This window comes from Fusarium phalaenopsidis (genome assembly GCF_050370095.1).
Source record: "Fusarium phalaenopsidis strain FUZ10S chromosome Unknown contig_32316, whole genome shotgun sequence".
Classification (NCBI taxonomy): Eukaryota; Fungi; Ascomycota; class Sordariomycetes; order Hypocreales; family Nectriaceae; genus Fusarium; species Fusarium phalaenopsidis.
The window spans coordinates 23,839-147,471 of NW_028145399.1; the positions used below are offsets into that span (position 1 = coordinate 23,839).

The 123,633-nt window shown below is 45.3% G+C and overlaps 29 protein-coding genes across 29 annotated transcripts in view; 16 read left to right on the forward strand and 13 right to left on the reverse strand.

Moving 5' to 3' along the window:
• Positions 1-542, forward strand: part of LRP88_11578 (uncharacterized protein) — a gene marked incomplete at both ends in the record, with an annotated part of 1,618 nt that extends 1,076 nt beyond the window's left edge. The window contains one exon of the mRNA XM_083248004.1: positions 1-542. This exon is cut by the window's left edge and continues 633 nt beyond it. Coding sequence (XP_083095434.1) covers positions 1-542 — 542 coding nt within the window.
• Positions 543-7,169: 6,627 nt separating this feature from the next.
• LRP88_11579 (G-protein coupled receptor) lies at positions 7,170-8,610 on the reverse strand (the record flags this gene model as incomplete). The annotated part of the gene is made up of 3 exons (XM_083248005.1): positions 7,170-8,033; positions 8,089-8,284; positions 8,354-8,610. 3 exons carry the CDS (start codon positions 8,608-8,610, stop codon positions 7,170-7,172), a joined length of 1,317 nt encoding a protein of 438 aa, XP_083095435.1.
• Positions 8,611-24,445: 15,835 nt separating this feature from the next.
• On the forward strand, positions 24,446-25,408 carry LRP88_11580 (uncharacterized protein; the record flags this gene model as incomplete). The annotated part of the gene is made up of 4 exons (XM_083248006.1): positions 24,446-24,573; positions 24,696-24,823; positions 24,890-25,243; positions 25,326-25,408. 4 exons carry the CDS (start codon positions 24,446-24,448, stop codon positions 25,406-25,408), a joined length of 693 nt encoding a protein of 230 aa, XP_083095436.1.
• Positions 25,409-26,268: 860 nt separating this feature from the next.
• LRP88_11581 (uncharacterized protein) lies at positions 26,269-27,481 on the reverse strand (the record flags this gene model as incomplete). The annotated part of the gene is made up of 4 exons (XM_083248007.1): positions 26,269-26,570; positions 26,622-26,747; positions 26,799-27,167; positions 27,229-27,481. The coding sequence occupies 4 exons, from the start codon at positions 27,479-27,481 to the stop codon at positions 26,269-26,271; spliced, it is 1,050 nt and encodes a 349-aa protein (XP_083095437.1).
• Positions 27,482-28,229: 748 nt separating this feature from the next.
• LRP88_11582 (uncharacterized protein) lies at positions 28,230-28,590 on the reverse strand (the record flags this gene model as incomplete). The annotated part of the gene is made up of 2 exons (XM_083248008.1): positions 28,230-28,443; positions 28,505-28,590. The coding sequence occupies 2 exons, from the start codon at positions 28,588-28,590 to the stop codon at positions 28,230-28,232; spliced, it is 300 nt and encodes a 99-aa protein (XP_083095438.1).
• Positions 28,591-29,011: 421 nt separating this feature from the next.
• On the reverse strand, positions 29,012-30,670 carry LRP88_11583 (fungal specific transcription factor domain-containing protein; the record flags this gene model as incomplete). Its single annotated transcript, XM_083248009.1, has 1 exon — positions 29,012-30,670. The coding sequence occupies one exon, from the start codon at positions 30,668-30,670 to the stop codon at positions 29,012-29,014; it is 1,659 nt and encodes a 552-aa protein (XP_083095439.1).
• A 1,141-nt stretch (positions 30,671-31,811) lies between these two features.
• On the forward strand, positions 31,812-32,267 carry LRP88_11584 (uncharacterized protein; the record flags this gene model as incomplete). Its single annotated transcript, XM_083248010.1, has 1 exon — positions 31,812-32,267. The coding sequence occupies one exon, from the start codon at positions 31,812-31,814 to the stop codon at positions 32,265-32,267; it is 456 nt and encodes a 151-aa protein (XP_083095440.1).
• Positions 32,268-32,852: 585 nt separating this feature from the next.
• Positions 32,853-34,448, forward strand: LRP88_11585 (uncharacterized protein; the record flags this gene model as incomplete). Its single annotated transcript, XM_083248011.1, has 1 exon — positions 32,853-34,448. One exon carries the CDS (start codon positions 32,853-32,855, stop codon positions 34,446-34,448), a length of 1,596 nt encoding a protein of 531 aa, XP_083095441.1.
• A 648-nt stretch (positions 34,449-35,096) lies between these two features.
• Positions 35,097-35,627, reverse strand: LRP88_11586 (uncharacterized protein; the record flags this gene model as incomplete). Its single annotated transcript, XM_083248012.1, has 1 exon — positions 35,097-35,627. One exon carries the CDS (start codon positions 35,625-35,627, stop codon positions 35,097-35,099), a length of 531 nt encoding a protein of 176 aa, XP_083095442.1.
• A 1,042-nt stretch (positions 35,628-36,669) lies between these two features.
• Positions 36,670-39,326, forward strand: LRP88_11587 (uncharacterized protein; the record flags this gene model as incomplete). Its single annotated transcript, XM_083248013.1, has 2 exons — positions 36,670-36,833; positions 36,884-39,326. 2 exons carry the CDS (start codon positions 36,670-36,672, stop codon positions 39,324-39,326), a joined length of 2,607 nt encoding a protein of 868 aa, XP_083095443.1.
• A 1,544-nt stretch (positions 39,327-40,870) lies between these two features.
• On the forward strand, positions 40,871-43,124 carry LRP88_11588 (uncharacterized protein; the record flags this gene model as incomplete). The annotated part of the gene is made up of 2 exons (XM_083248014.1): positions 40,871-42,841; positions 43,107-43,124. The coding sequence occupies 2 exons, from the start codon at positions 40,871-40,873 to the stop codon at positions 43,122-43,124; spliced, it is 1,989 nt and encodes a 662-aa protein (XP_083095444.1).
• A 1,146-nt stretch (positions 43,125-44,270) lies between these two features.
• LRP88_11589 (general substrate transporter) lies at positions 44,271-45,866 on the reverse strand (the record flags this gene model as incomplete). Its single annotated transcript, XM_083248015.1, has 3 exons — positions 44,271-44,420; positions 44,475-45,290; positions 45,378-45,866. 3 exons carry the CDS (start codon positions 45,864-45,866, stop codon positions 44,271-44,273), a joined length of 1,455 nt encoding a protein of 484 aa, XP_083095445.1.
• Positions 45,867-46,433: 567 nt separating this feature from the next.
• LRP88_11590 (glycoside hydrolase superfamily) lies at positions 46,434-49,271 on the forward strand (the record flags this gene model as incomplete). The annotated part of the gene is made up of 5 exons (XM_083248016.1): positions 46,434-46,696; positions 46,755-46,861; positions 46,917-47,325; positions 47,381-47,607; positions 47,659-49,271. 5 exons carry the CDS (start codon positions 46,434-46,436, stop codon positions 49,269-49,271), a joined length of 2,619 nt encoding a protein of 872 aa, XP_083095446.1.
• Positions 49,272-55,291: 6,020 nt separating this feature from the next.
• LRP88_11591 (zinc metalloprotease) lies at positions 55,292-56,164 on the reverse strand (the record flags this gene model as incomplete). Its single annotated transcript, XM_083248017.1, has 2 exons — positions 55,292-55,364; positions 55,416-56,164. 2 exons carry the CDS (start codon positions 56,162-56,164, stop codon positions 55,292-55,294), a joined length of 822 nt encoding a protein of 273 aa, XP_083095447.1.
• Positions 56,165-60,559: 4,395 nt separating this feature from the next.
• On the forward strand, positions 60,560-62,311 carry LRP88_11592 (uncharacterized protein; the record flags this gene model as incomplete). Its single annotated transcript, XM_083248018.1, has 6 exons — positions 60,560-60,853; positions 60,914-61,191; positions 61,242-61,535; positions 61,587-61,600; positions 61,662-61,806; positions 61,861-62,311. The coding sequence occupies 6 exons, from the start codon at positions 60,560-60,562 to the stop codon at positions 62,309-62,311; spliced, it is 1,476 nt and encodes a 491-aa protein (XP_083095448.1).
• A 3,037-nt stretch (positions 62,312-65,348) lies between these two features.
• Positions 65,349-66,674, reverse strand: LRP88_11593 (Gfo/Idh/MocA family protein; the record flags this gene model as incomplete). Its single annotated transcript, XM_083248019.1, has 1 exon — positions 65,349-66,674. The coding sequence occupies one exon, from the start codon at positions 66,672-66,674 to the stop codon at positions 65,349-65,351; it is 1,326 nt and encodes a 441-aa protein (XP_083095449.1).
• Positions 66,675-67,441: 767 nt separating this feature from the next.
• Positions 67,442-69,444, forward strand: LRP88_11594 (fungal specific transcription factor domain-containing protein; the record flags this gene model as incomplete). Its single annotated transcript, XM_083248020.1, has 3 exons — positions 67,442-67,450; positions 67,509-68,592; positions 68,720-69,444. 3 exons carry the CDS (start codon positions 67,442-67,444, stop codon positions 69,442-69,444), a joined length of 1,818 nt encoding a protein of 605 aa, XP_083095450.1.
• A 233-nt stretch (positions 69,445-69,677) lies between these two features.
• LRP88_11595 (ankyrin repeat domain-containing protein) lies at positions 69,678-75,719 on the reverse strand (the record flags this gene model as incomplete). The annotated part of the gene is made up of 9 exons (XM_083248021.1): positions 69,678-69,829; positions 70,013-70,041; positions 70,095-71,616; positions 71,675-73,849; positions 73,898-74,344; positions 74,392-74,536; positions 74,590-74,814; positions 75,103-75,349; positions 75,403-75,719. The coding sequence occupies 9 exons, from the start codon at positions 75,717-75,719 to the stop codon at positions 69,678-69,680; spliced, it is 5,259 nt and encodes a 1,752-aa protein (XP_083095451.1).
• A 439-nt stretch (positions 75,720-76,158) lies between these two features.
• Positions 76,159-77,049, reverse strand: LRP88_11596 (uncharacterized protein; the record flags this gene model as incomplete). The annotated part of the gene is made up of 1 exon (XM_083248022.1): positions 76,159-77,049. One exon carries the CDS (start codon positions 77,047-77,049, stop codon positions 76,159-76,161), a length of 891 nt encoding a protein of 296 aa, XP_083095452.1.
• A 474-nt stretch (positions 77,050-77,523) lies between these two features.
• Positions 77,524-80,986, forward strand: LRP88_11597 (uncharacterized protein; the record flags this gene model as incomplete). The annotated part of the gene is made up of 6 exons (XM_083248023.1): positions 77,524-78,925; positions 78,984-79,261; positions 79,318-79,386; positions 79,434-79,619; positions 79,677-80,234; positions 80,285-80,986. The coding sequence occupies 6 exons, from the start codon at positions 77,524-77,526 to the stop codon at positions 80,984-80,986; spliced, it is 3,195 nt and encodes a 1,064-aa protein (XP_083095453.1).
• A 2,017-nt stretch (positions 80,987-83,003) lies between these two features.
• Positions 83,004-85,322, forward strand: LRP88_11598 (sugar porter family MFS transporter; the record flags this gene model as incomplete). Its single annotated transcript, XM_083248024.1, has 10 exons — positions 83,004-83,144; positions 83,210-83,577; positions 83,637-83,893; positions 83,941-84,321; positions 84,370-84,527; positions 84,586-84,686; positions 84,736-84,869; positions 84,924-84,983; positions 85,033-85,125; positions 85,180-85,322. 10 exons carry the CDS (start codon positions 83,004-83,006, stop codon positions 85,320-85,322), a joined length of 1,836 nt encoding a protein of 611 aa, XP_083095454.1.
• A 4,331-nt stretch (positions 85,323-89,653) lies between these two features.
• On the forward strand, positions 89,654-90,702 carry LRP88_11599 (RTA1 domain-containing protein; the record flags this gene model as incomplete). The annotated part of the gene is made up of 2 exons (XM_083248025.1): positions 89,654-90,441; positions 90,495-90,702. 2 exons carry the CDS (start codon positions 89,654-89,656, stop codon positions 90,700-90,702), a joined length of 996 nt encoding a protein of 331 aa, XP_083095455.1.
• A 712-nt stretch (positions 90,703-91,414) lies between these two features.
• LRP88_11600 (Zn(II)2Cys6 transcription factor) lies at positions 91,415-93,658 on the reverse strand (the record flags this gene model as incomplete). Its single annotated transcript, XM_083248026.1, has 1 exon — positions 91,415-93,658. The coding sequence occupies one exon, from the start codon at positions 93,656-93,658 to the stop codon at positions 91,415-91,417; it is 2,244 nt and encodes a 747-aa protein (XP_083095456.1).
• Positions 93,659-94,074: 416 nt separating this feature from the next.
• On the forward strand, positions 94,075-95,338 carry LRP88_11601 (succinyl-CoA synthetase-like protein; the record flags this gene model as incomplete). Its single annotated transcript, XM_083248027.1, has 5 exons — positions 94,075-94,219; positions 94,290-94,306; positions 94,366-94,482; positions 94,567-94,945; positions 95,004-95,338. The coding sequence occupies 5 exons, from the start codon at positions 94,075-94,077 to the stop codon at positions 95,336-95,338; spliced, it is 993 nt and encodes a 330-aa protein (XP_083095457.1).
• Positions 95,339-95,987: 649 nt separating this feature from the next.
• LRP88_11602 (uncharacterized protein) lies at positions 95,988-99,150 on the reverse strand (the record flags this gene model as incomplete). Its single annotated transcript, XM_083248028.1, has 9 exons — positions 95,988-96,074; positions 96,179-96,258; positions 96,315-97,154; positions 97,220-97,292; positions 98,255-98,315; positions 98,377-98,459; positions 98,520-98,723; positions 98,788-99,035; positions 99,096-99,150. 9 exons carry the CDS (start codon positions 99,148-99,150, stop codon positions 95,988-95,990), a joined length of 1,731 nt encoding a protein of 576 aa, XP_083095458.1.
• A 448-nt stretch (positions 99,151-99,598) lies between these two features.
• Positions 99,599-101,318, forward strand: LRP88_11603 (NAD-dependent succinate-semialdehyde dehydrogenase; the record flags this gene model as incomplete). Its single annotated transcript, XM_083248029.1, has 5 exons — positions 99,599-99,622; positions 99,674-99,813; positions 99,872-100,533; positions 100,590-101,233; positions 101,289-101,318. 5 exons carry the CDS (start codon positions 99,599-99,601, stop codon positions 101,316-101,318), a joined length of 1,500 nt encoding a protein of 499 aa, XP_083095459.1.
• A 1,503-nt stretch (positions 101,319-102,821) lies between these two features.
• LRP88_11604 (uncharacterized protein) lies at positions 102,822-104,634 on the forward strand (the record flags this gene model as incomplete). The annotated part of the gene is made up of 7 exons (XM_083248030.1): positions 102,822-102,940; positions 102,997-103,142; positions 103,193-103,380; positions 103,432-103,496; positions 103,590-103,916; positions 103,971-104,406; positions 104,470-104,634. The coding sequence occupies 7 exons, from the start codon at positions 102,822-102,824 to the stop codon at positions 104,632-104,634; spliced, it is 1,446 nt and encodes a 481-aa protein (XP_083095460.1).
• A 585-nt stretch (positions 104,635-105,219) lies between these two features.
• LRP88_11605 (isocitrate lyase/PEP mutase family protein) lies at positions 105,220-106,446 on the forward strand (the record flags this gene model as incomplete). Its single annotated transcript, XM_083248031.1, has 4 exons — positions 105,220-105,718; positions 105,771-106,037; positions 106,117-106,298; positions 106,348-106,446. 4 exons carry the CDS (start codon positions 105,220-105,222, stop codon positions 106,444-106,446), a joined length of 1,047 nt encoding a protein of 348 aa, XP_083095461.1.
• A 118-nt stretch (positions 106,447-106,564) lies between these two features.
• Positions 106,565-107,991, reverse strand: LRP88_11606 (fungal specific transcription factor domain-containing protein; the record flags this gene model as incomplete). Its single annotated transcript, XM_083248032.1, has 2 exons — positions 106,565-107,307; positions 107,358-107,991. 2 exons carry the CDS (start codon positions 107,989-107,991, stop codon positions 106,565-106,567), a joined length of 1,377 nt encoding a protein of 458 aa, XP_083095462.1.
• Positions 107,992-123,633: the final 15,642 nt, after the last annotated feature.

Below are 123,633 nucleotides of genomic sequence, written 5' to 3' on the forward strand. Positions count from 1 at the left end.
TCAAGGCCGTTCAGACCATCTCCAGGATCGGTGACCAGTGGGATCCGGAGACCTATCAAGGGCCCCAGGTCTCTAAGGCGCAATACGACCTCATCCTTTCGTACGTGGAGAGGGGACTGTCCGAGGGTGCGACCCTTGTCGCTGGCGGACAACCTGCTGCCAGAAACGGAAAAGGCTTCTTCATCGCGCCGACGGTATTCTCCAATGTGGATGATTCGATGGCTATCTATCAGGAGGAAGTGTTCGGGCCGTTTGTCGTCATATCGAGCTTCAAGACGGAAGCAGAAGCTATCAGGAGAGCAAACAACTCTCAGTATGGCCTCGGTGCCGCGATCTTCACGCGAGACATCGAGCGAGCCCATAAACTAGCAAGCGAGATTGAAGCTGGGATGGTTTGGATCAACAGCAGTCAAGACTGCGATTATAGGATCCCCTTTGGGGGGGTCAAGCAAAGTGGTGTCGGTAGGGAGCTAGGCGAAGCAGGGTTGGAAGCGTACACGCAGGTAAAGGCGGTACACGTCAACCTTGGAAGTAGGCTTTAATATCTTGTAGCATGAAGGAAGAGCAAAAGAATTGAGTAACGGATGGTTTTACATTCTCAAGGATCGTAATATCGGTCATCTTGACATTGTTATTATCCTCAGTCCTACTGTCTGTATAGACCGACCCTCTTTGCCCGAAAAAGCGTACCCTGGCCCCTGTCGCTTCCCGACGCTGCTATTCGCCACCATGCCGTCCTAGCTAATCGTATGAAGCCCTTACCCTTACAGGGGACTGCTTTTTCACCGTTAAATAGTAGGGGCCCCCTCTTTTACTTTTCTTTCCCCCCCCTCCCCCGATCTAATCCCCCGAATCGACGGCGCCGCTACTGCCCTTAACTTACCAGACCCTATTATTTATAAAAACCGTCGGTTAAGCTACTAATAGTTTTTTTATATAGGAGATTTTTTTTATACTAGTAGACCATAGGGCAGCTAATAGTTTTTTTCTTAACTAGCTAATAGTTTCTAAAAAAGAGAGTTTTAAAATAACTAAAGCTTTAAAAAAGAGATAACGTACTTGATAAGCGAGTTGATTAGACAAGCGAGTTAATTAAAAATCCCTTAACCTATATCCTCTCTATTTAATCAATTAATTCTCAACCACCCAGTATGTCACAGTCTAATAGAGAGGCTAGAATTCTTCTTACACTTCGGGCCTATCAAAATGACCTAAAACTAAGTCTCCGACGCGCCGCAAATTGCTTGTAGACCGCGATTAGTTTTAGCTTATGGCGAATATAATCGCGAAGTATGGCATCTCATCAAATGATATCTATAACTTTGATAAGACTGTGTAACGGTCCAGCTGAGTATATTGACAACTAGCTGAACGACTCTAACGAGTATCCTAAAGCTAAGGGAGAAAGGAAAAGAAAGTAAAAAAAAAGGAGAAGCGAAAAGAGCCCCTTTTAGCTGTTGAGCTTATGTGGGTCTTGGTCGAGAGTGCAAGCCGAGACCCCCACGGGCTCAGCCCGTTACAGACTGGCTTTCTTATGGGCATAATTGCAAGCAGAATGGTCGTCATAGGCACAGACAGGCGTGGAAAGCCAAAATAAGTGCAGCCTAGAAGCCGGGAATGGATTATAGTGATCCAAGCGATCAATGCGGAAGGCTGGGCGATCCCGCCGTTTATCATCGGTGCGGGCCAATATCACCTCGCCAACTGGTACCGAGAGAGAAAGCAACCTCCCGGGCGATTGGGCTATTGCGATGACCTAAAACGGCTGGACCGATAACGAGACCGGTCTCGAGTGGCTTAAGCACTTTGACCGGTGCACAACTAATCGATCAATTGGTTCCTATCGTCTCTTAATCCTCGATGGCCACGAAAGTCACCACTCGGCCGACTTTGAGATATATTGCGAGGAAAATAAGATTATCACGCTTTGTATGCCGCCTTATTCGTCTCATCTGCTTTAGCCTCTTGACGTCGGGTATTTTAGCCCACTTAAGAACGCTTATAGTTAAGAAATAGAGCATCTAATTAAATGCTCTATAACCCACGTTTCAAAGATAGAGTTCTTTCCGGCCTTTTATGCTGCATTTTAAGCTACTATGACGGAAAGCAATATCAAGGCAGCTTTCAAAGGGGCCGGGCTTATTCCTCTTGACCTAGAAAGTATTGTCTCAAAGCTTGATATGCAGCTATGGACTCCAACGCCGGTTGAGGAGGAGACCGGCCCCTCTACCCCTTGGGTTTCAAAGACCCCAAAGACTATCCTTAAGGCTGAATCTCAATCTAAATACCTTGAAAGACGAATCAGAAGGCATCAAAGCAGCTCCCCTGAGTCAATTCTAGAAGCCCTAAAGTCTCTTTCGAAAGGAATAAAGGCAATAATATATAAGAATGCCTTATTAAGGTCTGAGGTCTAAGACCTTTGATAGGCGAATGAGATATTAAGCCAGCGGCGGAGGGCAAAAAGGACCCGCCTATAGAAAAGAGGTAAGATGACTCTGGATGAAGGAAGGCAGGTAATTGATTAAATGGATGTTGATGCGCAGGTAGTGGCTAAATCGTCGCGGAGTGGTGGTTAAGGGAGGTCAGCGCGACCGGGGGTTTGGCATTATAGTGTCTGCGGCAAGCCCGGCTATAATGCAAGGACCTATTAGGTAGTAATTAAGACGTCTAGGGAAAAGTATAGCGATAAGTTTTAATTAATTAGATAGTTTAATATATATATATAGCGAGCTAGATAGTAAGTAAACTAGATACTTTTTTTAACCTTTAAGATAGAAATTACTATAAAAATATAATAAATTATTTAATTAATTAAAATTACTTATTATACTTTTCCTTAAATATCTTAATTATTACTTAATATATTCTTATATTATAACTAGGCTTATTATAGATACTATAATACTAAACCCCTAGTTATACTAACCTCTTTTAATTACTACTTCTTAATAATTCTATTACTACCTATATATCTATATCTATCTAATTAATTACTTACTTTTCTTCCTCTATTATTATTACCCCCCTTTTTTATAATTAGGTCCTTTTTGCTCTCTAGCGCTAGCTTAATATCTTATTTACCTATTTAAGTTTTTTAACCTTAGCCTTAAGTAAGGCAACCTTATATATAATTATCTTTATTCCTTTAGAAAAAGACTATATAGCTTTTAAAATTAACTCTAAGGAACTACTTTTATGCCTTATAACTTATCTCTTAAGATAATCTAACTAAGATTAAGCCTTAAGCATAGTCTTTAGGGTCTTTAAGACCTAAGAGGTTAATAGTTTAGCTACTTCCTTAGGCAGTATTAGAGTCTATAGCTATATATTAAGCTTTAAGACTATACTTTCTAGGTTAAGAGGAATAAGCCTAGCTCCTTTAAAGGCTAACTTAATATTTTTTTTTATTATAATAGCCTAAAATGCGGCATAGAAGGCTAAAAAAAACTTAGTCTTTAAAATATAAGTTATAAAGTATTTAATTAGATATTTTATTTCTTAGTTATAAGTATTTTTAAATATATTAAAATACTTAATATTAAGGGGTTAAAATATATAAAATAAATAAGGTAATATATAAAGCTTAATAATTTTTTTTTCTTATAATATCTCTTAAATTTAATTAAGTAATAATTTTTATAGCTATTAAGAATTAAAAGATAATAGTAATTATTTAATCGCTTAGCTATATACTAGTTAAAATGCTTAAGCTACTTAAGACTAGTTTTATTATTAATTTAGCTATTTTAGGTTATTATAATAGCTTAATCGCCCGGGAGGTTACTATCTTAATACTAGTTAGCGAGGTAATATTAGCTAGCACTAATAATAAATAACATATATAATAAGCATGCGACGCATCCAAGTATGCAACGCACCTATACTGTGCACTAAATCTTAATATTCTTAAGCTTAATAAAAGCCGCAATAAAATAGCTATAGGCTTAAAAAAGTATTTTAATAAACTTAACTCTTAAATAAACTATAGATAATTTTTTAGAATTTTTAAAAAAAGTCTCTTAATAGAAAAAAAAGTTACTTATATAGTGCGAATAATTCTTTTTCTAAACTACCTTATAAGGGATTTTTTTAAAAAGTTTTAAAAAATTATAATAGGTTTTTTATAGCTTAGTTAGTCTAACTCTAAGTTATTAGCTAGTTAAACCTTAAGCTAAATTTCTTAGAATTTTTAAGGCTATTTTAAAATTTAGTATAAATCCCACTATAGGGTAAAATGCGTCGCATACTTAGATGCGTCGCATGCTTATTATATATGTTAGCATAATTACTTAGCTATTTATATTAATCGCTTAAATAACTATAATCTATTCCTAGTTTTTAAGTTATATTAATTTTAGCTTTTTATGCCTATTTATACCTATAATAACTATTTTACTTTAAATTATACCTATTATAAAACTAGTCTTATTAATATTATAGAAATTATTTAATTAGATATTATACTTCGCGATTATATTTGCTATAAATATAAACTAATTATAGATAATAGCTAGATCTTTATACTTAGCTCTTTAGTAGTTATATTTTTAAAAAAAACGCGTCTTAAGGTTTAAGTATCGCTTAATAAAGTTTAAAGCCTAATATGTGCTAACTAGTGGTGCATCGTAGTTAGTAAGTAATTAATTAGCTATTTCTTTTATACTATAAAGCTAGGGGGGAAAATCCTTATAAATCTAGGTTAAGAATAAAGTAAATAAGGATCTATTTCTCTAGATTAGATAGTCAGCGTGAATTAGGAATAGTATTAACTCGGGCTTAGATGCTATTATATTAGTTAAATAGTATTAAATACTTAACTTAGTAGAGCTTTATAGCACCTCTAAGACTTAGTTTTAATATATTTTAATAAGCTTAAAGTGTAAGAAGGATTCTAGCCTCTTTATTAGACTATAATATGCTAGGTAGTTAAGAATTAATTAATTAAATAGAGATAATATAAGTTAAGGGATTTTTTTTATCTAGTTTGCTTGCTGTCTAGCTCGCTATATATATATATTATTATATTTTTATAGTGATTTTTATTTTAAAGGTTAAGGAAAGTATTTTACTTACTTATCTATTTTACTTGCTTATTATATATGTTAATATTTCTTAAATAATTAGGTCTATAAAAATACTCTTTTAGGTTTCTAGTTATTTTATAGAAAAAGTTAAGAGGTCTAGGGTAAGTGGAATTTTAGTAATACAGTATGCTGTCACGCATGCTTGTTTATCACGCAAGCTATGTATATATGTTAGTTATAAATAACATATATAATAAGCGAGCGGCGCAGACAAGCAAGCGGCGCACTTTTCCTAACCTTTAATATAAGAACTTAAATAATAATATAATATAATATTTAATTAATTAAAGTAAATTACTATACTATTACCTAGATATATTAATAACTATCTAATATATTCTTATATTATAACCGGTCTTTCCGCATATTCCATAATGCCTTTTCTTTACTCGTGCCGACTCTACTTAACCACCACTTCTCGACGATTTAGCTACTCCCCTGCGTATTAATATCTATTTAATTAATTACTTCTCTTCCCTTATCTATAGTTATCTTCCCTTTATTCTATAGGCGGGTTCTTTTTGCTCTACGCCACTTACTAAGGGTCTTATTTGCCTATCGAAGGATTTAATTCTTAGACTTTAATAGTGCTATTTAATATATTATTGCCTTTATTCCCTTAGAAAATAACTTAATAGCCTCTAAAATAGATGCTAGAGAGCTACTCTGATATCTCCTAACTCGTCTTTTGAGGTATTTAGACTAAGAACTAATCTTAAGGATAGTCTTTGGGGTCTTTGAGACCTAAGGGTTAGGAAGGCTAGCCTCCTCTTTAATAGGTGTTAGAGTCCGTAGCTACATATTAAGCTTTGATATAATATTTTCCGGGTCTAAAGGAATAAGCCTAGCCCCTCTAAAACCCCCCTTGATGTTGCTCTCTGTTATTATGGCCTGGTGGGCGGCGTAAAAGGCTAGAAAGAACTCGGTCTTAGAAACGTGGGTTATAAAGCATCTGATCAGATGCTCTATTTGCCGACCGTAGGCCTTCTTAAGTGGTCTAAAGCATCTAATATTAAGAGGCTAGAGTAGATGAGACGAATGAGCTGGCATATAAAGCGTAATGATATGATTGTCTTCGCAATATTTTTCAAATTCAACCGAGTGGTGACTTTCGTGCCCATCGAGGATTAGAAGACGATAGCGACCGGTTGATCGGGCCTTTGTGTGCCGGTCAAAGTGCTTTAGCCATTCGAGACCTGTATTGTTATCGGTCTAGCCATTTTGAGTCGTCGCAATAGCCCAATCGCCCGGGAGGTTACTTTCTTAGTACCAGCTAGCAAGGTGATATTGGCCTGCAACCACGATGAATGGCAGGATCGCCTAGCCTTCCATATTAATCGCCTGAATGGCTATAACCTATTCCTGGTTTCCAGGCTGGATTGATTTCGGGTTTCCACGCCTTTCTGCGCCCGTGACGACTATTCCGCTTATAATGACGCCTATTAGAAAGCCAACCTCATCAAAGTTATAGATATCAGTAAGGTTAATATTATATTTCGCGATTATATTCTCTATGAGCTTAAACTACTTTTAAATCTCGGCTAGATTTTCGCATTTAGCCCTCTAGTAATTATATCTATAAAAAAACCGCGTCTTAAGCTTATTATATCGCTTAACAAAGTTAGAAGCCTAGCGCTTGCCGATAGGTGACGCGTCGCGGTCAGCGAGTAGTTAGTTAGCCATTTCTTTAATACCACGCAGCCGCGGGGGAAATCCTCGCGAATCTAGGTCGAGAATAAACTAAATAACGACCTATTCTTCCAGGTCGGATAGTTTCTGCGAGTTGGGAATGGTATCGCGTCGAGATTGAATGCCATTCTGCCGGCGACGTAGCCTCTGCTCCTTGACCCTATAGATATTAGAAGCCCGCCGGAGACTTAATTTTGGATCATTTTGGAGGGCTTGAAGGGCAAGAAGGGTATTTGCCTCAGTATTTGATTGCGACATACTTAGTGGCGAAAATTTGATTGATGAAGTGGAAAGTTAGGTGTAGGAGGGAAAAGTGCGCCGCTCGCTTGTCTGCGCCGCTCGCTTATCATGTACGTTACTACTTTAATAAAATTATATCTGTTCGCCACTTCTTCGTTAGGCGCGTTCTACCTGGCCCAGCTCAATGCCACCTCCTGAATCAGTAGGATCCAGGGCCTCGTCCATAATGGCGCCTCTAGCGGGTGTCCTTATCGCCGCTTCCTCTGTATCAATCGTCGGCCTGGAAACCCTCAAAGTCCGTTGATCCTGCGCCCAGTCCTCCATAATTTTATGACTTGTCACAAAGAAAATGATGGCATTCCAGACACCCTGGAGTGGCAAAAGGGACACAGTCGCAATTTGGTACGGGAATGAGGAGTGCCCATACTTGAAGCTATGAAAGCGGTTTATGGTTGCTGGTGTCCACGAGACGACGACGCTGAAAGTGAAGAGGAATGTGGCGCGTAGATATACCCTCTTCACAGGGTCCTTAACACGGCATTTTGATAGTACTCCCCTCGTTACCATTATGGTGCGGTGAACTCGGTGTTTTCGCGAAGTCGAATCGCGAGGTTTGTTTGAAGTGATTGTCGATCGGTAGTGATCCCGTGTCTCGTATATTGAGGCTTCCAGAACCCCTAATGTTGGTCGTGTGTGTAACGGCACAGGCAGCGAAATATAGGGAACTGGCGCGAGGGTGACAAAGTCTTCAGCGACAAGCACCGGATATGCAGCGTTCTCGGCGTTGCGTGTGGCAGTCTTGGTTGAGTCCTGAGCTGTGTCAACAGACGTAAACAAGTTGAGGATGGCCAAATAAGCTACCATTGAATTTGACAAATTTCGGACTTGATTCCTTGAGTGAAAGATGCGGTAGCCAACGATGATATTCAGGACGACTGAGCCAACGATACAAAGCCATACGAAGATGTAAGAGGAAAAGACTCGAACGTTTGGCCAGTTATCACTAACGCTACACCAAACCTATCCAATAGTTAATGTGAAGCTTTCAGTTTACAACCAAGAAAAAGCAACCCACGTAGGCTTGGCCATAAATAGGCCCACGAGCTCGTGTTGAAATAAAAAGCAGCGCAAAAGCGATGGTAAATGGCCCTCCGAAGCAGACGAGACAGAACTGCCAGGCGTGGAACGATTGGGGGTTTGTACGGCCCAGGACAACAAGGAGGGTATTGAAGGACAGTCCAAAAGCCCACCACGGATCGGACTGCCCGAGCCTATCGATGCATCAGTATCGCTGGTCTCAAGTTCAACTTTAGGAGACTGTGCAACGAAAGAGGCCTCACATTTGAAGCAGAAACGCCTGCGCCTTACAGAGGGCAGAGTCTTCCCCAGCGGCGAGTCCATCCCTCGCAATGATACAAGCGATGCTCGAGCCGAGGTTGGCGATGCTCGCCATGACAATGAAGGTATTCCGAGGATTCCGCAGTCGCGCCACGAGCCCGTACGCAATGAAGATGAGTAACACAGCGACGAGGCTCAGGCAGCCCTCAATTCGCTCCACAAGTGCAAGCGCATGGGCCTGACTCGGCGTCGGTGTCATTTTCGCCAGCCCATGCTGTTCAGGATCAGCATACGTCAGCTACAGCGGCGCACGATATACATGTGGGGAGGGAAATGAGGTAAATCAATGAAGACGATTGTCGAGGCCACTTTAGCCGTAGTCCCCACTTGGGCAGAACGCAGATGCGGTGTCAGAAGAAAGGGTCACGATGACATGATCTTCATTTTGCCGTGGCGTATGCAGAAAGTGGAGAGGACCGAGATGCTCACCCTCCATGGTTGATTGGTTGATCAGACAAGATGCAGTAGCAACCGATGGTGCCTCAGTAGCGGTTTAGCTCGCACACTGTCCTCTACGTCGTATCCAGCTATAATAAGAGCGAAAATTAAAGACTCTTTATAACGTACTTTGTTGGAGAAACAGAACACACCAACCACAGCGAGGTTGAACGCTTTATGACTTTCTTCGGGGGATTTTCAAAATAGGGATCTCACACGCTTCTTAGTGAGGTAAACACAATATAAAATAGTAAGGGCAATTGATCAATTGATAACAATGAAAATTTGGTCAGAGAAAGAGCCCAAAAGCTGCTCCTTTCTCGTTGACCATGACGACAGTGATGATAATGATGATGGCCGACGGCAACTGGTCTCTGACCTTTTTCAACGTATAGGAAATTGCCCAATGGCCCAAAATGGCTTAGCACCTTTTTCCCCCAACTCAGTACTTAATAAGCGAGTTGAACAGTTAAGTGAATTAAACACTTGCACTGTATAGCTAAAAGGCTAAACTTTAAATTTTCTAAAACGCGCTAACGTAGTTAATAAGTATGCCGATTAAATAAGTATGCTAATTACTTATACTATATAGCTAAAAGTAGTAATATTAGATTTTCTAAAACTATTTATATAATAAATAAAATTTTTAAAAAATTATTTTTAAGCTTTTTAAAAAAAGAGTTATAAGATAATATTTTTTATAGATTTTTACCTAATTTATTAAGCTTATTATATTTAAAATTATAAATATATATAATATAAATAAGCTTTTTATTAATAACTATATAAAAAAAATTAATAAAATATAATAAAATTCTTTTAATATATATAATAAGTAAGTTAGCTAAGTAAGTAAGTTAGTTACTTTTCTTAACTTTTTAATTAGAAATTATAATAAAAATATAATAAACTATTTAATTAATTAAAACTACTTATTATATTTTTTCCTAGATATCTTAATTACTACTTAATATATTTTTATATTATAACTAATATATATAATAAGCGAGTAAAACAGACAAGCAAGTAAAATAAAAATCCCTTAACTAATATTATCTCTATTTAATCAATTAATTCCTAACCACCTAGTATGTCACAGTTAAATAAAGAAGCTAATATCCTTCTTGCTCTTTAAGCCCTTTAAAATAACCTAAAATTATCTCTCTGACGCGCCGCAAAAATCTATAAAGTTAGTCCTACGATGCTATAGCGCCGGCAACAAGGCATTCTTTCTCTACGCGATACTATACCAAAGTCACGGAAACTATCTAATCTAGAGGAATAGATTATTATTTAGTTCATTCTCGACCTAGATTCGCGAGGATTTCCCCCGTGACTGCGTAGTATTAAAGAAATAACTAATTAATTACTCGCCGACCGCGACGCACTACCTATTAGTAAGCGCTAGGCTTCTAACTTTATTAAGCGATACTAAGAGCTTAAGACGCGTTTTTTTTATAAATATAACTATTAGAGAGCTAAATATAAAGATCTAGCTATTATTTGCGATTAGTTTAGGCTCATAGAGAATATAATCGCGAAATATAATATTACCCTAGGTAATATCTATAACTTTAATAAGACTGGCTTTATGATAGGCCTAATTCAGAGCGGAATAGTTATTATAGGCGCAGAAAGGCGTGGAAGACCGAAATTAGTATAGCCTAGAGACTAGGAATGGGTTATAGTCATTCAGGCGATCAATGCGGAAGGCCAGGCTATCCAGCTATTCATCGTGGTTACGGGCCAATATCACCTCGCCAATTAGTACTAAGAAAGCAACCTCCCGGGCGATTAGGCTATTGCGACGTCTCAAAATGGCTGGACCGATAACGAGATAGGTCTCGAGTGGCTAAAGCACTTCAATCAGCATATAACCAACCGATCAACTAGTCCCTATCGTCTTTTAATCCTCAATGGGCATAAAAGCCACTACTTGGCTGACTTTAAGATATATTACGAGGAGAATAATATCATCACGCTTTATATGCTGCCTTATTTATCTTATCTACTTTAGCCTCTTAATATTAGGTGCTTTAGGCCACTTAAAAAGACTTATAGTCAAGAAATAAAGCATCTAATTAGATGCTCTATAACCTACGTTTCAAAGACTAAGTTCTTTCTAGCCTTTTATGCCGCATATTAAGCTACTATAATAGAAAGAAATATTAAGAAAGGTTTTAAAGGAGCCAGGCTTATTCCTCTTGACCCAAAAAGTATACTCTTAAAGCTTAATATATAGCTATAGACTTCAACGCCGGTTAAGGAGGGGGCTAAACCCTCTACCCATTGGGTCTCAAGGACCCTAAAGACCGTGCTTAAGGCTAGATCTTAGTTTAAATATCTTAAAAGACGAATTAAAAGGCATCAAAGTAGCTCCCCAGAGTTAATCCTTAAAGCCCTAAGGTCTCTTAAGAAGGGGATAAAGGCAATTATGCATCGGGTTGCCTTACTAGCTGCTAAGAATAAAGACCTTCAGGAGGCAAATAAGATACTTAGTTAGCGCCGGAGGGCAAAAAGAACCTAGCTATAGAAAAGAGGGGTTATAATAGTAAAGGAAGGAAGGCAGGTAATTAATTAAATGGATATTAATGCGTAGGTAGTGGCTAAATTATCGCGGAGTAGTGGTCAAGGGAGGTCAGCGCGACTAAGGGTTTGGCATTATAATATCTATAGTAAGCCCGGCTATAATGCAAGGACCTATTAGGTAGTAATTAAGACGTCTAAGGAAGAGTATAGTGATAAGTTTTAATTAATTAGATAATTTATTATATTTTTATAGTAATTTTTATTTTAAAGGTTAAAGAAAGTATTTTACTCGCTTATCTGTTTTACTTGCTTATTATATATATTAGGCTTATTATAGATATTATAATATTAAACCCTTAGTTGCGCTAACCTTCCTTAACTATTACTTCTTAATAATTCCGCTACTACCTATATATTAATATCTATTTAATTAATTACCTGCCTTTCTTCCTTTACTATTATAACCCCTCTTTTTTATAGCTAGGTTCTTTTTACCCTTTAGCGCTAACTTAGTATCTCATTTGCCTATTTAAGGTCTTTAACCCTAGCCTTTAATAAGGCAACCTTATATATAACTATCTTTATTCCCTTAAAAGAAGACTATATAGCTTTTAGAATTAACTCTAGGGAGCTACTTTTATGCCTTATAACTTATCTCTTAAGGTATTTAGACTAAGATTAAGCCTTAAGTATAATCTTTAAGATCTTTAAAACCTAAGAGGTTAATAGTTTAGCTACCTTCTTAGCTAGTATTAAAGTCTATAGCTATATATTAAGCTTTAAGACTATACTTTCTGGGTTAAGAGGAATAAGGCTAGCCTCTCTAAAGACTAACTTAATATTCTTTTTTATTATAATAGCCTAAAATATAATATAAAAGGCTAAGAAAAACTTAGTCTTTAAAATATAAGTTATAAAGTATTTAATTAAAAGCTTTATTTCTTAGCTATAAGTACTTTTAAGTATATTAAAATATTTAATATTAAGGGGCTAAAGTAAATAAAATAAATAAAGTAATATATAAAGTCTAATAATTTTTTTTTTTTATAATATCTCTTAAATTTAATTAAGTAATAATTTTTATAATTATTAAGAATTAAAAAATAATAATAATTATTTAATTACTTAGTTATATATTAATTAAAGTGCTTAAGCTACTTAAGGCTAGTTTTATTATTAGTCTAGCTATTTTAGGTTATTATAATAGCCTAATCGCCCGGGAGGTTACTATCCTAGTACTAGTTAGCGAGGTAATATTAGCCCGCACTAATAATAAATAGCGGGATCACTTAGCTATCTATATTAATCACCTAAATAACTATAATCCATTTTCGGTTTCTAGGCTATACCGATTTTGGCTTTCTATACCTTTCTATGCCTATAATAACTATTCCGCTCTAAATCATACCCATCATAAAGCCAGTCTCGTCAATATTATAAATATTATCTAGTCAGATATTATACTTCATAATTATATTCGCCATAAGCATAAACTGCTAGGGTCGGACCGGAGCTTATGCAGCTAAGGTGAACTGGTTGATTAAATATCTAAGACTAAGGAAGGGAGAGAAAAGGAAAAGAACTAGCTATGACTTCGCTGCGGGTTTTATGTAGGGCTCGCAGCGGGGCTACGGAGAAGGATTTCTCCGGTCTTAGTTTTTCCAGGGGGAAACAACCTTCCTCACGGGTTCGCCCGTAATATAAACCAGTTATAGATAATAACTAGATCTTTGCACTTAGCTCTTTGGTAGTTATATTTATGAAAAAAATATATCTTAATCTCTAGGTATCGCTTAACAAAGTTTAAAGCCTAATATATGCTAATTAGCGGCGCGTCACGGTTAATAAGTAATTAATTAATTATTTTTTTAATATTATAAAGCTAAGAGAGAAATCCTTATAAATCTAGGTTGAGAATAAACTAAATAATAATCTATTCCTCTAGATTAAATAATTAATATAATTTATTAATAGTATTAACATATATAATAAGCATGCGTCGCATGCAAGCATGCATCGCACTTTTCCCTCTTATACCTAACTTTTCATTTAATTAATTAATTCTTTAACTATTAAATATATTAGACCTAAATACTAAGGCTAAAACTCTTCTTACTCTTTAAGCACTTCAAAATAACCCAAAACTAAGCATCTAACGCGCTATAAACCTCTATAGGATCTCTAAGCATAGGCTACATCGCCGGCAGAATAGCATTTAATCGCGACATAATTAAATCCCCCAATCGCGTCGACTATCTAATCTTAAGGAATAGATCATTATTCACTTCATTCTTAACCTAGACTCACGAGGATTTCCCCCCTAACTGCATAATATAAAAGAAATAGCTAATTAATTACTTGCCGACCGCGACGCGCTACTAATTAGCACGCATTAGGCTTATAACTTTATTAGATAATACCCAGAGCTTAAGACGCGTTTTTTTTAAAAATATAACTACTAGAGAGCTAAGTATAAAGATCTAGCTATTATCCGTAACTAGTTTATACTTATAGCGAATATAATCGCGAAGTATAGCATCTAATTAGATGATTTCTATAATATTAACGAGACTAGCTTTATGATAGGCATAATTCAGAGCGGAATGGTTATTATAGGCATAGAAAGGCGTGGAAAGCTAAAATCGGTGTAGCTTAGAAATCGAGAATAGATTATGGTCATCTAGGCGATTAATGCGGATAGCTAAGCGATCCCGCCGTTCATCATCGGTGCGGGCTAATATCACCTCGCTAATTAGTACCGAGAAAGTAACCTCCCGGGCGATTGGGCTATTGCGATGACCTAAAATGGCTAGACTGATAATGAGACCGGTCTTAAGTGGCTTAAGCACTTTGATCGGTGCATAGCTAAGCGATTAAATAGTCGCTATCGTCTTCTAATCCTCGATGGCCACAAAAGTCACCACTCCATTAAATTCGAGAGATATTACAAGGAGAACAAGATCATCAGGCTTTATATGCCACCTCATTCATCTTATCTGCTTTAGCTACTTAACGTTAGGTGCTTTAGCGTGCTTAAGAATGCTTATAGTCGAGAAATAAAGCTTCTAATTAAATGCTCTATAACCCACGTTTTAAAGACTAAGTTCTTTTTGGCCTTCTATGCTATATTTTAGGCCACTATAATAAAAAAAAATATTAAGTTAGCCTTTAGAGGAGCCAGGCTTATTCCTCTTAACCTAGAAAGTATAGTCTCGAAGCTTAATATATAGCTACGGACTCCAACGCCGCCTAAGGAGGTAGCTGAACCGTTGACCCCTTGGGTCTTAAAGACCCCAAAGACCGTGCTTAAGGCTTAATCTCAGTCAGATTACCTCGAGAGGCGAGTAAAAAGGCATAAAAGTAGCTCCCTAGAGTTAATTCTAAAAGCTATATAGTCTTCTTCTAAGGGAATAAAGATAATTATGCATAAGGTTACCTTACTCGAGGCTAAGGTCAAAGAACTTAAATAGGCAAATAAGATACTAAGCCGGCGCCGGAGGGCAAAAAGGACCTAACTATAGAAAAGAGGGGTAATAATAATAGAGGAAGGAAGGCAAGTAATTAATCAAATGGATATTAATGCGTAGGTAATGGCTGAATCGTCGAGGAGTAGTGGTCAAGGGAGGTCGGCGCGACTGGGAGTTTGGCATTATAGTATCTGCGGTAAGCCTAGTTATAATATAAGAATATATTAGGTAGTAATTGAAATATCTAGGGAAGAATATAATAAGTAATTTTAATTAATAAAATAGTTTATAGTATTTTTATTATGATTTTTATCTTAAAGGTATAAGAAAAGTGCGACGCATACTTGCATGCGACGCATGCTTATTATATATATTATATTAAGATTAGATCCCTTTATAGTAATTAATAAGAGTATTATAATTAACCTTATAGATCTTTGCAGCTTATTAGAAGCTAAGTTTTAGTTAATTTTAATAAGCCTAAAGGGCAAGAAGTATTCTAGCCTTATAATTTATAAATAATATACTAGGTGGTTAAGAATTAATTAATTAAATCAAGAAGATATTAGGTAAGGGATTTTTAGCTAACTCGCTTGCCTAGCTAACTCGCTTATTATATATTTTACTAACATACATATATAGCGAGCCAGATAGCAAGCGAACTAGATAAAAAATCCCTTAACTTATATTATCTCTATTTAATTAATTAATTCTTAACTACCTAGCATGTCATAGTCTAATAAAGAGGCTAGAATCCTTCTTGCACTTTAAGCCTATTAAAATATATTAAAACTAAGTCTTAGAGGTACTATAAAGCTTTACTAAGTTAAGCATTTAATACTATTTAACTAATATAATAGTATCTAAGCCCGAGTTAATACTATTCCTAATTCACGCTAATTATTTAATCTAGAGGAATAGATCCTTATTTACTTTATTCTTAACCTAGATTTACGAGGATTTCTCCCCTAGCTTTATAGTATAAAAGAAATAGCTAATTAATTACTTATTAACCGCGATGCGCTATTAATTAGCGCGCATTAGGCTTTAAAGTTTATTAAGTGATATTTAAACCTTAAGATATATTTTTTTTAGAAATATAATTACTAGAGAGCTAAGTATAAAGATCTAGCTATTATTTATAATTAATTTATGCTTATAATAAATATAATTATAAAGTATAATATTTAATTAAATAATTTTTATAATATTAATAAGACTAGCTTTATAATAAGTATAATTTAAAGCGGAATAATTATTATAGGTATAAATAGGCATAGAAAGCTAAAATTAATATAGCCTAGAAACTAAGAATAAATTATAATTATTTAAGTAATTAATATAAATAGCTAAGTAATTATATTATTTATTATTAGTACTAGCTAATATTACCTCGCTAACTAGTACTAAGATAATAACCTCCCGGGTAATTAAGCTATTATAATAACTTAAAATAGCTAAACTAATAATAAGACTAATATATATAATAAGCGAGCGCCGCAAATAAGCAAGCGCCGCACTTTTCCCTCCTATACCTAACTTTTTATTTAATTAATTAATTATTAACCACTAAATATATTAGACCTAAATACTAAGGCTAGAATGCTTCTTGCCCTTTAAGCCCTTTAAAATAACCTAAAACTAAGTATCTAAAGCGCTGCAGGGATATATAAGATTAATAAGCGGCGGCTATATCGCCGCCAGCAGGGCATTTAATCTCGATGCGATATTATCTTAAATTCACGCTGACTATCTAATCTAGAGGAATAAATTATAGTTTAATTCATTCTTAACCTAGATGCGCGAGGTTTTCCCCTATGACTATATATTATTAAAATAATAGCTAATTAACTACTTATTAACTATGATGCGCTACCTATTAATAAGCGCTAGGCTTCTAACTTTATTAGGCGATAAAAAAAGCTAAAGATATGTTTTTTTTATAAATATAACTACTAGAGGGCTAAGTATAAAGATCTAAAGGAAATCTAGAAATAGTTTTAACTTATAGTAAATATAATCGCGAAGTATAGCATTTAATTAGATAATATCTAAAACTTTAATAAGACTAGCTTCCTTATAGGTATAATTATAAGCGGAATAGTTATTACTAGCATAAAAAGGCATAATTAACTAAAATCAATATAGCCTAGAAGCCGGGAATGGATTATAGTGATTTAGGCAATTAATGCAGAGGGCCAAGCGATTTAGCCGTTTATCATAGGTGCGGGCTAATATTACCTCGCTAACTAGTATAGAGAAAGTAACCTCCTGGGCGATTAGACTATTATAACCTCCTAAAATGGCTAGACTAATAACGAGACTAGTCTTAAGTAACTAAAGCACTTTGATTAGTATATAATTAAGTAATTAAATAATCGCTATCGTCTTCTAGTTCTTAATAGCTATAAAAGTTACTACTTTATTAACTTTAAGAGATATTATAAGAAAAATAAAATTATTATACTTTATATATTGCCTTATTTATTTTATTTACTTTAGTCTCTTAATATTAGGTACTTTAGCCTACTTAAAAAGGCTTATAGTTAAGAAATAAAGTATTTAATTAGATACTTTATTACTTATATTTCTAAGACTAAGTTCTTCTTAGCTTTCTATGCCGCTTATTAAGCTATTATAATAAAATAAAATATTAGGTCTACTTTTAGAGGGGCTAGACTTATCCCTCTTGACCCGGAAAGTATAGTCTTAAAGCTTAATATATAGCTATAGACTTTAACGCTGGTTAAGGAGGAGGCTAGGCCCTTAACCCCTTGGGCTTTAAAGACTCTAAGGATAGTACTTAAGGCTAAATCTTAGTCTAAATACCTTAAAAGATAAATTAAAAGATATTAAAGTAGCTCCTTAGAGTTAATTCTTAAGGTATTAAAATATCTTTCTAAGGGAATAAAGGTAATTATATATAAGATAATATTATTAATATATATGATAAGCATGTGCACCAAACAAGTATATGCACTAGCATACTATGTAACTAAAAATACGGAAATCTTATATTTCTAAAACTAGTGATTTAATTATTAAAATTATTAAAAAAATATTTCTAGCTATTTAACTATATATAATGCTTAGAAATAATTTTTATAGATTTTTAAAAATTTTCTTTTATATAGAAATAGCGAATTACATAGTATAAATAAGTTATTATTATACTAGCTTAGTAAGAATTTTTATAAAAATCTAAAAAAATTATCATAGGTTATATATTATGCAATAAGCCTGACTTTTTAAACCTAGCTATTTTAAGCCTAGTTTGAATTTTTAAGAATTTATTTAAAATTGCCTTTTAAGGTAGAAATTTAAGTAGTGCACTTACTTATCTAGTGCACATACTTATTAAGTACGTTAAGGGCTAAGATATAAAATCTTTAATAGGCAAATAAGATATTAAGCCGGCGCTAGAGGGCAAAAAGAACCTAGCTATAAAAGAGAGAGGTAATAATAGTAAAAGAAAAAAGGTAAGTAATTAATTAAATAAATATTAATGCATAGGTAATAGCTAAATTATTAAGAAGTAATAATTAAGGAAGGTTAGTATAACTAAGAGTTTAGCACTATAAAATATATAATAAGCCTAGTTATAATATTAAAATATATTAAGTAATAATTAAAACCTCTAAGGAAGAGTATAGTAAGTAATTTTAATTAATTAATTAATTTATTATATTTTTATTATAATCTTACTAAAGAGGGTTAAGAAAAGTGCGGCGCTTACTTATTTATAATACTTACTTATTATATATATTAGTCTTAAATAGCTTAAGTACTTTAACTAATATATAGCTAAGTAATTAAATAATTATTATTATTTTTTAATTCTTAATAGCTATAAAAGTTATTACTTAATTAAATTTAAAAGATATTATAAAAAGAAAAAAATTATTAGGTTTTATATATTACTTTATTTATTTTATATATTTTAGCCCCTTAATATTAAGTACTTTAATATACTTAAAAATACTTATAATTAAGAAATAAAATATTTAATTAAATATTTTATAACTTATATTTTAAAAACTAAGTTTTTTTTAGCCTTTTATATTATATTTTAAGTTATTATAATAAAAAAAAATATTAAGTTAGCCTTTAAAGGAGCTAAGCTTATTCCTCTTAACCTAGAAAGTATAATTTTAAAGCTTAATATATAGCTATAGACTTTAATACCGCCTAAGAAGGTAACTAAACTATTAACCCCTTAGGTCTTAAAGACCTTAAAGACTATACTTAAGGCTTAATCTTAGTTAGATTACCTTAAGAGATAAGTTATAAGGCATAAAAGTAGCTTCCTAGAGTTAATTTTAAAAGCTATATAGTCTTTTTCTAAGGGAATAAAGATAATTATATATAAGGTTATCTTACTTAAGGCTAGGGTTAAAGAACTTAAATAAGTAAATAAGATATTAAGCTAGCGCTAAAGGGCAAAAAGGACTTAATTATAAAAAAGAGAGGTAATAATAATAAAAGAAAAAAGGTAAGTAATTAATTAAATAGATATAAATACATAGGTAGTAGTAGAATTATTAAGAAGTAGTAATTAAGAGAGGTTAATATAACTAAGGGTTTAGTATTATAATATTTATAGTAAGCCTAGTTATAATATAAAAATATATTAAGTAGTAATTAAGATATCTAAGGAAGAATATAATAAATAATTTTAATTAATTAAATAATTTATTATATTTTTATAATAATTTCTATCTTAAAGGTTAAAAAAAATATCTAGTTTGCTTACTATCTAGCTCGCTATATATATATATTATAATAAAAAAAAATATTAAGGTATCCTTTAAAGGAGCTAGGATTATTCCTCTTAACCTAGAAATTATAGTCTTAAAGCTTAATATATAGCTATAAACTCTAATGCCTGCTAAGGAGGAGGCTAAACTATTAAGCCCTTAGGTTTTAAAGACCCTAAGGACTATGCTTAAGGCTTAATCTTAGTTTAAATACCTTAAGAGATAAATTAAAAGGCATTATAATAACTCCCCTAAGTTAATTATTAAGGCTATGAAGTTAATTACTAAGGCACTAAAGAGAAATATATATAAAATAGCTCTAGTAAGGGCAGAGATCTAAAAGCTTTAACTAGTAAATAAGATATTAAGCTAGCGCTAGAGGGCAAAAAGGACCTAATTATAAAAAAAAGAGGTAATAATAATAGAGAAAGAAAGGTAAATAATTAATTAAATAGATATTAATATATAAGTAGTGGCTAAATTATTAAGGAGTAGTAATTAAGGGAGGTTAGTGCGACTAAGTATTTAGTATTATAATATCTATAATAAGCCTAGCTATAATATAAGGACTTATTAGATAGTTATTAAGATATCTAGGGAAAAATATAATAAGTAGTTTTAATTAATTTAATAATTTATAATATTTTTATTATAATTTTTAATCTTTAAGGTAAGGAAAAGTAACTAACTTACTTATTATATAATATACTTAATAAGCATGCGGATTAAATAAGTATATAGATTAAAAATCTCTTATCTTATAATATTTCTATTTAATTAATTAATTCTTAACTACCTAATATGCTATAATTAAATAGAGAGGCTAATATCTTTCTTATGCTCTAGGCCTATTAAAATAACTTAAAATTAAGTCTCTAATACGCTATAAAGGTTTATAAAATCTCTTATATTACTCTCTATCGCTAATAACATAGCATATCTATATATTATAATTAAATCCTTAAATTATATAAATTATTTAATTTAGAGGAATAAATTATTATCTAATTTATTCTTAACCTAGATTTATAAGGATTTCCCCCGCGATTATATAATATTAAAGAAATAGCTAACTAATTGCTCGCTAACTACAATGCGCTACTTATTAGTAAGCGCTAAGCTAAAAACTTTATTAAGCGATACTTAAAGCTTAAGACGCGTTTTTTTTATAAATATAACTATTAAAGAGCTAAATATAAAGATCTAACTATTATTTATAATTAATTTAAGCTTATTAAGAACATAATCGCGAAGTATAATATCTAATTAAAAGATATCTATAACTTTAATGAGATTAGCTTTATAATCGGCCTGATTTAGAGCGGGATAGTTATTATAGGCGCAGAAAGGCGTAGAAGACTAAAATTAGTATAGCCTAGAGACCGGGAATGGGTTATAGTTATTTAGGCGATTAATGCGAAAGGCTAGGCTATCTAGCCGTTTATTATAGTTATGGGCTAATATCACCTCGCTAATTAGTACTAAGAAAGCAACCTCCCGGGCGATTAGGCTATTGCGACGTCTTAAAATAGCTAGACTAATAATAAGATAGGTCTCGAGTAGCTAAAGCACTTTAATTAGTATATAACTAACTAATTAACTAGTCCCTATTATCTTTTAATCCTTAATAGCTATAAAAGTTACTACTTAGCTAACTTTAAGATATATTATAAGGAGAATAATATTATTACGCTTTATATACTGCCTTATTTATCTTATTTACTCTAGCCCCTTAATATTAGTTGCTTTAGGCTACTTAAGAAGGCTTATAATTAAGAAATAAAGCATCTAATTAAATGCTCTATAACTTATATTTTAAAGACTAAATTCTTCTTAGCCTTCTATGCTATATTTTAAGCTATTATAATAAAAAAAAATATTAAGGTAGCCTTTAAAGGGGCTAAGCTTATTTCTTTTAACCTAAAAAGTATAGTCTTAAAGCTTAATATATAGTTATAGACTTTAATGCCTGCCGAGGAGGAGGCTAGCCCCTTTAACCCTTAGGTCTTAAAGACCTTAAAGACTATCCTTAAGGCTTAATCTTAGTTTAAATACCTTAAAAGAAAAATTAAAAGGCATAAAAGTAGTTCTCTTAAATTAATTTTAGAAGTATTAAAGTCTCTTTCTAAGGGAATAAAGGCGGTTATATATAAGATAGTATTAATAAGGGCTAAGATCTAAGACTTTTAATAAGTAAATAAGGTATTAAGCTAGCGGCGGAGGGTAAAAAGGACCTACTTATAAAAAAGAGGGAAGATAACTCTAAATAAAGAAAGGTAAGTAATTAATTAGATAGATATTAATATATAGGTAGTGGCTAAATTGTCGAGAAGTAGTAGTTAAGGAAGGTTAGTATAACTAGGGGTTTAGCGCTATAATATATATAATAAGCCTAGTTATAATATAAAAATATATTAAGTAATAATTAAGATATCTAAGAAAGAATATAATAAGTAGTTTTAATTAATTAAATAATTTATTATATTTTTATTATAATTTATATCTTAAAAGTTAAGATTTTTAATTTATAATATATATATATAGCAAGCTAGATAGTAAGTAAACTAGATATTTTTTTTAACCTTAAAGATAGAAATTATTATAAAAATATAATAAATTATTTAATTAATTAAAATTACTTATTATACTCTTCCTTAGATATTTTAATTACTATTTAATATATTCTTATATTATAATTAGGCTTATTATAAATATTATAATACTAAACCCCTAGTTATATTAACCTCCCTTAATTACTACTTCTTAATAATTCTATTACTACCTATATATCTATATCTATCTAATTAATTACTTACCTTTTTTTCTTTATTATTATTACCCCTCTTTTTTATAATTAGGTCCTTTTTGCCCTTTAGCGCTAACTTAGTATCTCATTTACCTATTTAAGTTCTTTAACCCTAGCCTTAAGTAAGGCAACCTTATATATAACTATCTTTATTCCCTTAGAAGAAGACTATATAACTTTTAAAATTAATTCTAAGGAGCTATTTTTATACCTTATAACTTATCTCTTAAGGTAATTTAACTAAGATTAAGCCTTAAGTATAATCTTTAGGGTCTTTAAGACCTAAGGGGTTAACAGTTTAGCTACCTCCTTAGGCGGCATTAGAGTTTATAGCTATATATTAAGCTTTAAGACTATACTTTCTAGGTTAAGAGGAATAAGCTTAGCTCCTCTAAAGGCTAACTTAATATTCTTTTTTATTATAATAGCTTAAAATATAGTATAAAAGGCTAGAAAGAACTTAATCTTTAAAATATAAGTTATAAAGTATTTAATTAAATACTTTATTTCTTAGCTATAAGTATTCTTAAGCACGCTAAAGTACCTAATATTAAGAGACTAAAGTATATAAAATAAATAAGGTAATATATAAAGCTTAATAATTTTCTTCTCTTTATAATATTTCTTAAATTTAATTAAGTAATAACTTTTATAGTTATTAAGGATTAGAAGATAATAGCGACTATTTAATTACTTAGCTATATACTAGTTAAAGTGCTTAAGCCACTTGAGATTAGTCTCGTTATCGGTCTAGCTATTTTAGGTCATTATAATAGCCTAATCGCCCGGGAGGTTATTATCCCGGTACTAGTTAGCAAGGTGATATTAGCTAGCACTAATAATAAATGGCGTGATTGCTTGGCTATCTGCATTAATCGCCTAAATAACTATAATCTATTCCCGGTTTCTAGGCTATATTAATTTTAGCTTTCTATGCCTATCTATGCCTATGATAACTATTTTACTCTAAATTATACCTATTATAAAGCTAGTCTTATTAATATTATAGAAATTATCTAATTAGATATTATACTTCGCGATTATATTTACTATAAGTATAAACTAATTATAAATAATAGCTAGATCTTCGCACTTAGCTCTCTAGTAGTTATACTTTTAAAAAAAACGCATCTTAAGGTCTAGGTATCGCTTAATAAAGTTTAAAGCCTAATATGCGCTAATTAGTGGTGCGTCGCGGTCAATAAGTAATTAATTAGCTATTTCTTTTATACCACGAAGCTAGGGGGGAAATCCTCGCGAATCTAGGTCGAGAATAAAGTAAATAAGGATCTATTCCTCTAGATTAAATAATCAGCGTGAATTAGGAATAGTATTAACTCGGGCTTAGATGCTATTATATTAGTTAAATAGTATTAAATGCTTAACTTAGTAGAGCTTTGTGGCACCTTTAAGACTTAGTTTTAGTATATTTTAATGGGCTTAAAGTGCAAGAAGGATTCTAGCCTCTTTATTAGACTATGATATGCTAGGTGGTTAAGAATTAATTGATTAAATAGAGATAATATAGGTTAAGGGATTTTTTGTCCGGTTTGCTTGCTGTCTGGCTTGCTATATATGTATGTTATACTTATTTAATTTATATACTTATTAAGTATGTTATATTACCCTTTATAAAAAAATAATAATTTATATAATATAAATAGGCTTTTTTTATATTAGCTTAGTAATAATTTTTTAAAAATCTAAGAAAAGTTTTATTGCTTTTATATTATATAAGAAGCTTAACTCTTTAGTTTTTACCTATAAAAGCTTAAGCTAAATTTTAAAGAATTTTTTTAATATATTCTTTTAAGGTAAAAATACAAGTGCGACGCATACTTGCCTGCGACGCATGCTTATCATGTATGTTATTTAGTTTAATATAATATATATACTACCCCGCGTTAGCTACCTCTTCTTATATTTCCCCTTATCTCAGATTCTCTAGCGTCATCCCGTCGCTAAATCCATATCTAGTGCCATTTAGCCTCGGGATTTGTCCTCATCGGTGCTGGCTTCAGCAAGAGCTTCGTCCCCATGATCATCACGCGAATCCTACTTGGTGCCCTCGAGACTCCTGTTGCGCCGGGCAATTTTCTCATCATGACCATGTGGTATACGCGCGAGGAGCAGCCAGCTGGAGCTGGCCTCTTTTACACTGGTAGGTTGGCAAGGTGATGGATCGAACGACTTACTCATGCGATGCTCGAACAGGACTCGCGACTCTCATCACCGGAACCCCTGGCTGGGTTATTGGTTTCATCCACTCTGAGTGGGCTTAGCGTAGCTTCTTCTGGATCACTGGCGGTATTATCCTCATCTACGCCGTCATCGTCGGTATCTTTCTCCCCGACAACCCCGTCAGGGCCAAGTTCATCTCGCAACGGGAAAAGCATGTCGCTGTCGAACGCATGCGTGCCGACTAGCTGGGAATCGAGAACAAGACGTTCAACAAAGCCCAGGTCTGGGAGTTGGTGAAAGATTCCAAGACCTGGCTCATGTTCCTCTTTCACGTCTGGGTTTCTATTCCCAACGGCGGGCTCACCAACTTTTCCCCCCTGATTCTCAACGGTCTTGGGTACTCATCTCAAAGATCTACCCTTCTCATGATGCCGAGTGGAGTCATTCAGACCTTGAGCAGCTATGTCTGTAATTTCGGTGTCTACTTTTGTATCAGACGCTTCCCCAACCTGCAACTGCGCGGGGCTTTTGTCATCGGCGGTCTTGGAGTTGGCCTGATTGTCACCGTTTTTCTTTACACATTGCCCACCGATGCCTATGTCAACCGGCTGTTGGCTCTCTACTGGTTCTACGTTTATTTGGGCTCTTACATAGGTGCGTTTATTCTATAACGCTTGAGCATTCTCGGCCTCTGCCAATGGGCCTGGCAGCAGACATTTAACTAACCCTGGGACAGTCTCGTTGCGTTTGAACAGCGCGAATGCAGCTGGACACACCCAGAAAGTCACCTTGAACGCCGTTGTCTTTGCTGCCTATTGAGTCAGCAACATCATCGCCTCACAGTTCTTCAAAGTCAACCAAGCCTCTTTATACTCCCTTGGTATGGATGCTACGCTGACCTCGTTTGTCCTGCGCATCATCACCATATCTTTTTACATGATATACTGCTGGAACGAAAACCGCAGACGCAATAAGATTGATGACAGGGCTGATCAGCGTGTACATATGGACACTGGCTTTAATGACGTGACAGACCAGGAAAATGTTCACTTCCGTTACGTGTGGTAGATGTTTCCTGGCTGGCTGGTTACCCTAGTGACTTATTGCGGAATTTTTAAGCAGCAGTGCACTGTGGAGGGTCGTGATAGCCTGTCAAGGGGAACACCAGCAATACGTGCATTAAACGTATGAGCCTGACTGACTGATTGTTGTTCTTGGCATTGTGTTGAGAAATTGCAGTCATTTGAAGGTGGGAAGGGATGGTTTTTGTATGGATGGTAAGAGCTGTTAAATACCCCCCTGAGAGGTTGCATTACCTTTCATGATATCGCTAGGGATGAGTCTTCTGCAGGCAGCAGAAAGACAAAAGGAAATGCCACTTTGTTAGCATTAGGATATGATGCTATGATTTGTTGATAATGCGTTCTTTGTCCTATGTAAAGCCCAACCCTTGGTGGGATAGCTAAGCCAGAAGACCGATCGTACGTTAAGCCAATCTACAAAAACATCACCTTCTGAGAGCAACGGCCTCAGGAAGGGCACATGCCCGGCACATAGAGTAATCTTATTCACAACGGTAGACCTGTATTTCGACATGACGTTGCCTTCATCTCTATTGTCCCGAGTTTCTCTGCTTACGGGACTAGGGCTACTACTCTAATGCGAGACAGGAGAGCCGCTCAAGCGTCCCTCACATCTGAGACGTTGGCAAGAACAGTCTCCTCCAGGCTAACCCAGCCTGGCCGCCCAAGGTCTCGCAACAGCTGCTCGGCCTCAGCACGAGGCTTAATCTCATTAGCGTCCGATCCAGAGGAGAAGTTGGCTGGGAATTCCTTGTTAGGCGCGGCCTTTCGGAGGATGTCCAGGATTTCATCCCAGTTAAAGCGGCCGGCAAAGCCAAAAATTCGCCGACCCTTAATGTAGTCGAGGACCGCGGCTGCGACATGCAGTCTACCGGTATCCTGAACGTTGATGTAGTATTCTAGAAACAACTTAGCAATTACGCTCTCCAGACGGAAGAAAAGATACATACGAGGCACAATTATGTGGTGGAATGGGGTCACCTGTCCTTGCCATAGTGCAACGGGGAGGCCAGAACTGCTGGGATGTCCCTGGTTGACTGGGTCGAGAGACTTTCCAAAGTTGAAGTTAGGGAGAACTAAGCATATCAATAGGCATACACGATCTAAAGAACTGTTAGATCCCTCACCTGTGTTGACGACTAGGTCAGGGCGTTTGTCTCGGTTCTCCTTATGGTACTTCCACACCGCCTTCTCGGCCTCGGTTTTGCTGGCTGCATAAACAACGCCGCCACGCTCGGGAGTGTAGGGAGGTTCAGCCCACGCGGCCTTAACGGCGAACTCATTCCACGTGTCCTCCAGCACTTCAACACCAGGGGCGCCTGGTATGGAGAGAACAGCTGCCGACGACGACGAGGTCAAAACGAATCGCTTCACGGAAGTTTCCTTGTAGGCAGACTTAAGGGCATTCTCAGCAAAGTCAATAGCCTGGGGAATCACCTCATTGGGGTCCGGGGCAAAGCTCGTGATGGTCGCAGTGTGCACGACAACGGAAATTCCTACGTAGTAGTTAAATAGTCGGCGCGAGACCCCAGCTACTCTCCTTAATTATTGGCATACCTTTCACGGCCTCATCGAAGGCATCCTCGGCCGTCAGATCGGCGACTTTGAAAAGCTCGAAGCTCCCCTTGCCGTACTTCTTGTCGAAGAGAGCTTGGAGCCAGGAGTTCTTCTCGGTGTCTCGAACCGTACCGCGAACTTTGTAGCCGTACTCGAGGAACTGGTCGACAATGTGGGAACCCAACAGGCCGTTGGCTCCGGTGACAAGGACCGTAGAGCCCTTGGGGACTGCGGGATTATCAAGGGGTGCCATGGTCGTTTCAAGGTCTGAGCAAGATTGTGAGTCGAGCACTGGGGGCGAAGTGTATAATATGCGTAGATAGAAGCACAGATGTAAACGGATAGCAGATTGACTCTCTGGCCATGAAGCTACCATACGCCTTTATATACCACAGACCGAAGCTTACCAATCTACACGCTAACTATGGAGTGCGGACTTGCTGAAACTCCGCTATTGATCCGCAATGGGGTGACTTGTGCAGCTGTTACGTGCCGCTGGCGGAGGGTGTGCCATACGACGCTTAAGATTCAAGGAGTCGCAATGTCTTGATTAATTGACATCATGGGCGCGAATAACTAATCGGCGGCATGCCACACTGTTCTTTAGCTATTGCAAATACGGCATTGGACTCTTTGCCAGGAGAACTGGCTCTGATCTCAAAACTAACCAGCCTAACCGCTACCTACTGTGTTTGTAAGAATTGGCTGTAACTGTGTCCCTAGCAAAATATCCTGCCGTAGAGCAGCTATATGAACCAGTCTTCTGCGTTTCCTACGCGCCGTCCGTATACCTAAATATGTGTTGGTGCTATCTTTGCAATATGGAGTGCAGCCACGACCACGTTGTTGTTCCTCTAGCAAGCAGAGGCTTTGCGGAGAATTATATCGCCACTAACAGGTCTAAATTGCTGGGTATCGCCTCCAGCAGCGCGGATGCTGTTCCATAGTGCTGGAATTGACAGTACAAGTGCTCAAAGTCTTAATCCGCAGGTGTTAACTGCCTAGGTCGCCGCGACAGCCTCGCCAAAGACCAGTACGGGCGCTGCCGTGGTAAAGTTCTTTACATCATCTTGAACCACCTTTGCTCCCTCCGATGCAGCAGCCTTCTGGAACGCAGCCGCACTCTCCCATTTGAGGACAGTGTAGACCTGGTACGGGCCTTCACCTCCCAGCTTGATAACCTCCCAGCCCTTAAGACCTTCCGGCCCCCAGACCCTGTCCCAAGTTTCAGTCGCGTTTCATTGCATGAGTAGGGCAATGGTGAGATGATCCTTACTTATCAGCGATCGGTAGATGCGTCTTCACATAGTAATCAATGTCGAAGTCGTGGCCGACAGGGTACTGGAGAATAACAGTCGCCATTATAATGTTAAAGTGGATGAATTGACTGAAGGCTGAAAGACAAGTGATTCAAAGATAATAAAGAGACGAGATATCGGCAATTATACTAAGACGGACAGTCTGCATAAGATGAATAATCTCAAAGTTTTATATAAGTAATCTTAAAAAGTAATAACTGTTTTGTATGAGTAATCTTTAAAAGGAACGACAAAAAAAAGCATGGGTCAAGGAACAGGAGGAAAGAACATGTCTTAGTGTTGTTTAGACTCGGGGTAACTAAGAGGCCGCCTCTAGTCGGGGTAATTTATAGGCCGCTTCTACTCGGCCGAGGTAACGGACGAACTGCTTGCACGGGGTAAATCAAGGATGCCTTTCGGGTCCGGGTCAGCACGCATCTCCTGCGGGTTTCATACCAACTTCTAGGTTTAGTCACACTTTGCTCCTAATCAGTCCTCCACGGCACAGCTGGCCAAAAATCAAAACTTCCACCCCCTCCGCCATCTCCGGTAAACGGCATAAACATGTGCATATCCATCTCATGCGTTGCCTCCATTTGTACAGCAGTAGTTGTCATCGTTCCGAGAGTTGCCCACTGATCCGAGATGTCTGGTGTAGGAGGCGTGGCTAGGGGTGACTTGGTTATTTGCCTCAGCTTAATGATAAAGTCGGGCGTTTCAACACACTGTCCAGCCTCGACCAGGGCGCGCTCTCGCTGGGCGTAGGCCTTCAGAGCGAATTGCGCCGAGATCACTGCGGCTTCCGATTTAGGGTCTTGGAGTAGAGTATGCCTGATGTATAGGGACGTGAAAATAGCCCAACCGCGATCAGCCAAGGAACTCATGGGACGATGGTATAGGAATGTGGAGAGCGAGGCTAGGATATCTAAGTTGAAGTGCAGGCGGATGTACCAAGCAAAGCCCCACTGGTCCATCTGTTCGTATGAGTCGCTCGCATTTTCGCAGCTGGATAGAATGAGTTTGAAGAGGTTATCTCTGGGGGAGAAGACGTCGACACCCCAGTCAGGCGATTCGTGCATGGGACGCATCATGTCGTGTAGGCGCTTGATGAGATGTGGACGAATTCCCAGGGCCGCCGCGTGAGCGTTGCTTGCCTTTGCGTTTATGAACCGGCTCTCCATATCCAGGAGGTCAGCCTCCAGCCCTTCTATGAGGGTACGGTTGCGTTCCACACTGGTAGGATGTATCTCTTGGCCCAGGATATTTGCTTCAACGGCCTGTCGCGTCTCTTCATCGAGCAGATATGCGGCAACACGATGGATTATCATGACAAATGCCATCTCGGTTGGGCCATCTCTATGCGCCAACTCACCCGTGGCATCAGGAAACAAATCCGCATCATTCAGGTTGAGGGGCTGCCTGGTGTCAAAGCGCTTGGGGATGCAGCTATATGTCAAACCGCAGTCGATGCCAAGTTTGATGTCATACATGACAATCTGCCACCAGATTCGGCGACGCATTTCGGTCTCAAAAGGTGACAGATGTAGTCGTGTGCCATCACGATGGTAGCCCATGCTCATAGCTATTCGTACCAATGAGCCCAGCAGAACCCATGACGCGTGCTTGTTGCACTGGCCCATGAGAATGATCTGAATGGTCAGCAGGTTTCTTCTCACATAGAAAGGCCAAGAGCTTACCGAGGTGTGCACCAGGGCTTGGAGGACCACCATGTTGTACCGTTTCAAGGAGTCAAAACGCACGAGCACTGCGCTCACGCCTTTCAACATCTCTTGCAACACGCCCTCTCGAGTTTTGTCCTCGCCCAAGATACCTGCCAGCTCATCGCTCCTCAACGCGAGAACCGCCAACCCGAGGATACTATACATCAATGCCTGCTGGTCTAATGGAATCAGAGTCATGTCGGCGGCGGCAGATACGATCAAAGCCTGCATGGATGGCGCGTGGATGATCTTGATGAGTGGGTTAACGCGATCAAGGAAGATCTGCCAGAGCTTGAAAACTGTGACAGGGTCGAGCTGTGGGGTTTCAGAGCAACTGGGTGAGAAATACTCCGAGAGGTTATGGGGCGCGTCGTCTTCGTGCATGAGAGCCTCTGGGTGATCCTCCTCGATGATCTTCTTCATCTTGTGGATCTGAAATCCTTGTCAGTACGTGATGTCCATACACGACAGAGAATAGATACCTCATCATTTAGAGTAACCCACAGCTCGCCATCAGCAGGCCTCCTGGTCTGATTACCGGCAGCCTCACTCACGTTGAGGTAATGGTCGTTCGGGATGCCCTTCGTGATGTCATCGTCTAGTTGTAAGGAACCCCTGCGACTGCTTCCAGCAACTGCGTATTGTTGCAGTAATGCTTCGCATTTTGTGAGGCGTTCCTGGAGGTCTTGACTAGTGGGCTTGACTCTGGGTCTCGGAGGCGCTGGTTTCGACGGGATGCAAGTAATATTGGCCTGGTTATTTTTAGCACTATTTAGTCAAACTCATGAGTTGCAAGCGAAGACTTGACCAAGGACATGCTTGGAGCACCTCCAAAGAGAATCAACCACGGGAATGAGAGTAGGATGAATCAAAGCAGATACCTTTACACAGTGCGCACAGGGAATGGTCCTATCGCAACGAATCTTCCTCCTCTTGCAATTGGCACAAGAAAGGGTTCGGTTGCTCGGCCTGCTGGACCCTCCGCCAGTGCCCACTCGACCGGATGCAGTCGCCATAATGGAAGGGAGAGTACACCGAGGGGCGCGCGAAAAGTAAGATGACGTGGTATACAGAGCTCAATCGCGATAGACCAGCCGGACTGTAACCTGTGCGACAAGTCCGCACTCGCCACGGACTCACGGACTGGGAGGACCCCGCGCCTTTTATTATCCCCTTCATTGTTGTTAGAGAGGGGGGATAAGCATCCGGACGTTGCACGTGTCGTCTCTGTCCGCACCGAGCGGAGAAGGGCAACCGAATCATGTTGCGCCCAGCTTCGCATGCACCTTGATGATCGACAATGGCGTTTCCTAACTGGATGGCGTGCCATTTCACCATTTTTGGCATAGTATGACTCGACTCGTCAATGTACTCTGCGCAGCAGAGCATTGCAGAAGATAAGGCTAGCTATAAGTAAGGCAAATTCTTCGATGCTATAGAAAGTGATGAACAACAAGCGATCAAGAAACAACAACACACAAGAAACAACGATTCCTTCGATTTAGAGTCGTCTCAAAAACACCCATTCAAGGAGGCAGCAGCTGTCAGTGAAGCCAACATAATCATGTCAAGCAACATCATCAGTGTTTCCGTCGGGAACTGCGAGTCCAAGGAAGTCATGGTCTCACTTGTCCAACGCGACATCAACTTCTTTTCCTACACCGATCCAGAGGCTCGCCTCGCTGCAATTCGAGAAATCTTTGCCCCCGACATCGTCTGGTTCGACTTCGACGGCACTACCCACCACGGCCACGATGGCTTGCTGAAGCGTTCCTCCTTTCTGCTCGAGCGGCTGAACGGCTTCGCTCATCGCGCCAAAGACGGAGCTAGTGTGTGCCAAAACATGGCCACGGGGCGCTGGGAGGTAGTACCGGAGGGCACCGAGGATGATCAAGATCAGATACCCGTCATCCAGGGTGGCGATGTTCTTGTAGTGGATAATAGGAAGATTAAAATCTTATGGTCATATGTTGATAAGCTTGATGAGGTTTTGCTCTCTCGGTTGGGGTGCGAATACTAAGGTAGATAGTAACAAGTACTAGGTTATATTTATGTGTCACACTAGAAAGATCCTGCGTGATTGAACTGTCGCCAGACATCGTCAGACAATTCATGGGAAGCTGGAACAGGTCAACTTTACGGCTAAAGTTTTAACCGCTACTGTGTGCCGATATGAGGAGACGCAACCCGCTCGGGCACAGCGAAACTTTATCCCCGGTATTGAAACGCTAGGCTCGGCAGAGGTTTCTTGAAACGGCTCTTCTCGTTTAAGAATTAGGCAGTTGGGCAATAGGTGACCCGGGCGCAGTGTTGACTACAGTCCGATTTGCGCATTGTCCTGAAGGCCCGCCCCACGTCACACTGTACCAGGTTATCAGGCCGGAGAGTTGTCCGCTGGCATTGACCTGATATAGGATCATGTTCATGCGCAACTGGTACAACTCAAGTTAATCCACCATTCGCTGAGTCGCAGGGGTTTAATTGGCTTCGGACGGACCGAATTGCGTCGATTAGTGGGCCGATTGTCAAGAATATTAAAGAGCCCATCATCTTCCTCCATCCTTCTCTTTTGCTTCCAGCAGGCCAATTCGACATCTCACTCAATATGGCAGTCCCCTATCTTGTCGCTCTATGCGCTCTGTTTCTACTATCATGTCTTGGTCAGCCAGTCCAGGCCACCGAGTTTCAACAGCAATGTTCCAAATTGGCCAAATCTTTGAGAATTCCCAATGCAAATCTGACACGGTCAGAGTTTGTTGCAGCCAACACTACTCTGTCATTTCCTAATGTGGACCCAAGCTGCGGCCGCGCTTCCCAGCTTGTGGTGGCAGATCTTTGCCGCGTCACGCTAGAGGTCGCCACATCAACAAGGTCTGGAATCAAGATGGAGGCCTGGCTACCGCAGAACTGGACCGGACGGTTTCTGAGCACTGGAAACGGCGGTCTCGGGGGCTGCATCCAGTACGAAGATATGGACTACGCATCATCCCTAGGTTTTGCCACAGTTGGGACCAACAACGGCCACAACGGCCAGTCGGGCAGCGCCTTTCTCAACAACCCCGATGTTATCGAGGACTTTGCCTACAGGGCTCTTCATACGGGCGTGGTGCTGGGTAAAGATATCAGCAAGACCTTTTACGGCAAACCGCACACAAAGAGCTACTACCTTGGCTGCTCCACGGGCGGTCGTCAAGGATGGAAGGAGATTCAGTCATTCCCAGAAGACTTTGACGGCGTTGTCGCTGGGGCTCCTGCTTTTTCTTTCAACAACCTCACGTCGTGGAGCTGCCATTTCCTCCCATTGACGGGCGAGGCCGGTGCCGAAACTTTCATTCCAGTTGATATGTGGCCCACTATCCATCAGGACATCCTAGATCAGTGTGATGACCTGGATGGTGCAAAGGACGGCATTCTTGAGTCGCCAGACTTGTGTGACTATGATCCTAGTGGTCTTCTTTGCCAGGATGGCGAAACAAGCAACTGCCTCACATCAACGCAAGTCGAGACGCTTCGTAACATTTATGCTCCATTGATGGCCGCGGATGGAAGCCTGGTGCATCCTCGGATGCAGCCTGGTGCTGAGTTGACAGGGGCGTCAACTATGTACTTTACCGGCAGGCCCTTCTTTTCAGCTGACTGGTTTCGGTACGTCGTTTTCAACGACTCTGACTGGGATCCTCTCAGCCTCAAGCCCGAGGACTACGACCTGGCATCTACCCTGAACCCGTTCAACATCGAGACATGGCAGGGTGATCTGTCGGCTTTCCAGAAGAGGGGAGGCAAAGTCCTTCACTATCATGGCCTAGTTGATGGAGTCATTACGAGTGACAACTCGCCAAGATACTACGAGCACGTGTCACGAACAATGAACTTGACCTCGGCAGAGCTCGATGACTTCTACCGCTACTTCCGCATCTCAGGCATGGCTCACTGTAGCGGAGGGCCCGGGGCTACCTTCATCGGCAATCAGGCTAAAAGCATGGCAAGTTTGGATCCCAAGGAGAATGTTCTTATGGCTATTGTCAATTGGGTCGAGCAAGGCGAAGCCCCAGACGCAATTCTTGGTACAGCCTATGTCAACGGGACCAAGGAAGCCGGTGTGGACTTTAAGCGTTGGCATTGTCGGTGGCCTAGGCGCAATGTCTACAAGGGAGAGGGGGATATAAAGGACGAGGATAGTTGGGAATGTAGAGATGATTAGTTTATATTCTAATACGAAGGATCATGACTTCTGGAACTTTTTTCCTAAAAATGCCGAGGTCAAGGACCCATGGTCACGCAAACACGGCATTCTGTGTTTCGAGAGACATACTGTAGCATAGGTAGGTATGCACGGTACAAGAGTGATATATGACATTTAGGTGCATGGACGAGACATTTGGGCCTGTGAAATGGGTATGGTCGACTGTTTGAGCCCGATTATCGGCCGCATACGGTGAGGATCTACGATACGACGTTGTGGCTCGGCGGAATGTCTGGAATGGGCTCGTTTTAACTGCCGTGTGTTTAATTGTAACGACAGAAAACGTGGCCGATAAGCTTTTAAAGCGGTAAGCCACCGCCACGAAAACGCCTCCTCATGCTTACTACAACTACACTCTTTTCCCATTTCACTTTTCGTTTACAGTTCAGTTCAAAGTTGCAACTTCACGAACATCAGCGATCCATCATTTACTGTGGGCTCCACACATTTGTCTCAGCGATGACAAGAAACACTGTATTAAACCTCCCCAAGCGAAATATGAACCAGTTTCGTTCCACCAACAACATTCAAGGAAAAGTGTGAATGATAATTCGAGCTACCAACACCAGCTGCCGCTCATCACCAGTTGGTTCCAACCTTAGATCCTTAGACCCAGATCATTGCAAAAGCGGCAATTCCGACAGTGCTGAGTAGTAGAAGATCGAGATGAACGGTTGGCGCACCGGCAACAGTGACGACACTTGGTGTCCCGGGGCTGTCGGGCGCAGCGACTGGGTCAGTGGTGCTGGGCTCGGGAGTGCCGCCATATTGGCCAGGGTTTGAGTTAGGGCTAGAGTCAGACTCAGAGCCGGGGTTGGAACCAGAGCCAGCACTCTCAGGGGCGTTGGGCAGCTGAGGTTCGTGGAGGTTGCCATCGTTCTCTGTAGCGTTGGGTTCTTCAGGGCCATCGGGTTGTCCTGGAGCACCGGGAACACCGGGAGCCTCGGGCTTGGGGGCAGAGTTTGAAGATTGCCCAGGTGCAAATACAGTCTTTGTTGGCTCACTGTCCCCGGGACAAGAGCAAATGGTGATAGTGGGAAGCGTCTTGGTTGTAACGCAGCTGGGGGGCTCTGTGGCTGCACCAACTAGGGCGCTGGTGAAAACAGCAAGAAGCGTGAGGGTGGATGATGACTTCATGTTTGAGGAAGAGAAATGTGTGCAAGAGGAAACGATGTCGGGTGTGTTGAAAGCGAAGATTCACTGATGGTTGATTCCCAAAGTGTGAGGGGCAAGAATGGTATTTCTAATAACTGCGAGACCTCTTGTCCTTTTACTGGGTGTGTCACCCGTATAGACCGAGCAGGTAAACAGGCCACTCTGATGACTGACAGCTCTCCGAATCTTGATGCCGAGCAGATCCATTCCCTAGACCGACAAGAAACTTCAACATGAAGATGAACATAAAATGTCTCATGATTGACGCTTTAGGCATCGTTCACGAGAGACGACAAAAGGTCGTTGCGGGCACGCTACCGAAGAAGGACCGATCTAGGAGAGGTAAAGGAGCACGAGAGAACTCTGAATCAGGAAGAAAGAGACGTGATCCTTCATCCTTCAAACCCAAATTCAAGGCGATAACTTCAGTGGGTTAGCTGCATTCAGATGCCGAAGCTCGATACGAGGTGGTATGGAGTTGAACTGGATGCTCATATGATTTGTGACTGAACCCACACGAATGTCATCTCGGCCGCTCTGTTATCACCGACAAACGCTTCTTGTCAAAGGGGACTAAGTGATCAACTAGTAATCTTTGGCTTCTCCTCTAAGTGGGGATACTTTATTGATAGTCTGGAGGGTTCTGATCTGAATGTCTCGGCCCGACCTACCATGTCACGCAAGGGTGCTACCTATGCAAGACATCTTGAAGGAATGTGCAGGATTCAACAGAACTACTAGGCGATGCTAACCTGGTGTTTTCAAGCTCGCTTAAAAGCTGAACAGAGTGGCCGGAATAGGTAGGTAAGGGATTTCTTTATCCGGGCTTGCCAAGGTGCCATCTGTTGAAGAGGATACCGAGAGTCTGTGCCAGCAGGTCTCTCATAAGTTATATAACCCTCTGAGCTCTTCAGTAACTTCCTCTTTTATTCTGATCACATCTCTTTACTCCCTTTCATCTTCAAGTTACTAGCTAAGACATCCTCTCATCAAAGAAGAGCACTGGTCAGTTCAGACTGGCACCATGCGTCTCCAAACCTTTATCTGGGGAAGCGCAGCCTTGCTCCTTTCGAGCACAGGTCTCTCTACAGCTGGGACGTCTGATTGCCTCAACGGGTTCCAGTTTATCGAGCTTCAGCCTTATGAGGTCATTTGTGATGGAACCACCTCGGCTTCCACTCGCACTAGGTAACTTGTCCTACCAATGCTGAACCAGGAAGAAGTTAACCTGTCTCTAGGACTTATACTGTTCCATTCGAACCTCTGAGTACCAATCCTCCCGATCAAAATGGCACTCCTGGACTGCCCAATGATCCTGGGAAGCCTCAGATCCCAGGTCAACCCGGGACTCCACCGAACCCCAACCCGCCAGTTCAGCCAAATCCCCCAGGGCAACCTCGGGTACCAGGTCAACCCATTGTGTCTGGCCATCCCGGAAGTCCCAATGAGCCGCAATCTCCCCCTGGTGTTTTCACCATCACCATTACTGGCATATCTCCCCCGTTGAAGACTGAGGGTACCCCACCGCCGAGAGGGGGTTTCCGGACCATCACTGAATACGTATTCCCTCCCCCAGTCCCTGGAACTACCACGTCCTTTGTGACAGGACCAACTCCTGGAACAACAACAGTTCCGCCAGCTCCTGGCTGCTCAGGCTCCGATTGTATTCATACCATCGTGGTAACTGTCCCGGGACCTATCCCCAGTCTTACTACCAGAACCACAACAACCCCACGAGCGCCAGGCACAAGCACGGTCGTAGTCACAGGCCCTCCCCCTTTGGATCCTCCAAACACAATATTTATAACGACCACTGTCCCAGGAACTACTCCTGGAACCATCACTATTCCCCCAGCTTCGAATTGTGAGACCTCATGCGTGGAAACTGTGGTGGTCACGACTGTTCCCTCAACGCCACCCAACACTGCCATCACATTGACTGAGGTCTGCACGGCTACAACCTCCTGCGAGCCCATTACCATTACGCCTCGGGCCGATTGTGTTCGTCCTTGTACGACGACGGTCATTACCTACCCTCCCAACACACCATCCCTCATGACGCCGCCACCTGATGTTATCACGACAATCACTGAGCCTTGCACCAGCACTGACTCTTGCGAGCCCGTCACCATTACGCCTCCAACCGATTGTGTTCGTCCTTGTACAACAACTGTTATTACCTACCCTCCCAGCACACCATCCTTCACTACGACGCCGCCTGATGTTATCACGACAATTACGGGAACTTGCACTAGCACTGGCTCTTGCGAGCCCATTATTACTATTCCGCCTGCGAACAACTGCAGGCACCCATGCACAACGACGGTCATTACCTACCCTCCCAGCACACCATCCCTCACGACTACACCTCCTGATGTCATCACCACTATTACGGAGCCTTGTACGGCTATTGGAACCTGCGAGCCTGTTGTTACTGTACCACCTCCCAGTGATTGCACTCACCCCTGCACAACCACAGTTAAAGTCCGTCCTTCTAGTTCAGTGTCTCTCACAACTACGCCTCCTCCTGATGTCGTCACCACTATCACTGAGCCATGTCCCAGTACCGGAACCTGCGAACCTGTGGTCACGGTACCACCCCCAAGTGATTGCACTCGCCCCTGTACAACGTCGGTGTTTGTCCGTCGCTCGACCAGTTCATCAGAGGCTCCCTCTACCACTACATACGGATCTTCGTCGACGGAAGAGTCGTCTACGACAACAGAGACATCCTCAACACAATACCCTACTACATCCGAAGAGTTCACAACCACTGAGGAGACCACGTCAACCACAAGTGAAGACTTTACTACCTCTCAGGAGCCTACAACTACTCAAGCGTCTACGACCACAACAGAATCTACCACGTCCCAAGAGCCCACAACCTCTGATGAGACTATCACGCCGGCAGAGTCAACCACGTCCGAGGAGCCAACCACATCCGCCGAATCCACAACCACCACGGCACCAACCACAACGGATGCACCCACAAGCACTGAGGAATCTACAACTTCCGATGCCCCATCAACAACAACATCGGAAACCCCGCCCTGCACGCCAGGCCTCGAATGGGCGTTCTATAACTTTGAACAGGCCCCTGACGGGGAAACCAACCCTGGTCAGATCCCATATCATCCTACTGAGCAGACTACAACCTGGTCACAGCAAACATTCCAGATTGGCACTTCTCTTAGCGGGCAATCCCCGGGATCAAGGGGAACAACCACGACTGTTGGCATACCGAGCCAGGATCAAACCTTTACTGTCTACGGCACAGATACTGGCACAAATGCCCAGTACAACATCGTGCAGCACATTGGTTATTTCCACCCCAACAAGGTTGGCACATACACGTTCAATCTCCCAAATGATCAGCTAGACGATGCCGTGTACACTTGGATCGGAGATCCAGCAAGGTTGGGATACAATAACGGCAATACCTACTACATCGCCGATTACTACGCACCTACTTCGAGGTCCTTCACATACGATGTCCAGAATGCTGGAGACTACATCCCGTTCAGGTTGTCGTGGGTCAACGCTCAGCAGGGTGGTGGCTTTGGCTTTTCCGTTGAGGATCCCGATGGGAATGTTATCCTGTCTGACAGTACTCCAACCACTGATGGACAATTCGTCAACGGATGTGCTGACTCTGTCGATGCCCCTCCTTTTGACTTTTGATCGAGTCAGGGTGTTATGATTGCGGTAATCGCATATTCGCGTGTGTTTGGTTGAACGGTTATTCTATGTTCTTGTACCTCCTATGTCATCTTTTTTGTACTCATTCTTTTGTCAACTTCATGGTTTTATTGCTGCTGGCTAGTTCGGGGGGTGATGTAGGGGTAATGCTCTAATCAACCTGCCTCTATCTGACCTAATTGAGCTCTTCTTCTTTAAAGCTCAATGCTGGGAGTCGTAGTCCTTAACCCCCCATAGTCAAGGAGGGGTCTGTTACCAACACCCATCTTTCGGGCACTGGGAGTGTCACTTGAGATAAGGATGCCACTTCGCCCCGGAAAAAGATCAGTTTATCTTTGGCAAACACCATCTGGTCTCTTAATCCCAACACACCCTGTGACAATCCCTTCGCTGTCTCGCTTTGGTAAAATGAAAGCAAGCTAAACAGCTCTAGGGACTGACCCTTGATTGTGAGTGTTCTGGGCTTTGTGAGGTCTTAGTTGCCAAATGCCACAAGATCCCCCGTCTGCATCATCTGCGAAGCCATCCCAACCAAGCAGCGTTACTATTGTCTCATGTCCCTGTGCAGCACCCTGGTAGGCTTATCTGTCCCGGTCATATCCACACGAAAAATCTATCAATTGGTGTTCTCACAGCTTCTTCATTACTGTCCAAATTGCCAGATAGATGGCTATCCACCCATCACCATTCTTGGTTGTTCGATGTAGCGCCATCCTGTCATGCTTGCCCTGCAGGGCTGATGAGCAAGGGTGGGGGCAGAAGACTAAATAAGTGAGCCAATAAACTACCCCTGTACTTACTCCCCTGACGCGAGACAGGGATGCTGGTCAAAGCTGAATGCGTCGCGGGCTGTATTGTGTGGCTATGCCATCAGGCAACAAGGCTGTGTCGCTGTTTCATCACCTCGACGGTAAAGTCATTATCTCTTTCTCTCACATATTAAGGCTCTGAGCCCGTTGTTCCTGGATGCTTCGGTTCTCTCACAAGTCACCATGGCGACACAAGCCGGCATAGAGAGCCAAGAACTCCAGCTTGAACAGTGGATCCGGCCCTCTGACAGTCGGCTCGTCCCTTTGGTGCTCCAGACTGCCGAGGATCCACGGCTTCTACGTCCCACGTCGAGATGGACTCGAATCCAAAGACCGCGGTCCCGAGTCCACTCAGTCCTCCGAGTCTCCTACTGGATAGGATCATCCATCTTCGAGCCAGGCAAGCTAACCGCGCGCTATACCTTACAATCAACTTTTCTAGCAGCTTTGAAACTTGGCGTTGCTTGGCCTCTGCTTTGCATCTTGGTAATACAATACACGCCTCTCTATATAAAAGCTCACTGACTGAAGCCATGATAGACTGCTGGGGTCGAGGGATTCTGGCCAGACATCAAATCAGAAAACTTCATCAATCCCGACACGCGGTATGACCCTGTCCTCTGCCCACCATTAGCAGCTAGTACACCCAGCCCGGACCAGAGTCCGCAGAGACAAGGAGCAGCTCCAACTCGACAGTCATATCTAGACGACATCAGATTGACCCCGACAGCTCCAGCCCAAGGTCCCGGATTACACGGAGCCGCGACTGCGCGACTTGTTAACAGCAATGCTGCTGCATCGACTCATCTCCGCCCACGATATCTATGCTTTGTCCAAAACTTCGACAAGGGCAGCTTTAAGACAATCAAGGTATCTGATTACATTTGGGAAAATGGGGATGACGTTGATTTGGAGTTTGTCTTCGTGTCGTACACTCGAATGCAGTTTAGAGTCGCCACGAATGAGGAGATATCCAAGTTCAACTACCCAAATGAAGAGGCCAGGGAAGCCAACAGACAACTTGCCCAGAGAGACCGACAGACCCTCATAAACTATGGTATCGATGCAGCGAGACGAGCTGGGAAGAGGGCGTTCTGGCTCGACTTTGAGTGTGTCCGGAACGACGATGGTATTGCGAGAGCAACCAGCGATAGCGACGACGTCTACCGCATCTGCGATATTGTTCGTGTCGCACACTCCATGATCATTGTAATCGGACCTTCAGCTTCCGACAAGGTAACGGCCATGCTTGCAAAGAAAGAAACCCCAGCTTTTACTCGCGAAACCGTTACACCTTGGTTGCGACAATGGGGCTCACGTCTGTGGACTCTACCCGAGCTTCTCCTCTGCCCACGCGAGCACAGGATCAAGCTGTACGTGGCTGGAGACTCCTCTGAGCCCAAGGCTTTGGCGAAGCGCAACTTTGCAGAGAGAGCTTGGGACGATGCTGTAGCGGTGAAGGAGCTGGTCGACCACTTCGAGAACACAGCTACTCTCAAACACGACCACCTCATAGAAACTGCCCTCGCATGCTTTTCCCGGCGGCAGACAGACCAGTTCAGCCAGGGAGACATTGCCTATGCCATCATGGGCCTTTTCCCCAGTAGCAGTCGACCATCAATCAACAAGAAAGACGCGGGATTTCAGGCCTTTGCCAAGCTCTGCCTTGCCAACAAGAGCGACGCATGTCTCGTGCAGCTGATATCTCTGGCTCCGCAGCCAGGTGCTCCATGGCACGACATGGCAGACCGCTGGGGAGCAAAGCTGCGTGATATAAGCCCAACATGCAGAGTCTCCGAGGTCCTGGGGCCGACAACGATCCGACTGGATGGAGTGCACGGCGCAACAATTCACTGGGACAACCTGGACCCCGAGCCTCTGTTTGACAACGAGACGTCAAAATACCGTTCGGGTATCTTTGCTATGGGAATCACTTGGTCAGCAATGCTTACAAGGCTTGCTTATATTTTCCTAGTTATTTTGTGGTTTGTGGAGGGACCGGATCATTGCGACGAGGTGACGCCCATGATTGCCTGGGTGAACCACATCGCTGGCGCTTTCGCCCTCTTTGCGCCAATCTTACTTTTGTCTTCCCGAGGTGCTTGGAAAAGCACGGTTAAGCCACGGCTAATCGGGATCGAAGGAAGGGCGAATGCTGCAAGCTTGGAGAAGCAACTCTGGGGGTTCAATCACGGGAGACTTCAGGACACCACCCCTCAGTCGTACACAGACACGGACGACAGTGGTCTTTCCCGAGTAACCCCAAAGACTGATGGCGACTTTTCATTCTCATTGGTCGATACTCGGATGATGACGCTGACGCACTTTCGCTGTCAACTACCTCCAGTTGCCATGTTCATCTGCGGCGAGGAGGACGGCGGAACGCAACGTGCTCTGCTCTGTTCGTATGATTGGAGACAGAAGACCTTCCAGCGCCAGACAACCTTCCGACGCCAGACTGGAGGCCGGAGAAGTCTTGACCAAATGCATTGCATGGATGGAATTCGATTTTCTCTGCCTCCGCCGTCCAAGAAACTACCCCCGGAGAGCGCTATCAATACTATCCAGTCGGTGTCGCAGACTGATCTCGAGGCAAATTCAGCCGATCCTGAAGGGGCAGACGAGGAAATACTCGAAGACAGGTCTCGCATGTGGATCGCAGAGGTCATCTTCTTCATCATTTGCATTGTAAGTTCCACCGAGAACTTGACCCGCGTTTGCTAATAGATCTAGATTGCTGTCAATATGGATGGGTCATCAGGCCACTTCCTAAATCTCGAAGTCCACCCGACCTACGGATTGACCTACACCGCTTCGTTTCTTATAGTCCAGCCCCTGGCTTATCTGGTTTTAACGCGGGTGTCTCTTGCCCGCGCTTTCCGGTACATTGTCATGTTCAAATGTAAAGACTGTCTCCCCCCTCTCATAACGATCTCGAGCTGACTGTCTCTAGGGTTCCTACCGCTACTAGCCCCCCAATATCACTACGAGGCCTCCCCATCTACAATAACCATGTTTCTCTTTCTCGCGGGCTCAGTGGACGGCTTCCTCCTTTCGGCATTCGTCATACTTACCTGGTCGTGGTATAGTCCGAGGGAAATGCCTCTGCGCCTTCTGGTCTGGGCCCTTGTAGGTCACAATGTTGTTTTCCTCCTTGGATGCATTGGGAGGCATCTTCAAGAGCACGTGTCGTTTGGAATTGTGCTAGTATCTTCCGTGGTATGCCTTGTCCTGCCACTGATTCCATTGGACCTTCTTGGGCGTCCGCTTGAGGTTTCGTGGCTTGCTCCTCACCAGAAGGCATGGCTTGCACGACGTGCGGCATCCCACAAGCTTGATTCGTGCACTAAAGATAGAACGCGTTCTCATCGATGGGTATATATCATTCCAGACGGACTAGGAATGGTTGCTAATTACGGGCAGACGCATGTCGTCAGCTACTGTCGGCCGCTGATTTTCTTTGGTCTCTCTCTCTTGACTTCTCTGGGGGAACAGGATGCTATTGGAGAGTCGCAGGCTTTTGACGAAGTACCCATGCTCTTGGTCTTGGTGATTGTTGGCCTTTCCATGTCGATGGATGTATCAGTATCCTGTAAGTGGCAACAACATTTAGCTGCTGCATCTACTGACGGCACACAGTCGCGGCAATGAGCATGTGCTCGGTTATTCCTCCGATTTTGTCCATACTCAGCCAGTCAATAAGTGAAATTCATGCCGGTTTTGCGGTTCGCATCTTGACCAGACTCAATGAAGTCGTCCTACCGCGTAGGTGTCCCTCTAATGCAGAAAAAGGTCATGCACACTTGGCTAACCAGGGGCGGCAGTTCTTTGGTCTTCGATTGTGCGCCAGACTTCAACCTGGCCCGAGGCCATTGGGGTTCTCTTGGCCTCGTTTGTGGGCTTGAGCGCTGGGAACATGATTTTGTATCATTTCCAACCGATGGCGAGCCTGATGTGCTGCATCATTGGCCTTGCCGCTAAGGTTACACTCTGGGGATTGTGGTGGATGATGAGCATGTAAAAGTCTGAGAGCATGACGTATATGTATGAACAATGGGTAAAATCTACGTAGTTCAATATTGGGAGGATGCGATGCAGTCCGAATGAACTCCTACCCTTACTGAGCCGTCAGAGACTTGACCTGAGTAACCTTTTCAACATGTGCGCTGTCCTCATCGTTCATCTCATGGACACCAAAAGCATCCCCTAGCTTTCCCTTCTCTTCTGGGCCATCAAGATCCACGCCGTCTCCAAACACCTCCTGAACCTTTTCCAAAGTAAAGCCCTTCGTCTCGGGGTAGAAGGATCAGAAGACGAGCACTTCTACCAGCAGCCAAACCACATAAACGAGGTAATACTTCCATCCCAAGTCGTCCATTCCAACGGGGTTAACAAATTGGTTGAAGAACAAGGCAGCCTTGTTCGCGAACAGTAGGATACTCAGACCCATCGCTCGAAGCCTGAAGGGCAAGATCTCGGTGGGATATGCGAATAGTAGTGGGTTTAGACACATGTTGAAGGACGCATAGTAGATGAAGATGAAAGCAAGCGCTGACTTGCTCGCTGCCTTTGAGCCATTCTCGTTGTACACGGCAATGCTCGCCGTGAGAGCAGAGAAGGTCACAAACATGGCCACACCACCACCAACAAACATCGTTCGACGGCCAACCTTGGTAGACAGAACGGCGGCGAATAGTGCAGTGACATAGTTGACAGTGCTGATTGTACCGGTCAGCATGGTTTGGTCATGCTGAGTTACAATGCCGATGCTGGTTAAAATCTTGGTGAGGTAGTACGACACAAGGCCGTTGCCACTCCACTGCCCAAAAACAGCCAGAGTGATAAGAAGGAACAGTCGCTTCCGATTGCCTGGTGTAGCGATGAAGAGCTTCAAACCCTGTTCCTTGACCGCTCGTTCAGCTTTGAGAGTCTCGTTCATTTCCCAAAACTCAGCCTGCACGAGAGGATCATTCCAATCCCCGTTTCCGTGGTTCTTAACCAGGATCTTATATGCCTCTTCGCCACGATCTTTGTATACCAGCCATCGAGGGGATTCATCAAGAAACCAGATGAAGGTAATCTGAATGAGGGCAGGTCCCGCTTGGAGAAGGGTCGGAAGACGCCATGCCCAGGCACTCTGGATGCGGTAGCTTCCAAAGGCTACCCAGCCTGCGAGGAGAGCGCCCAAGTAGAAACTCGTATTGTATAGGGAGCTGAACAAGACTCGATGTCGTGGATGAGCGAGTTCCGAGATGAGGACCGGGCCGGCTGCGAGGGCGAGTGTGATACCGAATCCGACGACTATCCTTCCGCCGAGGAAGAGACCAATGCTGGAGCTGGCGGTTTGCATGATGACACCGAGGATCATTATGAGACTTCCGATTATGATAGACTGACGACGACCGAAGCGATCCGAGATAAAGGCGGATAACGGGGTGGAAAGAATTGCGCCGAGGGGATAAGACGCGCTGGTAATGCCCAAGAGCGCACCCTTTGGGGAGCCGAATTGTTCCTTCCAAGCTTCAACACCTTGAAGACCGGTAAGAAGACTCGAATCGTAACCGTTGGTTGCGCAAACGACGAGACAGGCGGGAGCGAGAATGGAATAGAGGTTGATAAGCGATGGGGTGAGTGTAAAAGGAGAAGTGTGGTCCTGAGCTAGAATCTCGGCCACACTCCGAGCAGGACGACCTGTGGGAATATTGGGGGTCATTTTGGGCCGATGTCAATTGAACGGATGTCTGATAAAAGAAGAGGTTAGGACGTGGTTGCTGCGGATCAAAAGACCTGAGGTCGTAGGCGAGAAATACCTTTATAGTTTTGAACCACGTTCATCCTACACCACTCCAGCCTTCGACTTGATGATGGCCTCTAAACATGAACTGAATCCTGATGGTCGAGAATCTCTAGCGCGGATCAGAGAGTCCCGTGGTCGTCCCCGGATTGACAGGAGAGAGAACCTGGGGCCCCAGAAAATGGCTCGGTGGTAACCCTATGTTCCAAAGCGGTTAGGATGAGCAATGTTCGCGGAGAGACGGACCAGGTCCGACGCACCATCTTAGTCGCCGCATGAGCGGAGTCAGGTCCGTGTCTCCCCGTGCATGAGGTCTCAGCAATTGTGTCACCAGGGGTGCCATGACTAAATTGGGACGACGGTCATCCAGGTCTTAAAGACGGCCGGTATTCTCTTTTTGGTCTGGAGTACTTTTCAAGAGCTGACAACGCCTGAGCCCTCTTTCAGCTCAGTTCCATCCCATCTTCACTCATTTCGGACATCGCCATGACCGTAATCAAATTGCAGCCTGGGGCAGCTCCTAGTCTGGTCAACGGCAATGACACAAATCATGCCAAGGCTTGGGCACGAGAGAAACTGTCGCAGATGACCCTTGAGGAAAAGGTGATGCTGCTTTCTGGGGAAGATCTTTGGAGAACACATCCCATTCCTCACCTGGGGATTTCCCGCATCAAGACCTCTGATGGGCCAGTGGGTGTCCGCGGTGGCATTTTCACCGATGGAGTGAGTGCGGCCTCAGCACCAACAGGGTAAGAATAGTATTCTCTATGGATCTTATGACAGTCACTAACGAATCGACTTCTGCAGTGTCTCGCTGGCTGCTACCTGGGACAAGCAGGTTATCAAGGACGTCTGCCAAGTCCTTATCGCTGAGGCCAAGAGCAAGGAGGTTGATGTCTTGCTTGGTCCTACAGGTAAGTCATCACTCTGTTGCAGTTGTCCATGGCCACGCTTCTAATCAGCAATCAGTCTGCATTCCGAGGACTCCCCTTGGTGGTCGCAATTTCGAGGCCTACAGCGAGGATCCTTTCTTGACCGGAAAGCTCGCCGCCACATTCATCAATTCCATACAGGAGGCGGGTATCGGAACATGTGTTAAACACTTCGTTGCGAATGACCAGGAAACCCGTCGGTTCTTCATTGACGAAAAGATTCCCGATCGCGCTCTGCGCGAAATCGCCCTGCAGCCCTTCCAAATTGCCATGCGAGATAGCAACCCATGGAGTGTGATGACAGCTTACAACAAAATCAACGGCACTTTCTGTTCTGGTCATGAGTTTCTCTTACATGATGTGCTTCGAAAAGAATGGGGTTGGGACGGCCTCGTTATGAGTGATTGGTTCGGCACCAACAGTATTGTTCCATCTGTTAAAGCAGGGTGAGCTCTCAAGATGTGCCCCAATTGGGGAATATCAGTGGCTGACAAGTAGTAGCTTGGACCTCGAGATGCCTGGGCCAATCCGACGGAGAGGCAAACATTTGATCGAGGCTTTTCGTCAAGGATTGGTGGACGCATCATTCATCGACGCGTCAGCTTCGCGGGTTCTAGAGCTGCTTTACAAGACGGGAAAAAGCAGCATTCCGGACTGGAAGGAGGGGCCAGAAAAGGCTGATGATCTTCTCGAACACCGGAAGATCCTTCGTCGGGCTGGTACTGAAGGTATGGTACTCTAGAACCTCGACGAGGAATCTGCTCACAACCTCTCTCCAGGGATCGTTTTGCTCAAGAACTCTACCAATCTTCTCCCGCTATCCAATTTGAACGGCAAAACTATTGCTGTTATCGGCCCCAACGCTGCACGATCAGTTGCCACGGGTGGTGGAAGTTCAAACTTGGCACCTCACTACCGCACGACACCATATGAGTCCATCAAGACTCAGGTGATGGAGAAGGCCCCGACAGCCAAAGTTCAGACGCATGCAGGCATCCTCACACATCGCTACGTCCCTCTCGTCGATCCCGCTGTGATGAGAAATCCGGAAACAGGAAAGCCTGGCTTCTTGTTATCATTCTATCGGAACATGAGCCATAGCGGCGAACCCTTCATGGTAGAGAATCGTCCAAGCTCTTACCTGGTTTGTTATGACGGGCTCCCACCTGAGTTGACCACAGGTGAGCGGTACTCCTACAGGGGCAAGACCATGATTACTCCAAAGACCACGGGATTGCATGAGCTTTCTCTGTCTTCATGTGGTCCTGGCAAGCTCATTCTGGATGGGAAAATACTCATTAACATTGACCGACACTGGTGGTCCCCGAAGTCTGCACTCTTCATGAGCTACGGTTCGCCGGAGGAGAGTGTCAAGATACACATGCAAGCGGGTCAAGAATACGAGCTGGTTCTCGAGTCGATCAGTCGGGAGCCGAAGCCGTACGACCTCGACTTCATGGCAGAACTAGAACGTGAAGAAGTCCAAGATGGTGGTCGCATAGGATTCATGGAGAACCCTGGTGATCTCGAAAAATTCTTCCAAGAAGGAGTCAACATGGCGCGGGACAGCGACATCACCATCGTGGTGGTGGGCAAGGACCACGAGTGGGAGACTGAGACCAGCGACATGGTGTCGATGGACTTGCCGGGGCGATCGAACGAGTTCATTGCTGCCGTGGTCAAAGCAAACCCCAATACTATCGTCGTGAATCAGACAGGCAGTCCCATCACGATGCCCTGGAGTGAGCAGGTTCCGGTTATCATCCAGGCTTGGTACCAGGGACAAGAGCTAGGAAACTCTCTGGCTGATGTTCTTCTTGGGGCTACCAACCCGAGCGGCAAGCTTCCAATCACTTTCCCGAAGCGACTTGAGGATAATCCCTCGTATGGAAATCATCCTGGAGAAAATGACATCGTTCACTATGGCGAGGGTATTTACGCCGGCTATCGTTTCTACGATCTGCGCAAAATCGATCCCCTCTTCCCCTTCGGTGCAGGCCTCTCTTACACGACGTTCAGGTACAGCAATATTCGACTCAGCAGAGATGTGCTTCCCGCCAACGGTTATATTGAGGTCGCAGTGGATGTCGCCAACACAGGTGATCGTGACGGCAAGGAAATTGTTCAGTTCTATGTCAACCAAGTCAATCCTCGATTGGGAAGACCAGTTAGAGAGCTCAAAGGCTGGGACAAGGTTCTTGTGCGCGTGGGAGAGACAGTCACAGCACGCGCAACCCTCGATAAAGTGAGCGTCTCATACTGGGATGATGCAGTCGACAAGTGGGTGATTGAGGGGGATGCCGAGTTCCATGTCACGGCGGCCAAGGATTCGCGAGACAAGGGCGTAACTGCGACGTTCCGCTCCTCCAAGGCATTCCAGTGGATCAACTAATTCATTGCGGCTGCTGATGTAGAGGTTTAAAAAGTCAATTAGGATAGTAATTGCAATATTTCCCAGTCTCGCGCAACTGTAGGGGACATTTCCGTTGTGAGCCCCGTGATAATTTCTCTTGCCTTCCCTGCCATCTTCCAATCCTTAGGTAGCACGAAATGGAGCGTTTCCCTGCGAAGCAAAAGCGAAATTTGCACTTCGAGGGCAAAAAGACTAGACTCTGATTAGCATCAAGATGGTTTCTGGCTGTTTGGACCACACCTTCGGCAAGTGTTGATAGGATGCAATAGCAACGGCAAAGGTTCATGGAAGATTCCACTGTATAAAGTGCATCTGAACGCGCTCCCGATAGCCATCTGGGCACCGATCTGATCCTCCTCGGACAGCATGCTACCATGTTCACAGTGTAGCACCCTGTAGATGAATGGGCGGTGAATGATAGACTTGGCAGCGAAATATCGCGCCATGAGGTTCCCACGCAAACGTTCGTGGATCGGCCGTATCTGAGTAACGTTTTGGTCGTCGATTTGCTGGGCCTCCGAGTATGCAGAGAATTCGAGCCCAGATGGCAAACACATTCGCCATTCTTCGAGCTGACGGTCTTGCTCATGAATGATGGAGGGAGTTGCCGATAAGAACGCCGTGGGCTTTTCAGCCGATGGCGAATCGTGGCTCGGGTTTTCGCTATTCTGCTCTTGATAGGCCATCTAGTAAGCATCTACAGGTCAGACAGCCAATCATCCATGACATACCTCGGCTATACAGGTGGAAGAGAATCCGATTTAGAAGCTTTCTCATGGAGATAAGAGCGAGAAAGAAGAACTGGTATTTAGCGTAATGGGGGTCTGTTTCCGCACCAGGCATAAGCGGCAATGGTATGCTGCTGGCCAGCTTTCCCAAACCACTAGCTGGGAAGTCGAACTCGGCGAGGATTTGACTGTGAAGTTGTTAGCAGTGTGTTTGGTCCCCCCGGTTGTCCAAGAATACCTTTCGTGTAGATATGCAATCCAGAATAGTTGGCATTCCCGTGCCCCCAAGGTTCCCTGCCTTCAGCAAATCAGCAGTCAGTCGCGTGGAAAGGGGACTCAGGCTGGCATACAGGGGGACTAAGATCAAGATGGTGCAACAAGCCCGATGGCTCACTTGCCACGCATCATATACCCCAATTTTAGCAGAATAGAAAACTCTGAGGCACGCAGCCTCGTCAGCAAAGGCCTTGCTTGTCCAGATAGGTAAGTACATACCCCATCAGTAGTAGACACTCCACGCTGCTCCAGTTTGCACCTTCCAGATCGCGAAACATCTCATTTGCCAAATTGAAGAAACCGATACCGACGTCATGTTCAAGGCTTGAGCACCAGTCTTCGTCCCCAGAGTAGTAGGCGGCAATAGACTCTATGGCACAGACAAGCAGTACAGTGCATGTGCTGTGGTCCTTTGCAAAGTTTATCTGCAAAGCTTTGCTGAGGATGTCGGAGTAGAATACGTTCTCGTCTAAGATGAGACAAGACGGATGGAAGTGCTCAAAGTACGCCTTCGTCAAGAGGTGCACATCTGATAAAGACAACCCCGAAAGCCAATTATGATATCCTAACATCATGAGGCGGCGGGGTGGTGCCGTTGACTGGGACATCTTAGATCGCTTGATCTCGAGATGCATGGGGTATTGCAAATCAGGCTCGCTCAGTTGGAGGGGAGAACATGGCCAGGTGAGCAAGTGTTGCGGAGCTGTCGAGTGTCTCTGCGAGAGGGAAAGCTCCTCCCGGATCCGGCCCGTGTCAAGGAACGGGGTTGGAGCTGCGTAAAGCTCTCCACCCCCGAAGTTCATAGGACTGAAAGTAGCAACCTGGGTACTGGGACTAGAAGCCGGACGCGGAGTATCGTGGGCTGCCCGAGCCATAAAACCTCTAGACTGTCCTTCATTTTGCCGAGCGAATGCAGTCAAGATGTCTAATTTCTCATCCATGCGTTTCAGTGTCCCTTCCAACTCGGCAACCGAAAGATTCTTTCTAGGGGCGGCATTTCGTCAGTGCCTGTCACATCAAGGGGGTTGGTTATAATGTTGGCCTACTTTGCAGCAACTGTTTCGACATAGCTGCAGTCCAACCCAAGGCGAGCGCAGCGCCCACAGGATGGCTTATTCTCGTCGCATTTGGTCTTTCGTTTCCGACAAGCATCGCAAGCCTTTCTCGTGTCAACAGATGAGCAACGGCATGAGAGCGGTTGAGGCCGACATTGAGAGCTAATCGTCGGGAAGGGTTACCAGAGCCTTGAGCCTGGCCCGAATGGCCTGCCACTCCCCCCCACAACGACATTGGCTCTGTAGGTCGTTATATGGCGACTAGTCAAAAAATGTTGAACTGGCCGCTTGTTGGGCTTAGACCTGTCGAACCCAGAGGTCAGTTTGCTGACGCCTTACCACCAGTGTCATGACGGAAGAAGAAGAGTCGATACGCGCTTCCCCCTTTCTGGCCATGCCCTGAAAACTAGACACGTGACTTCACACGTGGTGCGAGCTCCGCAAACCGACTCTAGAAGTACCTAGCATGGCTATCTTCAGTTGCTGACCTGCCTATACTGCTCCATTACTTCAGCCACAATATCTGAGTAGCTGGCACTCATAATTTCCATCACATTCCCCCATTTATCCGTGACATAGGCAGCTTTGTGGGACTCTGAACAGGGCATATCCATCCCGACCTTTCTGCCACCCCGGCTCACTATTTTCTCAACCACAGCATCTACATCCTCAACCGTCAGAGCCATATGAAAGTATCCGCCTCGTCTGTACTGGAGCTCAAAGTTGCACTCCTCCTCCGGTGTTGGGTCTTGAAACTGGAAGAGCTCCAAGTCTGTAGGTCCTTCAGGACCAGCACCAAGGAGAGCTAGCCGCATCCACTTGTAACTAGGCGGGTAGATGGTAAAGATGGGGTTATCAAGTGTTTTGGATCGATCTAGTGTCAACGTAGGTATCAAGAGGGTTAGGTTGAAAATATCTGAGTACTACTCAATGGCTTCGTCGAGATTTGGGACAGCGATTGCCACATGGTTCACCCTGAAACTAAAATACTTAGTGAGAAAGACGAATAACAGAAGTAAAGGCAAGACGCACTTATGCTTCGACATCCTTGAGGTGCTAGTGAAGTGTTTGCAGGCGAGTTGGCCCTGAAAAGCTTACACAAATATGCCTACGGTAATTTCGGAGAAGAGTAGGTTAAGTAATGCATGGCTTAAGTATTACGGGTAAATGATGAAGTGAGTAAAGACTTGGACCAAGTGCCGCGGTGTCCGTGGTTTCCGCGGGTTTTAATACCATTACTCTCAACCCCGCAGAAACTGATGCAGATCACAAATGAGGCTATTGAAAAGAACAGATAACCGCAGTACTCATCCGTATTTTAAGCGTTGCCATTTCTTAAATCAGACTTGACATGATCCTCACATCAGCTAGTAGCCTTTGAGTTGCCGAGGCAGTAAACCACAAATAACCATATCAACCAAAACAGGGTGGCCAAGCACCCAAGGTCAGGCAAAATAGTGCGACTCTTCATGCAGATTGATTTCTAGGTAGGGTTGAATGGTGGTGTGAATCATTGGCAAACTATCTATACTTAAACCCGCCTGCTTACACACCCATTTCAGGAGTCCTGGCGTAACTGAGAGGTCCATCACTGGTTATTTGCCCATTGTATAGCAGGACGTCTCGAAATAGCATGAGTTGCTACTGGCTGGGTAATTCCGATACGCCTCAACCGCCCAAATCTTCACCCGTCGTGTCCAAGAGCGTGTTGTGGTTTCGGCGTTTACCTAATCTGGTTCAAGCGGTTGTTGGTCAGCACCACAGCTGAAGGATCAGCTGGAATACTAGGATACAGACATGACGTAGAGCTCTATTTAGTGACAAGATGTTGTTCCCATCCTTGCCACCATCCCATTCCCCAGTATGCTGTTCCGTATTGATTGGTCGTACAGACCAACAGCAGTTCGTGCCTAGTTTCGCAAATTGCAGGCGGACCTAGTTGATCCTTTGAGAGTAATGGAGAAAAGAGGTTCATCCCCCAACCGCAACTCTTTTTCTGCTTCTTACTCAAGCCATCTCACTTTTCGAGGCGATGGCAAGGCTCAAGATGATGTTTGTCAGTCTTTTTCCCCTGCTTCTCTGGGTGGCTCTGGTAGTCGCCCAGACATCGGACCCTGACACATTCAGAACCAAGCAACTACCCGTGCAGCCTCCTGCATTGAACCGATACACCTCACAAGGCTGTTTCAGTGAGCTCCCGGGCCAATTCACCTTCTTTCAGCGGACAAATATGGCCCCAAATTGGTGCTATCGCCAATGCAAGGGCCGGCAATACAGTGTTATGCTCCTGAATGTCGACAAGTGCTACTGCGCCGACAAGTATCCAACCGAACGGTCACTGCTCCCTGAAGAACGATGCATACTACCATGTTCCGGCAAACACCATTAGGTGTGTGGTGGTCCAGGAGCCTACAGCGTCTACAATCTGGGCATCAAGTTGGACGTCGAGCATGAGCCTCTTCCTCCCCCCACGGTCTCAGAGCACCGTCGCAGTAACTGCGCAGCAGCCTAATCGACTTGAAACTTCCGACCAGCTCGTCTCGCAGGGATGTTTCAAGCAGCTTCCCAAAGGCGCAGTTCGTACGACGTTGCGCGCGCGCAGCACAAGTGATTTTCTCAAGTCCTGTACCAACCTTTGTTGGATGAAGAGCAAAAGGATTGCCATGATCCATGGCTCTGAGTGTCACTGCGCCACTACCTACCCACCTAAGACGGCGTTGGTCAACGATGACTCTTGTGGGATCCCATGCCGTGGCAGCACTGATCATGTGTGTGGTGGCCATTCATTTATGTACACTGCGTACCTCACCGGGCTCTCGCAAAAGGCCAAGCATCAGGTTGGGTCTGTCGACGGTCCTTCTGAGCAGAGTCCCTTTATAGAGCTGACCTTAGTCCGGATGACTTACCATGGCTGCTACAACTCGCGCCCCAGAGAGTTTACCCGACGACCCAAGGGCAGGGAATCAACCAACACGGCTACTAGCTGTCCCCGGTACTGCAGACGCATGGGAAAGCCCATTGCATTGATGTACGAACAAAGTTGCTTCTGCTCGGATACATATCCCAAGAGGAGCTCCAGAGTGAAGGACGGGCAATGCGACATCCCATGTCCTGGATATCTGCCACAGGCCTGCGGCGGACGAGATGCTCATCTTAGCGTTATGAATACGGGGTTGCAGTCTCTCGTCGCCGATGACAAAGAGGATCACGAGTTGCCAAAGCTACCGTTCTATGGCTGCTTCGATGACACACCAGCGAGTTATAAGACCGTGGACCATAGGTCTTTCAACCGCGAAGCTCGGGGAGATTCCTGCACATACGCATGCGCCGCAAAAGGATATCCTGTTGCACTAAGACAGGGTGGTGACTGCCATTGCTCTCGCTCATACCCGCCGCCATCATCACGGGTCAATGAAACGCAGTGCCGGTTTGAATGTCCATTTGATGCCCGTGAGATGTGCGGTGGCCCCCTCGTGTACAACGTCTATCGTACGAGGCTAGACTGGCCTGTGGATGATGACCTAGAGGACCCGAGCACTTCTTCAGTGACGAGACCTTGGAAGTGTTCGCATCCGGTTATACAGCAAGTCAGGAAAACCGCCTCGTGGGTTATGAGTGAGGCTATGGTCATCATCTACCGTATCGAATGGGCTTTGTACGTAGTTTTCTGGGAGGTGAAGCGGCTGGTCACCAAAATTGTCAGTCCTTTGAGATGGATATGGAATGGGATCAGCGAAATGGTGGACCTTTAAGATTGGGTTGGAATGGAGACAACACACACGCGATTTTCCCTTGACCTGTAGCTAGCTGGAGGGATAGCAAAACCATTAGCGCTTGAGTTTCATGAGCTTATCAATTACACTCTTCATTTCATCATCAATTCGGCAACTAAGGACTATGTACACAAGTCGGTCAGGGTAGATCCACAAAACCTCTCTCTCTACTGGCGATAAGTCTCCCAAGCGGTGTGAATGCGAGTCTCTTGGCCGGGAGTAAACTCCTCATAGCAGATACTATGTCAAATTAGTCATGGCTAAACAAGAAGATGTATAGAAAGGCCTTACTCAGTGGAATAATCCATGTAGTTGTGGATGGGGTCATCGCCGGGCTGGTTTGGGCACGTATCCGAGCGGGCAGGGCAACCCGATGTCGACTTACCCTGGGCAGGGGTATCGCTGACAAAGTCTCCATTGCCAGTGCAGCCGTCCTGGAAAGTATGGAAGAGGTTGAACCAGTGTCCAATCTCGTGGACGGCAGTTCCACCCAGGTTGTATGGTTCGGCAGTTCCGCCGGGGACGGTTTGCGCATCAATGACGCAACCGTCCTTGATGAAGGTCGTGGATCCAGTTGTCACCCCAGGCTCGGGGAAGTGGCAGTAGCCGAGAGCCTCGCGGCCATCCAGCTTGGGAGTGTCAACAAAGTAGAGGTTGAGAGTGCTGTAATCTCCTTTCCGGAGCTGCCTCTTCATCGCAACCTCGCCGTTGCCAGCAGCCCAGTTGGTGTTTGTGGTGAAAGTGGTGCCCGCCAGCCTGAACGTCACGCCGTGGGGGCCATAAGAATCGTTCATGTATACCAGCTGGTCTTGTATCTGCTTTTGGGTGATGTACTTAGATGAAGAAGACGAGACAACATGGAAATAGGTGTCGACAGTGATAGAGGCCCTGGCGGCGATTCTGGCGGTTTCCTCAATGGCCTTGAGAGTTGCCACATTGTCCAGCTGTTCCTGTGTAGGATCAGAGACGGCGCAACGAGGAGGCAGGGCCAGGACACCAGCGGTGCCGAGAAGAACAGCGAGAATAGACTTGGAAACCATGATGAAAGCGGAGTAGTAGTCAGACTGAAGATGGACGAAGCTGAGATGATATTGTTCAAACGAGCCGTAATTCTCTCAGTATTTATATTCTTTAATATCTTTCAGTACTTATCGCGAGAACGGACAATTTGATGCCGTGCTAGACGAATAGTGTCGATCCTCGCCCTCTTTGTTGTGTTCAGCCGTGGTCTCTCGTATCAAAAACTATCCCTCCTGCCAAGTTGGAAATAGTCATAGCCAGGAAAGGCGTCGACATCACGCCAGAGTAGCTTCAAGAAGCGTCTTGTCGCCGCCCTTGTTAGTCCATAGAAAGCCCTGCTAAGTCCTTGGTCCAGGTCCAGAGCGTGACTATGCAAATCCACCTTCCGTGGAAGGAAGTGGAGTCCGCGCTCATTGAACGAAACCCTAGATAAACGAGAAGACACCTGCCAATCACGGACGAGGGCTTTTTGCAAGGGACGTCTTGGCAGCCTAGCTCATCGTGTCGATGTAACCTATCGTGGATGCCTCGGCTGTTACCAGTGCTATTAAAGGAGCGTGGAGTAGAAAACTCGTGTGGCCATTGAGAGTGCAAATGCTGTAATCTAATCTAACGGTCGAGGCGTGGGGAGATGTTTGAAGAGCTTCCCTATTGGGCACGCCGTCTTATGCTTAAGAGGTACGCTCCGGTTCGGAGACAGGGGTGTGTGCCGATCAATGCCCTGGTCAGGAAGACCCCGAACGGAGGCCAGGGCCTTTGAAGCACATGCGAGAAGCTCCGGAACTTTTGTCAAGGTTCTGCGATTGAAAAGTCAAGGCTGAATACTATCCGGCAGACTCGGACTCGTACGGGATGGCCTCAACTGGCTATTTGAAACGGTTCCAGATTTAGGCTCAGTTTACTACTGTCTCAATGAAGAACCCTGTCAGGCTACCGGTTCTCGGTTGACGTGTAGGGTAGGTAGGTGATCGACGACCCGGGAGTGATCATACAGGGCAGGCGATTCTGGCACAAGTTCTCATGATTGATATCAGAGATACCAGTATAAGATATCAATACATAATGATACTGTAAATTGAGGTGCATTTATGAGTGAATTTAGGGTGGTAGAAGCCCGTGATCATTTCGTAATCCTGCCTTGGTAAGTCGACCACTGGCATGTTGGTACTTGGTAACATTAGTTATTATCTACTGGGACCAACATTGTTAGATAAGAATTTGACATTTGATACATGCAAGAAAGAGACAGAGAAGCAAAACGAATAGGGGAAAATCTCATTTAGTCAATGCAGATGATCCCCCGACTTCTTCACCTCATGATCAGGCTTGGCGCCGAGTCTTGGCAGAGCGCTACCAACGTTTTTTTTTTTTGTTGTCAGAGACGTCTTGTGCACCACACCAAAACCTTGCAATCCAATGATATAGTTCAAATGTTCGATTGGTGGTTGTCATGGCCTTCTCTCAGTGACCATCTGTGATTTAGCTTATCCCTGAACCTCAGGCGCTTAGAACGTCAATCACAGGACGCCAGCCTCCATGTCCCTTGCAGGACGCGCCAAGTGGGTGACTAAGCGCTGTGGCTGAAACTCAATTTGATGGAGACCCGCGATTCTTGCTCCTCCATCCTACCTCACCCAACCTGAATGAGCTTGATATTAAGTCCTTTGACGCAATACCGAACACCGAATCGATGTTGAAGAGAAGCACTGTTGATCCCGCTGGGGACCTTGTTCTAGTCTCACCGTACGACCCTCAAACCGATGCTCCCTCAAAAACCGCCTCCGAAAAGGAAGATCAATCCAAGTCTGAAGATGAGGAGAAGGAGATGACTGCCCAGCTCGAGGACAGAGAGATATTAGTATCCTCCAAAATTCTCTCAAATGCATCCCCAGTATTTCAAGCCATGCTCGACGGGAGGTTTCTCGAGGGAGTTCAACTGTCCAACTCAAAGGCATCACCAGGCCAGGAACCATATCGGCTATTGCTTCCTGATGATGACTTCACAGCCATGCTTCTTCTATGCAGGATACTACATTTCAAGTTCAATGGAATCCCCGAACAGCCCCGAAGCAACTTACTTCTCGCCCTGGCTGGCGTGTGCGACAAGTACCAATGTACTCAGACTCTCAAGTACTGTGGCGCCCTATGGCTTAGAAATTGGACGTCTTCACAGCCTGATGCGGAAGAAGCGTCAATTGAAAACATTTCGCGTCTTCTCATCTTCGCTTATGTGGCAGATTTGCCGCATGAGTTCTGCGAAGTTGCGTGGACATTGGTTCTTTATCATGAAGGACCGATTGCAGGGCCCCAGACCCAGGCGATCCAGTTGATTGACCATCCTCTTCTGCCCAATGACGTTGGGAGTAAGAACCCGGATTCTCGAGCAAGTTCAAGGACTTGGCTAACTTCGACTCAGGGTACCTGGACCAGAAGCGACTTCAATTCTGCGAGGCCTATCACCGCGCCGTCACAGCACCGTGGACGACGTGGCAATGGACAAGCCTCACCTCGGGATGTTATCGTGCGAGCCATGCCATTTCAGAATATACCCTCACTCTCAGGGGAGCGGGAATTGTTCCTTACGAGCTTGACCTAAGAGATCATAAACTCAGAGACTTGCTCAAAGCTGCAAATAATCTTCCCCTTCTCGCCGTGAGGAGCTGCACGTCACGATACAACTGCGGGTGTTCCGGGGACCGTACAGACAGCCTAACGAGGGACCTGCGTGCTCTTGCCCGTAACATTCCTAAGCACAAGACGTGGTTCGGGTGTTTGGACTGTTTTAAGAGCGGAGACACGTCAAACAAAGATGGAAAATGTCGAATAGAGCACGGGGATATCTCCAATCTCTTGGCTTAACTGGCTCGCTAGATCAAGCGAATGTGTGCCAATTCATCTGAGGGCTACTCGGTTGTTGTATAAGCTCCTGCTTGAAGCAGCGGGCTATTTCTAGGTCTTTCGAGGGTTAATTACCGCGAGCTAGCCGGATTGATGAGCATGGTTGATGCCAGTGATCGTAGATAACTAGATGTTGCCCAAGAATACCTCCAGGGCTTTCGGTCTTATCCGCCCAAATAATCACCATGTTATAATCAGTCCGTGTTGTCGGGGACGCTTCACCCTTTTCGGTTCTTCGCTTCTAGCCTCGCTGATAGTGGTGCCTAGGCTTACCCGCAACATTAAGCAAGGCTCGAAGGCTTTAGTCCTTAGAGCGACCGCCTTTTCTGAGGAAGTCTTTCGGCATGCCGCCTTAGTCTGTGTGTTGGTTGAATCGACGATGGCGGACGCGTCCTACAACGAGCCTGCCCAGGCCTCCTTAATTTCGTTTTGGTTAAGCCTCCTTCAACATCTGCAGCCTCTCTAACTATAGGTTTACCGGCGGTTTGAACGACAAGTGTCGCTTTCGGCCTCGGATCAGGCTATTGTCCATGTATCAGAGACTGTAAGACGGCCAGAACATGGGTTTGCAATGTCATGTATAAGTGGTAGCAGGCGCTATGAGCGGCGCGATATATAGGAGCAACCCTCGGGTCTTAGACAAGAGAAATAATAAGAACAGTGGTAGTAAAAGATATGAGCCCCCAACCGAGATCGCCCCATGAGAGCAAGGCTCATCGCAAAGATCAGACTTGTGCCAGTGGCGCCCAGCGTCGGAAGATAGTGGATCATCATGGTGCAGGCCTGGTCCCAACCCCAAGTCTAGCCGTGCACGGCTTGTCGGGTAGTTACTCTTTTTGGGGCGGAGGCGCCAACAACTTGCTGATACTTGAGAGGATACGACTCTGTCCTTTGAGGCTACGTAATGTGAGAGTTTAAACATCACGTAAACGAATGACGTTAACCCGTTGAGGGATGTCTGTCCTCTCTGTGATTTGGATAGTAGCGAGCAAAATCTATCACCAATGGATACTTGCTCAACGTAGAACTCGACAGCAGTCGACGATTTAATCAACTCGTTGATGCCACCCAGCGCTATTGCAACACCGTACCTAGATACTGTACACAAGGCCATCGGCACATACACCTGTCGATCACAACGTAGGGGCCACTCAACACGGTCCGACGACAGACCACCCGACACCCCCGGGGGCAGACTAAGCCAATTTTGGGTCGGCTCTGCTTTGCGGAGAACTTCAGCAAAACTTGCCGACATGCTTACCGGCGAGACTCTCGGCGAGTCATTCCCAATCCCATACATACAGGGGCATCACCTTGGATAATATGGATCAAGGCTGCCAGCGGTGGACAACCCCGGATCGTCAAGCTCCGCACCCCCGGATTCTCCATGTCATTAGCGGTCTGGGGTATAGGGAATGCGGGGAAAGACCCAGAGCATATAAACGAGGGCATTGCAGCTCCGACCTGACCAGTCAAGCCATCATTGACTCATTCTCCTTGTCTCCTACAGCTTCACAATGTCGTCAACGAAGAATAACCCTCAGGCGCTCAGTTCCACACATCTGGAGGATGCCACCGACATCAAGCATGCTGCCGATAATAACAGAGTCGACCCAGAAGTCGCAAAATACGCTTCTGCGGCTGCCATCGAGATCGACAGCGAGACCAACAAACGACTGAAAAGGATGATTGACAAGCGAGTTCTGCTCGTCATGATGGTGACATACTTTCTTCAGGCACTTGACAAAGGAACAATCTCGTTTGCCTCGATCATGGGAATCGTGGATGATACTCGGCTCGTCGGGCAGCAGGTATGGCACATCAGCATGGCTCCAGTTTCCCCTCAGGAGGTTGCTAACAGAAATATGCAGTACAGTTGGCTGACAACCATTGTCTACATTGCGGTTTTGGTAGTCGAGTACCCAACGAACTGGATAATACAGCGAATCTCGGTGGCCAAATACCTCGCAGCCAACATCATTTGCTGGGGTGCTGTGCTTGCGCTCCATGCGGCCTGTCGAAACTTTGGGGGCTTGCTTGCCGTACGATTCTTCTTGGGAGCCCTTGAAGCTTGTTGCCAGCCATGTTTCGTGTTCCTTTCAGGCATGTGGTACCGCCGCTCTGAGCAAAGCACGACAGTTGTTCTTTGGTGAGTGGTCGGTCGGCTTTCCGATTTAAAACGCAGGCTAACCTCCAAAGGTATGCCATGAACGGCTTGCAGCAGATCGTCGGGGGTCTTTTGGCCTACTGTTTCTCGAACATTCCAGATAAATCCCCTATTCACTCTTGGCAAGCACTGTTTATAACCTACGGATGTATCACCATACTCTGGGGAGTCTTTGTTCTCTGGTGGATGCCCGACTCCCCAATGAAGTCCAAGTGTTTCTCTGAGGGTGATAAGAAGCTCATGGTCGAGCGCGTTCGCAGCAACCAAAGCGGACTCCAAAACAGAAAATTTCGAGTAGAACAGATTTACGAGGCTCTACGAGACCCGCAAAGTAAGTTTATCAAACATCTTGAATGACCATGACTGACATCAAATAGCGTACGCGTTTGGAGTGATTCAGATCTGCACCACCCTCCCCAACTCTGGCCTCAATGCGTTTTCGGCACTTCTAGTCAAGAGCTTTGGCTTCGATGTCCTCCAGACCCAACTTCTGTCCATGGTTTTGGGTGCTGTCATGATAATCATCATGTTCGGCGCCGTTTGGGTGGATCGAAAGACCGGACAGCCCATTTACGCCATGGCTGCATCGGTGATTCCGTGAGTTTTGTCCCTTCCACCTATGATAGTATGACATACTGACGGGACCCGTAGCTCAATTGCCGGCACTGTAGTCCTCATGACTGTTGAACGCACAAGCAAGGCCAACGAGATTGGTTTGCTCCTGGCCTACTACGTCACGATATCATTCTGGGCCTGTTCCGCCCTATGTCTCTCTCTAATCACTCGGAATGTCGCAGGCCAGACGAAAAGGTCCTTTGTTATTGCTACGAACTTCCTATGTTGGGCTGTAGGAAACTGTATCGGACCTCAAGTATTCCGCTCCAACGATGCCCCTCGATACTTTATCGCCTTCTCAGTCCACGTCGCTTGTTATGGCGCCCTAGGAGCAACATTGCTATTGCTACGGGCCTACTATGCGTATAGTAACAGGATCCGGGACAAGAGAACAGAAGATGGTGAGATTACCGTGGACAGTACGCTCGCGCATGGATTTGAAGACAAGACGGACAAGGAGAATTTGAACTTTAGGTATCACTACTAGGGGCCTCAGTTCGGAGGCGGCGCGTAGATGCTGTTTATGAAACCATAACTACTCCTTCTTTACGCATTTCATAGCTAAGTACCCAGTTATGTACAATCTTCAATTCGTTTACATCTTCCCTTTCCATATTCTATGCAATTTGGTGGTTACAGTAGTTTAATGCCAATCAGCATTGTCGTAGATATTCGTCGTCAGTCCCGGTTGCGACGGGTCCGACAACTTGACATACAAATCATGATGTTAGTCGTCGATCTCACCTAATTTGTGCGCCAAGGTAACACAATCAATAATCTGCTCACAGTGAGACCATATCCGCGCGCGGTTGCGCACACCGGGTAAGGAAGTTGTTGCAGGGTTGAAAAGCCACCATATACGCCTCCAGTCAGCCCCGTCTATGCCAGGCCCAGCTCTGCCCTGTTCAAGTCGTATCCACGCTTCTACACAGGCTCGAAAGGTGTGCCACTCGTGAAGCGACGATTCCTGTCTGACACGATATGGTCCGAAAATCTCGTCCCGGCGCAGGCAGTTGAGCGCTTTGGCGGCATTCCCAGCCCCCTTCCATCTCTGGATCCTCAGCGATGATTTCTGTCCAGAGCCTGTCTTCGGCCTCTTTGCTCTCAAGGCCGAACGGAAGCGTAGGGGGCAGCAAGCCGGGTGGGCATAGCGGATCCCACGTCGCTGGCCGGTCAGGCGACGTGGAGTATTCGCTGCCATCACAAATCTCCCACAACCAGTACATGTCCCGAAACACGCATGCTTTGAAGATTGGCTGCGCATGGTTGTAGAGCCTCCGACACGTCTTTGCCATCGTGTCGATGTCAGGTAAGTCAAGGAACGAAAGTTTATGATGAATGACCTCAGTAGGGAGAACGAGGAGCCTCGCGTTCTGCAGCTGAGCTTGACGTTTGTTTGCACGGTTCATGCAAGTCTTCAGAACCCGGCAGATGCCTGGGATCTCAACAGGATTTGCGGCAAGCCATTCATCCCCGGTGAGATGGTGCCACGGATAGTCCCAACGTTTACGGGCTCGTTCCACTTCCGGCCGCCGGAGTGGGACTCGATCCCCCATTCCGTAAGCATCTGGGCGACTCTCTATCTCATGCCAATACCAAAGCCCATCCAAATCAACACGGCCCAGTCGATGGTATGATGATTTTGCGTATATGTCGAGGCAGTAAGAGTGGACTGCCAATGGCCGCAATGCGTCAGACTCCTGCTTCTGTAAGAAAGAATTTCTTGGCGATACATCGTTGAGGGACACTTACATCGCAGCCCTCGCCGATGAACTCCCAATTGGTCCTCAATTCATGCAGCCCGTGGCGTGGCGGATAGAAGCACCGCCAGGGCTGGAAATGTCCGTCCACGCCAAAATTTGAGCCATTTGACTCCCCTGACAGATAGAATAGACTGCTTTGTTCGAGGAGCTGCTCGCTAACATCTGTCCTCCAATTTGACGGCTTTGGTATCAAGAAGCGGACGTTGCGGCAATTCTTCATTTGCGCTAGGCTTAGCACATGTCCGTTGATACCTCGTAAGCTCCGACATGTCGGCGAGGCAATATGCTCTGGCGGGATCTTGGATATGGAGCCGCGAGAAAGAAGCACTCGCTTTTCTGGAAGTTTGCGGTTGCCTGTGTAATGGACAAACCCTCTATGCCAGGCCCCGTGAGGCAGCCTCTCAGGCCTCGGCGGATCAAACAGGTCCGAGAGACTGTATTGCTTCGGCGTACCTTCATAGCTGCCACACTGACCATCGCCATCGTTGTCGTCGCAGCAAGACTCATCGTAAGAGCTTGTTGACGGCCCATTGTCAGAGTCCTCGGCTTCTAAACCTGAATCGTACTCCAGGGGCTCGTCGTGACTATGGGGTTGGCTATCCGGAAGCCAGTCGGGGTCGTCTTCATCGCATTCTGGCCAAAGAGGGAGGAGTTCAAACTCAGGTATCTGAAAATCGGCTGGAGTTCTATCTGCGGTCGTGCATTCTTGGCATTCTTGGTCTTGAAAATTCTCGCCCCAAGGTTCATCGAAGAAGCCTACATAATTGGCCCCTTGATAGTTCCAGGCTGCGCTCGGCGGCTCATCTGACGTGCGAATTCGGGCAGTAGCCATGTCGACACCACATATTTGACAGTCGAAAGAGAAGGACATTCTAGAGATCAGAAAGTCGTATTGCTTATAATGCAAAGACCTAAACTGTCATGGAACTCACTAGTAACAGAGCGCGTCACTAAATCAAACCCCTAAGCTTTTGAAAAATATACGGAAAAAGACAATGCCAAGGATGGTATATGAGGAGGTGCATGGGTTGCGTATTATACTCCCATGCAGAGGATATGGAGCTGCGAAAGGTACAGGCCTCGACGTTGCAGGTCTGCCTATCGAGCGAGACCTTGTTGAGAGAAGCCCAAAACCTCTCAACTAGCACTTATGCAGGGGGATTATACGAGATGAGGGGCAGCCTCGCTTGATCCACCCGTATACTCCCTAGCCTATGGCAACTTGGTGTTTTATTAGATCATCCTGATCAAATATGGGGGCAGGGGCCAAGATGGGGACGACTGAGAGGGATCAATGAAAGGTTTGGAAGGGTCCAGTCGTCCAGAAAAAAGCAGTAAGATCACACAAAGTGTAGGAGGGGTGCAGGCTATTGGCATAATATGATTGACAAGGCTAACTTGGCTTCAGGTTTCGGATAATGAATGACAGAAGAAGGTGACAATGTCTCCAGCAAGGTCTCGATGTGCCCAGAGCATCATCGAGAGCTGGAACAAAGCTTCGGATAGCTCCAGCCAGCGTCCGGATGGGAGGACGAATTCCCATCCATCTTACACCGAATTATTGTCCTCTCCAACGGGTGTGTCTTCTTCGGAATCACTCTTCTCATCACTCCCACCACTGCTCACATAACTTGATTCGTCGTCACGCAAAAGCAGCCTTATTCGCGACTATGCAGTTGGGTCACTGCAATACCACATTTTATTTTTTAAAGAACTCTGATGAAGTTAAAGCGAAAGTCCAAATTACTATAACATCTACAACTACCAGCGGACTAGCTCCTGTACCTTGACGGGCATGCCTGACTTCATGGAGTGATTAGCTCCAACTCCCACAAGGACAGCGTTGCCTCCATCACGAATAAAGGCGGCGCGATCGACATCCCCCTTTTTCTCACCAAGGAGCACATCCCGTAGCAAGATGGGATCACCGCCACCATGAGTGCCTTCCTGCTTGACAACATCCACCACATACGGCTCGTCAAACATGGGATAGACGACAATCTTGGTCTGCTCGACGCCTCCCTGGATATACTGCTTATCCTCACCACTAGGATCCTTCGTCACTGGAATGCCTGTCGGCGAGTAGCCACTCTCGACAACATTGATCTCAAGGCGACCCTTGGTCCCGTTAAAGACGCATCGATATCCCTCCCATGGTGCATACGCGTAGGTGTTGTATGTGAGAACAGCACGGTTCTTGTACTTGATGATCATGGAGAGGTTGTCTTCGATGGTGATGTCCTCGCCGAAGCAGTTCCTGTCTCGGATGTAGCCATCTTCATGCTCTGCATCCAGGTATAGCTTCTTCATCCGCTCGTTATCACCGAGCTGGAAAGCAAAGGGATCCTTCTTCGCATCTTGGTTGTTGAGGTATCGTTCTCCGAGGTTCTTCTCACCGCGCTTTTCGGCATTCTCCTTGCCGTAGAAACGTAGGGAGCCCAGGCAATACACAAGCTCAGGCTCAGTGTTGAGCCAGAAGTGGACCAGGTCGAAGTGGTGGATTGACTTGTGCATCTGAATGCCACCACTGGTCTCCTTGTGTCGGTGCCAGCGACGCATAAAGTCGGCTCCGTGGGGGCAATCGAGGATCCAGTCCATATGGACAGTCGAGATCTCACCAATGACCCCAGAGTCAATCAATTCGCGAACCTTGGTGTGATGAGGTGCGTATCGATAGTTGAACAGAACGCGAACCTGTTTTCCAGTCCTCTTTTCGGCATCGATCATGGCCTGAAGCTTCTCTTCATCGATAGTCATGGGCTTTTCCGTGATCGCATCACAGCCCAACTCCATGGCTCGGATGCAATAGTGGTGGTGGAAGAGGTCGATGGTGGTGACAATGACAACATCAGCCTTTTGTTCTTGGACCATCTTATCGAAGTCGCTGTCCTTGTAGGTAGGCACGCGCTCGCCTCCAAGTTCTGCGATATGGTCGTTTGCAGCGTTCATGCGAGTCTGATTTGTGTCGCAGATTCCCACGAGCTTTGCAACATCCTTGAAGTCTCGGATGATGCTCTCGTAGTACATGGACGAGCGGACGCCCATGCCCACAATGACATAGCGTGTGATAGTGGATGAAGGAGACATGATGAGGACTGGGATGTACAAGTAGTGTTAATCAATGACTGCACAATGAGCTGATGAACATAAACCCCTGCTGAAGATGTCATGGATCTTTATATGCCACTTCAGAGAGAAGCCTGTTTGTACCCCGCGTTGCTATCAGTGGGGTAATTGAGGCCGGCCAATCCCTCCGGAGCGCCTCTGCCATCCGTCAACACATGAGAGGTTGTTAGCACGCAGATCCAAGTCGATCCAGTCATGCATACGTCTCATCGGCTGCACTCCTTGAGCGGTTGAGTTGCCGACCCAACTTGGGTTTAGCCCCCAAGTTGATGGGCCGGATTTCCAAAACGGGATCGGGCTCCAAATCCTCGCTCACAGGGGGAAGGGCTTCGGTCTTGGTCCAACAGCCCATCATTGCAGGATGAGATGAGCAATTTTCGCGTAAAGCATCGAAGTATTTGCTACTGTAGTCGAGGTTGCCATGCATAAGGACCCTGTTTGAAGCGAGGCCAACCCTCTGCTCACCCAAATTGACTGTCAAGTGTCATGATTTCCCAGTACTCGGCTCTCGGAGCGGCATCTACCGTTTTCGGAGCGGCCCCGCACCCGGGAGCTACTTTTGCGGGCCGACCATGCCCGGTCGGGGGCGGGGAAGCTAGCCCCTTTACGCTTCCATCCCGAGCCGCCATCTCTCCACTGTCATCAATGCCGCCTCCAATACAGGTGGAATCGAGCTCCAGTCGACAGGATACTGTAACTCAAGAGCTTGTCGATTAATCACAACAGCCATGGAGCTTGTTTGGCAATCTTCAACCGCACCTACGAGGAAACGAACGTCCCAAGATAAGTTTTTAGCTGCCTGTTACAAAGCTGAGGACGACTGACAGTATATCGCCAATACCTTGTCACCACTGTCGCTCACGAAAGAAGCGATGCTATCATGACGAGACCGATAGCAGGACGGACAATCCGGAAGCAGCCGAGCCTCTTGCCCCAGAATCACAACCAGATGTCAACACCAGAGAGTCAAGCCCGCATCCCTCACAGCTGCAAGAATACAACCCCGAAGCAGTATTGAAGCACCTCTTCTCCCTGCCCGAGCCAGACCGAGCATGTAGACAACCAGAGACGAGCCGGAGCCGAGTCTCAACCGCCGAGGATGTTGTTCAACAGACTCGGCGTCGACAAATGTGGTGGAGGACGTACAGACAGACGATAAAAATACCACCTCTAACAGAGCACCATCGACGTTACCTCGAGGATGTGTGTGCTCTTCTTGAACTACCGAGGACGACCATTGAGGCACTCCTGCCCGTCTACAACTCTCTTCTAGACGATCTTATTCCCATCATGGATGGTTCTAGTGTGCTCCGCGATTTCAGCAACGGCCAAGCTTCTCGGTACTTGCTAAGGGCAATATGTCTTGTCACCTGCAAAGCGAAACAGGCCGCTCCATTTCTGCGGTTGACCGACGGCGGACCACTTCTGAGCCACCAAATCTTCGCATCAAAGCTACTCGACGGCCTCGATGCAGCCATCAAGGCAAACCTTGAGCCAAACAGGGTTGTCAAGATCCAGATCCTAGCGTTGATGCATCTCCATAATGACGGCCGAGGCGGCGTTGACCGCTCCTCGATGTATCTAACGCAGGCTATCAGGGAGGCGTGGTCAATGTCATTACACTTGAAGATGCCGGAAAACTCGGATGAGGACCTTGACTATCTATGGTGGTCGCTCCGGAACTTTGACCGGCTAAACAAACCTACCATGGGAGCAGGGCCTTTCATCATCGACGACACCGACATTTCCATCGACCGTATTGCTCCAAGGAGAGAAAGCTATCGGTCTCAGGTTCTTCACATCTCCTTGGTATTGGGAGACCTCACAGTCAAGGCAACCAAGGTCTACAAGGCGAGCTCCACAGCAACGGTTGATGACTGTGAGGGTTTTCCTTCTCTATTAGAACTCACGTCAGGCATCGCATTCGATCGTTTTCACAGATCTCATAGAGGCTAGTTCACATGTGCCACTGCATGGACCTCGACATCTTGTTAACATGGAAGTAGCATTCCTCGAGATCTGGTACCATCTGGCTGCCATGCTGTCGTGTCGACACAGCGGCCCAGACAACGTACATTACACCAGGCGGCTCGCGTCGGCGGACCGTATCCTTGAGATGCTTGGTCATGGCCAGCACGAAACGCTCCCGCCACTGCCGTTAGTACCATACGCCATGGCAATGGCCACAACAGTGATATACCGTGCTCTACGGGACAGGGTACGGGACATTGATGCTTCGTCCAGAGATCTCAGTCTTTGCTGCGAAGCTCTTGATACGCTTGGCCAGAGCTGGACTACAGCCCAAGGCGTCGCAAAGCTTGCACACAGACTGATGAGTTCCAGTAATCCGGGCAGCATGAATCGACAACGAGTTGAGGCCCCTGATAAAAGTGACTCCACTACAACGGCCGAACCAACTACTTCAGATGAGAGGCCTCTAACTACAACCCACCAGCCAATCAGCCAGTCAGTCGGGACAGAGGAGGTCGTGATACCGACCCCAGTGTCTCTCCCATCCGAGCAAGGGTTTCACGGCGATCATGTATCTAACAATCCTCCATATCTTCCGGAACAGCTTATTGAACCGTGGGTTGGGTTTGATGCATCACAGTTTCAGCTCCAAATGGCATTCGATGATCTGTTTAGTTATGGAATTTCTGACGTCTTTCGAGATCCGGCATCTTGGGAACTACTTCACATGGCCAGCAATGGTTCAGGGTTGGGGAGTTAGAGCTCATGATGTTTTCCGCATCAGGGTTTAATTATCAACAACTGTATTCTTACTATTGTGACTCATGGCTTCTCTTGAGAGCGCCACCAAGTTCACAATGCCCTCAGCGTCCATAACTGAGCTCAGAGGCTTGTTGTCATACACTTTGCCCCGATCAAACGCCTTGTACATTAGAGGTGCCGCTCGGCATACTTGTTGTTCTAACTATAAGACTCTCCATAATCTGTAGTGTTCTAACCCACAATTTCATCATCAAACTCATCGCTCTGGCTCCCTTCTTCTGGTGCTGGTGCTGGAATATCACCATTGACCACTTTGATTGGCGTTTTAGGAACTTCTTCAGGCTTTTCAGGCTCCACGTTCCCATTGTCATCCCATTCCTCCCCTTGATCGTGAAATGAGTGGCGAGGGTGAAACTTGGACTTGGATCTGGAACATTTGAAACACAGCTGAAATTCGGGACAGGTGTCACATAGGACATAGCTACCCACGATCTCGAGCAAGCAGCAAACGCAGAACCCATCAGCCACTCGTTTGCCTCGCCTCTTTGCTGACGGGGGCTCTTTACCTGTCTTAACCACGATCAGGTCACCGATACTAAAGAACGGAGAGTGTTAGCAAGGGGATTGGAGGAATAGGAGGTTACATACTCATCAGCTCCAGAGTAGTAGGCAATTTGAGACGCAGGAGATGGGGTGGAGAACCCTAGCCCCTCGATTGTGGGATCCGCTCCTCTCTCTAACAGCAAAGACACCATGTCGGTTTTCATTGGATCGGTCGGATGCCATTGGCGCTGGGTTGTCGATGCGCGAGCTGCCCAGAGAAGCGGTGTCCATCCGTCATTGTCCTTGACATCAATATTGATGCCAACTCGTTCTGATCGTGCCAGCACTTCTTCCACAATGTCCAGTTGGCCATTCACCACGGCGTAGTGAAGAGGCACTCGGCCAAGCTCATCCCTGACAGCAAACTCTGAGTCGGGGGCCTTCAAAAGGGTGAGTACTTCGAGGGAGTTGTAGCAAGCTATGTGTGTCGGCTTCCGCCCAAAGGGGTCCTGGATGTCTATGGAGGCATTCTTGTCAAGGAGAAGCTGGATGATTTCGGCCGGACAGCACATGCAGGCCGAGTTGAGCGGGTATCCGAAGAGGCCGGCACGAACGGATGGGTCTGCTCCATTCTTCAGCAGCAGCTCGATTATGTCCTTCTTTTGTTCACGTACATCATCCTTGGGGCCAATGGTGGCAGAAATCAGGGGAGTGCCGAAATATCCGTCAGTGACAAAGTTGAGGTTGAACTGGTTCTCAATCAACAGCCGAACCATCTCCAGGGATCCCTCGCTGCATGCATCGTGCATCACCGTGCCTGACTGGTCCGGGGGAGAGTTATGGAGCATTGAAAGTGCTGCCTCTTTGGTCATCATGTACCTGAAGACCTCCTCGTTTCTGTTGCGGGCAGCCATCTGCAGGGGAGTGATTCCCCTGTTGTTCACCACGTCCAGTTTCCCACCGGCATTCACCACCAGGCGGAAAGATGCCACCGGCGACCTGTCCGTCATGCAATGAAGCACGGTGTTCTGCTTCTCGCTTCTGGCCTCCAAGTCCGGTCTGAACTCGAGAAGTTTGCGAACCATGTCCTCGCTGGGTAACCGCATGGCCATACAAAGGATCGATTCGTTCTTGTTGTTCTCATTCGAAGGATCGAGCGTGTTGACGTCCGCACCAGCCTCCAGGATCGCTTCGATGGCGTCAACGTAGTTCTCATCCACGGCAATTACCATTGCCTTTCGAGTACCCTCGAGACTAAGGTCAAACTTGACCTTGGCTTTGCTCAGGATAACATCAATGGTTGCCCGCTGGCCGTGGAAAACGGCAATATCCAACGGCGTGTATAGGCCGCGTGTCAAGATGGTCAGGTCAGCGCCGAGCTCCACCAGGAGTTGGGCTGTCTCGGGGAATTTGTTGGCTCCGTGCAGAGGCGTCCACCTCCCCGAGCCAGATATTGAGTTCAAGTCAGCTTTTGCCTCAACGAGCATTCGGACCATGTCGGTACGGCCATTCTCTGCTGCCGTGAATAGGGCCCAGAGCTCATCCGAATCCTTGACGTTTGGATCTGCCCCTTGCTTGAGAAGATACTCGACTTGGTCTGAGTGCCCGTAATCGATGGCGGCAGCCACTAGAGGCGGTCAGTACATATCATCCTACAATGGGTGGTTACGACAGACATGGTGTACGCCGCCAGCCCTTGCCTGGCATTTCCTTCTTCTCAATGTTGGCTTTATGATCTACAAGCAACTTCATCATATCCAGGCTGTTGGCAAACACTGACTCTATCAAAGGAGGCACAGCTCCCTCGGGTGTCAAGTCAGGGTCAGCTCCATGCTCCAGCAAGAGGCGACACATGTCAGTGCGTCCATTGTTTATGGCCCACCACAGTGCTGTTTCACCATCGGGATTTGGGATGTTGGGGTTGAATCCGTGTTGCAAGAGAATTTCGAGACATTTCCGGCTTTGGAATTTGGATGCCAGGGCCACAGGATTGCCTTCGGGTTCCTCCTTGTAGTACTCTCGGTGGTCCCTGTACTGCAAGATCGTTTGAAGCAGCAAGAAATCCCCCCATTGAGATAGAATCTGCACTGGCATCCAATTCTCATCGAGCATTCTGGTGTCTAAGGCAGCCCCGTGATCAAGCAATGTGGTCGCCGCAAGAGGGGAATTTGCTGTCAGCAACGGTGTAGTGCAGGGGGTAGCCCAGGTCGCACCGGCGGCCAGGAGAAGCTTGATGGAGCTGGTGTTCCCATAGGCTGCTGCTCTGTGAAGGGGAGTTTTTTCATGCAGATGTGTGCCCTTTGGGGGGTTAGGATCCGCTCCTACCGAGAGCAGCTTGGTGATGACATCGTCCAATCCGATAGTTGAGGCTTGTAGGAGTGGCAGTGCAAGCCAGTGGAAAGGGTCATGGGGCGAGTCCGGGTTCTTGTCTCCACTCTGAGGGTCTGTATCTTTGTCGTCGCCAGACTTCCCATGAGTCTTCGCATCCTGAGCCCCAGGCTCGGTGTCCTCAGGCTCGTTGGTGGGCTGGTCAACCTGGTGTTTCGCAATCCGCACTGGGATGGCATGTGGCGGCTTAGGAATAATTTGAACCACCTTTCTCAACACTTCGGGATCATCGCAGAAACTCGCTGCCTTGGCGGCTTGGTGCAGATACTCGTCGTCAAAACTCAGGCCAGATGCAAACGATTCGATGATGGGTTCAGCAACAGCGAGTTGGCCCGCTCTCGCCGCCTCGACTAGAGCTTGGCCCCGTGTCTCGATTTCATCTTGAGGCTCTGCCAGTTCAGACCGGACAAGGTCCTCAAAGCCAAAATGAGCCGCCACGGGAAGATGCTTGTGGGAATCTGGATGGAGTTTCAGAAATGGAGTTGGCAAAGCATTGTATGCCTCGATCCAGCGCTTGAATAAGTATGGCTCCCCAAATAGACCCTTGACCACGTCTCCCTCGGAGGCCATCTGACGGTAGTGATGGGGCCAGAACTCGATGGCATAAGGAAGATGCTGAGCCCACGTTGTGGTATTCTCCTCTCCCTTGCACAGATAACTGAGACAGGTCTTCAGAACAACTTCATTCCGCCCCGTCTCAGAGCCTTGTCGATACCATGCCGTTTTGTCTTCGATATTGTCTTGGTTGAGTAGCCATTCTCGAGTATCGGGGTGTCGGAATCGAATCTCTCCATGCACCACGACAAGTAGTCCACCGAAATACTTGAGGATGCTGTCGACATGATGCCACGTGCCATCCTCATCCGTTAGGTCTCGAGTTTTGTTCTCCGCTTCCTCACAAAACCACAAATGATCCGAAATCCAGTGGAACTCGGCCACTCGAAGAGGTCTCACTGAGGCGAGTACCCAGGAGAGCAATTTCTGAGCCCATGACCTACGATCGTCTGGCATTTCAGCCAAGGCAGTGGCAAAAACGGCTTCAGGAACAAATGGTCCAGCGAAAAGCCCGGTTTCCGATTTAAAAGGTTCCTGAGCTGACTTAAGCCAGTCAATGACGAGATGGTATAGATCCCTATCATGTTCGTAATTTGAAAGAAGGTCTCTAATCCTTTCGTAGTCGTCATTCCATAAGAAATGTGGTCGTTCTTGGATAAGCAGGGAGGCTGTTTGGCCAATCTCGGGTGGCTGAGGCTTAGGAGGTTCGTATTCAACAGAGGTGACGGTATCTGCGGCAAACCGAGAAAGCGCATGAGCCACAGCTTCGTCGTTCTTTGTCCCGTGCGTCGTAATTATCAGTAGCCTGAAGTTGCTTTCGTTTCTTCCAAGGTACTCTCGAAGTTCGTCGAGGAACCATAGGGCCGACTCGTCACACTCATCAAAGCATCCCAACACATGGATGGTTCGTTCAAAATCTATACAAACGTCAGTATGCACCGGATAATGCTGTCTTCTTAACATACCTGACTGCCCCCTCAAGTACTTAAAGTCACTAAACAGGCGAATCCGGCCCGTCACACCACCTAGTTCGAGTGACGCGGCGATATTCTTGCATGCCTCCTCAACCTCCCGTGGACGGTGGAAGAGGAGACGAGAGTTAAAGGTTTGTAGCATCGCTAGGGCGTTGTTGAACCGAATATCATGTGCGTCAAACTTGAAGAAGAGCAGCGGTTGTGATGTATCTCTTTTATACTGAAGGTAAAGCCGGGCCCTCTCAGATACCCACGCCGTCGTTGAAGTGTTGGCGTGAGTACATCTCAGGTGGATGATTTGGTTATCAAAGGGATCGATGAGATCATCCAGCTCTGAGAAGCTTTCTATCACCTCGGTCTTCATATGGGGGTAGATGGGTGATGCTTGGTCGAGCAGTTGACGCAGTGCCGGGTAAAGATGGTCAGGCATTTCTGGACCTACCTCCGCATTAGCAGCTACTCCAAGATCTTCGTGACACACATACTCAGCCACTCCTGATTTGGCCCATCGCAGAATGCATGGGTGACGCCAGATGGTTGCGACGTCAGCCAGTGATTTGGCTGCTCAAGACTGAACCGACGCTCAAAGGGAATGCCCATTGTCGACATTGATTGCTCAAAGACTCTAACCTGGTGCATTGGTTAGGATGTATAGAGTGTGGGTCAGTTGATGCTTTACGAACCTGGTCTGGTGGATTCGTGGATATTACATTGACCAAATTGGCCTGAGTGAGTAGCCGAGTCTGAAGGAAGGCATCGTTCACCTCGATAACGATTTGAGCGAGGCTCTTGGTTGTTCTCAACAAGTTGCCGACGTAGGGACGATATTGCATCGGCGACAGGAGTCGTGAGATTCCCTCCTCGAGAAAACCCCTTGTCTCGTACCTATGAGGATAGCCAAAGAATACCTAGAGGCATGAGGGTCAATGGAACATGGTTAACAATCTGACACAGGGGGGTCATTACCAGAGACCGCGTGCAATGCAATATGTCTGCATATTTACTTTCATAACGGGTAGCGAGAACCATAGCCTGGATTCATGTCAGGAACCGCGGAGACCAGGTACTACAGAGAACCTTACCGCTTTTACTATCAATCCTCCAAGATCATGAGACAGGAACCAGATTGGTCGTCGTTTCTCCTGCGTGACTCCTCATTAGCATGATAGTACATAGCCCAAAGGCATCAAACAAACCCTGATCTCCGGTGTTCGGAACTCCATGAGAGCATCCAAGAGCGCCTCAGCCTCCTCATAAACTCCTTGGGAAGTGAATGTTTTTCCAGACCTGTCCCCTGGATCATATCCGTACAGCATGACTCTCCCGGAATGATCCGGCAGATTATTGAACTTGGTATCGAGCCAGGACTCAAACTGCGGACCTCTGGGGTTCCTCACCCATGCATTCCGACTCCAGCTGTGCATTCCATGGATAGCGACGACACTGGATGGTTTTAAGCGTCAGTGAGCGTTGAAACCGCATTATGTGGCACTTACTCATAGGAAACAGAGTCGGTGTTCTCGTCTCCCGAAACCACTTCCAATCCAAGACGGTGGTCATCACCGAGAGGGTGAGAGTAGGCTTTGTAGTCTTCCTTCTCCTTCTCATCGTCATCGTCATCGTCATTCCCAGTCTCCTTGGGGCTTTGTTCATCCGAGGCTGCATTATCGTGCAGCTCATTAGCGTCGTTGACTGGGACCTCTGCTCCCTGAGGCTGCTCCTCCTCTTCCCCCGTTTTCAACATCGTCTCCTCCGTGGCTGCGGCCATGATCTCGGCGATCTCGACTTGGTCAATGATCCTTCGAGGGGCCAGGCTGGCCGAGGTATGGCAAGAAAAAGACGCCAATTTTGTGTATGAAGCTACAAGATGCGCGTCGGTCGGCTGTGAGATGACAACACCCAGGCACACCATCAGCACCAGCTCAAGCGGGGGGAGGCCGGCCCGGCCCAAGCCCACCATTTTCTTCCAATAGTCCGATGTGACTTGGTCGTTCACCTCCGTCTTTAGTTCCCTTGAGGTACCTAGGACTTTGGGGGCCACGGAGATCGTTGACCCGCTATCTGTGCAAGGCTGACTGTGGCACAGACTCATGCACAAATCAGATGCTGCATCTTTGCAAAAACCAACAAAGGTCCAAGCTCAGATCCAGGGAGTGACTAACCATTTCGTAAAGTTTCGCGTCTTTGCAATTCACAGCCAGAGCAAGCGAGTCCGGTTTATCACCAAGTCTATTCAATGTACGGAGTACAGCTTATTTGACAGCAAAAGGCGCCTCCACAGCAAATCTAACAGCGCATAACTGGTACAAATCCACGCTACCAAGGTCCTTGGCCCCATAACTTCTACCCCTCTTCGGCTTTGACCCTCCCAGCGTTGGGTTGAAGAGCACGGGGTCGTCCAGTGGCACTCCCGTGAACTTGCGAGCGAAGCCAGACACCCAGTCGACATCAGCTTCAAGTTCGACACGGGCAGTGAAGGGTTCGCTATCGTAACGACGCAAAAGAACCGCAGTCGTCACTGAATCGGGCACACCTGTCTGGCGTCTCTTGTTCTCCTGTAGATTCCAGACGGCGACGGTCGACTCGCCCGAGTTGCGTCCTCTCCCCAAATTGATGCTACCCGATACCGTCGTCGCATCGCTGACATCCCTGCTGATTGTTTTCTCAAGCTTGGCCGTTGCTCCAGCCTCCAAGAAAAGCACGCCCAAGGCCCCAATATTCAATTCTCCTCCCCGTGTGGTGGTCTCTGAATCCGTGGTCGGTAAAACTGTCCATCTTTCCTCGGGCGCGATGGCTTCAACAATTGGCGCATTTCCACCATCCTTGCCCAAGAATTCGATGTTGACGCGCGCTCGAAGGACTCGTCGGGAGCTTTTCTGCGAATCGAAACGGAATCGGAACACCATCAGCGTCCCTTCATCTCCATCTTCGTCCAGGGTGCCATGCGTGACTTCAAGCAGTTCGACACGAGCGTGAATGCTTCCTCGCGTGCGTTCAATGACGTTGCGCCTTTCCCAGTCCTCGCTGGAAGCATTTTCGGTTCGGAATGTGCTGTCCTCGCCCACGACGATGTCTTGCAGCGGCTCCTCAAGCACCAAGGCGGGCTCGTCGGCATAGTCGTCGTGAATCCGAGACTCGGCCATCCTTGCATGTAGCATGTAGTCTGGAGATTTGTTAAGGAGGCAAATGCCTCGTTGCCTCTTTTATCGTCGCCTTACCAAAATGAACTCTGAAGATCCTGCCAAGTTTCAGTCGCTTCTGCATTCAATAAGTACCGTATACCTAGAGAGTACCTCTTCATACCCCGGCCGCCCTATCAGGCGCCATGCGGCACGGCGCGATCCTCCAAGTTTCAGGGCGCAAGGACAGCCAATCTCGATGTCTCTAGACACAGCCCCAGTGGGGTGATACCGGGGTGGCTGGGAATAGAGCGTGCTCACTGGTCGCCCTCCGAGAAAGGGCTGACCACCAGTTCCAGCGGCGAGCGGCTCATCTGACGTACGGAGAACTCTGGAGCCTCCTCATCTGTCCAGCCTTGCCACGCCTCCACATAGCACGAAAGGACAAAGGTTCATCCTCACTTCTCTTCCGCGTCCAGGAGTCATTGCGCCGTCAACATGACCGTGGATCCGGACCCAAACCAAGTCCCTGGTGGCCTGCGACGTTCACAAACAGCCGATTATGAGAGCGACATTGACAACGACGATGAGTTCCTTCCTCCGGCGCTCGTCACAGCCGGCTTTGATGATGAAGACCATGTGAAAGTGAGATTCGACCAGGACATCGAGGATGCTCTCAGCTTTGTCCAGTCTCTTGCTTCCCGGAAGCCTACCAAAGAGGAAAAATCGCAACAACTCCTGGAATTTGTCGACAGTCGGAAAATGGAATGGCACAAGACTACACGGGAAGGACAAAACTTTCTTCATGTCTTAGCATATTGCAATTCTATCCGGAAGCCAGCCACCAGTCTGCAATGGCTCATGTCTCGAGCTATGCTCAGGCTACCTCATTTGATAGGCTCAATGGACAAGACAAAACGCACTCCGCTCACTATTGCCCTCTCCAACGGGAACGAGGTCTTTAGCTATGCCGCTTGTCTTAACCTCAAGCCGGGGACCCGCCAGCGCTTCAAGGAACCGCTCGAAAGCGAGTGTGAAAACCAAGGCAGCGACCGTGAGGTCACATGTCTACACACGGCCTTGACATGCGCATTCAACAAGGAAGATCTGAGGCAAGATATCGTCAAGATCATGTGCAGTTTCGTACCCGACAAGATGTTTACTGTCAAGGACCACAAGGGGCGCACGCCACTCCATTTGGCCGTCGAGTACGAAAGATGTTGCAAGGCCCAGGTCGGTATCGTTGAGGAGCTACTTCACTGGGGACCACAAGCCTTGGACATCCCGATTCAGGCGGCCCTGTATTCCAACCAAACGTTTTCAGTCTACCAGTATCACGTACATACCCAGCGACAAGCCGAGGCTAGAATCCGACGGGCTGTGGAGGAAAACAAGAAAACCACCCAAGGTACGGGGGGTGCACCGAGGAAGGAGGACGACAAAGAGACTCGAACCAGTTCCAACACAAAGAAGCCCATTTCAAGGCCGGAGAAAATCAGCATGGGGCCGCCACCGTTGCCAAGAGACAGAGACAGAGATAGGGACAGAGTCGAACCCAAGGTTGGCATCGCTCGATCACATACCGGGGCACCATCTCAGGAGAAGTCGGGTTCATACGTGATAGCTGCCAACCAAGAGAGGTCGGCTGCTTCATACACGACATCCTACACTCAAGAAAAGTTGACACCCCTGCCTTCCCCTTCTTTACACCCCATTGGGTCTTCCAAGGCCTCTGCCTACGCTTCGGCACCCAGACAAGACGCAACCGACCCGTATTCTCCAGAGAAAGACAAGGAGAGGCAAGATGCTGCTGCGGACATCAGCCGTCAATTGAAGCATCTTTACTTACGCACTCAGAAGCCAGAGAACGCGGCTCGATGTTTAAGCGTGGGAGGGTTAGGTATGCAACTTCTCTTTTTCGTCCTTTTTCCAGGCCCTGTTTCTGACATGCTATACAGGCAAGGAACTGTGGTTTGACTTTGGACCACCCAAGAAGCTCACAAGGGCTGACTTCCGGAGACATTTTGGCCACTTGCGATTTGACACAATTCTCCAATACGTCGCCTTTCCTCAGATTGAGTTGGATGACCATAAGCAGGTACCCGACAGAAGATATGCAGGCAAGGAGGTAGCGATGATAAGGATTCCTAAGCTTGACACTGAGGCTAACTTCTTCAAGGACATGACATTCTTCTTCGATTGGCTTAAGCAACAGGGTGTTGCCCGTATCATCAAGGTACAACGCCCAAGCTTCCAACACGTTGCGAGTTCAATTACTAATGCAGAAGATAGGTCATCGTCGACGACCTTAAAAGCCCGTCACATAGTGACGCAGCCATTGAGAAGGCGCTGAAGCCCTTTGTATGTTGCATCGTGTTTAGTTAAGGCCCAATGCTTATGGTTCCCAGAACGTCGAGATTCTTGACTGGCGTCGACTGGATCTTGATCCGGTCTCACTCTCTGAAGTCGGCCGGTGTTTAAGAGAAGTAACACTCCACTGGAGTGGTAGAAACTCTGTTCTTCGAGCGTGGTCCGAAAAGGAGGGACTTGCTCTTATTCCCACGTTGGAAGTTATCAACCTGGTCCAAACCGAGGTATACAAAATCCTAGCTCGTCTCAAAATCCCCTTTGCTAATTCTGAATCTCAACAGGGCCTCGAATCGAGTGAGAGGACCCGAAGCAACCTTGACGCTTTTGAACGCCGGCTTCACGAGTCTTGGCCCAAGGACAAGCCCAGGCCCAGGGTAGACCGTCCAAAAACTGGCGGGGGGCGTGCCTTGGTTCGGGGTCTTTCAGCAGAGACTCTCTCTGACCGACAAGAGCGGTCGGTCGATCCTCATAGGTGGATGCAATGCATGGAGAACTTTGCTGAGCACTTTCGACAAATTCCAGCTCTCAGAGACAAGGTCACGGATCCGTCTCTGGAGCCAGTTGAGGTGGCGCTCATTGATGATGGGGCTGACATTACGCGCCCTGATCTTAGCGACCTGAAGGGCAAGAAATTCCCGGGCAAGAGTTTCTGCTACTATCAGGAGGGCTCTACATGGCGCGTATCTCCCTACTGGGACTCGTCCTCTGGTCATGGGACCCTAATGGCGAGGTTGATCCATAAAATCTGCCCGAGCGCCGTCATTCACGTTATCAAGCTGCAGACTTTTGACGTGGAGAATTCGAACAAGCTTCAAATCAACCCAGACAGCGCGATCAAGGTATATCAGCTCCTACCAAGTCAATCTATTGCTTTCCTAATTGTACCCAGGCTATCGAGTACGCAGCCGAACGCGGCTCCCAGATAATATGCATGTCATGGACAATCAAGCCTCCCGAGGGCGACAAAAAGAAGGAGTTCGACGACGCGATTCACAACGCTCTCAACAGCAAGGGCGTCCTCATGTTCTGTGCGGCCAGTGACCAGGGCAAGTCAGCCGACCTGACATATCCACACGGAAGTAACCGCGCCAGCTTTCGAATCGGCGCAGCCAAAGCCACGGGAAGCATGTCTGACACAGTGGGTGATGCCCATGATTTGGACTTTATCTTTCCTGGCCATCAAGTGGTGGTCAACAGCAGCGACGATGTCTATGACAAGGATCTACAAAAGTTTGAGGCTCATTCGGGCAGTTCTGTTGCGAATGCCCTTGCGGCAGGCCTGGCGGCACTTGTTATCGAGTGCGTCAGACTGGGTGTCTTTTACACCAATGAGAACAAGCAACTCGACCCGACTTCGGCGATAAGGAAGGATGACTTGATCAAGATACGCGACCGCAATCAGATGAAGTACGCGCTATCTTGGATTGGGACCAATCGGAACACAGACAACAAGTACATCGAGGTGTGGGATACGTTCAATGCCGTGGCCGAGAAGTTGAGGCAGAATGAAGGTTCCCGCATTGACCGGTTGGAGAACATTGCGACTCTGGCTAGGTTCTTTCTGAAGAAGGGAGTGAATTATGGCGAGTAGCGGGTGAATTATGTGTACATTGCAAGAGGGGGACAGGGGGACCCGATAGTAATACGAGCCGGTTTGAAGTTTCAAGTCACTGGGTGTGCTTTTACATTATCCAAAGGCTTGGGAGGTATGATCAGTTAGCGAGGCCAATCATCTTGAGGCACAAACATCTTGCTTTGTTTCGGAGGTAATTTGTGGAGTCAAGAATTGAAGGAGAGGAAGTAAAACCCCCAGTCATGTCCATTTCTCCAATCTCATTCCATTCAGTCGAAGAATAAAAGAAGCTTAAAAACAGTGAGCTATTGGAGCGGGAATTTTTTATAATACAAAATGATTTTATGACGATAAATACGGAACATACAAACATAAAGGACAGTGTGAGAGCCAGAAGTCAAGGGTAGGTGCTTCTCGTTGGTGGTAGATACGGTAGTAGGCCATCTCCATTATCGTTCCACGTGACTCATCACGTGTATCCCGAGCCGATGTTTTTTGGACATCACGGAAGAAGTCAAGGGCTTCATGCCGATCTTTAGCTGATCCGGACTGTTTCGACCCCGAATGTCTCACCCTAAATGCTTAATAAGATGCGACAAGGTGGAGGTGCTCCGTAAGATCAGCGTTTTCTTACTGGAACTGTTCCCATCAGACGCCCAACCTGATTTCGCTAAAACAGACGGGAAAAATCACATGGTCAACTTCTGCACAGCTACCCCATGACTGGGGAGTGGTGTTGAAGTTGGGATATCCTGGGGTGCGGGGTAAGCAATTCATTTCTCCATTGAGCCGCACCTGAACCAATCGGCGTTTATGCGGGCAGTTATCATTAGTGCGATGAGGTACCGATATCTCATCAGCGGAAATCGGCATTGAAGATAATCACAGCACACAGGAAAAGTGAGCATGAAAAACGAGAGCAATTGCAGAGTACAGTTTAGGATTGATACCTCTATAGCAACAATGTTGGTTTGCAATTAAAAATTTTCCTTGACCTGGACCTTGACACCATCTCCACCGACTTGCTCGACTCAGCAAATCCATTGGCGCGGGTGGAGACATTTACATCTTGGCTGGTGGGTAAAAGAAAAAAACAACGGAATAATAAGGTGAGACTTACAGCTAAACCAGTCTCATGTATTTTTTACTGGTCAGCGCCCGCTCGGCTCATGCGGAGAACCAATCTTGAGCGGCAATAACGGGACAGACATCTCCACTGGTTTGGATGGATGTGCCGAGTCGATAGTTACGCTTCCCCACCGCCTACAAGGGTGAATCACACGAGACCATTCGCCAAGATCATACAGACCTCCCCCAAGATGGATCCTATTCCTGAGGGATTCTATTCCTTGAACTTGTCCAACGTCGAAAAGTCACATTGCTTTTACCAAAGAGCGGGCGTCAGGCCCTCGGAGAAGCCGTCGACCCCATAATTCAGCTCTGACTTGGTCCAATCTTCTCGAGTCAAGTCAGTCTTACACATTTAGCGCCAAAAACTTGGCGGCGCGATTTAAGTAGCTTAAATCCTTCAAGCAACTCGTGAGGGTGTCCTTCGCATGATTTCTAAGACAAGAGGTTTCACAGAATGGCGGGCCGGAGAGACAGCCGAATATTGATCGACCCTGTCGTGGTCCAAATGGTGCGTCGATGCAACCACACAAGTCAACGAGTGGATGACATGATGTCAGAGGGTGGTACCCCATCTTCCAGGCAACAAAAAATGTACCCTGCAATCGTGCAACAACCTGCTCCATCTTCCAGGCAACCAGAATTGTACCCTGCTTCATCACGGCAACCTGCCCAAAACGGCTTCGGCTGCGGCGGTAGATGTCTTTTAACCGGGTCCGATCATGAACCAGTTGAGCGCGGGGGGTGGGGATAGGATCTGGGGAAGAACAATGTGCGGATGGAACGTTGAGCTTAAATACAATATAACAATGTCGATGCTGCCAGAACTTTTGTGAGTATCGATCGGCAAAGCACTCACTGCGCTTCTCCTTCTAAGTCTTGTTGTTGATACCCACAACCTGCCAGAATGGAAAAGGATCCAGGACAGGGCGACTCCTCTCACTACGAGAAGGACGGATCTGCCGTCTTGCAGAACCCTACATCGTTTGCCTCTCATGAGGGCCGTCGCAAGTCGGTCGCAGTCAACATCGTTGAGAACCCCCTCCAGGTAAGACCCAGCATTGCCAATCCATATCTCTTGCCCGAACAATGACTGATTGTCCCTCTGAGTAGAACAAATCACCCGAGACTGTGGTTGCCGAAGCCCGAGCCTACGCTGAGCAACATGGACTGTCTGAACAGGCCGACCTCTTTGGCCGGGCTGCTCTCGTCGCACGAGATGGTGACAGCTTCCCCAGCTTGTCCGAGTTGAGCGAGGATGAGCGCGAGGCTCTGCAATACGAGAAGGACCACAAGTGGCATGGCCCAGTGATGCTTTGGTATGCCATTGGCCTTTGTGCCGTTGGTGCTGCTACCCAGGGTTGGGATCAGACTGGTGCCAATGGTGCCAACCTGTCGTTCCCCAAAGAGTTTGGCATTGAGGATGAACCCTGGACTATTGGAATCATCAACTCCATCATCTTTCTCACAGCTGGCCTCATGTAAGTTGTGGAACCCTTGTTACACCAGGGCTTAGACGTGTGACCTAACACTTCCTTAGTGGCGCCTTTATTGTCGATCCCCTGAACCACTACTTCGGACGAAGAGGCGAGATCTTTATCACTGCCTGCTGCTTGGTAGCGACCCCTATTGGTTCTGGTTTCGCCAAGTCTTGGCAAGGCCTCTTCGCAGCACGCTTTGTCATGGGCATCGGTATCGGAGCCAAGAACGCCACTGTTCCCATCTATTCTGCTGAGATGGCCCCGGCCCGCATCCGTGGTGCTCTTGTCATGTTCTGGCAGCTCTGGGTCACAGTCGGTAGGTCTCCCATCTTCTGTAGGAAGCCTTGGCTAACCATCCCAAAGGTATCTTCCTCGGCTTTTGCGCCAATGTCATTCTTAAGGATGTTGGCAAGATTGCGTGGCGTCTTGAACTTGGCTCTGCCTTCATTCCTGCCTTTATCCTTGCCGCCGGCATCTACTTCTGCCCCGAATCTCCTCGTTGGCTCATGAAGCATGGCAGACACGCCGAAGCATGGAAATCCATGTGCCAGCTTCGAGCGCATCCAATCATCGGCACACGAGATTACTACTACTCATATGTCATCTACCAGGAAGAACTCAAGGAAGCAAGGGGAGCTGGATACTTTGATCGTCTGTGGGATTGCTTTGCCGTGCCCAGAATCAGAAGAGCAAACTACGGTGCCTCGACCGTCATGCTGGCCCAGCAAATGTGCGGAATCAACAGTAAGTCGCCCGCCGCCGCCGCCAGGGGACAATACTAACCCGTTTCAGTCATCTCGTTCTACAGCTCAAGTATCTTTACCAGAGTGGGCTATAGCGACGACCAGGCCTTGTTCGCTTCCCTGGGCTATGGTGCCATCCAGGTCGTTTTCACAATCCCGACCTTGTTCCTGATCGATACCAAGGGTCGTCGAACTTTGACCTTGGCTGTAAGCCTCGCTCTGGTCCCGAACAACTTGAAGTGATACTGACTTATTATCCATACAGACCTTCCCCATGATGTGCATTTTCCTCTTGGCCGGTGGTCTTTCCCTCCTGAACGACTCGGAGAGCGTGTCCCAGGCTGCTCGAATCGGACCTGTCGTTCTGTAAGTGTAGTAGATTCCCGGGATATAGTCTCAAACTAACGCTATGCAGCTTCGTCTACCTTTTCACCATTATGTACTGCCTGGGTGAAGGACCCGTTGCCTTCCAGTACTCCGCCGAAGTCTTCCCCACCATCCAGCGAGAGCAGGGAATGGCCTGGGCTGTCTGCATCAACAACACCTTTGGTAGGCGCTGACACTTGTTAGCCTTTGATGTGCTGGTACTAACACGTTCTGCAGCTGGTGTTCTTGGCCTGACCTTCCCCAAGATGCAAGATGTCATGACTCCAACCGGAGCCTGTAAGTCACCATGTTTCTAGCTATAACTCAGGTTCTAACATTGGTTGAGTTGGATTCTACGCTGGCCTCAACTTGGTCGCCTGGGCAATGATATTCTGCTTTGTCCGAGAGACTAAGCAAATGACCCTGGAAGAAATTGACCGTAAGAGAATTAGTCCAACTCTCCATGTAAACTGCTTGCTAACTAGATACTCAGAGGTCTTTTCCGTCCCAACCAAGAGCTTCATCTCATATGAACTCCGAGTTTGGCTCCCCTACTTCATCAAGCGCCACGTCTTGCGACAAAAGATTGAGAAGCCTGCGCCTATTATTGAGAAGGCCGAGAAGAGCGACGCTTGAACTGGCACTAGGGAGGAGATTGGGACCTGAATCACAGGGGAACTAAACTCCCTGCTGGATTTCGGTCGGACCTTTTGATAACAATGGACCTGTCGATGATCAAACGGGGTACGCAAATATGAAGTGTGTCTAGAGGCTGCCAAGGGGCCTGATGTGTCAATGAATTCCTGTCTCTTGCGGAGTCTGGCTCTTTCTAAATAGTTTAGCTATCGCGATAATGGGCAAATACGAACTACCTACATCGATATGATCGAAAAGATGTCCCGCACCAGGAGGTTGAAGTGGTATTGGGAGTGGGTCTTGCACAAAAGCATCTGGCACACGTACTTTGGAGCCTCTCAGGCATACACACTCGAGTCTGATAACGCGCTTGTATATCGGCGTGGGCTGAGAAGCAGAGTTGCTGAGTGACGGACAAGGTGTCGTATTGGATTTATCTACAAGCCCATATCGGGATGGCTGTAACCTGCCATGACACCATCCAACTACCCATTCCATCTAGGGTCCCGCTCTATCTAATTTTTAGAAAACAAGAGAGAGATAAAATCAATGGGAAAATGCTCGCCGAGAATATGCAAATAGACCACATAGTCAGCCTCTTCAGCATCATCCCTCACTTCTCCCAGTACAACTGAATACCCCGTCTCACAGCAGTTCCCCCTCCTTGCAACTTGGCGTTAAGCTGGCTCGGATGCTCCCATGCGAACAGAGTCATAGTCAAAAACATTAGCACGCTGTCGAATATGTACAAATAGGCCTCGTGAGAGATAAGACAGCCCGAATTGCCCTGAGCGTACTCGATAAGTCGAAACAAGGACCGAATCATGATCAGACCAGCTGCAATATACAGCACAAGGAGGTACCTCTGCCAAGGAATGGCCGATGCCATAGCTTTCGTTGAAAGAGAACCGGAAAATCTGATGTGAAACATAGCAGCGGTGACGGCGAATAGAGAAAAGAAGACGAGCTGGACAACAAGGCCGATGATGACGATTCGTTCACCATTGTGGAGGGCATCGAGGGTCCCTGCAGCCATCATACCACCACCTAAAGACTGTTGTCAGAGACCTGGCATATGGATAAGTGGAAAAGGAAAGAGAATTACCTGCGCCTTGGAGAACAAAGGACAGGACGTCTCCGAAGACAAAGAGTTTGGTCAGCCATATTCTCCGAATAGGAGAACAGCTTTCCCCATCTGTGACAAGAATTATGCGCCCAAGAATCATGTATATGCTTGCTGCGAATAAGGCTGGCGAGATGAGCAAGAGCAAAGTCTGAACAACGTATGGCTTGACAGTCCAGTTGGGGCTTTCAGTGGAAGATACCGCTCTCTATGACAAGGTCAGAACGGAGGTGAGTGAATATGATATTGGAGGTACTTGCGCCAATGTAGCCAATGATTTGCACTAGCTAGCAGTCAGTCTCCTTGTAACTACAGAGGTGTGAAGTAGGAAAAGCGTACTGAAACCACCGATAACGAAGCAGGTAAAGAACCATGTCTTGGCTATAACCAGTTGATACACATGCAATCCTGTGATTGCTATGAAGAGGATGATGAAAATGACCGCCGCAGCCATGGAGGGGTCATATCGGTAGAGCTTAAAGATGGTATCGCCACTCGACTCTGATCCAGCCATGAATGAGAGTGGTGAGCAAGGTCGAGCGATGAAGGAGACTGTAAGAAAGGAATGAAAGAGGGAAAAGTTGAAATGAATGTCAAGTGAGTCTTGAGAAGAAGAAATTCACTAGGGTCACCTTGGAAGGGCCAGCTGGACTTTATTGACAGCTGTTTGCGATACGTGATTGCCCCTGAAACAAGGTGAGTCTCCATGACCCCCGTAAGCGCTGTGCGAGGGGGCCGTGGCGCTTAACGCAAGTAAGCCTTGCTGGAGTCGATGCTTCGCCTCAATCTCGGGTTCGGACACTGTGCGAGTACGGGATGCGAAGTACGAAGCAGCATGTTTCAGGCTGAGGCTTCTATTGGCATTCTTCGAGCCGTCTTGGACCAACAAATTTTAGGTCCCCATACTTGAAGAGGTTGGCTCCATGGTGACCAAAGATCCAAGCTATTTGAAGCTCGCGCGGGAAGCCAGTAAGAAGCCCCCCCTGCCAGATGCGTCGGGCACCACCCGGCCAAGTCACTTGTCTCGCAATCTTTCGCTTTGAGTCCTACCCCGTTCATGGTGCCGGCATTTAAATATGTGACAGTCAAGTCTACAAACGACACTTTGGTCCCAATACCTGCAGGGAGACCAAAGCGACTTGGCCGATATGGCGCCTCTAAGCATCAGCTTCTATTCTCTCGGCAACCACCCAATCTCCTCCATCGGCCAAATAATCCAAGTCCGATGCTCCTCATCTAATGCTGCATAGATCTTATCCATCAGGTGGTTGACCCATCCATCTAACCACCATTGACGCGATAACTTGTTTAAAAGCACACAGAAGTATGAGAGAACGACCAACGCCTCCTGTTCCTCGTCTGCTAGCAACGGGAGGAAGTCCTCAGCTAATACCACCCAGGAAAAGATATCCACCAGATCCCTTTGTCCCGAAACTTCGTAGAAGACGCCGAAGGTCTGGTTCAGCGCGTCTAGGGTGGTGTCATAGATGTGGCGAAGTTGCTCGTCTTCGACCGATCTCGTCACTAGGCAGCGCAGATCTCGCACATAGTCGATCTGGAAAACCTGATCTCTGGCTGCCAGATGATGCGCTGCCTTTTTCATCATACAGGCGAATGGCCCAGCCAGAATGCTTTCGTTGGCCATGCCGATGAAGCTCCTACACCCTCCTATTAGGACCATCCACTGAGGATAGGACCAATTGTCGTCCACGGGCGAGCTTGCAAATGCTGCGTTGAATCTATTAGCAGTCATGTCAGGATGCCAGGTTCCCAAGACGGACCGAAGTAAATGGTAAAAATAGAGAAGGCGAATAAGCATTGGCTGTTGCTGCCCTCGTCAAGCCTTGACATGTACTGTGTTGCGATGCTTGACGCCTTGTTGTGGCACTCAATCGCTCTTTCGTGCAGAAGGTCGCTTCTACTGGGGGAGAACTGTGCCAAGTGTAGGGCAGACACAGAGAGGAGGGCGAGCATGGCGTAGTCGCAAGTGAAGCAAAGCTTTACCACACGCACCCGCCATAAATCTCGGATCAGGGGGTCATCACTGAGAGTCGCGTATGTCGAGGTGGAAAAATTGTGCAATAGTTCCATATCCAGCATGTCTAGAGTCCATGGTGTGGATGGTAATGGTGATGCAGACGGGGCGGGTGGTGGCTTTGTGTAGGAGCTCGCTGGGAGGGGTCTAAGGATGAAGTGGCATGTTTCATGGCGCCTCTCGCAATTGCTGCAAATGGGCCTTTCTTCACCGCACTGCCAAGGGGCATCAGCATTGGGTTGAGAGGAATAGGTAAAGCCATCGACGTTGGTCACCGGTCAGGTGCAGAGTTGGGCCAAATGGATGCAAATGAGGCTCGACGATACTCGGGAGCATCCGTGATGGTGAGAGATGAAAGGCTAATTCTTGCGCACAGCATCATCCTGCAGGATGGCCAGCACAGAATGAGACATGGCCAACATTCCACACGACGCCACAGCTAGGACCAAAGAAAGCAACGACTTACCTTGATCTTTCTTTTCTTGCAAGCGGTGCACCCTGTTCGCGACTTGGTGTGCGGCCTCCTGGGCTTCGTAACCCGAGGCTCGGATACGGCTGGGAGGGAATCCGGTGTGCTCGCCATTGGTGTCGTCAGAGCTGAATCTGGTGACACCAAGATTGGTGAGACTAGAAGAAAGAGTTGCTCGGGTTAAGAATCAGGGAGGAGGGCGCAGCTTGGATCCACGTGGATGGAGAAGGCTCGGGTTTAATGCGAGGTACGAGCCTATGCGAAGTTGGAGCCACATTTTGAGAGGGCAATGGACCAATCATATCGAGCTGGGTCCGTGACATCCGAAGCTGGTGTCGTCCTCACGGACCGCTTGCATCATCTTGTGGAGTTGGTAGGACGAGTCTGGGGAAGATGGAAACAAAGACTCCACCGCCGAGATGAGAGGCTTCGCATGGTAGTGGAGCAGCGCAACTTGATGCGATTGGCAAAAGCTGGGAGAGAAATGCAGGTAGAATGAGCCCTTCCAGGGCCAGTGTGTAAGAATATAAACAGAATTCGGTGGCAGACCATGGCCACCTACCTCCTCCTCGCCTTTACGCCTCTCCGTCCTTGTTTAATCTATCTTGCGACCCCTTTCAGGTGTTTCTTCATTCGAGCTGTCTTGTTGCCCCATCGTCCTTCGCTTCTTCCCCATAGCCTGTGTGGCCTTTCCTCCCTCAACCATGGCTGGTGGCTACGGGTCGGTAGACACCAGTAACTGCACAAAGGTCACGCCCGAGTGTCCAGTCAGTGCCACCTTGTATGGAGACTACTTCAGTACTGGGGCATGCGCTCTCTTCGTCGCCCTATACGCCATCTTGATCTTCTGCCAGCTGGGCTTCGGCTGGCGATCGAAAACGTGGTCATACACTGCATACCTCCTAGTCGGTTCCGTCTTCGAACTCATCGGATACATCAGTCGCGTTCGCATGTCCTTCAACCCCTTCATCAGCAACGCCTTTATCCTACAGATCCTCTTCCTCATCTTGGCCCCGACCCTCATCGCAGCTGCCATCTCGCTGACGTTCAAGCATCTCGTTTTGTACTATGGCACCCAATATTCCACTATCCGACCGAAACTCTACCCTTGGATTTTCGTAGGGTCTGACTTTGTCTCAATTATCATTCAGGGGATTGGAGGCGCGGTTGCGGCATCGGCGAGCACAGGCGATAACCCAGACCCCAAGAAAGCGGACCTTGGAAACAACCTCTTGATCGCCGGTGTATCTTTCCAGGTGGTCAATATGGTCGTGTGCGGCGTATTGATGCTGATTTACATCCGTCGATATCGAAATGCCCGTAAGCTGGTCACATATACCGTTGACTGCGGTGAGGACGGCATTATCTCGACCGACTCGACCGATTCTCCTTCTACATCACACAGGACGCCCCAGTCCGACAAGCGGGCGAAACAGTTCATCTATTCCATCACCATAGCGTATGTCGTCATTATCATCCGCTGCATCTATCGGTAAGTTGGCAACCCCGATTGTCTCACACTGTTGATCTAAACCATGGAAATAGCATCCCCGAAATGGCCTCTGGATGGGGCAGCAGTATCATGCGGAACGAAGCAACATTTATGGTCTTTGATGGTGCTATGATCCTCCTCGCCGTCCTTCTTCTGACCGTCGTCCATCCGCTTTGCTTCTTCACATTTCTTAGCATCAAGCCTCCTGGGTTTGTTCTACCAAAGAAGGAATCTAGGAACCGCTCCGTTGAGATGGAATGATAACGAGAGAAAATGCGGATGTCGAGGGCGTAGTTGAAAGTTGATCAATCCTGGGATGGGAGGAACAAGCTGCAAGATAACTTAGATGGACTTGCGCAGTAGGGGTTCAAACAAAAAAACAAACTGAGAGTGTTGGACGAGAAGATGATCAAGGCGTGTGGTATATGACCATCAAGGAGAATAATCTATGGTGTTTTTCGGCATTGAGCTTCAATCCCAGCATATGTCAATAACTGTGTTCTTTCTTATTGTGGCTGATGGCCTCTTTTTGGAAGCGTCACCAAGATTACAAATGGGGGGTTTCATTATGCAACCAGCTAAAACTGTCCTGCAATTAGATGGATAGATGGTTGAGCTTTGGACACATGGATAATGTATTTGCCTGGATTGGTGACGTTTGTTCTAGCACACAGACTCAAGATTTGGAAGATGGGTAGGCTTGCTGATAAAAATAAGTCGCCATTGAGAAAGCAAGGATAGTTGTCGAAACAAGAGTATGGTCAAAGAATCTGATTCATTCCGCTGATGACTGAAATCATGAGGTCCCCAGATACATCATGAACAGAGGGACGAGGATGGAATAGGACAGGGAATCTTGCTCAAAGGAAGTGCATGGAGTACAATGTGGAATGGGGGGCCAGGTTGGCAACACAATCGACGTCCCATCGTCGTCTAGGCGCTTTACACCTACCAATCTTGAGGTGGAGAATTCTTATGACGGTAGAGCCGTCTCGATCAAGTCCGCCATGTACCAGTCAATGGCGCCGCCCTCTCGATTGACAAACCTGTTCTCAATCTGCGAGTACAAGAAGTGCTCGACATCGGCCGTCGACATGTTCCACGGCCCCTCGGAGGCTGTAGCACCCGTAGTGTCCGTAACATCAGCCGCATCTTGGCTGTGGCTTTCCGGAGGAGCCCAAGGAGATGTTGCTGGAGGGGGATGGGTCTCAGTCGCCAGCCTTGGGGCCGGTACGCCCTCACTCCAGTCCTCGCCGAGCTGTAGCCGCGCCGCCGTCGGTCGGTCGAGGTACTGGAAGAAGACCTGGAGGATCCAGTTCTTGACCTCCCAGGTTTTCTGCAGTTCCTGGAGGGCCAGTAAGCAGAGCTTGGCGCGATGCTCGGTGACGTAGCGCCGGCTGCCTTCGGAGAAACGCAGGCTCAGGGTGTGGATGCACAGAGTGTTGAAGATGTTGGTGATAACATGGATCTGGCCGTGGCACATGCAGCTTTCTGTCAGCATGCTCTCGATTATTGACGTGTTCCTAGCAGCGGCCTGTAAGGCCACCTGCCCGTCGACTCCTCCACCGTGCGCTCCATCTTGGCCGCACCTTGAACGGTAGAGGAGAATGAGTAGGTTATTATATGCTAGGTGCAACATGCTGGCGTGGAAGCTTGGTGTATTCTCGAGGCCGTCCATCCGCATCTGAGTTGGGAGTTTTGACCTCCACTGTAGGAGATACTCTCGGATTTCACCCCGTTTGGCGCCTGTCAGATGTTTCAAAGGCAGAAAGTCATGATGGATGATGCGCCCAAGTATGCGTGATAGCTCAACAAGACAAATCATGTATGAAATGGACTCTTGAACCTGGGTCGGCGACATTGACGGACCAAACGCAGACTCAAAGTCTTTGTCGCAAAGGGTCTCTATATCGCAGTCTTCATCGCGTACCCTATTGGGTAACCCCAAGGCTGCAGCGCATTGCCTCTCACGGATGTAGATGGACCACCATATGCGCTTGCGTAGCCTCTGCACCTCATCTTGGGCACCACGTGGCGACCGATGCAGGGCTTTCGTTTGTGCCAAGCTGACGGCGGCCCCAAGCCAGTGTCGCGTGTCCTTTTGCAAGAGAGCGCCGGCCCTCCAGAAGCTCAAAAGGAAGAGGGCCTGGATGACGATGAGTGCCTTGGGCTCTATCTCGGCATCGAAGAGATCCTTGGCTCGGTTGTAGAATATGTATTTGGCCCGCTGACGAGAGCCAAGCCCGACGCAGACGAGGTTTTCCTCCTCACAATGCGTGACGCCAATGAACAAGAGGGCTTGAAGGAGCAGAGGTGATAGGGTTCCTTGCTGGTATTCTTGCCAGATGTCTGGCTCGTCCACGATGGCGAAGCAGGTATGAAACCAACGGAAGTAGGCCATCAACAATTTCTCGACCGCTGACTTGGTTGGGAATGAAAAAGCACCCTCAGCCTCCAGGAGACGTATCCTGGCCTGTCTGCGCTCGGCCGCCCACTCCGAGGTCAGAGTTGCGGCTCGAACAGCCTCGGGAACAGGGTATAGGAATCTCTGCTGGGTCGTAGCCGGCATTGCGGGCGAAGAGTGCGCCGCGTCGTGGAGGTAACGGATGGAAGTCGACTCCCCGAGGAAGACCGTCTCCTCGTCATCCTGTCTGCCAGGCTCCCGACTCGATACGCCTTCCGGTGAAGGGTCTTGGCGAGTCGTTGACGATGGGGCGGCACGGATGAGGGTCTGATCTGGCGGCGCGTGAGGCCAGGTCTGCTCGGCAATGTCATACTGAGAAAGGCCTGCGAGCACTTGCGAGGCGACAATGTGGTCTTCCCAGACTTGCCGGACCGGACTAGTAGCTCCAGCGTCGGTGACACCTGTGGGAGTCTCGGTCGTCGTGTTATGATGAGAAGCAACAGCGGGGACAGAACTGCCGTCAGAACCATGCGTAACCGGTGTAGACGACAAACCGAGATCGCTCCCGCTCTCCTCTAGACCCGGCAGTGCAGTGTCTCGGGTATGTGAGCCAGGCTCTAGGTCAGTTTCGCGTGGCCTCGGTTCCCTGGGCTTTCGAGGGTGCTTCCCTCGCCGGGACTCGCGAAGGACGCAAGGAGTATCAGCGTTTGCACAATGAGTGCAGGGGTTGCGCTCCAATCTGTCACATTTGACGCGGCGAGCATTGCATGAGAGGCAGGCCTGTCGAGCACGCTTCTTGCGCGACAATCTCATGGCTGCCGATGACGGTTCAGAGCAGGTTGTAGGACGGTCGGCGACCAAGACTCGTGTGGGTGTCGGCTACACACTTCACCTTTATGGCTTTAAGCGTAACACCGGCTGCCATTACTCAGCTAGTTATGGGCTGTTTCGCCCGCCATGACTAGCTTGGTATATAGCCGATATGATTTCTATGGCCAATGGCCTGACGGCCGGTTACATGTTGTGGAGCTTGACTTTTATGCAGGAGACCGAGTGAGCCCGAATTGGCTCCAAGCTAAGTACCTACGGAGACCAGCGGCTGTCCTCCAGACTCCTGTCCTTTTAGTAACTGCTTGCCTCTGTCCACGTCCGTCATAGGTTCCCGAGATTCTGGAACTTTTGGTGTTGGGATTCCCATGGCCCTGAAACTTTTTAGCATACCACTAAATATGGCATCCCAACAAATCCCACAAGTGACAAGGCGAGCATTCTCATGCTTCAGGGCCTTCTCCAGCTACCCCAGCGCCAACGGGGGTTATGAGGCAACGATTGGCAACCTGAATATCAACAAAGACACAAGGGTCATTTACCAAGGTACGATTACCCTCTATCCCCTGTATTGATAGCTGCTAGGCTCTTCATAGCTAACAGAGCTTCTCTCAAGGTTTTACTGGAAAAGCGGTATGGTTTGGGAAATTATGGCTACGAGTTGCAGATCATGGCTAACATTAAACTTGAAGGCGACCAAGAATGCCCAAGACACAATTGAATACGGGACCAACATCGTCGGCGGTGTTTCACCCGGTAAAGGAGGCAAGGAGCATCTCGGCCTGCCCATCTTCAACACCGTCAGAGAGGTACGACTGCAATGACCTAAATCCGCGACACGTCTTGCTCTCTGCTGGATCTGTTTCAGCTGACCTTTTTCCTCGTACGTGCAGGCGATGCAAGAGGTGAAGCCTTTTGCAACCTCGGTTTTCGTGCCCGCCCAATTCGCCGCCGGGGCCATCATCGAAGCCATCGAGGCTGAAGTGCCTCTTGTCGTTTCTGTCGCGGAGCACGTGCCTATCCACGACATGATCCGAGTGCACCAGGTGCTACGAACCCAGAACAAAACTCGGCTTGTTGGAGCAAACTGCCCCGGCATAATTGCGCCAGAACAATGTCGAATCGGTATAATGCCGCATAAGCAATACTCCAGGGGCTCGATCGGAATTGTATCCAAGAGCGGAACTCTAAGCTATGAGGCCGTAGGCTCGACTACAAGGGCTGGGCTTGGGCAGAGTTTAGTGGTGGGAATGGGTGGAGATATGATGCCTGGTATGCAACGTCTCAAACCCGAAATGCCAGCTCCATACTAATGTCCTTGGGTCCGTAGGCACAACACTTGTCGATGGGTTGAAGCTATTCTTCGACCATCCAGAGACCGAAGGGATAGTCGTCATTGGGGAAATCGGGGGAGAGGCCGAGCTGCGGGCTGCCGAAGTCATTCGCGAGTACCGGAAGTATACGCCAAACCCAAAGCCCATCATTGCCATGGTTGCCGGCAAAACAGCCCCTCTAGGACGGATTATGGGGCATGCAGGCGCAGTTTTGACTTCTGGTGATGTTACGGCAGAGGCCAAGGCCAAGGCATTGGAAGAGAGTGGTGCAGTCGTCGTCCAACACCCTGGTGTGATAGGAGAAGCTATGAGAAGTCTCTTGGGCCGATAATCGCAGACAGACGTTCATGGGGCTGAATCCATGGTTGCGTGGCTTTTGGGTACCTATCTTCAATAGACTCGGAGACAGCCACGATTAGTTTTGATCGTTTGAGACCTTGGGCTTGTAAGAAAATGGACCTATTCTAGGCCTCAGCCTACTACCATCCTTCCACACCATGGAAGGTCTTTGCTCCTGTTTCTCGCCAGTTCCGTGAAGTTTCCGCTTCACTTCCCAATCAGTTGGCAAGCTGTGATTTTACTCATGGCCTCGCTGATCGGGGCATTGGTCGTAGATTGTACATAGGACACACCGTTGCATCTAATCCTTCTATGCCCGTTGCAATAGAAGTCAAAATAATTAGCTTATGGTATTTCACGGTATTGAGTTTGAATGCCCTCGTGTGTTAGTAACTGTGTTTTTGCTGTTGTAGGTGATGGCCTCTTGCTGACTCGCCATTGCAAACAATAATAATTGGTCGTAGATTGGTTACGAATTGAGAAACCCGGTCGTAATTTACTTGAAGAGACTAGGAAAAGAGAACAGTTACAAACAGGGAGGTGCGAATGTGGAAGAGAAGTGGTAGAGCTAAAGCGTATGGCGAATAGGCCTAGTGGCCAAGTCAAGGCGTGTCTGACTCAGTAACTATCTAATACTTTGATCAAGCAAGTTTGGCCAGCTCAACAGCCTTCTCTGCAGCCTTGTCAAAATCCGACTCGACGAAAAAGCCCAGGTCTGCTTCATCAAGCTAGCACAGGCGTCAGCATTGAACGGTACCGGAGCATCATCTTGGGTCAAAAGAAGTCATACAATTTTCAAGCCTTCCGATGAGTTAGTGCCCTGCAATCGTACCACAAGGGGTACTCGTAGGGGACCAAGCTCTTGCGCAGCGCCGATGATGGACTCGGCGATCATGTCGCACTTGATGATGCCTGTGAGGGCAGCTTAGCGAGTGCAAGACACGAGTCTCGATGCTGTGACTTGCCACCATAGATATTGATCAAAATTACCCTGACCCTATCATCCCTGAGGATAATGTCGAAAGCTTTCTGCATGGTTTGCTTGGTTGCCTGACCGCCTGCATCAAGAAAGTTCGCGCTGGTACCTCCGTGATAATTAATGGCATCGTTAGTTGCCATCGCTAGTCCTGCGCCGTTCACCACGTTGCCGATATTGCCACCTAGTTTGATGTAAATGAGGCCGTGTTTCCGGGCTTCCATCTCCTCTGGAACTTCGGCTCCCTCATCACGAAGAGAAAAGAGCTCGGGTTGGCGCTTTTCAGACGCGTCGTCCGCGGTAAAGTTGGAGTCGAGGCAGATGAATGTCCCATCTTTGGCCTTGGCTAGGGCGTTGATCTCGATGAGCGTGGCATCTCTGGTTTGGAAAAGATCGTATAGCTGGTTCAGAATATTCCGGATGCTTTCAAGTCCTCCTTGTGGCGCGTTGACAAGCTCGGCGACGTTGGAGGTCAGCTCTTGGGTGATGCCGTTCGTGAGATCAAATCTGAAGACATGCTCCTCGCGCCGTTCGCCAGTAACCTGTTCTTGCGAGCTTGCTGCTTTGTTCTTAGAAGCAATCATGATAGGTGCACAGGCCTCACGGTCCAGCGTCAGTGCCAGATACCATGTGTCTTCAAAAGGGAGTGACTCGGTCACGTAAACTTTCTTGACCGCCACAGCTTTATCTGAGGGGAGTTTGGCGGCCTGTCCTGTACCCAGCAACGTCGATGTCACAGCCTCGGCATCTTTGGCGGTTTGGGCAATCGGGGCTGAACGAAATGAAAAGCGTTGTCCCGTGAGTGTTTGGGGCTTGATCAGACATCCGCGGCCTTGAAGAGCTGTCAGTTGCCATCGCCAGTCTATATAGAGACTCAAGAGCTGCCCGCTGACTTACCAAACTCTTTGACGATATGGGCGGCTTGGGTAGGACTCTGGGCCAGCTTTCCTCGAGGAACTGGTATACCGTGCTGAATGCACTCGTTAGGTGCCGAAGGGCAGAGGCTATACCATGGTATACGCACCTGTTTGAGTAGTTGTTGCGACTGGTATTCGTGTAGATGAAGACAGCGAGTTTGTTGTTTACCGAGCAGCCGTATCTTTGATGGTTAGTGAAGCACGGCACAAGTTCTAGTCTCTTTCACCTTGGGCTGCCAACTTCTACTGGCTGAGCTTGGAGAGAACATGATTTCGAACAAAGGCCAAGAGGGGTTTGGTGTTGGCAATTCGTCCAACCTTTCACTAAACTTCCGCAGAGGAGAATCCCTTATGAGGTTGCCTCAGGCGTGGAGCCCTGAACACAGCCCTTTGCCCTTGCTGGCCGGTAACCAAGTTGATAGCCGAGAACGTTATAGCCTTGAGTTCTGTCGGTTGTTCGGTCCGAGTCCGGAAATAATAGAGGGGGCGGGATTCGGCCTGGAAGCGGAGAATATGGTGGATATGTCGAGTGCCATGGCAGCTTGGGGTCAGAATCCCAAGGTGTTGGACGAAACCTCGATAGATGCTGAGAAGTGGTTGAGACAGACACATTAGCATCGACGTTGGATCGCCACCACTCTTGGTACGCGCCTAAGCGTGCCTATTCAGGACGCAATAGCTAGAAGTCTACTGATCAAACGCAGATTGCTTTTCCGGTTCACAAGATATGGAATAGAGCACTCAGGGATTACTGGAGGGTTTATAATAATAGGTTGTCTAGCTCCTCGAGGTACTCCTACCCTACAGACCCTAAAGCTTGAGGCCGTCCGTTTATCTACCCGGGTACTCAAATAATTGTTCTAAGATTTGGAGGCCTGCAGGATTTCCTGCTTCAAATGGCCCTTCCTCCGTCGACCTCCATATTGATACCGGTGACAAAGCTACTATCATCAGAGGCGAAGAACAAGCAAGCGCCCGCTACGTCCTCCGGCTCACAAAGTCGTTGCAGTGGGACGTTGCTAATGAAGTTTGCCCTGTTCAGAGGAGTATCAGGTTGGCCTGAGAAGGCTTCGAAACTGGAATGAAATCAGTATGTCCCCTATATTTCTCAAGTGTATCCAGTCGGGCGCGTCTCACAGTCCGGTGCCACCTAGCAGAGGGCAGACCGAGTTTATTCGGATATTGTTGACGCCGTATTCTGCAGCAAGACCCTTGGTGACCTGGCAATCGTGACATGTTAGCTTTTGAAATCTCCTGGGCTCCTAGTTAAGAGCTCTCACGTTCCAAATTGCACCCTTGGATGCATTGTACCAAACAAGGCCAGGCCGAGGCCGCGTCGCGCCGACTGAAGCCACGTTGATCATTGTTCCTCCTTCACCCTGCTTGATCAACTCAGGGATAAAGACCTGAGAGCCGAAGTAGACGCCTTTGACGTTGACGCGGAAACATTTGTCGAAATCGGCTTCGGTCACGCTCGAAGTGGGCTAGGAATATCCCAGGGTTAGCACCCGAGTCAGGCGATGCTCAGTGTTTAGAGGCTGATTCTACCTTGTTGTGATAGGTGGTTCCTGCATTGTTCACGAGACAGTCTAGGCGACCGTAGCGGGACTTTGCAGCCTCAACAAGTCGCCTCCAGTCCTCTTGCTCACCAACGTCTGCTTTGAAGAACGACATCGAGTTGGGCATGGCTTTGGCAACGCTGCTGCCTCCGCGTTCGTTGACATCGGCAATGAGGACCTTGGCTCCTTCAGACGCGAATCGCCTCGCGATGCCTTCACCATACCCAGAGCCTCCTCCTAGGTTGATTCAGCGACCTTGTCTTCCCACTCAGGACACAAAAGTTAGGGATGACGAACCGGTAACAATGGCGACCTTGCCAGCAAGGCGCAAGCCCGTCTTAGTAGCGCTCATGATTGGAATGGATTGGATACTTTTGCTTGAACTCGCAGAGACTCTTCTTGGTCGACGCTTGATGTTTATTGACTTTTGACATGATGATTGCTTTTCCATCTTGTTACACATTGCAAGTATTTGGAGGCATTCGGTTATACACCATACCTAGCCGATGTCCCCAGCAGCTCCACCACAAGTAACCGTCGGTTACGTACCCCAGCCGCGGTTCATTCCAACCGATTGCGCCTTGGATTCACGCCTGCTTTATCAACAGCTGCAGAAGAGGGTTCTTCTACAGATTATTTCCAGGCCACTAATCTGTCTTTGCGTACTGACGCATTAAACTATCCTGTTTGTTGCATCCCCGTTTCTAACCCTGCAAACGATGAATCTTCTCGCCGCCTCCAAACGGACACCTCCGATCAGGAAGCTATCCTTTACAGCCCTTCCGTTGATACGCCGCACAATGGCAACAGCTACTAGCCAGCGGGTTCGGTTGAATCCACGACCCGATTGTGGAACACTGACCAACACGCCACAGATAACGTCGCTCTTGCGAGACCCCAGTCTGTTCCAAGAACAGGCTTACATTGAAGGGAAATGGCTTGACGGAGGTGCCGCGTCCCAGTTCCAGGTCTACAATCCGTACTCTGGTGAGTCGGTGGGCTCATGCCCAGATATGTTCGTCCTCCATGCTCGCCTGACTTGCTCAGCGTATCACTCTAACCATCCAATTCAGGAACGAAAGGGGCACATCGTGGGCCATCGACGTCGCACAGAAAGCTTTTGACAAGTTCCAAAAGACCTCTCCCCGTGAGCGCATGTCGATCCTGAAGAACTGGTACGAACTCATGCGGGAGCACGAGCAAGACCTGGCAACCATTCTCAGTGTCGAAAACGGACGCCCGATTGAGGCCGCCCGCGCCGAGATTCGATACGCAGCGAGCTTCCTTGAGTGGTTCCAGGGCGAGGCTGTGCGATCCTACGGCGACACGATCCAAGCCAGTGCGCCAGGATCTCAGGTGCTGACCATCAAGCAGCCTGTTGGAGTCGTTGGCATCATCACGCCTTGGAACTTTCCGTCAGCTATGATCACAAGAAAGGTCGGTGCGTCCCTCGCCGCTGGTTGCAGTATGGTGGTGAAGCCCGCGGCAGAGACCCCATTCTCAGCTCTGGCCTTGGCTGTGCTGGGCGAGAGGGCTGGTGTTCCCGCTGGGGTATTCAACGTGATAACGACCCAGGACAACATCGCCGAGGTGGGAAAGCTGATGTGCGAGCATCCAACCATCAAGAAGCTGTCGTTCACTGGGTCCACTGGGGTTGGAAAGGCTCTAGTCCAGCAGTCTAGCAGTTCCCTGAAGAAACTCTCAATGGAGCTAGGCGGCAACGCTCCATTCATTGGTGAGTAAAGACGGATCGATACGATGGCGGTGGCCTCGAGAACTGACAACTGCTAGTCTTTGATGACGCCGACATTGGCGAAGCCATCGAAGGCCTGATGGCAGCCAAGTTCCGGGGCTCTGGTCAGACCTGTGTTTCGCCTAACCGCGTCTACGTCCAGGCAGGTATTCACGACACATTTGTTCGGGAGCTTCAGCAGATGGTCGAAAAGAAGTTGGTAAAGGGAGACCCCTTGAGCAGCAGCACCACCATCGGGCCCTTGATCAACGCCAAGGCTGTGCAGAAAGTCGAACGCCTCGTTGGTGATGCTTGCAACCGCGGAGCAGAGGTTGTCATGGGCGGGAAGCGGTCTGCGGAAGATCCTGACAATTATTATCCTCCAACAATCCTCCAAAAGATGAGCCACTCAATGCATGCAAGCAAAGAGGAGCTTTTCGGGCTAGTCGTAGCCGTTTACAAGTTCACCAGTCAGGAACAGCTCGTCGGCATGGCCAATGACTCGGACGTGGGACTAGGCGCGTATGTTTACACGGCTCAGATCAAGAAGGCCTGGGATGCCGCCAAGTCGCTTCAGACTGGGATGGTCGGGATCAACACTGGCGTTATCTCCGACCCAGTTGCGCCCTTTGGGGGTGTGAAGCACTCTGGATTTGGCCGTGAGGGAGGCAGAATTGGGATCGAGGAGTTCCAGATTCTCAAGGTAAGCTCGCCGAACCACCGATTTCTTCTTTCTGAGAGGTTGCTGACTCATGTAGACCATCACTGTCGGCGGACTTGGAATTTGATCAGCCCTCAATGGCAAGCACTGGGATCGAGAATTGTTGTATAGGGAATTTAAATGACGCCCCTTCCCCCATCTGTAGAGGACCACATGCGCAAATTACAATACTGTTATTGACGAGACCGGAGTATGGAGAGTAAAGGGGAGCGAGGTAGCATATCGTATCGTTTTAGTGACACTTACATACTACCAAGTGCTATAGACCAGCCCACATCCTCAGTAAAATGCCATAGGATGATCCGTTGCACGCTCTTGCCACTAGTGGAGTATGTCTATCTGCACCTGATGGTGGGATTAGCAGAGTAGCTACCAGAAGAGCCCAGTCTTGCCACATGGTGTGATGGTTGGTGTAAGGCACGAAATAAGACGACAGCAGTTGAATGGAGAGATCACTGGTTCTTAGTAATTGCCGAGGGGAAGAAGGGCATTGAAATTACATTGGCTATGTATGTTATCTGTAGTATTTGATCTACACTCGTTACTCTGGGGGAGGATGGTATCTAGTTCACGCTTTTGATCTGTTATGCTTGCTTCCCCATCCATAACGGACCCAATGGACATGACCAAACCGGAAGTGCGAGGGAAGAGTGACGCCAAAGCGGCTCTTCCCTGGCAAGCTCCGACCACTTCACCGTTTGGCCGATAATGCGAGGTAGCTCTCTTCTTCTTCGAGCACAGCTTGGCTCTCGTACCACATTCTTGGAACGAGCGGTGAATCACCAAGATCTAATCTCATTGTCGACGTAGACTAAAGCTTAGATACTCCGTAAGCCGCCTTATTATGTACCGCGGTTATTTAGTCGGCTATCAAGTTCATGCAAGACCGAGCTGAACTTAGGCCAACTTGAGCCTGTTCAAGTGTTTAGCCGAACCTCATGAGCGGCAGAGATAGTCTGCTTTTAACCACGAATGCCGTGTTACGGGGACCTTCCAACTGGATTGGTCACGAACGTTTAGTATCGTGGATCTCAAAGTGCGCCTGTATGAGGAAGCAAGCCCACCGGTATTTCTTCAGTTCCGGGCTAACCAAATTGTTATCAATTCCAGTCACTGTGGCACTCCGTCTTAATCGACAGAGTGATATACAATCATTGATTCATAACCAAGTTGCCGAGGCTGGCTGGATGGGGATTGCTGGCTATCCTTTTTACCGTAAGTCGGCGACCAAAGGATGTGGATGGTTGAAGGCGAGGTAGTAGCCGGCCACGAGGGCTCTCGGTTATTGTGATCACCATGTCAGCGAAGCTTACCCCTTGCATTGGAGAATGCTGTTTGTCCGATCCCCGCGGGGAAGTGCCAAGCCATATCCCCATGAAAGCGGAGAGGCGGAGAAGATAGACTGGTGTTGATGCAGGTTGGCTCTCTCTCGGTGTCGCGGAACTGGACATCCAGGTTATATATTGATTGGCCCCTTTAACACCTCGTGCTTTCTAAAATTCTCACACTACAGCTGGTGGGGTTTTCCAAGCATTCAGTCACTCTATTCTACGCGATTATCTTATCGACCATGGTTACTGCAAGCGACAAAGAAGGCCGCCCTCTGCACGTCGAGGGTGAATGTCATCCCAAAGCAAAGACGGAGCCTGAGCAAGACGCCTCCTTTGCTGCCTTGGAGAAAAGGATCACGTAAGTTTGCGTTCTATAACTCCATGCCATACCAGTAAGGTCTAACACCAGATAAGACGAAAGACAGATCTGAGACTTTTACCGATTCTTGCGTCCCTTTATACCATCTCCCTCATTGACAGGACCAACTTGGGAGCCTCTCGAATTTCCGGCATCGACGAGGATCTAGGCCTTGCCAAGGGAAACCGATACTCCGTTGCAGGTAAACAGCCAAGCTTTCTCCCAGTTCAGCTCTGTGCTAAGTGCTCCAAGTGCTTGTCTTCTACGTTGGTTACATCATCTTTGAGCTGCCTAGCAATCTGGCCCTGAAGAAGTTCGGGGCGGCTGTCTGGCTGGCGATTCTGGGCCTAGTATTTGGACTTGTTGCCGTTGGAATTGGTCTGATTCACAACTACAAGGCTCTTGTGGCGCTCAGAGTATTGCTTGGTGCCTTTGAGGCTGTAAGCACTCTCCATCTAGGCCCAATGTTACCTTGAATCTAACCATCGTAGGGCTTGTTCCCGGGATGTCTTTACCTTATCTCGGCATGGTATCGACGATATGAAGTCCAAAAGCGGTATGTTGTCCGAGCCCCAATGCTTGGCCTGTGTTATTCATTTCCAAAAGCTGGACTTCATTGCACAAAGCAAGACACTAACAAATTTGAAAGTATCGCGTTTTTCTATAGCTTCTCGTCCTTCATGTCCTCATTTGCCAACATCCTCGCATATGGCCTCACCCAAATCGCCGATGACCCCGAGCGACATGGATGGAGATATATCTTCATTGTTCAAGGTTCCCTAACTTGCGGTGTTGCGATCCTCACCTGGTCTATCGTTGTCGATTTTCCGGACTCGAAACGGAACAAGTTTCTGACTGAAGAAGAGAAGGAAGTCCTACGACAGAGGCTCATCTCAGAGCGCGGGGACGCTGAAGCCGGAAAGGTGACTTCCAAGGTCATTGCACACGCTTGCAGACAGTGGCACATTTGGGCAGTGTGAGTGCCCTTTAGAGCTTCACCACTTTACAGACACCCCTGCTAACCTGCCAGGTGCCTTATCTATATGGGCGGTGCATCCGGCCTATACGCTTTCCTCTTCTTCCTCCCCGTCATCTTGAGGAATAGCTTGGGCTTTTCCCAGGTTCAGGCATTCTGCCTCACTGCTCCTCCTGCTGCATTTGCGGTAGTGGTTAACCAGTTCATCTCTTGGGCTGCCGACAAAACCCGTATGCGAGGCCCCTATGCTTTTCTCGAGTGCGTTATCGCCATAGTCGGTCTCGCAATGACTGGCTTTCTTACAAACCCGATTCCCCGATATATCGGAACGTTCCTCGGAATGGGCGGCACCACAGCTTTGATCTCGACGACACTCGCTTGGGCGCAAAACAACGTCTTCAGCGACGCCGACCGCAGCGTTATTACTGTAATTCAGGTTTGCCATGCTGCTCTCGGTGGCATATACTCTGCACTTGTATTTAGGCAACAGGTAAGAGAGAAATGATCCCTCAAGTTCGGTGCCGGAGGAAACAAAGGCTGATCTTGCTGTCAGGATGCTCCCAACTATGTCCCTGGTATTATCGGAACCGGTGCTCTGTTTCTTCTGGGTGCCATCATGACACCTATTACATCTTGGCTTCTTTGGAAACTAAACAGGGAGGCGGATCGCGGGAAAAGAGTCGTCGAAAATAACGAGTCCTTTCGATACACATGGTGACTGCCATAAACCAGCGACATACGTGCTTGGAGCTTTGAAGAAAAAATCCATTGCCATGGTAGCTAGGCGTTTGAACTGCAGTCCGACCGTGACGTTGAGCTCTGTATTAGATATCCCAGGTAGTGACAAGTCAATTCCTGTATAATGATGTTGGCAAATCAACTCAGTTGCCTCAGTGAAGTTAGCGCCTACCACGGCTGATAGCATGGCATTGTGAAGATCGGCTTCCCTGTTGACACCAAGAGGAGTATGATAGCCGGCCTCGAACGGAGTTGGGAAACCGAGTACGGAAATAGGCCGGACTTTAGGCCCCCTCAAGTAATTCCGTGGTCTTATTTACCTTGCTAGCTATGCACGCATTGTTCACCGTCCGGGATATAGCGGGAAATCACGGCAACCTCAGGGAAAGCAAGGACTGAGACCAACATATGGTTTAGCGACTTATCCTCACGAACATGCCCGGAATAATGTGCTTTCTGGCAAGGTTAAATAGAAAGAGTTTGCTAAAAGACCTTGATCTGCAATTATATCACTTCCTTCTCAGAGTGGTCTCTACATCACAATCCGCTTGAGTCACAACCTGCAATGGCCCCGACGCACCCCGACGATGTTCCTTATCCGTTCACGGTTGGCACCGGCCAGCGAATAGAGGCACCACGTCAGAATAAAGGACCTGAAACTGCAACATTGACTTTCCCCAATGTTCGCGGTCGATTCCCGTCTGCACAGGCCTCACGGCTGCGATCGATGACCTTGGAGGCATACGCCGACAAGGGCAAGATCCTCGCCGTCCCTTGCTCCTACGACGCTTTGTCATCGCGACTTGTCGAGGAAGCTGGGTATCCCATGCTTTTTCTGTCTGGATTCACGGTCGCGAGCACCCACGGGCTTCCAGATACGGGCTACATCGCGATGCAAGAAATGTGCGGTAAGATCCAGGAAACAGTCCGCCAGACGTCAGTCCCTATCATTGTGGACGGTGATACTGGGTATGGAGGGCCATTGAATGTCAAACGAACGGTTGAGAGCTTTGCGCTTGCGGGCGCGGCGGGCGTCATGATTGAAGACCAGACATGGCCGAAGCGTACGTGCCCACATCCCAGGCATATTAATGAATGCTAATAGGCCGTCTGTAGGCTGTGGGCATACGAAAGGAAAATCGGTGGTATCCCGTGAAGAAGCCTTCGCACGCATCCAAGCTGCATGTGATGCTAGGGATAACGGTCTTGATATTTTCATCCTCGCCCGTACTGACTCCCTCATACTCGGATGGGATGAAGCCATGTACCGTGCGAAGGAGTTTCAAAGAATTGGTGTGGATGGCATCTTTATTGAGGCTCTTCCCGATCGTGCTGCCATGAAGAAGGCCGTGGACGAAATTAACATGCCGATGATGGCAAACAGTAAGTCTCTAGATCACCCTTTTTGTGCATGACTGACGCATTCAAGTCATTGAGGGAGGTTTAACAGAGAATCTCTCAGCTCTGGAGCTAGCAGAGCTTGGATTCAGCGTTGTCGCCTACCCGTTCACCCTTGTCGCCGCTAAACTGCGAAGTATCAGGGAAACATTGAAGGCTCTCAAGTCAAGCTTGACTGTTGGGCCTCCGCCCATGATTCTTTCCGCTGAGGAAGTCTGCAGAGGTGTAGGCTTTAACCAGTATTGGGTAAGGAATATGTGCTCGAAGTATGGTACTGCGACTCACACTTAAATAGGACCTCGAACGGAAATATGCTTATACGACGAACGGACAGTCGGACAAGAAGAGGAAGATGAATGGCAGCAGGGGCATCGGGTCTTCAGAGGTGGAGTAATACGGATGGCAAGCTTGAACGGCAATAATAATATTTGTCTCAACCTCTGCAAGCAGAATAGAATGAATGCATCTTCGAGTCTCCCACTGTGCGCCTCCTTTGCCATTGTTTGGTTGTGTCACACCTCTGGGTCGGGAATTACGGGAAGATTCCACAGGAAGCTCCAGTCTCCATCATCCAAACCTATCATACCAGTGGACTCATCCGTAGCAACTCCAAAAGGGGCCATGGACATATCCCACGGCACAGACAGCCAGTCCTCCGGATTTTGAAATGCTTGCATGTCGACCATGTCAAGGTCACGGCCCTCATTGGCTAGAAGTCTATCCAAACCCGCCGTCATGTTTTGCTCAGTCCCCTGCTGGAATGTCGTTTTGACAAAGTTGTGCTTGTAACGCTCTACGTGAACTTCCAAGACGGCAGCATACCGGGATGCGAGCTCCAGATCATCCCAGGTACTCCCCCGAAGCGCCTCAATACCACCCTGTAAGAAGTCCAGGGAGTTCTCCAATTGTGTTTGCTTAACCCCTAGTCCTAGGGCCTTGAGAAGAAAGACAGAAGCTGCAATCACGCGCCTAGTGACACGTGTGGGACAGTATCGCAGCTTCTCCTTTTCAGCCAGGCGAACGGTGCTTTGAAGAATTTGCCCGCAACCGTCGATGACTCTCATGACGAACTGGAGATCGGCTGTAGTAGCAAAGCTTTGAATCCAAGTTGGGCTGTGCCGGTCGATCGATTCCTGGGTCTTGGAGACCGCGTCCGTCAAGCGATCAGCGATGGCTTGCATACCGAGACTGTTGAGAAAGACGTTATGATACTGGTACTCGATGGTAAGGAGCTCGTAGGTGTGTTCAGGCAGTCCTATTCTATGTGAGTATCCTTTTTAAGTCCAACTGAGCGGATCAGCGTACTTTGCTCACACAGATAAGCCTGCCGCCATGCCAGAAGCTGCTGCTGAAAGTCTTCAATGCTGCTGACGTATTTGTAGCTTTGAATGAGCTCCCTTGTCGCACATGTCGAGGAGAATAGAGTATTGGAGATAGACTTGGCCAGCCTTGAAAGCGCTAGCTGGCTGTCAATAAAGTTCCGTTTTTGTTCAACATCGAAGTCTGAGCGGTTTGACAAAGGTTCAAAAGCCGATGAATTCAGGCTCAAAGGAACAAGCGAGGAAGATCCCAGTCGACTGGAGAACTGCTCGTCCGCAATGAAGATGACCTTCCGAAGCCATGTATAGCTGTATATGCGTTTCTGCTGTTCGTCCGGCGAGTTCAACCCAGCGACCGCCAGCTTGGCCTTGGTTGCGTCAAAGATACCGATTTCGTGACCCAAAGTGACAGCACACCCGAGAAGCATCCAGGACATACGATCAATCATTCGTACCGGGGAGATGATATCTCGGAACCAGTTCCCATGGATGTCCTGGGTCACGTCTGCTTCATTATCTCCCGGCTGGTCACGATCATCGGGCAGCTGGAAGATGAGGTCAGAGTCCCAACCATCGGATTTCGGAGGGAAGTAGACAGCTCTGGGCGCCCATTCTGTCATAAGTATGAGGGCCTGGATTGAACCAAAAGTGCGTGTCTTCGCTTTGGACTTTTTCTCCTGGCCAAAGATGATTCTTGTTACTAGGTGCTGGCAATGCTCCCAGAGGCGATCATGTAAGGCGATGCTTCTCGACCAGCTGCTTGTTCCTCGGAGTGGATAGAATCGAGACCCTATCATTAGAATTGTGCAGCAGAGCAATGGCTCTTGGGTGATGAGGGAGTAGTGATTAGCATGGTGGCGGTAAAAGTCGTCGAGAATGGGAGACCAAGGAGAGAGATTTTCGAAGAACCTTCCGAGTCAGCCTGCCAACAAACCACCTTTCTATAGCTTCAAACTCACAAGTCAATGTATGAGATGGCCTCACGCGCTGTCAACCAACCCATACGGACAAAGCGGAACGAATTCCACAGCTTGAGGGAGTCGCTGCTCGGATCCGAGGGCTCCCAAACAGACGACGCTATTGGACAAGCGGGACGTATGCGTGGGGGATTCGAACAGCTTGGCGTCTCCCACTCATTCCACCGCTGCGTGTTATCTTGGTTTCTCGACAACTGTTGCAACAAGCTCATGATATCTCCATCGTTGGATATCGGGGCACGAAGAGCGATTTGTTGTGCCACATCGCTCTCTTCTGGTGCACCATCGGCGATGGGCGCGATCGACTTGAAATCTGGAATTCGATCGCGTTGAGGATGGCCTTCATCAGAACCCCGTTGATGGTCCGGCTGGATTCCTGTCGTAATTGACGGCGTACGGTTTGTGCTAGATGTCAGAGACAGAGGCTGGCGGAGGGTTTCTGGTAGACCTCCACCATGTTCATCATCATCTAAAAATCGTCAGCTTTGATGTACTTGGTCATAACCTTCTGGTATCGCAATGGCGACCAGTCAGCACGCACCTATCGGGCAATCTGTTTCGCCCTCGCCAGCTACTGTTTGATCCGATCGTTCTCTTATGGCAGCGTCTGGTGAGGCTGATTCTTGTGTGAAGGAACATTGTCTTCGCTCGCGCTTACACCTCTTGCAGGCCGTCGTTGGTGCATTGGGAGCATCCAAGATGCACCTCGTCTTCTTCTTTCTGCACGTGTCACACGCCTTAAAGATGCGCGTATAGTCGCGCAAACGGCTGGTTGAGGGGCGTCGAGGGATTATTTCGGGTCTCTGCCGACTGAGGTTGCTTATAGAAGCGGAGCTCATGGTCAAAATTAACTAAAGATGAGAAATGCGGGAGTGAGCTGAGCACAGAGAACCGCAAGGTGCTTGATCATTCCAGGTGAGGGGGGCTGCAGGATAAATAAAGCCGGCGACCCATACCTGCACCGGGGCCGGTGCAAATAAGACCACGTGACCTCTGCACCGGGGCCGGTGCAAATAAGATCTATTATGTAAGCCCGACTTATGTGTGTGTGTGAGCAAGAGATATCCCTCCCTCATCTATTGAAATAGTATCTATTCGTGTAGTTAAGGAGATTAGGAGACCTTTTATATGTGTAGCTATTTAGAATATAATATACTATTTATTAGCAATATATAAATCTGCCTTGGGCTATGAAGAATGTGTGATGCCTTCTCTCGTATTACTTAATAATATAGCTCTTAAGTGAATTACTTTAATATATATTTTGTTGGAGGAACAGAACACACCAACCACAGCCAGTTTGTATGGTCGTGTAACTTTTCTCAAAGACTTCTGAAGAAAGATCCCACACACTTCTCGGTGAGGCAAACACAATATAAAATAGTAAGGGCAATTGATCAATTAATAGCAACGGAGATTTGGTCAGAGAAAGAGCCCAAAAGCTGCTCCTTTCTCATTGACCATGATGACAGTGATGATGATACTGATGGCCGAAGGCAACTAGTCTCTGACCTTTTTCTACGTACAGGAAATTGCTCAATGGCCCAAAATGGCTTAGCACCTTTTTCCCCCAACTTAATATAATATATAAAGTAAGCCTCTCTCCCTTAAAGGAAGCTTTATTCCTCTATTAAATAATACTATAAAGATATATAATAGGAATTAAAACTAGCGTTAGAACCTATATAACTTCCCTATCTTTATTAATAATATATTAATACCGGCCAGGGTAGTATATCTAATAAATACGAATATCCTAGCTACTTTATATATTATTGCTAATAATTAGTAATAAGAGCAGCGCCCTAATAATCCTTATCTAGGAGCCTAGCCTCTATATATGTATTATTAGTGGGTTTAGTATATATTACTAAATGACCTTATTATATCTAATGCTTTATATGCCTAGAATCCCTAAGCCCTAATAAGAGCCTAGAATACTTAATATCCTCCCTAAGGTGCCCTTATTACTACGCTATTACGCCTATAGGGATATTAGGTTAAGGGAGAGTAATATATTATATATTAGAATTAGTAGCTTTAGTAATAGCAATAAAGGGCTAACCTAGATATTAATCCCTATTAGAGTATATATAACCTTTAGGCTAAAGATAATATATATTAGAATTAGCCTATAATAATCCTAGGCACGATTTAGCCCTCGCTAGCTATAAGGATAACTACTTATTAGCTAACCCTTATAGCTTTAAAGAATATAAGGATTTATATTATAGATATTAATTAAAATAGCTATATTTAATAATATTAATAAGAAAAGTAATAATCTCTTTAGGGATAGTTATTTTATTATTTAAATAATTAAAGATTACTAATATATATATATAGCGAGCTAGATAGTAAGCAAACTAGATACTTTTTTTAACCTTTAAGATAGAAATTACTATAAAAATATAATAAATTATTTAATTAATTAAAATTACTTATTATACTCTTCCCTAGATGTCTTAATTACTACCTAATATATTTTTATATTATAACCGGGCTTACCATAGATACTATAATGCTAAACCCCTAGTCGCGCTAACCTCCCTTAATTACTACTTCTTAATAATTCTACTACTATCTATATATCTATATCTATTTAATTAATTACTTACCTTCTTTCTTTTATTATTATTACCCCTCTTTTTTATAGTTAGGTCCTTTTTGCCTTTCGGCGCTAGCTTAGTATCTTATTTGCCTATTTAAGTTCTTTAACCCTAGCCTTAAGTAAGGCAACCTTATATATAATTATCTTTATTCCCTTAGAAGAAGACTATATAGCTTCTAAAATTAACTCTAGGGAGCTACTTTTATGCCTTATAACTTATCTCTCGAGGTAATTTAACTAAGATTAAGCCTTAAGTATAATCTTTAAGGTCTTTAAGACCCAAGGGGTTAATAGTTTAGTTACTTCCTTAGGCGGCGTTAAAGTCCATAGTTATATATTAAGCTTTAAGACTATACTTTCTAGGTTAAGAGAAATAAGCTTAGCTCCTTTAAAGGCTAACTTAATATTCTTTTCTATTATAATAGCCTAAAATATAATATAAAAGGCTAGAAAGAACTTAGTCTTTAAAATATAAGTTATAAAGTATTTAATTAGATACTTTATTTCTTAGTTATAAGTATTCTTAAGTATGCTAAAGTACTTAATATTAAGGGGCTAAAATATATAAAATAAATAAGGTAATATATAAAGCCTAATAATTTTCTTTTTCTTATAATATCTCTTAAATTTAATTAAGTAATATATATAATAAGTAAGCGCCGCAAATAAGTAAGCACTATACTTTTCTTAACCCTTTTTAATAAGATTATAATAAAAATATAATAAATTAATTAATTAATTAAAACTACTTACTATACTCTTCCCTAGAGGTCTTAATTACTACTTAATACATTCTAGTATTATAACCGGGCTTACTATATACTCTATAATGCTAAACTCCTAGTTGCGCCGACCTTTCTTTATTACTACTTCTCGACGATTTAGCTATTACCTACGCATTAATATCTATTTAATTAATTACTTATCTTCCTTCCTCTACTATTATTACCCCTCTCTTCTATAGCTAGGTTCTTTTTGCTCTCTGGCGCTAGCTTAGTATCTTATTTACCTATTAAAGATCCTATACCTTAGCCCTTAATAATATTATCTTATATATAATTGCCTTTATTCCCTTAGAAAGATACTTTAATACCTTAAGAATTAACTCTAGGGAGCTATTTTAATATCTTTTAATTTATCTTTTAAGGTATTTAGACTAAGATTTAGCCTTAAGCACTATCCTTAGGGTCTTTAAAGCCCAAGGGGTTAAGGGCCTGGCCTCCTCCTTAACCAGCGTTAAAGTCTATAGCTATATATTAAGCTTTAAGACTATACTTTCCGGGTCAAGAGAGATAAGTCTAGCCCCTCTAAAAGTAGACCTAATATTTTATTCTATTATAGTAGCTTAATAAGCGGCATAGAAGGCTAGGAAGAACTTAGTCTTAGAAACATAGGTAATAAAGCATCTAATTAAATGCTTTATTTCTCGACTATAAGCCTTTTTAAGTAGGCTAAAGTACTTAATATTAAGAGGCTAAAGTAAATAAGATAAATAAGGCGGTATATAAAGTATAATAATTTTATTCTCTTTATAATATCTCTTAAAGTTAATAAAGTAGTGATTTTTATAGCTATTAAGGATTAAAAGATAATAGCGACTATTTAATCGCTAAATTATATACCGGTCAAAGTGCTTTAGCCACTTGAGACCGGTCTTATTATTAATCTAGCTATTTTAGGAGGTTATAATAATCTAATCGCCCGGGAGGTTGCTTTCTCTATACTAGTTAGCGAGGTAATATTAGCCTGCACCTATGATGAACGGCTGAATCGCTTGGCCCTCTGCATTAATCGCCTAAATCATTGTAATCCATTCCCGGCTTCTAGGCTATATTAATTTTAGTCGACTATGCCTTTCTGCGCTAGTAATAACTATTCCGCTTATAATTATACCCATAAGGAAGCTAATCTTATTAAAGTTTTAGATATTATCTAATTAGATACTATACTTCGCGATTATATTTACTATAAGCTAAAACTACTTTTAGATTTCTTTTAGATCTTTATACTTAGCCCTCTAGTAATTATATTTATAAAAAAAACGCATCTTTAGCTTTTCTTATTACCTAACGAAGTTAGAAGCCTAGCGCTTACTAATAGGTAGCGCGTCGCGGTTAGCAAGTAGTTAATTAGCTATTGCTTTAATAGCATATAATCATAGGGGAAAACCTCGCATATCTAGGTTAAGAATAAATTAAACTATAATCTATTCCTCTAGATTAGATAGTTAGCGTGAATTTAGGATAATATCGCATTAGGATTAAATGCCCTGCTAGCGGCGATATAGCTACTGCTTATTAATTTTATATATCCCTATAGCGCTTTAGATACTTAGTTTTAGGTTATTTTAAAGGGCTTAAAGGGCAAGAAGCGTTCTAGCCTTAGTATTTAGGTTTAATATATTTAGTAGTTAATAATTAATTAATTAAATAAAAAGTTAGGTATAAAAGGGAAAAATATAGCGCTTGCTTATCTGCGGCGCTTACTTATTATATATATTAATAATTTTTATAGCTATTAAGGATTAATATATATAATAAGCTTATATCCTAGATAAGTATATATCTTAAAAATCTTTATTTTTTATATTAAAAATCGCTATAAAAATACTATAAACTATTTAATTAATTAAAACTACTTACTATACTCTTCCCTAGATATCTTAATTACTACCTAATAGGTTCTTATATTATAACTAGGCTTACTATAAATACTATAATACTAAACCCCTGGTTATATTAACCTCCCTTAATTATTACTCCGCGATAATTTAGCCACTACCTATGCATTAATATCTATTTAATTAATTACTTGCCTTCTTTCCTCTACTATTATTACCCCTCTTTTTTATAGTCTAGTCCTTTTTGCCCTCTAGCGCCAGCTTAGTATCTTATTTGCCTATTTAAGATCTTTAACCTTAGCCTCGAGTAAGGCAACCTTATATATAACTATTTTTATTTCCTTAGAAGAAGACTATATAGCTTCTAGAATTAACTCTAGGGAGCTACTTTTATGCCTTTTAACTTATATCTCGAGGTATTCTAACTAAGATTAAGCCTTAAGCATAATCTTTAAGGTCTTTAAGACCCAAGGGGTTAAGGGTTTAATTACCTCCTCGGCAGGCATTAAAGTCTATAGCTACATATTAAGCTTTAAGACTATACTTTCTAGATTAAGAGAAATAAGCCTAGCTCCTTTAAAGGCTAACTTAATATTTTTTTCTATTATAATAGCCTAAAATGCAGCGTAGAAGGCTAGAAAGAACTCGGTCTTTAAAATGTAGGTTATAGAGTATTTAATTAAATGCTTTATTTCTTAACTATAAGCGCTCTTAAGCACGCTAAAGCACCTAACATTAAGGGGCTAAAGTAAATAAGATAAATAAGGTAGCATATAGAGTATAATAATATTATTATCCTAGTAATATCTCTTAAAATTAATAAAATAATAACTTTTATAGCTATTAAGGATTAAGAGATAATAAGAACTAATTAATCAATTAGTTATATACTAGTTAAAGTGCTTTAGCCACTTTAGATTAGTCTTATTATCTATCTAGCTATTTTAAGTTATCGTAATAGCCTAATCGCCTAAGAGGTTACTTTCTCGGTACTAGTTAGCGAGGTAATATTAGCCTGTACTAATAATAAACAGCGGGATCGCCTAGCCTTCTATATTAATTACTTAGATAATTATAATCTATTCCCGGTTTCTAAGCTATATTAATTTTAGCTTTCTATGCCTATCTATGCCTATAACAACTATTCCACTTTAAATTATACCTATCATAAAGCTAGTCTTATTAAAGTTATAGATATCTTCTAATTAAATACTATACTTCGCGATTATATTTGCTATAAGTATAAACTAGTTATAGATAATAGCTAGATCTTTGCACTTAGCTCTCTAGTAATTATATTTCTAAAAAAAATACATCTTAAGGTCTAAGTGCCACTTAATAAAGTTAAAAGCCTAACGCTTGCTAATAAGTAGCGTATTATAGTTAGCGAGTAATTAATTAGCTATTTCTTTAATACCACGTAGTCGCGGGGAAATCCTCGTGAATCTAAGTCGAGAATAAACTAAATAATAATCTATTCCTCTAGATTAAATAGTTTATATAATTTAGGAATTTAATTACATCGAGATTATATGCCTTTTTAGCGGCGACCTAGCTTTTTAGGGTAGATATTATAGATTAATATAGCGCATTAAATATATAATTTTAGGTTATTTTAAAGCGCTTAAAGGGCAAGAAGTATATTACCCTCGCTATTAAATTTAAATATGTTTAGTAGTTAAGAATTAATTAATTAAATAGAAAAGAGAGAGATTAAGGGATTTTTAAGATATATACTTATCTGGGATATAAGCTTATTATATATATTAGAAGATAATAGCAACTATTTAATTACTTAGCTATATATTAGTTAAAGTGCTTAAGCCACTCGAGACTGGTCTTATTATCAGTCTAGCCATTTTGGGTTATTATAATAGCTTAATCGCCTAGGAGGTTATTATCCTAGTACTAATTAGCGAGGTAATATTAGCTAGCACTAATGATAAACGGCGCGATCGCTTGGCCATCTGCATTGATCGCCTAAATGACCGTAATCCATTCCTAGTTTCTAGGCTATACTGATTTTAGCTTTCTATGCTTATCTATGCCTATAATAATTATTCCGCTCTAAATTATGCCTATTATAAAGCTAGTCTTATTAATATTATAGAAATTATTTAATTAGATGCTATACTTTATAATTATATTTACTATAAGTATAAACTAATTATAAATAATAGCTAGATCTTTATACTTAGCTCTCTAGTAGTTATATTTCTAAAAAAAACACGTCTTAAGGTCTAAGTATTACCTAATAAAGTTTAAAGCCTAATGCGCGCTAATTAGTAGTACATCGCGATTAGTAAGTAATTAATTAGTTATTTCCTTTATACTATAAAGCCGGGGAAATCCTCGCGAATCTAGGTTAAGAATAAAGTAAATAAGGATTTATTCCTCTAGATTAAATAGTTAGCGTGAATTAGGAATAGTATTAACTCGGGCTTGGATGCTATTATATCAGTTAAATAGTATTAAATGCTTAACTTAGTAGAGCTTTATAGTACCTCTAAGACTTAGTTTTAGTGTATTTTAATGGGCTTAAAGTGTAAGAAGCATTCTAGCCTCTTTATTAGACTATGATATGCTAGGTGGTTAAGAATTAATTAATTAAATAGAGATAATATAGGTTAAGGGATTTTTTATCTAGTTTGCTTACTATCTGGCTCGCTATATATATATATTATACTTACTTTATATATTAATTTAACTTACTTATAACTCTATTAAAATAAGCTATTAGATTATAAAAGATATATTTAGAAATTTATTTTTTTTTTCTTTTAAGTAATATATATTAATTATATCTCTTATTAATTTTATAAATATTAAGGGGGGGGTTCTCGCCTCTATAATAATCCTCTTATAATATATAATCTCTTTTAATAATATCCTAGATATGCTATATCCCTCGCTGCTATATAAAGGGCTACTTTATTATCTCTTTTTATATATTAAATTTAACCCGCTTAGTCTTAGCTTTATCCTAATTAAGATAACTTATTATCTCCTCCTTAGTCTAGTCCCTAATATTATTTCCCTCCTTATAATACCTTCTTATTTACTTATAATTAATATATTAGTTATACTTAGTTTTAGAGTAATATATTAGTAGCTTTATAGCCTTCTTAAATTGCTAGTTAGTCTTAATCGCTCCCTGAGGCAATATAGTATACTAGGCCTCTCGTGCTTCCTTATATCATTAGAAAATAGCACGGGGGTTATCTACATACAGAGCAGGCGCCGCTGGCTTGCTTGCCGTAGGGGCTAAGCTGGCCGCCGGAGGAGATATTACGTGAGTTATAGTGCGAGTCGTTGTGTATATTGTTGTATATGCTATGGTCTCGGATACCCTAGAGCCTGACGGAGATGCCGGGGATAGCGAGCGGGTTATAGAGCGAGTAGATGTATGTATTGTTATATGCGTTGTAGTAGATAACTAGATAAGAGCCTATGCCGTGATAGAGGCTTAGGTGGGAGCCTATGTCGTGATAGAGGCCTAGGTGGGAGTATATAATAGGTGCTTATAGCGTAAGGGGCATACTTTTGACTTTATATGATGATTATACTCGTGATATTTTAAATACCTGGGTGGTGCCTTTGTTTATGCCGCTTTCTTAATATACTTAAATGCAGAGGGTTTATGCTGTGTGCTCGTTGGCGGCAGTGTTGACTTGGCCGTAAGGCGGTTAAATTGCTTCCGGGGCTTAATAATAAGCATAGGGGTTCCTAAGCGTTAGAGGCGCTAATATGGATGGAAATGATATAGTTAAAGGGGCTAACTTTGCTTAAGTAAAGTCTTAAGGGTATGAGCATAAGTGCTAGGGTCGGACCGGAGCTTATGCAGCTAAGGTGAACTAGTTGATTAAATATCTAAGACTAAGGAAGGGAGAGAAAAGGAAAAGAACTAGCTATAGCCTCGCTGCGGGTTTTATGTAGGGCTCGCAGCGGGGCTAGGGAGAAGGATTTCTCCGGTCTTGGTTTTTCTAGGGGGAAATAACTGTCAAATATAACAATGTGTTTAATTGTTATTTTTTTTATATTCCTTAGCGAAGCCTCACTAAGGGGAAGAAGTAATATCTGCGCCTTCCTAATTAAGCCTAGTATTATTATATAATACCCTTTAAGGCATGTGGCAGGCTATTATATTTAATATACCCCCTTTGGTCTGCCCTTTAGGCTAACCTAACCCTATAATGCCTTTAATAGGCTCTCTAATATATAATTTAATTAATCCTATAGATCTTCCTTTATTAATAGCTTCTCTAGTCGCTGCTTATTATTAGCGAGCTCTTAGTGATAATTCTCCTTAAGTAATTTCTTTTTATTTATTATATTTAACTATTTTCTAAAGATTTTAAAGGGCCCCTTAGCTAGGCTCTTTATTAATCTATTAGCTATTATCTAAGTAAATAATATATAATTAATTAAGACCTTTTCTTTAGTAATTACTTGCCGAAGCTAGTAATTATATATATTTATATACTAGAGCTTTATCTATAGCTATATAAGCTCTATAGTAATAAGTTAAATAATCTAAGTATTATTATATTAGATTTAAATAGTTAGAATGCTTTAGTAAGCGCTTATATAGTATATAGCAGATATGCGCTTATTAGGAAGGGAGATCTAAAGCGAAGAGATAAGTTAGCTTATAAATATAGCTTCTTTTACTATGCTTAAGAGGGCTAGGAGCTTTACTTCTATTATTAAGGTTATTACTATTATCTGCTTATTAGCTCTCTATGCGATTATCCCTCTAAATAGCTTTATAGCAAAGGCTTAGAAGCTCTAATAGTCTAGCGAGTTATTAGCGAAGCTTATATTTAAGGCGACTTTAAGGGTATTATCTAGTCCTCTAGGGATTACACTAAACTCTAAGCAAAGGTACTTTGAGCTATCGAGGTATCTAAGTATATGATTCGCGGCCTTATGATATAAGGGACCTAGATTCTAGTTAAATCTCGCTAGCTGGCTCGATGCAAAGGCGATATCTGGTCGAGTTATCACCGCGGCATAGAGGATCTTGCTGATCTTGACCTGATAGTTATGAACTTCGTGTGTTAATGCCGTTCCTTTGTATGGGAGAAGCTCTTCCTTTGTTATTAGGGTTGGCGGCCCTTCGCTAGGCTCTCGGCTCGACCTCTCGATTCCTCGGGCTGCCTTCTTATAGTAAACTGCTTATGAGAGCCAGATCTTATATTGGCTATGATCTCTTATGACTTTAATGCCTAGGAACTATTAAAGGTCCTAACCGCCTTTGAGATGATATTATTACTGCAGTGCTTGGATAGCTATTATTACAGCTTCGCGGAGCTCTTAGCGAAATGCTAATATATAGTTATTAATATAAAAGAAGAATATAATACTTCCCTTTTGCTAATAATAGTTCTCGCCGGCGACCCTTTAGAAGCTAATCGCCTTTAATTTAATCTCTAGGTGCTATTGCTAAAGTAAGGGTAACTTTCTTAGGCTATATAGTGCTTTCCTTAATTATAGGACCTCGCTATGCTCTTAGTGACCTAGCGGCATTTATATATAAATAACTTTATTAATGCTAATATATATAAATGCGTTTATAATATTATATTAGAGTAGCTCTAGGTTAAAGCGCGCTATAATAGCTATAAGTATCTTAAATAATATTCTTATAAGCATTGCTACGTAGGTCTCTTAGGGATCCCTTGCTTATTAGTCGCTATAAATAACTAATTATACCTTAAACTTAGTTAACCTTTTATGCTTATTAAGTTTATAAGTATAAACTTAATAGTATCCTAGGATTTAATGCCCTGCGGCGTATACTTAGGGAACCTTCTCCTAGGAGCTAGCTACTTTATGGCCTTATAAATAACTCTTTTTTATTTCTTTAAACTTATTCCTATAAAGATATTATACTAGCTAATTATTAGATAAAAGAGAATAGAGGTTCCTCTAGTAAGTATTAATTAGGCTAGCTTTTTTCTTTTTTAATAAGCTCTTAAGGGCGCTTCTAGCTACTCTCTTAGTAAGAGTGCCTAATACCCTTATCTAAAGTCTTATCTTATCTTAGCTTTTATTTTTACTAGCATGCCTTTGCTATTAAAGCAGTAATATATTGCCTTTATAGATTAATATATTTTTATTAAAGTTTTTAAGGCGCTTACCCTATATGGCTATTATTAAGTAATTAGGCTAATATATTTTATATAAGTTATCCTTAAGTCTTTTATATAGTTTTATACTTATTAAAAAAGCGGCTTTTTATAATATTTAATATATAATTTGCTTTCTTAGTAATTCTTCCTTAAAGGGGCTACCTTTATCTTTATTATTACCCCTTATACTAATAGCTATAAAGAAAGCTACTAGTAGAGACTATAGTAAAGTTAGTATAAGTTTAAATTTTATCTTTATATAAGAGTTATTACTTAAGGTTTATTATATATTCGCAGAGGTATTAATATGCTTTTTTATATTATCTCTTTTTTTATTAATATCTTATATAACTTTTATATTTTTATTTATCTTAATTAATTAATTAATTTATTATTATATATTATATAAGTTTATTTCTTTAATTTTTTAATAAGCTTTAATAAGTTATTATTAAAGTATTAATACTTATTAAAGATAATATCTTATATTATAAATACTTTATCTCTTAATAGATTTTAGATTTTATATAAATTACTTAATATATAATTAATAAGAAACCCTAGCTAAGCCCTTAATATAAGCTTTCTTTTTTATTAATAGCCTAATTATATATTACTAATTATAATATATACCTTATATTTATAAGATTATAAGTATAAGAGGTTAAGCTAAGCAAGAGGTAAATACTTACTAAGGCAAAAGTATAAATAAAATAGCTTATATAATAACTTTTACTCCCTAGAGATAATTAGTATTTAATTATAAAGATATATTATATAAGTTATTATTTTAAGTTATAAGACTTCTAGAAAATTAGCTTTAATTCTTATATATTAAGCTTTAGTCTTAATAACTCTTATTATATACTCTATACCCTTATTCTAGGCCTAAGTATTTAAGGCTAAAAGCTTAATAATAATCCCGCGGGCACTTAGTAATTAAGTAATATCTAGGTGCCTTAGTAGCTTATTATTAGTCTTAATCCTCTTTACTTAGATCTTATACTAGGTTAATAGTATTACTAGGAAGTTATTTAATATTAGTAATAATATATTAGATATTTACTTTATAAAATAAAAGTCCTAGGTATAGCTTATTACCTAGTATATAATTATTATTATAAAGGAAAACCCTATATAACTTAGCTTAAAGTTATAAAAGTTAATAGCTAGCTAATTACCTAGCGAGGCAAGCATAAGAGACTCCCTTAGCGCTCTTCGCACTTATCTCTTTATCTTACCTTAAGTATATAAACTATACTTATGCATCGGGATATGCTCGGCGAAGGTTAGGTAAGCTCCTCGCATAGCATTTAGTAGCTATAAAATAATATTAGGGCCTAGATAACCGAGGCATTAATACTAATAGTTTATATTTCTTTAAATAGGTTATCTCTTTATATATATAGTATATTTATTTCTCTATAGAGAAATAAGTATTAAGTTATTTTTTAATAGCTTTATAATTATAATTATTGCTATATCCTCGGCGAGCTATTAGTGCTTAAGGACTTACTAGTTATATATCTCTTTAAGGTAATATAAGAAGCTATAATCTAATTATCTTAGATAGTTATTCCCGGGGCTTATATCTTATTATAGGCTATGCTTCCTTAGCCTTATAAAGGAGACTAAGTTACTTATAAACTTCTTATAATATATTATATTATATAGCTATAGCTTCTTTAGCGAGCTATTAGCTTTTTTTATAGTAATATTAACTAATTTATAGCTATTAATAGCTATAGGGATAATCCCTGCCTAAAGGAAATCCCCTAGCGTGGCAGTGGTTAGCTAAGTAAAGCGCGAGAGATTATTAAAGATATATATTATAGCTCCTAAGTTAAAAATAGCTAAGTTCTTTAGCATATATATTAACTATTATAAGGAGTAAAAGATAGCTTAAGCCTTTCCTTAATATCTACTTAATAATTAGTCTAAAGACTTTAATTTCTTTACCTTTTTAATTTAATTTATAAATAACTTATTAGCGAGTACTTAGCTCTTTATAAGCTTAGTAATCCTATTATTAGCCTTTTATTAATTAGGCCTTATCTTTTTAATTATATAATAATAAGCTAAGAGCGGGTAGAAGCTATAATAGGCCTTATACTTACTAGACCTTTTTTCTTCTTTACTTTATTTACGCTTAATAGGGCGACTACTACTTTAGCTATCTCTTAGCGTGCCCTCGCGGACTAATAAGCTACGCGGGTTTTATCCCCTTTACGCTTCTTAATAGCTTCTTTTATGCCTTTCTCTTCCGCGGAAGTTATTTCTTTCTTAGTTATTATTTATATCTTTAATACTCTTAGTTATATTAATTAGCGAGCCTTTAGTAGTTATTAGGCTAAAAGCTCTTAGCTTAGCCTTTTTATAGGGTATTATATAATTATTTATAATACTATTTAAGAAGAATTATATATCTTATAATACCTTTATTAATATAAAGATATTTTTTTTTATTTCTTCTAGGTATAAAAAGTAATAAAAGTAAATCTAGGTTTTATAATAGCTTTAGCTAAGGGCTTATATATATTTAGTAAACTATAAGCTTACTTCCTTTAAGTCCTTAAATCCTACTTTAAGGAACTTATAATATACTTAATCCCACTTATTTAACTAGTCTTTTACTTTTTTCTTTATTAATAATCTCTTTTAATAAGGGATTATAAGGGTTTTAATATATTCTTAGCAGGCTTATATCTTATAATTAAGTAGGTTAATACCTAGGTATAGCTTTAATAAGGCATACTACTTATTAATCTCCTTATCTATAGTATAATATTAGCGAAGGTACTTTAAGCTTATAGTCTTATATATTTATTCTTATAGATTATTAATCTTCTTTATAAAGAGCTTATAATCCTTCCTTTTAGATATATATTCTATATTTAACGCGGTCTAAAGAGGCATATCATCGATATATAGCTCCGTGACGTCTATTACGCGCATACTCGCCGAGCGGTTACCATCAGCATTCCTCTTATAGAATCGCTTTATCTATGGCCTCAATGGGGCGACTATAGCTTCATTAAGGCTTAGGCCAAGTCTCTATGATGCCTCGGGGTCGATATAGTCCCAAAGCTAGGCGCGTTTTGCCTTCGATTTGAACTAATCAGCCCAGAGGGTCTAGTCTTCGGTGGTGCGTAGGCAAATCCTCGCGGAGGATTCAGCGTTCAAAGACATCTTGAGTAATTGATCAATTGATTGATTGGTTGATTGCGCAAGTGGCTAGTATTCTGACTGTTAATTGTCAAATGTAACGATGTGTTTAATTGTTGTTCTTCTTGTGTTCCTCGGCGAAGCCTCGCTAAGGGGAAGGAGCGATGTCTGCGCCTTCCTAATTGAGCCTAGTGTCATCACGTGACACCCTTCAAGGCATGTGGCAGGCTGTCACATTTGACAATATTATTATAACTCGAGAATCTACATCACGATGACTTTAATAGCTGCGGGGGAAGGCGGTAAGAGGAGGTATAGTATTAAGCTTAATAGGGTTTTAGTATAAGACGGTAGGTACGCTAATTTTATGCGTTATAATGTCTCAAGCTATAATCCCTGATAGACCGATTGCTCATTGGCATCAGGACCTTGATCTCATGTGCAGCCCGTGGCGTAACACTAGTGTTTTGGAGGCTGACCCTACAGAGTAAGCTTGTACGTAATAAGGCTGGGGCTCCGTCCTGGCTTGTCGGGCGCCTCACGAGAATGGGAATAAAAGGGGAATGTCGATGGAAGCCGAAACGGTCGCCGAGCTGACAGCCAAGAAGTTTATTCAGGCTTGGTCTCAGGGGTTTTGTCGGTAGATGTTGGTGGCTATACCTGGATGTATTGTTGACATGTCAGCCTCGATTCAGGGGAAATGTGTATTTATTGCTTCTTGACATGATTCAGCCGTCATAAGAAATGAAGAGGGC